Raw genomic sequence first — 140830 nt, 5'->3', positions numbered from 1 at the left:
TGGTCAAATACTGGAATCATCTGCCCGGGGAGGTGGTGGAGTCACCATCCCTGGATGTGTTTAAAAAAACACTGGATGTGGCACTTGGTGCCATGATCTAGTTGAGGTGTTAGAACATGGGTTGGACTCGATGATCTTAAAGGTCTCTTCCAAACTAGAGATTCTGTGATTCTTTCAAATAATACCCCATAAATCAACATGGCCCATACACAGGTTGGGGGAAGGCTTTTAGACAGTGGGGGAAACTTCACAATAACAGGGTTCCGCAGGCGGCTGTTATTGATGAAGAAGTTAAAAACCACAAGAAAACTGTTTTTTTCTCTTGTAGAGAAGTCCCCGTAACATTAAGAAGAGGGCCTTCTCTCCCTAAGTAAACTGAAGAAAAACTATTTTAAAAGTAGAAACTGTCTGGAAATTTTAGGTTTTGTTTCTCTACATTATCAGTGAGAAAGTAAAGGTTGAGGGGGGAGGAGAAATGTTCTGAACGGTTTATTCTGATTCTTATTACTATTTCTTTAACTTGATATTAATAACATTTTCTTTATACCATTTGATAATTGACCAACACCAAACCCACCACACTCTTTAATACATTAGCCAGGAAAAACTACGAACTGGGGAAATTTTAATTGGTGAACCAAAACCACTACACAAAACTAGTGTTTCTGCCCAGTTTTGAACTGAAACCACCACAGGCAGCTGTGCTTAAGGGACCAACAAGCACTGCAGAGATGCTTTTCATGTACTAATCCTTAGAATTAGTTAGTATAGCAAAGTCCCTCTTCAAAAAGCCTGTCAAGCTGGTATGAGTCCTCAGACAAGTAAACGTGCTTTTGTTGATGCAGTTCCCACTGAGTAGGTCAGTCAATGAAATCAGCTGCCAGGAGTTCTGCCCTGAGCCAGAGCAAAGGTGTGAAATGCAGAGTGTTTTGCAGAAATATTCAGGGCCACCAGGCCAGCCTGCTTTGTGCTCTCTGGCGCACAGCAAGCGCTGTGCAATGCTGCTCTGAGCTGCTGGCAGAGAGGTGTTAGAAATAAACAAACTCTTAGTTACCATTAGATGGAGGCAAAGTCATTAAAGCAAACAAGAACCTTCTTCTTAGTAAGGATTCAACTGAGCCTGTGTATCTCCTTCTCCTGAGAGCTAAACATACACACACACCAACACAATGCTGCTTTTGATTGCTTTTCCCAGCCCCAAGCGATCCTTGTCCCCTTCCCCTTTGGCTGGGTGCTAGGCAATTTATATTCTCTCCTGAGAGCCTACTTTTCTGTCCCCTCTCCTCTTCTCCTACTTCCCTTTTGGTCTGGTGTTCAACCCTTCCCCTTTTCCAGCTTCAGCAACATCTAAGAAATTAACTGGAACTAATGCAAAGCAGAACTAACACCACCTAGCACCAACAACTTTCATTCTTTTTTCTAATAACCTTTTGGCTGCAGCAAAATATTACCCATGATCTCCCAGAGAGAATAAGGGATGAGCCGGAGGCTTGTGCTTGGGTCATGAACTGATTTGGAAGGGAGCAGAAGGGTTTGAGAAGGCAGTTTGTGTTTTCTTCATAAATTTCTGAAGGAAAGACGCAATGTGGCTTCAGTCAGCAAAAGCATTTGCAAGGTGCATTGACAAAATACTTGGGAGCAATTCCCAGAGAAGGAAGGTGTTGAGAAAAAGTTGAATTGTAACAAATCCTGAATTCCTTTAGCTGTACCAGACAGTGTTGAGCCCTCTATTCCCCCAGCGCAGTGATTAATGCATGCAAATGGCTATCTTAGCTTTGAGAATAAAGAGAGTGGTCCTCCCAAGAAGGTTTCTGTCCTTGGTTTGTGCTGCAGCAGGCCCTCGGTGGCCAGGCAGGCAAAGTCTGTCGCTGGCCTTGCCAGGGTGGTGGTGGCTGTGTGGTTTCTTCTGCCCCTGGCCGCTCTCAGTTTCAGCCCTGGTGGCCTCCCCTGGCGCCGGTCACGGGGCTGCTCCCAGCACAGGCAGCGGGGCGGTTCCTGGTCCTGGCCCTGGGGCCTCTCCTGGCTTCGGCCGCTGGGATGATCCCGGCAGCATGTCCCGGAGGCCCTGAGGGGAAGGAGCCCATGACACCGCCGGGAAGGGGCTCAGCTGCCCCTGCAGCCTCCCTTGGAAGGCAGACAGAAAGAGAGCTTCCCATGTTTTTTTCCTCTCTTAAATATATTGTCCCAGATGCGCCACCAGCTTTTCTAATTGCCTTAGCAGTGTGACTATTTCAGTAGTGCCTATTTCAGTGTGCCTGTTTGCAGAGCCGGTCGGTGATTGGTTCTGCCTGGATGCAGAAAGCTTGTAGCAGTTCCTCAGAGAAATGCTGCTTTTACTTTTGTGGCTGGCTTCTTTCCTCCTCTCCAAAAATTAAACCATGTAAAACCAACAAAACCGGCTAGTGGTGGTCCTCGGGGCTGGGGAACTTGGAGACTTAGAGAAAACTTGAGAAACGTGTGTGGAGCCGTTAAAAAAATCTCACCTGGCTTCATATCCAGACACATAGCTAAAGCCCAGATACTTCTCTCTTCTTTTTCTTTTTTTCTGAGAAAGGCAGACACAGGTGATGGGGTCTCTATTCCACATCTACTGGAATTGATCTCTTTTAAATGCTGCAGTACTTAAAATTGTCAAATCAGCACTTCTGAAACTAAAGTTTCTGAAACCTCAGCTGCTTTGGAAGACTCCTCTCCTTCTGACACTGTGGGAAAGCTCAACATTTCCTTTTGTTATAAATGAGTAGCCTGACTAGGCCAATATTCAAGCAGCAATCAATTTATTAATTAATATGGTAAAGTATGAGCAATGCAGCTCTGGGTACAGTGGTGGAAATTTTTCCTCCAACTGCACACCGTTAGTTGGGGCTTACATGTATTTATAGGGGTTCTCATAAGCTTTCTCAGCAGTTTCGATTCCAAATTTTTAGGTCACAATTCTATACACTACTGTGATTTAGTTTTTGTCAGGATGTATCTCAGAAAGGAGTATCCCCAGATGGTGGGGTCCAGCTTCTGAAAGAAGAAAGAAGTCTCCCAGCTGGTGAGGTCCAGATTCCAGATGTGGGTTCACCTTTCAATTGCAAGGCCTAAAAGTCTCATACCAGTGATGTCCAGCTTCCCTTAGTCAAAACTATCAATCCTGGAGTTGATGTTCATCTTCCTTTCTCAAGCTGCTTTTCAGTATTTTGTTAAGGCGTCGAGATAAGCATGTTTCCTTTTTATATATTCTAAAGCTGTAGTTTCAAAGATCCTTACTACAAGCAATATTCTAAAATTATACTTCAAAACGTTATTATTGCAAAACTCTTCTTAGCTAGAAGCAGAAAGTTCCTGTCAAAGAGCAACATCCTTAAAGCTTTAACTCAAATGCTCCTAAATCAACTTAAGACTTATAAAGGTTACTTGCAGACAAAGGATAGGTTCAAAGGCTCTCCTCCATGCTTTACTTCCTCAGTTATTTATTAGAATTGTCTTTATAACTCTCCCATGGTCAGTTTCCACATATATCACAATCACAGATACACAGGTTGCCTGTATGTACCTGACATGAAACACAGCTTTGTATTTCATACTTTTGAGTAGTTAGGTTTTTTCCTAGAGGTGCAGTGTAAGTGCATGAAAGAAACATGGTCATGGGGTATGGTAAAAGCAGAGATGTTCACTGTAAGTCAGGGCAGAAACTGCCGCTGAAGAACAGAGCTTAAACAATGGGCTCAGGGAGAGCAGTTACAGATTGGAAAGAAGCAGGTGGAGCCTCCTGTTTCCTTCTTCCCCAGCCTCAACTCATGATAGCCACAGGAGGGAAACAAAAGCTGCGGCAGCCCAACCTGTTTTCTCCTTGCCTGCGTGACTTCCTGAGCTGCTGCCTGCAGACAGACGAGGCACGGCGCTGGTCTGCCAAGAATCTCCTGCAGGTAAAATGCAAAGGGGCTGCAGGTGAAACAGGGTGTGAGGGATGGGCTCCTCCTCCACGGAAGTCCAAGGCATCAGATGAGCCCCCTTCCTCCTCACCTCCACTCTTGGTGCTCTTCAAATGAAAACGGTGAAGAATCCTAGACTGAGCTGGGCTGGCAGGGCCCTGGAAAGGTCATCTGGGGCAAGTGTCCTGCAAGGAGCAGGGACATCTTTAAAGAGATCAGATTGCTCAGTGCCCTGTTCCACCTGACCTGGAATGGTTCCAGGGATGGGGCACCTACCAGCTCTTGGGGCAACCTGTGCCAGTGTTGCACCATGCTCCGAGTAAACAAGTTCTTCCTAAGACCTACTCTGATTGGATCCCCTTTGTGTTTAAAAATATTTGCCCACATCCTCTTGTAACTAGTCCTGTTAAAAAAGTGTCCCCCACTTTCTTCAAAGCCACTCTGAAGTTTTGGAAAATGGCAATAAAGTCCCCTGGGGCCTGCTCTTCACAAAACTGAATAACTCCATGTCCCTCCACATTTCCTGAGAGGAGAATATTGCCGGCTGGAGGTCTGTGTACAAATCACAAACAGGACAGGACTGCTGAGGAACGTGCCTTGAGCCATTTTATTTTCCAGCATCAGTCTCATTACATGGTTATGACAATGGGAAGATGCCAGCAGCTCACATCCCAGGCAGCAGACAAAGAACTTAATGTTACAACTTACTTTATAAGTTTTTTGACTAATCCTACAAAGCAAAAGCATATTGACAGTAGTTCTATCCAACCCCTAGAAGCACACGTACCTTTGGTTAAAACAATGCTTGCTTATTTCAAATAGAATACAATTTTAAGGCTTGTAAGCCTTAAAACACAATGCACAGTGTTCCATTAGTAAGCTTAGAACTTCCTAATATCTCACTAGATGTACTTTTCTGCAGCTTAGGGAGTTATTCTAGCCAAGTGTTAATACACAGACCATTGTTGTATTTGTCCTTACTTTTCTACTTTTTAAATAATTTTTCTGCTGATAAATCCTATGGCTACTGCTTAGCTCCAATCACAATTCTGCTGTCTCTGAGGCCTGCCTTTTGCAGCTTTCCCAAAACCCTCTGATTTTAAGGATTTCCACAGTGCAGCTGACATTATTACTCTAACAGCTTCATATAATTAAAAAACCAAAAACAAAACAAAAAAAAAACCCACAAAAAAACAACCAAACAAAAAAACCCAAAAAAAAACCCCAAACAAACAAAAAAAAACACCAAAAAAAACCCAAAAAACCCAACCAAACAAACAAAACAAAACAAAAACCAAACCCAAAAAAACCCCAAAAACAAGTAAAGAAAAGAATGCAAGTTTTCTGGAAAAACACTTGTGAAGAATTGTGTTCAGCTATTCTAAAATCTTGACTATATGAGATTCTCAAGGCAGTTGATTTTATATTCTCTCAGTGCTTTTGTCTGTAAGAAAAATAAGTGAAGTGCCTGGGCTTATTTAGTAATAATTTGAAACTTGCCTGGTTTAGCATGAACTAGTGTGGCAGAGAGCAGCTAAATATTGTTTTGGGAAAATGAGGAACGTGGGCAAGGGAGTCCCTCATTCCTCAGGTATTAATAACTATTCAGAGGGAGACTTTTCAGTAGAGAAACATGCATCCTAAAAATGCTCCTGCTCTCATCACAGATGTTGCCACCTACTCTTCTGGAACTGTGTCCTTCTTAGTAATGTTATTTTTTTGCTCTCTTAAGTTATTTATTTGTGCATTTCAGGCAAACCTATCAAAAATGAACACTTCATGTTAAACACAAATTTTAAAATTAAAAAGGAATTTTAAATTTATATTAAAAAAATTAAATTGTCTTTGATTTTTGCCCAGTTTTTTCTACAAGTAATTAAAATAGCTCCTAATTAATATTTCAGTTCTTTTGTGATAGCTGTATCTCTCTTTTGCAAGAGCAGAGTTCCCCCTTTTTTTTTAAAGGTGAAGGTTCTATGACTTTTTGTCAAGGTTTTCCACTTTGTTTTCCTTTGGTTGACCATTTTGGGACAATATCTTTGGAAAACAAAACTTTAGAAGTAGTGAGTTACTTGTATAGAAAATACCCTGTCACAGAATTTAAATGTTCTTACAACACAATTGTCTTACATTGCTCTGGCTGGTTCCTCCAGGCCCCAGCATCACTGCAAATGTCTAAATATCCCTTTTTATCCTGTCAATAAAATATTTTTCTCTCTCTGTGCTTCTTTCCTGTGGCAAGTCCAGGGTATCCACTAGTTTGGAGAGAGGTTGTTCTTGCAGTAGTCAGCCAATGTGCAGAACAAAGGATTTGAATGACAAATATCCAAAGGCATCTGAATAACACATGTCCAGAAGTTCTTTCCAATCTCAATTATTCTATGATTCTGTGCCTTACTTAAAAGCCTTTCATTAATACTTTAGGATACCTCATTTGTACTTGGGTAGAAAAGGTATTACAGATTCCAGATTAATCAAACAACAAACATGACATCTTTGAAGAAGGAAAAAGGTGGGAAAAGACAGAGTAAAGAGCTGTCACAAATCTCTGAGATTATGAGATTACTGCTTTCTTGCAGCAGACCTCCCGTGTGTGAGGACATGAGGTTTGACTCCATTTTGCTCAGAAGGCTGATTTATTATGTTATATATTATATTAAAATATTACATTAAAACTATACTAAAAGAACAGAGAGAGAAGATAGATCAGAAGGCTACAGAGAACAAGAACAGAATAGAATAGAATGCATAACAAATCCTGTGACTGCTCACAGCCTTGGCACAGGTGGCTGTGATTGGTCACTAATTGAAAACAATCCACATGGACCAATGGAAGATGCACCTGTTGCATTCCACAGCAGCAGACAGTTATTGTTTACATTTCTTTCCTGAGGCTCTCAGCTCCTCAGGATGGGAAAAATCCTAGGAAAGGATTTGTCATAAAATATCACAGTTACACTGCTTTATGTCTTAGAAGTAGAGAAAAGATTGAATGAGATTACATGTTTTGTTCTAGGGGATGTGTTTTATTCCCAGTTCTTTAGAACAATGGAAAAAAAGTAGAAAATAAATGGAAGTTTTCTAATAAACTAATCTAATAAAAAAGATTTAGTTGAGACCCCATTGCTGGCTAATATTTTTCTAGGTAGGCCTTTTCTTTTTCACTGTTGATAATGACATTGTGGTGCTTAACAGTGGCAGCCATCCATAAAGGACAGATGACAATGTCTGCTGTGGCAAAATGTAAATAACATGAGAGAAGGATTAACCAGTTTGGAAAAGTGGACTCCAAGTGCAATACCTGATGGCCACTCATCAAAAGCAGTTCAGGTAGTCCAGTGTATCTGAGCTCAGAGGGGTACAAAGAAAACATCTCAAGACATTTTTTATATAGGCAGTACTATGTAAAAATGTTCTACTGTGGAGCACATAACAACCTAGTTATTTCCTGAGAGATGCAGTGGACCTGAAGAAAAGAACATATCTAACACTGGTGATCTGAACGTGGAAGAGAAGGTGAAAGGAAGCACTAAGCGCAACATGAATACGTTCATCCAGCTGTCCCCATGGCTGCAGCTGGGATCAAAGCACCCTTGGTCTGTCCAGGTGGAACAGTATTCACTCACACTAACTGAATGACAAAGAAAGAGCTTTGGCCAAAGCATTCTTTGGCAGCTTCCTGAGCCTCTGACATGGCTAAAGGCTATTCTAAAAAAAGAGTCTAGAAACCAAGGCAAGGCCAATGAGATTTACAGAATGGAACCCACTGGGAGATGGTGGAAAAAGAACTGATAAAACTTCCACAATATTTCTAAGATGCATATAGAGAATGAAAATCTGAAATCTAGAGCTGGAGGCTTAGCAGAATGTCACAACTACCAGCCTACTCTTAAAATGGCTTTGCATTTGAAAGCCTGTCACTTATCTACTTAAAGTGTCTGACTTGGAGAGTAGTTTAAAATTAACCCCAGCTAAAGCTGTTCCTGATACTGTGCAGAGTTACCACTGTGTTTGGAGAGCCCATCTGCACTTCAGGGATCTGTCACCAGGGTCAGTTGTTTGTTGCTTTTCCAGCCATTCTTGTGTCTGTTTATCTCTCCCAGGCATTTACCTTTTTATATTGTTATTTATTTTGTAGGACTTTCTTCTGGTTTATTTCTGTTTGACATTTACATCTGTTGGCCAGGTTGAAAGCTGGTTTCTAAAGCCATCAGGAAGGCAGAGCATACTCCCAGTCCTTCTCCAGGTAGAGGTACAACATGTGCAGGAGACCTGGAATGCCAGTGATATCCTGGACTGCATGAAATGAAGTCTATTCAGCAAGTCAAGGGAGGTGTGCACCCAACTCTAGGGTCCTCAGCACAAAAATGATGTGGGTCTTCTGTGGAGACAGACTGAAAGAAGTGAAAAAGAGAAAAAAACCTTAATATTCGACAATAAAGTTTTCCATTATCCATCTCCTGGTCTATTTTTCTTTACTGAATTAAAACAGTTGATGCTCTTCTTTTAGTTTTATTTTAAAATATTTTAAAATAATAATATTTGAAAATTAACTAATTTCCTCCTTTCTGTAAAGGTGATTTTTTATTTCTTATTAAAAGGCAATGTGGCTTTTCAACTTTCTTCTCTTATAAACTGAACAACAAGAAATAGATCAGTCTGCTGTTAAATCTCTGGGTCCCCATTAATCTCAGTCATGTGTTACTCATGAGATATATGATTCTCACCCAGTACTATTATACCGGTTTCTTTTTCAACAAGTCATTTTTATTTTATTCTCCCTGGATAGTGTATCTACTTGACATATAATTTCAGTAAATTCCCTCAAACTGGGCAACTCCAGCTTTTTTATTAATAGGAAATGAAGACTATTGCTTTATAAAGTATTTTTTCTAGATTTAATAATGGTTGGAGTCAAATTTATTACTTTATTCTTCAATAATATTATCAGTAACAATAAATCTGTGCTGAAACAACTTTATTTGATTGGGACATTGAGATAAAATTATGATTCAGGATCAAATTTGCACTGGACCTTGCTTGTCTGCCTGAAAATTTACCCTCTACAAGTTGCCCTGGTTGGCATCAGGCAGCACAGAGAAAGCAGAGCTGGTGTGCCAGTGGCTGGGCAGAGAGGAGCACTGGAGGCAGGCTGAGGGCATGGTCCTGCATCAAGCCCAGCTGCCTCTGCTGCCTGCTCTGCCTTTGGCTTCTGCTGCCCTGCAGGAAGAAAGCACTGCCCAGGGACTGTGTAAGGGAAGTAACAATTTATTTCCTTTTTTTTCAATGAAGATTTGTGAGAGCCCTGCTAGAGTTGCCAGTGGGTTGGCCTCTTGCAGGGCTGGGGAGAGTCCTGGGGGCTGGGGACCCTTCTCTTAACGGGGTGCAAGGGTCCCCATGGCAATTGGTCCCAGCCCAGGACAGGGGTGGAGGGGCTGAAGCTGCTGCCCTGGGCAGAGGGATCTGCCACTGTCACCACCTCCTGCTGTGGTTCCTCCGGGGGCCGCTCCCGCTCCACGGGGACCGGCACAGGTGGGGGGTGGCTGGGACCCCCAGAGAAAGCAGCCTCCAATGTGCCAGCTTCCTCCTCCACATCATAGACTTTGGGGTCATGGGCAGGAGCCCCCATCCAGGAGATGCTGGTCTGGGAGCTGCTGGGGCTGCTGGAGCTGGAGCTGGCAGTGGCCACAGGGCCGTTGTTCTCATCCCTGGTGGCACCAGAGCGCAGCAGCCTCTGGGCCTCCTCGCTGCACTGGCCCACGATGACGCTGATGATGCCATGAACCAGTGGAGCCGTGTGCTGCTCGAGGACAGGCTGCAGCCCCTGGACCAACACCTCGGCGTTCAGCCCTTTGACGCACAGGTCGTGCAGGATGGAGCTCTCTGCGGCCTCAACCAGCCACCACCAGCGCCGGAATATCCCCTCCAGCCTCCGGCGCAGCCAGGGCCGCACGGGCTCCAGCAGCTGCGGCTGTCCACGGAAAAGTCCGGCCCACACCTCGGGCAGGAGGCCACCCGGGAACTCCAGCCCTGAGGGGCCCTGCTCAGCTGGGGACACTGTCCCCTGTGGAGCAGTGGGACAGGACACCACAGGGCCATGGGGGCTGTTCTCATCCAGGCGGCCGGGAGCTCTCCCTGCCTGGCCGGTGGCCACTGGCAGCTGCTCGGGGGCGGTGCTGGCTGTGTCCAGATGCTCGTCCACGTGCTCAGAAAGCCTGACGGTCTCTATCGGTGTCCTGCAGAGCGGGCACGAGGGATTTCTGTGTGCCCACCGCAGGATGCAGCCCAGGCAGAAGCGGTGGTGACAGGGCAGAGCAGAAGTCACATCCTTCCGAGAGTCCTGGCAGATGGGGCAGTCGCCGTCTGGCTCTGTGGCCATACCAGCAGTGATGGCTCCGGGACTGGCACCGAGATCTGCCAGGAACAGGCCCTGCCCGGCACCAGAGGGGCCTGGCTTGATCCCCTCGGCCTTGCCCGCTCGCTCAGTAGAGTTCAGGCTGGAGCCAGAGTGGCCCTGCCAATGTCTGAATGGAAGCAGTGAGGGGCACAATGTCACAATCCATGCCCCTGTCATGTCAAAGTCCACTCCTCTCTGACACCAGCCTCCACCCCCTGCGACAGCACAAAAGGCATTCCAAGTCCTTGGAACCCCAAGATAAGCAGTGAGGGAACGTGAAGTCACAATGCAGCACTGCCTGATGTCACCATCCACAGTTTGGTCACATGAGAGTCCTGTTGTAGGAGATGAGGTAATATTTTGCTGAAGGTCATTAGGTTAAAAGGTTATTCGGTAAAAATCCAAAAGTTATTGTTTCTATGTGTTGTTATTTCTGGTTTGGATTTGCTCCAGTTAATTTGTTGGGTGTTGCTGTGAGCTGGGAAAGCAGCAAGGTTGAAAACCAGAACAAAAAGAAAGTAGGATGAGAGGGGACAGAAAAGTAGGTGATTAGGAGAGAATAGAAATTCCTGAGTACCCAGCTAATGGGAAAGGGGACGGGGACTGCCCCTGGCCAGGAAAGGGGATAAATGTAGTCTTTTTTTTCTGAGAATGTGTGTGTTCGACTCTTGGGGGAAAGAGGGCGTACCTGCAGCTCAGGTGAATTGTTACTAATAAACAGATTTCTTTTGCCTCCACGACTTTGTCCCCATTTAATTGTATCTAAAGTTCATTTCTAGCACTCTGATGACACAGCAGGCCTTCCATCCCTGCAGACACATCTTGTCAGGAGAACAAAGGAAATCTTGTTTCCTAGTTTCAATTTCTCCATGATGCTCTCCCTCAGCACCTGCATCACATCTCCCTGGCCCTGTCTCTCATACCTGCTCCTGACACCTTGCCATGGCTTCCTGGGGACAGTCCTGGTCTCTACTCACAGGGCCTCTGGTCTCTCTCCCTGGGAGAGGCCATCACATCCAGGCCAGGCCCTGGACAAGGTTTTGTCTGTTATATTTGCCCAATTATCCCATCATAAAAAAAACCCAAATGAAATTAAATCTAGCAGCAATTTTAATTAAGTAGCTTAAAATGTATAAAATTGAATGCACTTGAAATATTGACAATATAATTTGGTTAAAATAAAGGATAATTTTGGTTCTAATAACAATGCATAAGCAAAAATAACAATGCAGGGTATGGAGTGCAGAGCTTGACCCCTGTCACCTCATGTACAAGCTTGCCAAGCCAAAATTCCCCCTTTTATGCTGTATGTCATTACCATCTCCTCCAATTTTCAATTCATCACACTTGTATCACTGCCCTCATCATCACCTTCACCACGCATGCTCCACCATCTATTTAGGGGATCGCACACCTCTTTGGGGTCATCCCTGATGAAGGCCTCTCCTCTTCCTCAATATCCTTTGATTCACCTTTTGGATTACACATGCGCACCAAGCTGGTATAATGTAAGCCAAAGCTACTATAATATAAGCAAATATTATGTTCTAACATCAAAGCAATAAATCTCATATAATCAGCATTTTCCTGGATGTCCAAACAAATCTTCCTCTCTTCCAAGTAAATGTACTAATAGTTATCTCTTGCTTCTTCCTGTTCTGAACATCTGCAGCAGAAAGCGGGGAGCTCCTCCTCTCCCTCTTTTGGCATTACACTTTTAACTGTTTTACTATTTCCAAATATTAGTTATTGTATCAAGATTGATTACTGTTTCAATTTTATCAGCATGAATCACACCTATTTATTACATGTCCCTTTTGGTTTAAAGGTCAGAGTTTGTCCTCTCTGCAGCCCTGCTGGATCGAGGGTGATGGGCACAAGGACACTTTGCAGCTGTGTTTAGGGCTGTGGGGCTGTTCAGCCTTGCTTGCTCAGTAGAATGGGTCCTGTCCAGGGGGCTCCAAACCCTGGAAGGAATTCTCTCTGCCTTTTGTTTTGGCAGCAGTTCTTTCATTTGCACAATGACAAGGTCAGGCATCCATCCTGGGAGCACTCCTGAAGTAACAAGGACAGCTTGTAGGCCCCTGAACAAAGGAAATCTGCAAATACACAAATGGTGCCCCAGGGGTGCAGCTCGACTTTTCTCCTCCTGCCTGTGTTGAGTTGTCCTCCCCACCTGAATCCTGAAGCCTGGGCACTGTACCAGCAAGGTGCAGTCTGACACTTCACTGCTGACCAAACAAGGGCCCCTTCCTATTGTTCAAGCTGCACAACTGTGGGAAGAAAGGAAAATGTGTGTGAATCAGGGCAGCCAGGCTGCACAGGGTCCAGAAGTTCCCGTCGCCGATGGAAAAGCTGTGCCCAGACCTCGGGCAGGACACCGCCGACAGCTCTGGCTGCTGTCTCCTGAGGAGAAGAGGGATGGGCCGGCACGGGGCCATGGGGGCTGTTCTCGTCCTGGCCACCGGGAACTCTCCCTGCCGAGCTCGTGGCCACTGGCAGCTGCTCAGGGGCTGTGATGACAATCTCTAGATAATCACCAGCATCATCAGAAAACCTGACAGTCTCTACTGCTCCTCTGCACAGTGGGCAGGATGGATTTGTCTGTGCCCACTGCAGGATGCAGCCCCGGCAGAACTGGTGGCCACAGGGCTGAGCAGAAACCACCTCATCCCAGGTGTCCTGGCAGATGGCACAGTTGCCATCCGTCTCTGTGGCCATATTTGGCCTCTGCAGCAGGATGAGGTGGACTGAGGATCAGGAGCTGCTCTCCATTGCCAGTACTGCAGGAGAGGGGAGGAAAGATAAGGACATCCTCCCACCTCCCTAAAGCCCTGTCACCTGCCCACATCTGGCCGGGGGATGTTTCCTGTCAGTGTTGCAAGTATGCTCTGCCCCAGCCAGGCAGGGCTGGGGAAACCCTGCTGGTTGCTCTGGGACTGGCACTGGGACCTGCCAAGAACAGGCACCACTCAGCACCGGTGAAACCTGGATCCATCCTCCACACCTCACAGTCACGCTCGGTAGGAGTTCAGGCCAGAGCCTGACTGGCACCGGCTCTGCACACATCTCTGTTTAAGTAGTGAGTGGTGAGATGTTACAATCCTGTGCTCGGTTATGTCACCCTCCATCAGCAGGCAATGTCCCTACCAGTGCATGTTGTCAGGAGAAAGAAGAAAAAAACCTTTTTCTTGTCTTCAACTTGTTATAGGTAAACTTCTCACTTCAGTCTGGCCAGTGCCCCTGTGTCAGAATTATAGGGGTGTCAGTCTCAGTCCTTGGGAGGGAGCTTCAATCTTCATCCATCATGGTAGTCGTGAGGCAGATGAGGGATTTTCCATGGGGGATCACCAAAGTTACCCCAGAAAGTTCATTTGGCCAAGAGGTGGGAAAATTATTGTGAAGCAGGTGTAAGTGTATAGAGCAAGCTGCTCCTTGCCTGTGCCTGCTTGAAGCAGTGTACCATGGGGGCACAGCAAACACACCTGCAAACAATCACTGGTGAGCATCCACCTCAACCAGGCCGGAACTCAAATCAGGGTACTCAGGGTCCTGCTCTCTGTCTTTGTGACAGTCGTGAGGCAAATGAGGCAAACTTTGGACCGTCTCTTACACTCGAACTGCCCCGATCTCCTACTCCTCATGAAGCGTCAGAGCACGGCCAACAGGAAGCAGCCAGCAGCGGGGCAGGAGGGGCACAGCCACTTCCAGCAGCTGCATACAGACTGGCTGCTGCTGGCCGCCCATGCCAGGCAGCTGCCTAGAGCCAGCGAGACGGGGTGGGACGTGCGGGTGTGGAGGGTGGCATGGGCTTTGGCCCTGGGCACTGCCCGGCAGGACAGAAGTGGGCCATGCCTGTGCTGGGGCTGCTCAGCAGGAGGGAGACCCCTGTCCCTCTGGGGCAGCCAGGAAATGACCTGGCAGTTGCCTCCTGCCAGGGAAGGGCAGAGGGACAGTTTACCCAGACAGCTGAACGAATAGGGAAGAGATCAGTAGACAAGGAACTGCTAGTGGAATATCCCCAGAACATACTGGTTGGTTTTCTTCTTCTTTCTCACCCTGCTTGGCAGGATGGGAGCTTTTGTCTCACCTGACAGAAGTACAGCTGCTGCCAAAGGAAACACACCTGAAGACCAATAATGAACTATCCTTCCTTTTACTTCTTCTTCCCTTATTGCTGTGTAGCTCCCTCAAGACAGAAGCTTGCTGCTGCCTCACCTGAGGGTTTAGAGCTGCCTCCAAGACCCTCCAGGGAAACTACAGGTGCTCAGGACTCCAAGGCTTCCCCAGCACCTCCCAAGAAAATCTTTGTCACCTCCAAACTTGTTGGGGTTTCAACAGACGAGCCATCAAGAGAGCTCATCCAGAAATTTTATCTCCGCAAGCTCACCATTCCTCTGGTTTGCATGGACCTTAAATGCCACCCTGAGCTCATGGTTCACTTGATTGGCATCGACCTGACTGGCTGCCTGCAGGGCCCTTGGAGAGAGCAGCAGCTCCACAGCTTCGGAGCCACACACACCCACCAATGACCCATCAGGTAAAGAAAGAGTTTCTACCGTTTACAAACAGGTCCTGGAAACTGACCCTTTGAAGTATTTTCCTGCAGTGCTCTATCATGGGTAGATCTCAAGTGAGAGTCAGCTAAAAAGTGTCATATTGACTAGGAAGAGGGACCTTAAATGCCAAAGAATTCTCTGTCTGCTTTTCCTGTCCTTGCTGCAGATTTGGAAGGTGTTCTGGGCATTTTCCAGACAGCCTCTCTGCTCAGGTGCAAAGGCAAAGCAAAAAATATTTCCTGCCAAGTGGTGAGTGCCAGGTGCACTTCCCTCTTCCTTTGAATGAAGCCAAACTAGGACAGTGATAGGATATTGCAGAGGTTTAAGACTGCCTGCCCTGAAAATCAAGGCAAACCACTGAAATGAGCTCTGCCTGCCCCAGAAGAGTTGGAGCTGCAGAATACAGCCTCATCCACAAGGCTGGTTTTAGAAAAAACTCACAGTTTAATTTCAGCATGTGTGTCTGAAGATCTGGGCTCTTCCTGGGTGAATCCACTTTCTGTGGTCTTTTGTGATGAGAAACCCAAAGTAGCCAAATCCAAAAGCAGCTGGGAGATAGGAAAGGCTGTGACTATAAAGTTTTTGTATTCCTTTACAGAGGGGAGCAGAGGGGAAAAGACCTGGCAGTTAAGTTGAAGACCAATAGTGACCCGGCCTTCTCTTTGCTTCCTTTCTTCTTCCCTCACTGCTGCACAGCTCCCTCACACCAGAACCTCACTGCTGCCTCACCTGAGGATTCAAAGCTGCCTCCTGGCCCTTCCAAGACAAGTCCAGGTCCTCAAGAGTGTGAGGCTTCCCCAGCACCTCCCAGGAAAGTGTTTGTCACCTCTGGACTTCCTGGGGTTTCATCAGAGGAGCCAGGCTCACACAAATTTCAACTCCAGCCTGAGCTCATCATTCCACCCATTCCTGTAGACCACCAAAACACTTCCATGGCCTCTCCAGAGATCAGCAGCTGCACATCTCCAGAGCAGCACTTGCCAGCCTACAGCCTATCAGGTAGGGAAAGAGTTTCTCCCCTTGCTTTTCAGAAAGATCATGAAAAGTGACTGTTGGAAGTATTGTCCCAAAATGCTCTGTCATGTGTGCATGTCAGAAGAGATTCAGGTAGCAAGTGTCAAGTGTACTAGGAAGGGGATCCATGAAACAAAAAACAATCTCTGGTTGCTATTCCTGTTCTTGCTACAGATTCAGAGGGTGTTCTGGGCATTTTCCAGACAGTCCTTCTGTAGGGGTACAAGGGCAAGGTGAAAACAATATGTCTACAACTGGTCACTGTCAGGTGAACTCCCGTCTTTCTTTGAATGAAGCGAGACCAGGACCCTGATAGGGTATTGCAGAATTTACAGGTTGTCTCTTCCAGTAGTGCTATTAAATTTCAGTGAGTTCTGTGTGCCCCAGAACAGCTGCAGCTGCAGAATACAGCCTCACCCACAAGGTTGTTTTTAGAATAAACCCACAGTTCAAGTTTAGTATGAGTGTCTCAGATCTGGGCTCTAACTAGGTGAATCCTCTTTCTGTGGTCTCTTGTGATGAGACACTCAGAAGTGACCAAATGCAAAAGCTGCTGGGGAGGTAGAAAAGGCTGTGATGATAAAGTGTTTTTGTGTAAGTGTAGATCAGTTTAACAATCCATCTTTTATAGACATACACATCAATTTGAATAAATAAGTTTTAATTCCAATCCCCTGGCAAGTCTGAATACATTTCTGGAACTGAGGTTGCTCTGTGCTTTCTGTGATGTTTGATCCAAGGCAGCACTAGAGCTCTGTGTCCCAAAGCCACATTGTGGAGCCTGACCAATGTGTTTGGATTCTTGCAGCCACCCCAGGCACTTCAGGCCCCAGCGCTCCAGCTGGCAGTGCAGGTTTTGCACCATGGACAGCCCCCAGCTGGCTGTGGAATACTCCTGGGGAAGAGGAATTGCCACCACCGGATCTGGACATGGTGCTTGAGACTCTGGAGGAGAAGTTTTCTCCCTCTGCTCAGGTAACTGCATTGGACAGGGAAGAAAAGGGCTGGGAGCTGAGAGCTTGTGAATGTTGTTGCATGGCTGAGAAGCAAAGGCTTCTTGAGTTCAGCTCAGTGAATGGACAGGAAAAGATTTGCTTGGTGAAACAAGACTTCCTAAAGAAGAGGGAATGAAAAAGTCTCCCCCTGAATAAGGATGAAGAGGTGTGAGCCTGTGTTGGCCAGGTTTGGGTGCCTGTTTTCCTGGGAAGAATCCCTCGTGCAGGGGTGTTTGTGGTGAGGAAGTGGAAGCTTTGTAGGTTCTAAGAGGCTTTGTTTGCTGGGAAGGAAGAAAAGAGTATTTGGAGAATTGCCAAGTGTCCCGTGCAGGGAGGGACATGCCAGAGGTGCCTGTTCCAGCAGCAGATGTGGGCTGTGCCTCTTTTGGGTGGGAAGGCCAAGGCAAAGCAGGGCTGGGCTGCAGCTGCTGCTGCTGTGTGAGCCCTGCCGGGCGTGTGGGCGCTCCCAGAGCCGTGTGTGGGGCTGGGCTGGAGCTGCAGCTTTCTTGTCCTCTGGGTAACCTGGTGCCTGCAGCCCAGTCTCCATCTGGGAAATCCTCAGCTGGGCAAACTGGCCAGTCTTGCTGTCCATGTTGCAGAGCTCAGTCACCTTGCTCTTGGGCAGCTCTGTGGGAAGAGATGTGTGTTCCCATGCAGTCCCTGCCAAGCTGCAGCCTGGATGAGACTGCTTTGCTCAGGGTTGTGGAGGAGGAGCAAATCTCTGTGCCAGGACTCCTTCCTTAGCAGCCATTCCATGTGTTCAGTGTCACCCCCACGTTCAACACTGTCAGCTTTGACAGCTTTTGGACTGTGTTTGAGAAGTGAAATTGTTTTGACTCTTGAAGGGCTTTGGGGCCCAGAGTTCTTGTTAGGAACAAGGGATTAAGAGTGTGAGGCATGGAGTTGTTGGACCAGGTGTTTGGTGTAACTGGTGAGAAGGGTTCCTTCCTTTCTGTTTCTCTTTCAAGGGGAATATTAATGTTGCCCCAGAGTCTTCAGGAGGGCAGCCTGTGGGCAGAGCTGCAGCAGAGGGAGCTTTACCTGGCACCAGGAGGTGCGGGAACAATTCCCAGGAGCCCGAAGAGCTTGGTAAGGACAGAGTCCCCCTTGGTTTAGAGAGGTGTGAGATGGCTGCTGCGAGCCTGCCTCTGGCAGCAAGGGAGATGAGCAGAGTTGAGCTCCTGTCTGCAGGGCTGGTGCTTCCTGGTGCCTTTAGTTCAAATCCTGCACGGGCACAACCTCCCCGAGCCCTGCCCTCCTCGCTTCTCCAGAGGCTCTGACACTGAGTCCTCTGCTGTGGCAAGGGAGCAGGGAATAAAGCTGGCCTTGTGGAGTTGTGTCACCAACTCAGCTGTCCCAGTTTTGTGCTGATGTCCGTGGATAAATTTGCTGTAGGGTGTCAGTGCTCTGGAGGCAACACTGAGTGACTCTTGAAGTGAGAGAGGAAAACCGCAAGAAAAGGTCAGTGTAGAAGTCTGAGCTGTTTGTCTCCAAGCATTAAATCAATGTTGTACCAGTCTGCTGGTAGGTGTAGTGAGATACATTAAAAATACAAGCAGCAGAAGCTCTGAGGCTAAGCAAATCATCAGTCACAAATCCAGTAGCTCAAGGAAAACCTGAAATTACCCCAAATTAATGAGAACTAAAGGAGAGAAAGAGCACTTTGGATTTGCATGCTTGAGCAAAGCTGATGCAGCCTACGGGCCTGGCAGGGAGTTCTTTCCTCCACAGCTGTGAAAGACAGAATTTACTGCTTAGAATTTTTAACACTTTAGTAATAATAGGATAGAAAAAGACAATATTTGTAGTGCTGGGGTGCTCCTGGTCAACAGCCAAAGAGCACCCAGTGTATAGAGACAGTGTCATCTTTGTAGTGTTATCTTGCTGAGATACATGCATACATAGTCATGTGTTTCATGCATTATTCAAACCTTCTTAGGGACTTTCTGATGTTTTGGGAACTCCTTTGTTGGACTTCTTCACACTCAGGCTTATCTACATGACATCCCCTGTGTCAGGTGAATATATTTCATTTCTTCTTGTGTCTCCATCCTGCTGTTTCATATCCTCTGACAGGGGTTTAGTATGTCCTCCTTGAATTTAACATGGTATTCTCTAATTGTCTTCTGGTGCTCTGGTTTGTGTCAGGGTTATCTTATCACTTGGACAGGTTGGTCAGTGGATGTCCTCACACTGGTTTTAGTTACACAAAAGCATTTTTTGACCCTTATGTTTTGCTAAACTCTATAACACAATACATTCATCACACTATTATTTCCATAAGTGATGCATAGATATTATATTCATTACACTTCTAGTGCTATGAGCAATACAGTGCATACTCAAGCTGATAGATTCTATTATACTAACAAGCAACTAAAAAGAGTTATAATTGATGCTATTTTAAATACTTACAATCACGAACAACCTGCATGAGCTAATACATTAGTGCAAAAGCCAGTATTAGCTGGTCATTTTCCACACAGCTGTTCATCCCAGAGCTGGTGGTTGTTTTGGAGGAGCTGTTGCTCACTGCAGAGGGCAGGTTGCAGACGGCAGGGAACGGTGCTGATTCATAGCTCAGCTTCCAGCAGCCCTGAGCTTCAGCCATTTCAGTGGGGACTGAGGTCTCTCTGTCAGTACAGAGAAAGAACAAGGCTGGGCTTCTTTGTGGCAGCTGGGGCTGCCTGTGTTTCCAGCTCTCATGGGTGCCCTTTGCACTGCAAGGGTTTTGACTTAATTGGGATTCTTCAAAACTTCAGAAGTTTTGAACACTTGCAAGGATCCTGGCTCTTTAAAGAGCAGGCTTCAAATTGCCAAGTGAGACTCTGCCTTTCAGGCCATCTTTTACAGTCTTTGACACAAGGACAGTGACTTCCAAAAGGAAAGACACACAGAGGCCAGTACTGACCTACTGTTCCCTTTGCTTCCCAGATTTCCACCTGATCTACCTTGCCAGGAGGGCTGCCCTGCATGAGAAGAAGGATCGCCCTGTGTAAGAGGGAGAGCCTGTGACCATCAGGCAGGTGGAATCCCTTTGTGTATACATAACCTTATTAATTTCTGTAATTCTATTTATATATCCATATAGTTACATTTATAGATTTACAGAGGTGTCTTTATATGTGCATATATATACATCTCTATAGTTATATCCATATATATCATTATAGATGGGACAGAATTAGATTTATATGGATGTAGTTGCATTTCTAGATTTTGAGATTTGCGTTTATAGATTTATAGAAAAACATTTAGATGCCTACATTTAGATCCTTACATTTACATGCTTAGATATAGATTTAGAAATGTCCATAGTTATTTAGTTAGAGGGATGAGCAAGTTTAGAACATACATTGAGCTGTGTCGGCCTAGGCAGTGTTTTTACCTCTTTCCCCCTCAGCTGCCTTTTTCACCTCTGGCTTTTCCCCCTGTGCCCCCTGTGTCCCCTCTCCCTGGGCTGGGTCCGAGCTGGCGGCCGGGCCGGGCGCAGCAGCAGTTCCTGCCCCGGATCTCCCTGGAGCGGTTGGAGCTGCCGGTGGCCCCAGGCACTGTCCCCTGAGGAGCTGCTGAAGGACGGTGAGACTGAGGGGGCTGAGGGGGCTGAGGGGGCGGTGGCGCTGAAGGGACGGTGACCCTGAGCTGCTGCTGGGGCTGAGGGCTGTGGGGCAGCCCAGGGCCATGGTGGCACTGAGGTGACAGGCAAGTGGCACAGGCTGAGGGGGTGGCGGGTCTAAGGGGACGGGATGGGTCAGAAGGGACTGAGGGGGGTGAGAGGACTGTGAGGGGCTGGAGAAGCTGAAGGGGGCTGGGGGTTTGCCGAGAGCATGGCGGGGCTGAGGGGATGGAGGGGCCAGCAGGGAGCACAGAGGGCTCCGGGACTGCAGCTCTGCCAGGCCTTGGAACCAATTCCAGAACCTCCACTTTTGCCACAGCTGCAATGAAGACCACGAGGACCGCCGGAGACTGCCGGGAGCCAGCAGGGAGAAGCCGAGGGCCAGCAGCAGGAGCAGGGAGCGGGGCCCTGCTGCTGCCGGCCTGGAGAGAGCCCGGGTGAGGCCCCAGGGCCGGGGAGGCAGGGTGGGGCTGAGGCTGGCGTGGGCTGTGGCCGTGGGCCCTGCCCGTGCTGGGGCTGCTCAGCGCAGCTGCCCCGGCTGGCACAGGGGCTGTCCTTGGGCAAGGCAGCTGTGCCGGCAGGGCCCGGGATCTGTGCCGGCTCTGCCGGGCTGCCGGGGCTGCGGGACGGTCCCGCCGCGGCTGCGCTCACCACAGCCCGGCCCGCTCGGCTGCTTTCTCTTTCTGACCCTCCTGGGGAGGCTCTGACATTTCCTCTTCCCTGATGGAAGTGCTGCTGCTGCCAAGGGAAACGTGCCCCTACTGACTGAGTGTTCCCTTTGCTTCCCAGATGTCCCATCTGCTGTCCCTGTCCAGGAGAGCTGCTCTGCCGGGGAGGAAGAGGCCGAGGGAGAGGCTTTGAAGATGGGACAGCTGGGATCCCTCTGCTTGGATTTCTCTTTGAAGATACATGGACTTGCACGTGGACCGTGATTATTAGATGGATATGTACATATGTAGGCTTCTATTTGTACAGGAATATTTCTACACATATGGTATTATATTTATGAATGTATATTAATTACTATGTATATATGTACGTATAGATACCTGCATACATACAAGTTTGCAGATACATATTTGTGTCTATATGTGTCTGGTTCTTTATGTGTGTTGTAATGTCTGTATTCAGTTTTCCATATGTATACATTTGTATAGGTGTAAAACTACATCTGTATTTATGTAGTTTTCAGTATATGTCTTTTTAAATGGTTATATTGTATTTGTATGTCTGGTTTTATATTTTCAGCTGTACATTGATCTATTTATATACATGTACATTGAGTTGTATGGCTGTATATTTGTATCGATGCAGTTGTACAGATATTTAGATTGGCAGGATGTTTGTCTAGTTGTAGATAGGTTTGGTTTATATATCTGTTTCTTGAATGTAATACATAGCATTTAATCTATATTGACATCTGTATATTGTGGTGGTTACATATGTATTCAGTTCTATTTAAATGTGTATGGAGTTGTATAGTGGTGTAATTCTATTTGTTGAGATCTCGGTATTAGAGAGACATACTGATGTGTTTTGTATTTATACCTGGGCTATATGCTTGTTGTAATATGCAATAACGTAAGTTGTTAATTTTCCATTGATCTTTTTGTATAGTGAGTGTTTGTAGAGGTTTGAAAGAAATTAGTTTTTGTGAAAGGATGTTAATATTTGTATGTTTCTAAATAGTGTGGTGTAACAACCAAATAAATTACTTTTTAAACTTTTAACTGAGATCTCTATAGTTATATGTTGTCAGTGCTGGTGTAGCAATTTGTAAGAAATGCCATTTGTCAACTGAGATGGGTGTCTTGTAATTTGTGCTGCCCAAAGCCATGAGCAGATGGAAATGCTGCAGGATTTGGGCCATGGAAATCCCCGGCCATGGCCAGCACATGCCCCACCTGCACTCAGGCTGGGCAAGGGAAGCGCAGATTTGGGATGGCAGCAGAGTCACACGTTGGCTCAGCACTCGCTGCAAAGTCCTGCTGGCTTAGAAAAAGATCAAGTGTGTATTTTATATATTCTGTTTTTTACACTCTATATATTAAAATATATATTATGTAGTATATTGTGGGAATCCTTAAAATCAGAGGGTTTTGGGGAAGTTGCTCCTCAGTGAGGAGAATTTCTAGTTTAGAGGAGTATAAAAATCAAAAAGAAGACTGCGGACAGTGCCATTGCCAGAGGCCCAGGCTGTTAAAAGGAGGAAGGGATCATTCCCTTCATCGTCTGTAGCTGATATCCTTGTAAGTAATAAGTAGCAACTTTAGGGGCTCCTGGGCAATGAGATGGAAAACCATCTCTCTAAAACAGAATGGGATTTCTTTTACTGGCTTGAGACAATTTTACAGGATAAAGGACATTCACACATCTCAAAACATGAACTAAAAGATTTATTAATCTGGGTCAAAGCAAATACTCAAATATAGACTTGAAGTCTGCTTTTACTTTGATTCCTGGGACCAAATGAACTGGGAAATTTACAATCCAGTCTCTCTCAAAAAGGAAGAGACTTTGGTCAAACAAATGCCTGTCTCCAGAGCTTTAATGGAGAGCTTTGAACAGAATGATCATGACAGAGACTTTCTGAAACACCAAAACAGAGCACCTGGTTCAGGGTTCTGACACTTTAATTCCAGTCGTGCTGGGTCTTCGTCCTCCTCTGGGGGGATCTCAGGTTTTGTTCTCCTTCCCTTCTCCTGGCATGCCCAGGGTTTCTCCAGGCAGTGAGGTTTCTCCAGCCACAGTGTGGACCCCAAACCCCAGGAAGGGGGAATCAGATCCATTTCCAGCTTCAGTCGTGTCCTCTGTTTCTTCCAGGATTCCCTGTGTCACTGGTGCTGTGACAGGATGTCCTCCCATTCTCCATGAATCATCTACCCCCAGAATTCCCGGGAAAGCATTCAGGATTTTCGTTGTGTTCCTAGAATTTGGGGGATCTGAGGTCACGTTCTGGGGAGGTTGGGAGTCAAATGGGTCTGGGAGATGAGAGTTTGGGGAAACACTGCAAAACAGGAGCTGCTGTTTCTGTGCCCTGCTCCTCTTCCGAACAGGATGTGTCTGGATCTTGTTCTGAAGTTCTGCAGGCGGGCTCTGCCGAGGGGGCTCTGGATCCGCTCTGCCTGGCCGAGGGGCTGTGGGAGTCACCCCTGCCACTGTTTCCTTTCCCGGGAAGTCCCTTGGATCGGGCTCAGGCGGGCAGTTTGCAGCTCTGAGGACTCTTTTCCTACAGATTCCTCTGCCAAGCCTCTTCCGGGATTTTCGCCGCTTTTGGCTCCCCAGCCTCAGATTACAGGAGGTGGGGGGGCTTTGGATTTGGCTCTGCCTTTGGGAGAGCGGGCAGGGGGGCGGACAGAGGCAGCAGGCGGCAGCCAGGGGTTGAGCAGGGCAGGGATGGCTCTGCCCAGAGAGATGGATGGGGATGCAGGAGGGAGAGCTCAGGAATGTTGCTGTAGAGACACAGGCGGTTCATTTAGAAGCCTTGAAGCCTGTCTCGTTCACTGCTGTGGGGGGGGAAAGCATGCTGAGATCGCAGCTCAGACCTGAGAGTTTTCCAGCTGTATCCCTGTGGGTAGGGATACTGTGTGGAACCTGTAACAGTCCATTGGAAAGTATTGCAAATACAAATTTGGCATCTGCAGCTCAAGAGCAGCCCGATTTTTAGGAATCTAAAAAGATCCAATTTAGTGAATTGAGACGTGAGTTAACAGGCTTTAGCAGGCTCTGGCTTTCTTCCTGTCACCAAGAACTTGGAGCTCTCCTCCCCAGCCCTTCCTGGCAGAGCTCCTGAGAAAGTTTGTTGCTGCAGCAACACTTCTGCCAAGAAGAACATAGAGCTTCTTGGCAGGGTTCCTGAGACTGCTGATGACCGTGACAACACTACCTGTTCTTCTGTATCAAAAACAAGAGTGATGAGAGAGAGAAACAAAACTCAGTCTAAATCAGAGGTCCTGAAGGAAAGGCAGTGACAGTGCGTCCTTTTGTTGTTCAGAAGCCTCTCAATGTGTAGAGATGTCCTGTCCCAGTGAAGAGCAAAACAGGAAGTGGTCCTGTGATAGAAACTACGTCAAAACCTGCCACTTTAAAGCTGAACTAGAAAACTGATCATCCAAATGGAATGATCAATGGCCTTTACCAGAGAAAAAATTAAATATCCTTAAAAGATCAGTAAGGACACAACTACAGCAAGGTCACATCACCCTCACGAATAGTCCCTAGAATTCACCAGTATTCGTCATCCATAAGAAGACATCAGACTCCTAGAAGTTGCTTCATGACCTGAAGAAAATCAATGAAGAAATTGAAAACCTAGACTCCCTTCTTTACATTATGAATAAGTCGTTTTGCCCCAGAACTCCAAAAATTTGCCCAGTATGTGTCAAATCTTTGTTGATTGGGCACTTCAGCCTGTGTGACAACACTGGTCACACGTTCTTATTTATCATTACTGGAATATTTTTTTTCGTACCGAAACTGCAGTATCTGATATTCAACTACAGTGGCCCATTGATCATCTACACTCTTGTAGTTTAACTGCAGCCCCTGAAAAAATCCAGCATTCTGCGCCATAGAAATACCTAGGCTGGCTCATCTCAGATGCTCAAACCAAGCCTCAGAAAGTAACAATTACTGCCCAAATAACCAATCTACATGATGCTCAGAAACTACTAGGAGATCTGCAATGGATTTGTAATATTGTCGGCATCACCAATGATGACCTGCAAGCCTTCCAATCCTGGCTACATGGCACTGAAGGAAACAGTCCCCGAAGCTGTTCACCAGAGCAACAAGCTGCCCTAGGTGTAATAACTCACAGAATTCAAATGAAATGGAGTAGCCGTCGGCTGGCAGGTCAGCCACTGTCTATTACTCTCCAACACCACGACTTATCCTCTTGCCATTATTTTACAATGGCAAAAGAAAAAAGGGGAGGATACAGCGATCATCATTGAATGGGTGTTCCTGGCAATGCAACCGAAACATTGCATTTTGAGTCGTTGAGAAGCATTGGCAACCCTGTTAACGAAGGAGAGGGACAGAGTAATCGAAATTGATGGAGCTAAACCTGCAGACATTAGTGCTCCCGTCCAAGGAGAAGATTATGAATGGCTCCTGAGACATTCAACAGAAATACAAGAAGCTTTGATGGGTTATGCAGGAACTGTCCATAACAACAGGCCAAAAGGACTCTTTGGAAGCTGCTAGAACACTACCAGTGGGTCAAAAGGTCGCTGTGCTCAGAAAGACCAGTCGAGGGGCCAACAGTATTTACAAATGCAGGACAAAAAATGCAGAAAACTGCGTGTGTATGGCAATCTGATAATCAGTGGCAGAACATGCAATCACCGGAGAACCAAAGGACAGCCTCCAAACCTTGGAGCTGAAAGCAGAGTGCTGGGCTCTGGAAGATTGGAATGACACATCTGTAAACATAGTATCAGACTCACTCTGTAAAGCTGGGGCAGTGCAGCGCATTGAAGATGCCTTGCTAAGGGAAACAAAAAATCAACATCTTGGTGAACTGTTTATGCAACTGCACAGTACCCATCAGCAAAGAAAGCGTGAACTCTGCAGAATGCATATCAGAAGTCATCAGTGGAACATTGGTCTTGGTGAAGGCAATGCTCGGGCTGATGTGTCAGTCATTTCACAGTAACACCTCCAGCAAGTAAATTTGAAGAAGTCTGAAACAACGACGAGGTGTTCCACCAAAATGCAAGAGCGTTACATCAACAGTACCACATACCCATAGCAGATGCAAAGAACATTGTTCGCTCCTGTCCTCAGTGTAGTCATCATGGGCCTGGTACAGGGTTAGGCACCAGCCCAAAAGGACTAAAGGCACTTCAAATTTGGCAAATGGATGTAACACATGTATCTGAATTTGGAAAATCTAAATATGTACATGTGACAGTCATACATACTCTCATTTTGTTGCAGCCACTGCACAGAGTGGTGAAAAAGCATTGCATGTGGAAAGACACTTGACAGCCTGTTTTGCTGTAATGGGAATGCCAGCAGAGATAAAAACAGACAAAGGTCCTGCATACAGCAGTCAAGGGATTGCTAAGTTTATGACAAAATGGGGAATTAAAGATGTTAGGGGAATTCCACACTGCCCTACAGGGCAAGCAGTAGTTGAGAAAGCTAATTGTACGATAAAAGAATACCTGAAGAATCAAAGGATGCCTATAGAGACTGATGTAAACAAAGGATTAAACAAAGTGTTGTTTACACTGAATTACTTGTCCCTAACAGAAGAAAGAGAAGGGCCCCCCATTGTTGTACATCATCAAGCCATTCAGGGACATCAAAAACAAACCACTCCTGAGTTGCAAGTTCATTATAAAAACATGAGTACAGGTAACTGGGAGGGACCTCCACCAGTACCGTTTATTGGTCGAGGATATTTTTGTGTTTCCACAGGTAAGGAGCCTCACTGGGTTCCTAGCAGATAAGTACACCCTGCAGGTCAACCCCAGAAGAACAGAGAAAATATAGAAAACAGCGCTACATCCACCCAGTCTTCCACAAACTTTGTGCAGAACTAGGGCCAATCCCATCATCCACAGAAGAAGTGCTGTTGACAGGAGCAAGAGGACAATCATTTGGAGCACGAACTTGTAATGCTGTGTTTAAAAGATTTTGTAATACCAGGAATGCTGTTTGTGCAAATTACAAGGAACTAGCAGAAATAGTATTAATTTGTGGTAATTTTAAGGAGAGTTTTATAATGCCAAAACAGCTTTACTAATTTTACTTTTGAAGATGCTTGCAGGATGTTTTTGAACCTTAAGCAAAATCAACCTTTTCCAGAAGTATGGATGCCAGAAAGTATTGATCTCAGAAGAGATGCTATTTCTTGGTAGGTCTTGCCAAAGCCTTAACTGTTGTTTTAGCTACAAAGAAAACACAGGCTCTTGGCTTGTGGTGCTTATCTTGTCAGTTGGGAACAAGAATTGCAAAATAATGAAATTGCTTGATTTGCTTATCAGGCTGGTAGGAATGATCAGCATGCCCTCACCAGGGGTGGCGTGGGCTCCTGCCCAACCACAAGTGAACATGTGGGTCACCTGGGCCAAAAAAACAGGGCAGGATTCACTTTGCTTATGGTTAGCTACCCCCTCTAACCCATTTTGTAGCTCTTTGATTCGGGTCCCTTTAAACCAGATGGAAGAATTTGGGCCCTGGACAAATGAGTAAGATATACTTTGATCACCCAGACCAAGCAGCGACTGACTTTTGTACCCTCAATAGTAGATCTGTGCAAACCAATTGGTGCAAATCACTTGGTATTCCGAGAAACCCTTTAGAGGCTCAAGCGTTCAAAATTGCTCAGGGGCTGAATGCTATAGGCATGAAACCAAAGGAGCTTGACATCTTAGGATCCATGCCAGGAAACTACTGTTTAGTTTTTTAGTTTTTGGGTTTTATGAGAAAGACATTGATTCAGCTAATTTCAGAATCCATAAACCAAGAAATGACAGTACTTGGATTGCCCCTGGGTCCCCTTGGTATGACAACACCACTGCTTACTGTAGCAATTGGACTTGGCCTATTCCATGGTATGGTAAGGCAGCAGAGAAAGCAAAAATGTTGCCTCCAGGAGTATTCCTCATCTGTGGAGATGGTGCTTGGCTTGCCGTACCTGCAAAAGCACAAGGAGGACCACACTGCTTTGGTAAACTGACATTATCTGCCCCTACTATCTATCAAATGCTCAACGGAAGTCACAAATTTAAACACATCAGATGCACTGCAAATGACTTGGGACCTGAGAGTAAAGACAATGTTGAATTGTGGGAGTGGCCATCTGTCATTTCAGCCTCACTTTTTACACCACAAATGCTTCTGCCAAAGTCCTCACTCAGTTAAAACAATTGGCCTGTTGGACAGGAAAACAAATTAACATTACCCCCAAAGTGTCAGATGAGCTCACCATGATGTTGACAGTGTACGACATGCTGTATCACAAAACCGAGCAGCCATTGATTTGTTGTTGTTAGCACAAGGACATGGCTGTGAAGATTTTGAAGGAATGGGCTGTATGAATCTTTCTGATCATTCTGAATCCATTCACAAGAAATTTTCCCAACTGCAAGATCATATGAAGAAACTCACTGTTATTGAAAATTCTTCTGACAAATGGCTTAAGGGATAGGGAGTCACTGGCTGGTTGAAAACCTTATTGATAGAAGGAATTTGCTTTTTTACTATTATTTTTGCTGTACTTGCTGTTCTTTGTAGCATTCTTTCTTGTATAGAAAAGAGTTTAGAATCAATTGTTAAGTGAGCCTGGGTTGTCCAAAAAGAAAAAGGGGGAGGTGTAGGAGAATTCTTGGCAGAACAAGGGCATGCTACACCCCTCCAGGGACTGGACAACCCTGGCCTGCAGATTACAGAGTTACTCTGAAGACCATGTACCATCCTCGAACAAGAACAAGATAGACCATGTACAATCCTGGAATAAGTACAACCAAGAAAATGAGCACGGTGTAAAGACGAAGCCAGACGCCAAACACAATCTGAGAGCTGCTAATTTAGCACACCTTAGCTTAAAACGCTAATAGCATGACAACCAATCAGCAAATAACATGTATGTATGAATGCAGCCACTTAACCAAGGAGCATTAAGCAGCAGTGGCGTGAAACAGTGTATAGAGAAGCATAAACATGCCAAAGTTGCTTAATAAAGTAGGACGACATGTAGCCATATTGGTGTGGTTGTTGTTACTCGGCCAACTCTCCGTGGGACCCTCTTCAGGTTTGTATTATGGGCATTTCTTCCATGCAGGCGTGCATGCAAAATTTTGGGTCTACGATAAAGTTCTTTTATAAGGGACATGGAAGAGACTAGCCTTGGGCAAGCAATATGTCAGCGAGAGACAGCTACGCCATTATTACCGAGAGAAGAACAGCCCTGCAACACAGGTGAGAGCCCTGGCTGGTATGCAGTAGAACCAGAACTTGGGCAGGATCAGTTAGCAGGTACTGAAGAGAGAAGGGTCTAATCCTTTGACACAGTACTGTGTGGGCTTTGGGATCACTACTCCATTCCAAATGGCTTCCCCTTCAGTCAGAAGAGGCTTCCATCTCTTCCAAAAATTGCCTACTGAAAGTCTTCTGCTTCCTTCCAAGTCAGTTCACTTCTCTAGCACAACCCTTGAAGCACAGACAGATGACTCTTTGACTAATTATAGTAGGAGAAAGGGTATTTATTGCAGTGCTGGACACGTATGAAATAGTTTCCAAAGACATGTGCAAGGAGTTGCAGACTCCTGCTCTCTATTGATACAGAAAAGGTTTTACATATTCACACAGTTTCTAAGGACACAAAATACATAATTATTACCTGCCCTCTTCATCTTATAATCAGCTGAGTATCTATTACAGCTGTGCAATTGTACTCCCTTAATTGGGTTGGTGGGATTTTGAAATGAGGGAGTGGTCATATAGGAGGTAGAAAATCGTCTTCCTCATGGTGAACTCTTCACCCATGGCCAGTTGGCAAGACCTTTTGACCTGCTGGTCACAGTCCGTCCAAGCCACTCCTAACTGTTTGATTATTCTTAAGGCAAGGTATTTCTGTGGTCTCTGCTCCTTCACAATTGCTTCATCTATCCCTGTCACTGCTAGCTTAATGTATTTGGTACTCTTCAAGTAAGATACATGATTTTGGCTAGCTATATTACTAACTTAGCTTCTTAATTTTAAAATCTTAACTAAAATATGCAATTTTCTACTATCCCAATAAAATTCCAGGCTGGCCCCTAGACTCATCTGAAATTTCACTTATCCTAATTACATTTTCAGCTAACCCCTTGACTCACCTATTCCCTCTCTCGCAGCAGCTCAGAGCGGCATTGCACAGCTCTTGCTGTGCTCCAGAGAGCACAAAGCAGGCTGGCCTGGTGGCCCTGATTATTTCTCAAAACACTCTGCATTTCACACCTTTGCTGTGGCTCAGGGCAGAACTCCAGGCCTGCAGGCGCTTCCTGGCAGAGCTGTGGGAGGCTCTGGCTCCTGTGGATGTGAGCTGCCAAGCTGTCAGTGCCTCCAGTCTGGGCTGTGCCCAGCACGGCTACGCTTCCCCTCGGGAGCAGCCAGCTGCCACCTGGGCTCTGAGAGCGGAGGATTCGCCCGCTGCCAGGAAGAGGCACCCAGGGCCCGGCTGCTGCCTCTTGCAGCTCCCAGGGCCTCCTTCCAGCCTGCCTCTGCCCAGGCTCAGGCTGCTCCGGGCTCTGCCAGGCCTCTGCTGGGGCTGCACCCCGGGCAAGGCTGGGCCCGCTCTCACCTCACACTCGCTGGCAGCTCTGCACCAGAGGAGACCTTTCAGAGCCTCCTCTCTGATCCTTCTGCTTTCTCACTTGAGCAAGGCTCTCCTCCAGCGAAAGAGATTGCACTTGGGGATACAAATCCAAGTGGCAGGAACCCAAATGTTCTCCAGTCATAGCTCAGTGCCTGCATCTGCACAGGATGTTTGGGCTGCCCCATTCTTCCTTTGGTTTTGCCTGCAAATGCCATTGCACTTTCTGCCTCAATTGGAAGTGCCACAGATGTGCCAAAATGGGCCAGTGGGCTGTATTCTAAAGGCAGTGTGGGCTGGAGACGGTGAATGAAGAAGAGCCTTCCCCATATTCAAAAGAAGCCATAAATGTTACTTTGCACCTTTAAGAGACGACTGACATCTCAGAAGGAAATGCTGAGCTTGTTCACAGTGTGATAAAGAATGGAATCTTCTAGATGAGTTAAAGTTTCAGAAACTTTATTTATTTACAATCCTACTCTATAATCCTAAGTCCTAAATAGGGTCATGTTTACCGAAAAATTGGACAGCTACTTAACAAACCAGCCTAACCTTCTGGAACTAAAGAACGAGGTCATTTTTTGTAATAAAGATGCATTCATCTTTGTGGATGAAAAGTTGATTGCTGATTGTGAGCAGAAAGAAGAAGCAGAAAAGTTGCTGACAGAAAAATGGTTATCAACCCCCCAAAAAAATGACCCTTACAGCATCTATCAATTAGATTAAAAAAAAGATGCATGCTTGTTTCATCAACAAAATAGAGCTACCAATCAAGAGATTCATGGACAAAGCGAAGCAACCTATCAAACAATGGGTGACTATGGAGAACAAATCAAGAACTCCATGTAAACAATATTTAGAAGTACAGTAAATGGCTTTTCCTGGAATTGCTTTGAATTGTACGGAGTTCTTTGTTTTTTCTCCACATAATCCTACTCTAAATCCTACTCTACAATCCTACTCTAAAATAGTTATGCAGTAAATGGTCTTGATGTGATTATATCACTGTTAGCTTCTCCATCCTCCTCTTCACTGAGTTGATGAGTGGTGCCAGGGTGGACACAGGCTCAGCTGATGTTATAAATGGATGCTGGGAGAAAAAAAAAAAAAAAAAAAAAAGGTGAATCATGACTTTCCAAGCTCAGTGCTTCACAGGCTCAATCAGGATTCCTCTAGTTCTCAGACAGACCCAGAAAGAGGAGCAATGGGACCATCTGCTCCCCAGTCATCATGTGCAGGACCTTGCCATCACAGGCAAACCTGGCCCAGAATCCCACTCATCCATTTATTCTGGTTGCTTCATCTTGCTAGGATTTTTGCCCTGTCAGTGCTCTAGAAATTGTACTTTCTGTCCCTGGGGTTTCCTTCTTTCAGGAAACTCCACTGACTCACATAGGTGCCTGCCTCTGAAGGACAGGCACTGTGCTGATTCCCACAGGGAGACAGAGCAGTGTCTACCTTTCCATGCCCTGCCCCTCCTGTGCTGGATGGCACCTTCCTTCCCAGCAGGGACAGCCCAGTGGCACTGGGTGCTGCACTTCCCTCTCTGCCACACAACCTGGCAGTAACCCTGGGCCAGTTCCTGTCTGCTTGAGCGTGCCAGGCAGCAGATGGGGCTGGGACAAGTCCTTCTCAGCTCTCCCTGTTTGCGTGCCAGAAACCTGTAAGGGTGGGGTGGGGGCACAAACCAGGGCCCCTCAGAGGCTCACAGTGAGCCCCCACAGCCCCTCCTGCCCACAGCCAAATCTCTGACCACTCGGCCAGGCCTGGCTTCCTTGGGTTCCTGCACCACCTTTTCATGTCTCTGTACCCTACATTGCTCTACTTCAATTCTTTTGCCTTTAGATAAAACTGAACACACCACCAAATTACAAAACAGGGTGACAAAACCAGTCAGAAAACGGAGCACCTGTCCTCTCAGGAAGTGCAGAGAAAGGTGGAGTTATTCAGTTTTGTGAAGAACAGGGAGAGTTTATGGCCATTTTCCAAAACTTCAGAGTGGCTTTGAAGAAAGTGGGGGACACTTTTTTAACAGGACTAGTTACAAGAGGATGTGGGCAAATATTTTTAAACACAAAGGGGATCCAATCAGAGTAGGTCTTAGGAAGAACTTGTTTACTCGGAGCATGGTGCAACACTGGCACAGGTTGCCCCAAGAGCTGGTAGGTGCCCCATCCCTGGAACCATTCCAGGTCAGGTGGAACAGGGCACTGAGCAATCTGATCTCTTTAAAGATGTCCCTGCTCCTTGCAGGACACTTGCCCCAGATGACCTTTCCAGGGCCCTGCCAGCCCAGCTCAGTCTAGGATTCTTCACCGTTTTCATTTGAAGAGCACCAAGAGTGGAGGTGAGGAGGAAGAGGGCTCATCTAATGCCTTGGACTTCAGTGGAGGAGGAGCCCATCCCTCACACCCTGTTTCACCTGCAGCCCCTTTGCATTTTACCTGCAGGAGATTCTTGGCAGACCAGCGCCGTGCCTCGTCTGTCTGCAGGCAGCAGCTCAGGAAGTCACGCAGGCAAGGAGAAAACAGGTTGGGCTGCCGCAGCTTTTGTTTCCCTCCTGTGGCTATCATGAGTTGAGGCTGGGGAAGAAGGAAACAGGAGGCTCCACCTGCTTCTTTCCAATCTGTAACTGCTCTCCCTGAGCCCATTATTTAAGATCCACTCTGCAGTGGCAGGTTCTGCCCTGGCAGAGACCCAGAGATGACTTTCCTTTACCAACCAAAAACCCAAACCCCACAGCTTTTTCAACATCCTGCAGATCTTGCCTTGGCAGCTGATTTCATTGACTGTCCTAGTTAGTGGGAACTACATCAGCAAAATTATATTTCTTTCTCTGAGGATCCACTCCAGCTTGACAGGCTTTTTGGAAGAGGGACTTTGCTATAACTCTATTATTTCCAAGAATTAGTACATGAAAGGCATCTCTGCAGTGCTTTTTGATCCCTGAAGCACAGCTGCCATAGACCAAAACTCATCTAGAATTTTGCTTTGTTCTTGAAAACAATGGGACTTGGAAGGAAAGAAAGGAAATCTACCAGGTGTTCCTCAGGTAAGGAAACAAACATTTAAATCTCAAATTCCACACAGACACATTAAGATGCCTGCAAAATGTACTGGGATGAAAATGCCTGTTTGGGCACCTCTGTCTCTCAGCAGTCAGAAAATTTCAGCTTGCCTTGTGTGGAAAAGAAAAATTTTCAAGGTCATATCAGAAGGAGAATTGACATCCCTTTGGTCACCCTCTGCTCATTTGGATACTGAAGTCAATGCATGAATGGTAGGCCCATCCCAGAAAGTGCCAGGAAACAAACAGGGGGTTTTGGCAGGCTCTCTACATCACCAGGCTCTGGCTTGGTGATGTGGAGAACATGGCTTGGGCTATGAGAGAAACATGGTCACTATGTGTTTCAGCAGCAATGCACAAGAAGCAGAAGAAACTGTGTGGCCTTTACACCCTCATGCCCGGGTTTCAGGCATGTTTCCCAGTGAGAATAAACTACACAGGGGGCTAAGTTCCTCTCTTTAGAGTTCCTCTTTGTCCTTTAGAAACTTTGTTGGGCTTGGGCTTCTTTTCTTCATTTCTGGAAATGTAGCACCAGTTCTGAGAGACTTGCGTTGTGGTTTTAGGGGCATCTTCACAGACAGACAAGTGGGAACAACTTGAAACCCAAAGCAAAGTGTTGCCTGAGAAGAGCTGGGGGAGCGTTTGGCTGTGCTAAGGCTTGAGTTGTCTGGCAATCCCCTCCCATGATGTGCAGAAACACTCAGCTGCTCCCCAGAACTCAATCCCCTAGGGCACACAGACCTCTGGAAACACCTGACAATTCCGGCCTTTCTCCTGCTCAAGAGCATCTAACCTAAGCTGAGCTCTAGTTCCTTCAGCAAAGCCAAGGATGCTCACTTCCATGCAGCTGACAGTGTTCACGGAGCTCAGCAGGTCTTCCTGATACTCCCCAGGCCAAGGAATTGCTGTGTAATTTGGCCAAACATTGGGTGAACATTATCACATGTGGTTCATGTGGAACCAAGCTCCAACGCTGACAAGCCAGAGGGAGAGAGCTCATTCTACTTTTGCAAGATGTTACTTAGAAACATAAGACACAGACTTGGAACTATTCAAACCTCAACTTGCAGAATCCATCTAAAATAGACCAAAATAACAATGGCAAGAGGCCTTGGAGTCTCCATAAAAATGCCCAAAAATACTAACAGCTCTGTGCTGGTGGCACTGAAATAGATGACCAAAGAGACTTTGCTATGTTATCCTCTTCAACCCAAAGGAGAATTTCAGATCCTGAAAGGACAATGCACTCCCCTTGATTACAAATAATTATGGCAGCTTTCTTTCCTTTTCCCACACCACCAGAGGTCACAAAGAGGGTTTTATCCTGTCTCTCTGCAGCTGAGCTCAGCCACTGGACATGGTGGGGAGGTGGAGTCATCACTGCCATTAGAACTGTGCAGCCCAGGGATGGCCCTGCTCCTGTGCTGAAGAAACACAGCACCAGCGCCGACTGCCCACATTGGATCCCAGCCCAGGCACCTGGCTGCAAGCTCAGCAACTTGTTAAAGTAACATGAAACAGCCAAGGGTTGGCATACAATTCCAACTGCAGTCAGAGCAAAACACATCCTAAACTTATCCAGGCCACCCACACACGACTGAACAATGTACAGATGATTTGAAAGCCTGAAAGTTTTGAAGACCCACAGGAATTGGAAAAAGCGCTACAGAATAGAGGAGAAGGGCTGTGGTCAAAAAATGAAAAAGCAAGAGTTTCTTGGGCACTGATTTTGTAGTTGTTACTCTTTTTCTTTTTCTTTTTCTTTTTCTTTTTCTTTTTCTTTTTCTTTTTCTTTTTCTTTTTCTTTTTCTTTTTCTTTTTCTTTTTCTTTTTCTTTTTCTTTTTCTTTTTCTTTTTCTTTTTCTTTTTCTTTTTCTTTCCTTCTTTTTCTTTCCTTCTTTTTCCTTTTCTTTCTTTTTATTTTTCTTTTTTCTTTTCCTTTTTCTTTTTTCTTTTCTTTTTCTTTCATTTCATTTTCCTTTGCTTTTGCTTTTTCCTTTTTTATTACTTTTTCTATAAAATTGAAACTGGGAAGGTCTAACCTCCATTTCTCAGGATATTTATCACATGTCTAACCTCTCCACTGAAAAATTCTTGTCCTTAAGAAAGAGAGCTCCAACATTGTTCAAAAAATAAATGAGAAATGCCAGGCATGCCTGGAGACCAAAATGGCAGGTTTCTGAACTGTTTAGGTGTCTGAACTGCTTAGGTTTCTGAACTGCCACTTCCCTTCTGATGCAACCAATTCTACAGCAGATGCTGATGTGCTGCAGGGACATTTTTAGAAGGGCACCTTGGTGGAAGTGGTGCCAGCAGATGGCAATGGGATTTTGTCCAATGGCACACAGGACATGGGACAGGTGAGAAAGACAGCGGGATCAGTGAGTATTTGCTCCTTACCGTGCCAGGAGTTTCATTCCAGCAAGGAACTTCTCGTTCCACCATTTCAATGCCCACGATTCCAAAAGACCATATGTCCACTTTGGGGCCATATGGTTGACCTGTCACCACTTCAGGCGCCATCCACCCAGAAGTGCCGGCCATGGAGCTCCGTCTACTCTGCTCAGGGGGGAGCTGAGCAAAGAGGCCAAAGTCACCTGTGGAGAAAACAACAAACCATCAAAGCCAGCTCCAGTTAGGAAAGCAAGGAAAAGAATTCCCCACTCGCAGTCTAAGAATGTGCTGTTGAATCTCCTGGAGAACTGTCCACCCTTGGTTTCCTTGGGGCTCTAGCCAAGGAAGTATGGAATTGGCCACTTCCAGAAAAACCCAGGTTTTTTAACACTGCTCACAGCACTGGCCTTTATTCCCTTGAAGCTTGAGATGGAAGTTTGAGCTCCAGACTCCCTCTGGAAGGGACACACAGAGACCAACACCACTCCTGACTTCTTGTGGTTCCTTGTCATACCTCTGTGCACATTGCAACCATGTCAGCAGCTCACAGCGGGTGTCCCTGCACTGCCACCAGCACCATTTCTGGGGAGCTGGCAGTCACTCCAAGCAGCCCCACACCCACATCCCTGGAATGCTGCACCTGACCAAGAATACACTGACCCAGCTTGACAGAGCCGTTGGTTCTGAGAAGGATGTTGCGGCTCTTCACATCTCGGTGGATCATGTGGTTTGAGTGAAGAAAATCCAGTGCTCGCAGGCACTGAGAGAGAAAACAGAAACAGGAGGGCAAAAATTAGTGCTGTGATTTCATCACACAAGAAAGGAAAAGCTCTAAAAGATTCCCTTTCCCAAGGGGAATGGGGAGTAATGGCAGAACACAGTGCCTTTGAGAGGAAGAGCTTGCTGCTGCAACACTTGCAGAGCAGGACCTTTCTGAGGAAAGGCATGTCAGCTTTTGAAAGAACAACAGCACCTGCTGTTGTAGACTGTCCCCTGCAAACCAGCCAGGATGACTGCTGCTGCAGTGGACGTGCTTTCTCCATGCAGAGGTCAAAGGAGGCTTTTTGCCAAGAAAGAAAAAGTCCCTCCCTTTGGTAAGAAGTGGATCACTTTTGGGTGGGACGCTGCATGACAAAGGTTTATTGCTGGCCTCAGCACAAGCTTGGAAGTATCACATCAGTCACCTTCCTGAAGCAAAGAGCATTTTGGCTGCCCTACTACCCTTTTCAGCTGAGGACTGAGAGAAATGAGTCTTTTTCCTTTGTTGATCATTTAAAGTCCTGCCACCAGCACCTTTGCTTTTACAGGCAATGAATGCAGAGCACACAGGCTCGAGGCAAACGTTTAGAGAGGCAAATAGAAATACAAGAGGCAGAGCTAGAATACAACAGCAGGAGATAAGAGTAGAGGAACTGAATAGAGTGAGTGCAGGGATCCTGGCAGGCATTTCACTTGAGATGCTTTTACTTGCCCAAAGCATAGCAGCAACACAGAAACAAAGCTTGGCACATGAAACCTCTCCTGTTCTGAGCCCCTGTTTCCCAGACAATCCTGCCCAAGCCCTCAGCAGCACAGATGGGATTGCTGACCTCCCGACTGATGGCTGCCATCTCATCCTCAGACAGGTAGCACTTGCTGATGACATTGCTCAGAGTGCCTCCATCCATGTACTCCATAACCAGCCAGAACTGATCATCCACAAGGTAGCTGAAAGAGGGAAACAAGTGCGTGAAGATAAACATGCGTGGCTACGTTGCTGTTTGGAAAAGACAGGGGTTGATCCTTGTTTCCAGGTCCCTTTGAGACAAAGACAGAATCCAAGGAATAGACATTCCCTCCTGGCTGTGCATGGTTTTCAACCTGTGCATTCTCAAGGAGAAAGGCACAGCTGTGAAAAAGGAGATGTCTTAAATGGCCAGCAAGCGAAAAGTGCAGTTTAGTAACAGCCCAGATAAAAAACCTTTCAGGCATGGTGTTTTTGGGAAAAAGCACATAAGTCTTCCTGGCATGCATAGCAGTGGAAAAGAGGTGCAACAGTCCAAGGGAAATCCTTGTTAGTTTACCCAGACATAAGAAGACACTTGAAAAAAAATCAAGGCCCAAAACAATGTGGTGGAAATGAATACAGAGGAAATCGATTTAATAAGATACAACTGATCATTTGACTGATGGTTTTTGAACCATTGTCAAATTACATGTGCCAGGAAAGACTCATGCAGAGAAGATGCACTCTCTTCCCATCCATTGGAGGTGAGCAAAGCAATAATAATTAACAAATAATTACAGCCCTACTTTCTGCCAGTTTTCAAAGTGGGATTTTATCTTGCATGTTTACAGTATGTGAACTAACATTCATGGGACAAAAGCACAACTCACCTGTCTAAATACTTGACCAGGTGGGGATTCCTGTTCATCTTCATGACCATGAGTCCATTGACTTTTAGTTCCTTCTTCCTCAGTCCTTGAAGATCTATTTTCTTTATGGCCACCTAAAATGACATTAAAAATCAGTAATTTGAGAAGCTGGTGGCACGAGACCACAACAGACATGGAGCCAGTGATTTTGCAATGACACAGCCGAGCTGTGCCAAACTGCCTTGTGATTAGGCACTGCAGTGATTAGGAACTGACATTCCAACAGCCCACTTCTCTGCTCCCTTGGGAGGCAATTACAGGAGACATGGGGCCATTGACGTTTTGCCTTGACTATTTGGTAACAGGGGTGTGTCAACTATCAGCCACAAACCTCTGACCACACTCTCTGCTGCTTTGCATGGGATTCAAAGGAAGTAATCCAGGCCTTAATACTCTGTGGATACATCTTGGGCCATGGGCAGGGCTTAGGGCTTTTAGGGACACCTCGCAGATCTCTCCCTACGTGCCGTTCCCAAGTGCAGCACTGCAGGTGGCTAAGGAACTACCAGGAACTTTCAGATGTATTTTCTGGCAGCCAGAAATGAGAATTCAGGACTCTGAAGCTGTAGCCGCAAAGGGCAGTGAGGTGCTCTAAGGCACCACCTTTGTTTTAGCCATGGAGAGCGAGTGGGCGCGTCCTTCTCTGAAAGGAACCGCTGCCCTCCGTGCCTTCCTTCTGGCAGCTGACAAGGACAAAGCCCCAAATGTATTTTGCAGGCTGGCACCAGTCTGTGCTTCTTGTGCCTTTTCAGCACAGCTCTACCCAAAGCTCCAGCCCCAGCTGCTCACACCAGAGGGGAAAGCCCCTCAAGAGGAGCAGAGTCTGTGGCAGCTGTTGACATTTACCTCTCCTCCTGTGGCATTGTTGAGTGCTCTGCAAACATCTCCAAAAGTCCTAGAAACAAAACAGAAGCAGAGAAAGAAGAAGTTGTTTGGCTCCTGGACTGAAAGCCAGCCCACACAGGAAATGTCTCTTGTAAGTACCTAAAACCTGCAGGATGCAGGAGGGCTGTGCCAGAAGGCAGATAATGCATTTTCCTCTCAAGTGCATGGGCACTGAGCCTATTCCTGAAGCACTGGGGTTCCCTGCCTCAGCTCCTAAAGAGAGCTTCTTCTTTCATGTTGGGTTTCAATTTCTAATCCCTGTGGTTCCTATCCTGACCACAAAGTATTTCCTTCAGGAAACCATAGGAAAGAAATATTCCTGAGAACTGTTATCTGAGAGTTTTGATAAGGGGTATGTTGCTCTTTCAGGCAAGCAAGATTCTTCTATTTTCATTACTGTGGCCAGATGATTTAGGAACATAAAAAATGCTAAAGAAATTAACACAGAGCTGTCCCACACTTGAGAGACAAGGAGATTTTCCGGGTCTTGTTCCTTGATGCAGGCAAGTCCTTGGCAACATGGAGATGTCTCTGACAATGCCTTCTGAGCCCACTCACAAATTCTGAGCAGCACTGAGAGATGGGACAATCTATCCCCAGTGTCTGAACAGCTTGCCTGACTTCAGGCTGGATAGATATTCCACCAGAAAGACACCTGGCCCAAGGTTATTGTAGAAGTAACTGCAGTTGGACTCACCCACTGCCAATATAGTCCAGTTCCGTGTATTTCATTGTGGGGTTTTCCATGTTCACTATTTTCCCTGAGGGAAACAAAATGCAAGATGCTCACTTTAAAGCAGAGATCCCAGCTTCCAGGAGATACAAAAGGCAGCCCCACTGCCTGGGACTCTGAGCCCTTTGTGGTCAGCTGGGTAACAACATCAACAACAACCACAACAGCAGCAAGACAGGCAGCCCTGCAGCAGAGATGGCTGGCACAGAGACTGATTTTTGTCTAGTCCTTTGAACAGTTCTCTTGACAGGAAACAAAGCACAGGGAGATGCATTCTCAGGAGAGGAGGACAACTTCACCTTGCAGCAGTTTGCCAAAAGAATGCTTTTCCATTTGTAAACCAGAGCAGCTCATACTATTACCAATCCCAATGGGGCTTTCATCATCAGGACCCTCAGCCTTTATGAGCAGGCTGAGCTCAAAGATGTCTTTGCCTGTGCCCCCGTGAAGAACCACACTGCTTCTCTTCACCCTGACAGCGCAGATCAGTCACTCCCACTGCACTCGCCCTCTCGGCACTGCACACATCCCCATCTTCCCAACTCGGCACGGCGGGCATGGGCAGAGAGGACAGCAGTGCTCCTGAGGCACCAGCATGACACAGACAGCTGCCAGAGGAGATGCTGGCCCTCTCCTGAGGCCAGGCCGTGCGATGCAGAAGCCGGCCCAGACGAGGGGTTGCTGCCTCAGGCAGCTCCGTGCTGCAGTGCTGGGCAGCAGCAGGACTCTCCCAGCTAAGGAAGGCTCCAGCCTCTGCAGTCCCACCAGCCCCCAGGGACAGGACAGCTACCACAACAAGGCTGGCAAAGCCCAAGCAGGAGCACTGACAAGCAGTGGGAAGAAGCAACAGGCAGCCTGAACCCCGTACAAGCTGTTGCCCCCATTCAGGACACAACAGGATGGGCTTTGAGATCAGACACACCAAGATGCAGATCAACGCCCTTCTTGTCCCAACAGTGATGGCAGACCCAGAATCCACTGGGCTCTGATCTCAGCCCCACCAGATCTTATCTGAGAGCACAGCACCGGCAGCTGTTATGGGCAAGAAGCAGATTCATTGGGTTGTGCTGCAGAATCACAAAGGACTTGATGTGTTTTCCTAGAAACTGATCTGAGCAGGGGTTATGCCAACAGGTAGGACTCAAGCAGTCACAGACTTCTGTTGATCCAGGACCAATCCCTGCTTCAGCCTTTAGCAGAGAGGGAAGCTCAGGGAAAGCCAAGCCAGTCCAAGTTGCCCTCAGAGGCAGCAGGAGCACCCAGAGCGCTCTCTTGCTGCCTTGAAACACAGCTGTTCCTCTGGGAAGTCCTAAATGTCCCTGTGACACCAAACTCAGGAGAAACATTTGCTAGGGCACACAATACACTGTCGCTCAGATAAGAAAGACACCAGACGTACTCAGTAGCTCCAGGGAGTCATCCTTGATCTCCTGTTGCTGAGCAGCAGCTGGGTCAGCACGGGAGATGAACAAATTGCCTCGGCTCCACTTCTCAGGTCGGGGAGCAAAGGCTCCTTTAGGCAATGCTGCTGCTGCAGCAGGTTTGGTCACAGAGCCCGTGTAGATCTGGGATGAGAAATGAGTTTATGTCAGAAAGGTGCCTGGCAGAGAGTGCCCTGAGATCCCTTTTTGAAATGCAAGCCCTTAGGAAGGTGCTGTCAGCCACATGCAGGGATCTTAAATGTTGGGTTTTTTCTATTGTCTACTTCTCAAACTGAATAGGTCTAAACTAAAGGTTAGTTCTACTGAAGTTCATGGCCAGATTAATGTTCCATTTTCATGGATTTTTTGAAGGATGACTGCCACAATGACCATTCTACTTCCTCTCAAGGATTTCTTTCCCCCTCCAAGGGCTTTAGACACACTTGCATCTCCTTATTCAAATGTTCTACCTGCTCCCACTGTGTCCTCTTTTCCTGCATCATCTTCAGGTCATGCTCAAACTTCAGCACTTCTGGTGGGGATGGTACCTGTGCCTCACGTCGACCTTGGGGCCCTTCATTGCCAGACATTCGCTGGAAATCTTCGCAGGCTGCCAGGTGAGATGTCAACACTTGCACCTCAAGTCAAAGAGAACAAAGCAGTCAGAGACTGCAGCTTGTCCCTGTCAGCCAAGAGTTACTGACTGTGAGCAAAGGAAAAGAACAGATTTACAAGGGATACAGACAGTTTGTTTCAATCCTCCATCTGGGTCACCATGTTCCACTCTAAAAACACCTCAAGAAACAGGGAGAGCAGGAACAGGCCAGCAGGAATCAATTTGGATGACTGCTGGCCAAAAGCCAAAGAACAAGTCCCACTGTCCAGGGCAGCAGCTGAGATTCAGCACAGCAGGAAATGTCCTTCAGAGTGACTGTGATCCACACTAGAGCAGGATGGCACTCAGAGGCACAGCCCCACTCCCTGCTGCTCTGCAGTGGAAAGGCAAGAAGGGCAGAAAGCACCAGTTTGGTGACTGCAGTAGCTGTCCATCCTTCACTCACTTGCTTTTGTAGAGCCTGAGGGAGGGGATTAGCGTTCTCTCTGACAATTTTCATTTCTTCCTCCAGTCTCTTCTCCCAAGCCTTGATCTTATCTTCAGTTTTCTGCAGCTCTGCCTGCAGGCATTCCTTGATGTTCTGTAAACAAGGAGGGAGAGGACGTTTCCTGAGTGGAGTGGCTGCCACTCTTTCACTCACCTGTTTTTGTTGATTCCCCCTGTGCTCCTTTTGAATTCTTCTCATGTCTTCCTGCTTCCTCTTCACTGCCATGATGGCACTCTGAGCTTCGGGCAGCTCTGCTTGGGGCTTTGACTTGATGTCCTGTACACACAAATGCAGAGCAAGTGACTGGGAGCTGCCATCAGGCTCAGCTTTTTCCTCTTGCAGCCTCAAAATCACATCTATTCAGCCACTTCTTTCTGCTTCCTACCCACATCTGCTTCCACTGCAAACCTTCTGTCCCAGTGCTGATCTCTGCAGATTCCAAGGCTCTGTGCTTTCAGTGCCTGTGGGACTCCTGGCCTCCTCAGGCCCAAGAGCTCTGTTTTATGCCCTTCTTCCTGCCCTTCCCTCTGTCACCTGGCCAGTCAGGCTTACCTGGCCATTCTGCTGTGGCTCTTCCACCTGCTGCCTGAGCTGCTCTTCCTGCTCTCGGGCTGGGAACAGCTCTCCCTGAGCCTGGCATGGCACCTCTGATAAAGCAATCTGCTCTGGCTCTTTCTCTACAAGGACCTGCACAGAAAGCAAGAGAAGATGGGTTTCAACTTGCCATACAACATTTGTGGGCCAAGACTCAAAGGCTGATGGGCTCACACATTCCCAAAGCTCTGTGCTGCTGCTCTCTTGGTTCATTCTCTGCCTGGGGGGAGGCACAGATTCCAAAGTGACCCTGGCACTACAATCAGGGGCCATCTGGCACTGAAGCTCCAACAGCCTGTCAGGCAGCTGACAGGGAAGGTGTGGCATTTCTCAAGGCTCTGGTGAGGGCCTCCCTCTGCTTCTGCCATGTCCTCTTTGTCTTTCAGTAGTGACTGACACCCAGCCCTGTCCCACAGCTGCATCCTGGCTCTGCAGGTGGCTTCCTGGCTGAGCTCACCCCTTGTGAGAGACATTTCTAGAGTTCACATTCTCTTGAGGCCTGCACCACCATCCCTGCCTTTCTGACATCTACACTCTTGTTAGAAATCGTGGTCATTCAGGAGATAAGGATGCAGGCAAAGATCCTCTGATGGAGGTCACAGAGCCTCTATGGCCACCTCAGTATATGGAAGAGGACCAAGGTGTTTCTTCTCCCTCTTTTGTCAGCTGAGAATTCTGACCAGCAGTAACAGAGACTCTCATAAGGTCCCAATAATGAATTCCCTTACACACCCCTGGGGATGCTAGTGAAGGAAAGCATGTGTCATGTAATGCATGTATGAGCAGAGTCACCAAACACCACCTAACCATGGAATTGTTCCACCTCTCTAGGGCAGGCAGAAAATTTAGGAATAAACTGTAGACTTCAGTGTAGAAAAGGCTGGAGAAGAAAACATCTCTGAGGAGAAAAAACAACCATGTCTACAGGGGGAACAATCTCTGTCTCCTCAGGATCAGCTGACAGAACATGGCTCTCCTCTTCTCCTGAAAGGGATGCTGAAGTGAGCCTTGTACCTCAAACGGCCTTGGACCAGAGCCGTAAAGATTCAATTATGTACGTGTTACCTACATAGATAGTGAGAGAGATAGACAGGGAGATAGAAAGGCAGGCAGGCAGATAGATAGATAGATAGATAGATAGATAGATAGATAGATAGATAGATCTCATTCTTATAATCTCTCTTTACTGTCCTTTCTGTTGCTGCACACATCAATACTTGGTAGACTTTGCCCCGATCAGCAGCCATCCTGTTGTGCAATACAACACTGTTTCTTTAAAAAAACACATTCTTGTGGATTCTGGAGTGCGTAGGTTCTTATGCAATGCAATCAGACCCAGAGCATTGCACTGGGAACTGCACTCTTTGTGCATCTGTGCTCAGGCAAGTTCTTCCCTTGGACTCAACCGCAATGATGGTGCCAAAGTGGCTGTAATGAGAAATGCAGCCCAGCCCCTCCCAGCTCCTCGGATCTCTGAGGACCAGCTGGAATGCAAGGGCATTGATTTCCTGCTCAGTTCCCAAACACAACACATACTGATTCTCTGGGCTGCAAAAAGGCATGGACACTGTTAACCAGAAAATGATGTGCAAGGCCCTGCTGGCTGGCCTGGGACCAGAACATCTCCTTCTGCACCAACACCCTTGCCCAAAACTATGTGTTCTCATGCAAAAATACTGCATCCTACAGAACTGACACCTTGGAAATTAAAATTGTAGCCAAACCAGTCCCAGTGCTGGAAAAGGGCAGGAAATTATGAGGAAAAAGCACATTAGATGCTGGAAAAAGAGAAAATATACAGAAAAAAAAAAAAAAACCCAAAAAAAACCCAAACAAACAAAAAAAAAAACCACAACAAAAAAAAACAACCAAAAAACAAAACAAAAAACAAAAAAAAACCAAATACAAAAAAAAAAAGCCAAGGGGAAATGTGAATTCCACAAGTGGCTAAAATATTTGGACATATTGAGAGGATGCTGAAGGTCCCTCACCAGCCTCCCATTGTCCAGACTAAAGCTCTCTCAGGACCTCCTCCCTGGCCTTGTGCTCCACACCCTTGCCCGGCTCCCGTCTCCTTCTGGGCACACGCTCCAGCCCCTCAAGGACTTGCTGCTTCACAGGGGCTCACAGCTGCACACAGCACTCGCTGCAGCTGCGGCCGCAGCGCTGCCCAGCACAGGCCGGCGCTCACTGCCCTGCTCCTGCTGCCCCTCTGCTGCTGACACAGGCCACCCTGCCCTTGGCCTTCTTGGCCACAGGCTGCCCACAGGCTGGCTCTTGCTCAGCTGCTCTGGACCGGCAGCAGCCCTGGCTCCTTTTGACCCACGCAGCTCCCCAGCCACCGAATTGCCCATTTGACTTCAGATACAGCATCCTCCATTTCTAAAGGTCCTTCCTCTTTGGAGCGACACGAGACAGCAGTCAAGGACTTGCAGCTTCGCCCCCACTCCAGGCTCCAAGGCACTTTCCAAAGCTGTAGACTTCATCCCTAAATGCATCAACAGAAACTTGCCCCTTCTGCTTTTTGCCTCACAGGAAGGCTTTGCAGCTACGCACTTTGTGTCTTTGGCCACACGGGACAAGAATGGACCCCAGAGCCGCACAGGCAGCACAATCATCTCCTTGCAGCATATCAAAAGGCAAAACACAGCTGGGCCAAAAGAAACTGTACAAGTGAAGAACTCCTCAAGAAAACTGCAGACCAGTTCCACAAGCCAAAGACACCTTTCCAAAAAGGGAAAACAAACAAACCAAGCCCTGGGACCTCCAGCACTGCCACGTGCACCCTTGGCCTTAGCACTGCCGGAGCCCAGAGTCAGAGCTTGACTGAGCCAAGCAGCCACGCGCTCAACCGGAGGAGGCTCCAGCCCTTTGGTGCCAACACAGGACAGGTCAAAGGCCAAGTTCTAGCTGTCACTACCTGCAGGAAATGGCTAGGTCCTGGCAGGACTCCAGCACTCAGCATCCTCAGCCAGCAACAGCAAGTGCTGGCTGGCCCGAAACTTGCAGCTCTGCCTTGCGCTGAAGACAGCACCAGGCACAACGGGAACTTACAGGCTCGGAATATTCCGTCTCTGGTGTGACCGGCGATAGAGGCTCGCGGTCATATCCCTCAATTTGCTCCTCTTGGGCTTCTTCTGCAGGAGCAGAGGGGGCCAGAGGAGAGATGGCTGTTGGTTCAGTCACCTGTGGCAAGAGAGAAGCATGAGGGACAGGCCGTTACCAATCATTTAGAACCTCATTTCTTTGCAGATCTACCACCACATCTTCTAAGGAGAAATTGTAACATTGCATAGCGACAGGATTCTGATTCATTCTGGCTGAATTAAAATCTGCTTATTCTGGTGTACTTCAAATTCATCTGATTTAAATATTCCTCCCTGCCTATTGCCAGGTAGCAATGTTGTATTTTTAAAATGGAGGTTTTAAGTCTTCAATATTCTGAAACAGATAAGGACGAATTATCTAGTCATGCCTTTGTTATTGCTGATGCATTATCAGAATGGGCTTTTCTTGACCTGCCCAGCTGGCCCACTACACTCTTCTGCCACTGGCTGAACTCAGTGCTTGCTCTACAATTCCTGAGCACCATTAACATGAAATGTTCCTTTCTCACTCACCTCATGATCAGCACCTCTGAATACATGCTTCAGTTGACCTGTAGTAGGGAAGGGAAAATGAACCAAATGCTGTCAGCAAATTGCTTGTGCTGCTGAATCCTACAGAACAAGTCAACCCCAAAAGAGAATATTTTCCATTCACAACATTCCTCTAGGAGACACATTTCATTCACACAGCCAGCAAGAGATCAGGACCATATTCTTGGTTGTGCCTACACTGTGGCCATTTTGCCAGTAAATGAATACAAACTTGATCAAGAGAATGCAAATTATTATTTAACACTTGGTGGTCCTGTTCTACCAAACAGATAAAGTAGCGTTTTTATCCTTTCCTTCAGGTACTTTTTTTTTTTTAATCACCAGTTGCATGCACTAATTGTCATTAATTTCCTGAAAACAGTTGTCCAGAAAATCTCCACAAAATCCCCTGAGCTCTGGCAGATCTATTGTGAAACAGCACAGCAGCAGCTGCAGGGTTCAGGAGCAGACACTTTTTTAGAGTTTGCACTTCATTGCAAAGTGAATCAGTATTTTAGCACTAAGTAAAGGGTCAAGTTAGATAGTCAAATCCCTTCATGACAAAATTTAGAAAGAAAGAAGCTTTCCCTGAATTCTGGGAACAACTGCAGAGTTTTTAGAAGGCCTTCTGAGAAGGTCTCCCAGTCTACATTTTCAAACCTGTCTTGCTTGTCCCAGCAAACTGAGGAAATGACAGACTCTGCTGACACAGACTCTCCCATGGAGGGAAGAGAATCCCTGCAGGTTCCCTTGCAAATGCTGCCCCTGTGGCTACAGACACCCCCTTTTTAGCTGAACATCCTGACGGGAGCTTTATTAAACCAGTGGCATCCTAATGCTCTTTCTGTTTCTAAATCAACTCAGCCACTAAGAAGGAGCAGGAAGACATACAAAAGCCAGGTTACGTTACACCCTAACCTAAGTAGAGGAGAAATCTCTACTTACGTGCCACGTGAGTCAGAAAATAGGCAGAATAAGTAATGCCATATGTAGTAACCACTGCAGCAGCAAGCTGCTGAATCATTGTAGCACTGCTGTGCAAGTTTGCACGCTGTGCTCCAACACTAGAACAAACAAGGCTCCTGTCAGTGTGCGGCTGCCCACTGACAAATGCCTCAACGCGCAGGGTGCTCCTGCTCTGAGCAAGCCCTAGGGCTGCTCTGACACTGAGGCCTTCCGTGCACCAAGGCAACCTTCTCATGTCACCACTATGACGTGGCAACCATGCCCTGACATCACAAAGCAAACGCTCCATGCTGGTCTGTGACTTTATGCAAAACAATAACCAACCTTCACCACAGCAAACACAAAATAGCGTGGGAAGTTCTCCTTGGTCACAAAGCAGCACAAATTCCTCTCCTGGGCCAAACCCTCTTGTTCAAGGGATCCAAGAGCAACTCCAAGAGTGCCCCAAGCACCTACAGCCTGTACTCCAACAGAGCACTCAGATGGGACCCAAGCAAAGGAAATCAGACCAAGAAAATGGCCCAAAGCATTGCACATCTGAGAAACTACTCACTTTTATGATTGTAAAGGTTTATTAAACTTTAACAAAGGAGTGAATAAGGAAAAAATTGTAGCACTGGGAGTCTCCATGACTAGCAGCCACATCCTCATCTACAAAAGGGATGTTCTTCCTTTGATACCCTTAGGCCCTCCAAAGTTTGGTCAGCCAACTCTTTCTCTGGTGTCCATTGCTAGAGATTACTTTCTTACATCTTGATTGGAGGTCAGGTGTTTTACACCTCGCCTCCTGGTCACAAGCCTGTCCTCCCCAAATGCCCTGACTACCAAGGTTATTACAAGGGGGAGGGGAAAGAGGACAATGGGAGGATATATTACAATAACATCATTTTACTTATTTAGATCCACATAATATCTACCTCTTAATTGTGAGAGCCAACCATTACATTACTCATCTGTAACACACAGAGCCAGGAGAGAAGCCACTGTTGGCAGAACAGCTGAAATAATTGATAACAAATCTCCCCATATATTTGCACGTTTATTAGACATGCCCAGGGCTCCTGTGCATGTACATCTCTGCCTTTAGTCCTTTTTGGAAGCAGTCACACTGGCAGCATCTGCCCAGCAGCAGCAGCTGCTCCAAGCTGGGAATGTGACTGGAGGTGCTGATTTCCAGAGGCTTCTGTGTGCCAGGAGAAGGCAAGGCAGGAGGGGCTGAACGGTGCTGGCGCTGCTGCTGCTCTGTGCCAGGGAGCCCCGGCTGGGCAGGGCATGGTGCCCTCTGCGCTGTGGACTCTTTCTCCTGCCAGAGCTGGGCACACCTGGGAACAAGGCAGGACAACTTGTGGGAAACCAAGGGCTCTGTGGGACTCCTCTGCTCTGCACACACCCAGCACACCTGCAGCAAAGAGCTCTGGAGCCTAAAAAGAGAAACCAGAGGGAAACAGCTGGAAAAGGTTTCATTTGGACCTTTCTTACCTGCTAACAGAATTTGCCAAAATGAAAGGTTACCAAGCAGGGCCTGATCCTTTCTGCCAGCTTAGGGTTAGAAAGGAGGCAAAACTGTATTTCAGTGCTGGGTGTGTAGGGAATCACTTCCCTAACACCTGCACACTCAGCAATCTCACCTACTAGTTTGTATCCGTGGAACTAGGACATAGTCAATACTTTGCTGAAACTCAGAGGCTAAATATTACTCCAAATTATTTGACATATTTAAACCTCTTCTCAGAATTTATTGACATCAGAGTAGGAGTGTCCTGTAGGTCGCTGGTGGTTGTTGCCACAGCTTCAGGAAGAGACCCATGCACAAAAGAACCTAAGACACAACTGGGCTGGCAAAGCAAATTTATTCCATTAGTTGCAGTAGCAAATACTACACACACACCCCTGGATTACCAAAAATCCACTGAGCGGGAGAAGGAGCTGGAGCGTGGTGCTCGGTGTCAGGGGCAGGTAGGCAGTGCACTTCCAGGACATCCCCTGGATTAAAACAGTGTACATCTCATCCTTCTCACCCCTCCACCCCAGAACCAGGCCTTCTATCTCCTGCTCAGAGTGGAATTTTCCCAGTTACAGCATCAGCTCACTCATGGCCGGCATGTGAGGTGAGGCCACCATGGCTCACCATACTCCATGACTCTCTGCCAACAAGGGCTCCATGATGCATTGTTCCCCTTTCAAAGCTGAACTGCACACCCACTGACCAGTACATTGTTTCTCTTTCAAGGGTCAAATTCCCCCACTTTAAACAATACACTTTTCTTCATTGTCTTGTCAACCTGCTCAAACATGGATCAAATATGGCAGGGCCTCAGACATGATTCCTCTTCCTGACACAGTGGTTTGGGAAGGATCCCAATCCTCAAATTCTCCTTTTCTGGTCAAGAGCCTCCTAAAAACACTTTCTTCCCTTTGAATGCATTCCAGCTGATTTCTTAGCAGAACCACTGTGTTTATTCTCAAGCTAAGACAGCCACTTGCACACATGAATCACTGCAATGGGGGAATACAGGCTTCAGCACTGCCTGTTAAAGCTAAAGGAATTCACAAGACTAAGCCCTATTTGTTACACTTAATGTCTCTCTTTCCTTTTCTGGGAATCAAACACAAGCATTTCATCAATACACCCTTGTCATGGTTTGACCCTGGCACAGTGCCAGGGCTCCCATGAAAGGGTGTATTTCCAAAATGGTTGCTGTGAGATGTGACCCGGGAACAGAACAAAGCAGGCTCCCATTCGGTGATGGAGGGAACAAAACAACACTTTATTCATTACAATATCTAAAAAGGGAACACATACAAAGCTAAGAATGAAAACCTTCCAAATACTTTCCTCCTCCCCCTTCACTTCTCTCCACAGATTCACCACCCTTCAAATAATCAACCCTCAAATCCATCAGGGAGAGAGGAGTCCCCCCTTGCGCCATAGCATCCCACGGAAGCACAATTAAAACCTCCTGTGCTTCCGTGTTGCTCGTGGCCCTACCCAGAGAACATCAGCCCTCGTGACTTCTCCCCCCCACCATGTCCAATGCTCTCACCACTGGACATGGGCCAGGACTGCTTTTAGGGCTCCCCGTTTAAAGATGCTCCACCCAGTTTCAAAAGCAGCAGTCTCTCAACTTAGGGACACCAGTCCCCCCCAAATTTCACCCCCTGGGGCTGAGGGGCCTCATGAACAGAGATCTTCCTCTCCGTGGAGACAGAGGGCATCTCACACCCCCTTCAGCCGTCTTTGTTCACGCCACTGCTTCACTCTTGACTCCCGGGTGTTGCCTCCCCCTGAATACAGTCTCTGGGTCACAAGGAAGAAACACAGGTCTGTCCATGGCTATACAAGAAAGAGTCCAGCCCAAGGCCACTCCATCATCTCTTCCTACTTAGGATTCTTCTCTTCTCTTCCAGCTTTCCTCACGCTTGCCCATTTCATCTCTCATCTCTCTCTCCTCATTCTGAATCAGGAGAATTCAGTATTTGTAAGGTTTCCATTAGTCTACAAAGGGGTTAAAATCTTCCCTTCTCTCTGCCCAGGACTCCCACAGCTGCCAGGCACCTTCTCTCGCCGCATCCCCTGCTTCTGGCCGGCTGCGCTGCCAGCACAGTCTCTGTCTCTCTCTCCGGGGGGGGCTGCCCAGACATCTCAAGTCTCATCAACCCCTGCACAGTCTCCTCCACCCCTGCACCCTTTGGGGCCCTGGGCCTCCTCCCCACAGGCTGCATGGCCTCCCCCTCCCCCACCCAGACGCAGCTGGGCAGGGGAGAGGTCCAGACTCCACTCACTAACGCCAGATTCCCAAAGAAGAAGTTCTCTAGGAATCTCCTGCTTTTAACCCCTGTGTGTTCACAGAGGCGTATCCAAATCCCAGTGGCCACACCAGATGCCAATTTCAAATCTGGCCACGGATTGGTCTGACCTAGACTTTTCCAGAAACACACTTCTGGGCCAAACCACGACAACCCTGCAAGTGCTCTTGCTGAGTGAAACCACATTGCTGTGTCAATAAAGCAGCCAGGACTCTGTTTCTTCATGCAGAGAAAGCCAATTCTTTATTCACGTAACTCATTTCTATACGTTTTTCACAGCCCTCATGTTCAACTCCAACTGGCTGGTAGTTTCTTGCCACGCAGTTCATTGCTTAGAAGGTGGTTTTGTGTGTACGTGCTAAGACTCTCTCTTTTACTCAAGTGTTTTCATTTGTACACTCTCATGGGACAGATTTCTTGTTTATTACAGATGCAAAATTTTCTTACCACAAGAGCTTGTTGTGCTAGTTGCACTCATTGTTATGATTTTTCGCTTGGGAAATTAGCTAGCTGCACATAGAAGACATAACAGGCCAGCTGGTAACTGAGCAGAGCAAGGCCTGATTTTATAAGGCCTTTCTTTTCTAATACCCCGACCTGTGTGCAAAACATGGTGACTTTCTTTCAGAAACTAAGGAAGAAAATACAGATTGCCTACTGAAATTATTCTGCTCTCTTCCAAATCAGTTCACTACTCAAGTACAACCCTCAGTCACATTCCAAACTCCCTCTCTCCCAGCAGCTCAGAGCGGAATTGCACAGCACTTGCTGTGCTCCAGAGAGCACAAAGCAGGCTGGCCTGGTGGCCCTGAATATTTCTCAAAACACTCTGCATTTCACACTGTGAAAAATGCATATTTTATGATTGGCTTTTTGCAAATATTAAAATGAATATTATACGTGTTATGTTAGAAAGTTATGCTGTATTAATTTTTTTAAGTAGTGTGTTAAATATAGCTTTAGGTTATAACATAATGTTAAAATAAAAACTATGCTATGTAAGATACTTTTTTTAAAGAGAGGACTCGCACGGAGATAGCAGCCACAGAACACCTAAATCTTTCAGAGAAAAATAATTTAGTGCTCCCTTAACTAACTTCCTGCCTAGCTCAGCACTGAAGCCAGGGTCAGGATTAAGAGGAAGAAGTTGACACTGTCCAGACAGAATCCTTTGTTTGAGTGGAATTTGTGCATTGTGTGTAAGGTTTATGAATATGCAACAGGCTATTGCTTTTAGGGGTTTGTCCTCTGTTAATGTGTGTCCTTTTTTGGGCTTATTTTGCCCAGAAAGATGTAACTGGACTGTCCATAACTCTTTGTTTTTATTATCTTGCATTGTCCTAAATCCTAATTATAAAAATTTTTATTACTCTAATTATATTACTATTTTTATAACCATTTAATACTATTAAACTTCTAAAGTTTTAAAAATGAGTGATTGGCATTTTCACAGAGGTGTTCAGGAAAAGACTGGACATGGCACTCAGTGCTATGGTGTGGTTGACAAGGTGGTGTTGGGTCACAGGTTGGACTCCATGGGGTCTTTTCCTATCTCAATGATTCTGCGATTCTGTGGAAACTTTTAAGTGTGAAATAGAGAAATGTGCATGCACTACACAGGTTAGCTCCAGCTAAGACCAAGCTAATAGATAAAGTGAGTCTGAAGTGAAATTTTAGTGGTTAGGTTTATTGTCTTCATCTTTGCAGGAAACCATGAAAACACCTGTCAACAGCATGAGGTTGGCAAGTTTCCTGATTTAATTGCATTGCCCAGAGATGCTGGAGATGTCTCATCCCTGGAATTGTCCAAGGTCACGTTAGCTAGATCTTTGAACAACCTGGTCTAGTGGGAGGTGTCCCACCACTTAGCGGGAACAAGATGAGCTTTAAATTCACTTTCAACCCAAGCCATTTTGTGATTTGATGTTTAAAGTTTGAAATAGGTTTGCACCTCCTAAGCAGCACAAGGTTTTTGTGCAAATACAAGTTTGCTTTCACCCAGTTCCTGTAACTGTCACCACTGAGAATGCCAAAAATAAGTACAATCCCCATGCCACAAATCACAATATAACTTGCTGCTATGCCCAAGAGCCACAGACTAGCTGAATAATACACATCAAGACTTCAGACTGGATAAATATCTGCATTCCTAAAGGGAAAATATAGTTTTCTCTGTGTTTTTTTTCCCCTGTAGCTGCAGAATGAGCTTGGTGAGCCAGTGAGCTGTTGCAACTTTGTGAACAAGTGTGAGAGCAGCTCGGACAGAAAAGTTGATCAGCTTGGCTGAAATCTGTTTTTACACAATACTGTCTAAAAATAATGAATAGAATAAAATAAACCTCATATAACAGGGCTGGAAAGCTGAATACCTTGGAGATTTCTTAAAAGGTTGTATTCAGACCTTGTGAGAGATGATCTGAAGTTCCCCTCATTTTGCCTCATGACCGTCTCAAGAGCAGACATCAGGACCACTGAAAAGACCCTAATTGGAATTCTGGCTTTTCTTGAGATGGTTTCTCACCAAGATACTGAGGCCTGAGCAGAACTTCTCGCCTGCCAAGCTATTGTTTGCAGGTGCGTTTGCTGCCATGGGATGCTGAACCTAATGAAAAGGAGAAGGGGCACCTTGTCCTTCTTCACCTGCACCCGCTTTGCAACAATAGCCCTGGAATTTCCCCACCTCTCGGCTTGGCTGGACTTTTCTGGGGTAACCTTTTGGTGGTCCACATGGGAGACCCTTCATCTGTTTTACAACCACCGTGATGGACAGACTGAGATGGGAGAAGCTGCTCTCTCAAGGACTGAGACACGAAACCCCTATATGGAGGAGCTCCCCCTCCCACCAAGGACTGAGACTGAAACCCCTAACACGGGGGAGGTTGTGTGCGGAACCGACCTGACCAAAGCAAGACACATTTGCTTGCAGGTGTGACCACTGGACTAAGAAGACAATGGTTCTTGCCTACTGCTGAGAATATGGACTATTTGCACCTGTCTTCAATGCCTTCTTTCCCTTCAACAATTGCAATAGACTATTCTTTATTGTATTTGATTCCCCCTAATGATTCCAATGATTCCAAGACCTGTTCCACTCCCCTCCCCCCACACCAAAAGAGGGCTATAAAGAACCTTGAATTGACCAGTGTCTTCAAGATCTCCCCTGACATGACCAGGCAAACCCTGTTGACTGGGCTTCGTCTTTCTATGTTTGTACTTCTATACCTTCCTTTCTCTTCCTCCCTCTCTTTTCCCTATTCTTTCCTTTCTCCCCAGTCCCCCCTAACACATTATACATTTGCTGTGGTCATTTTGAATAAAGGTGCATCTGTTCTGATTATAACTGCAATTTCCCTGTCCGTGTTGGTTTTTCGCACTCTGAGATCAGTAAACGAACCACCATAACCCTGTTTGTATGAGCAGATCATGACAGACCTCCACTAGTCAAAAAGCAAAAGCCACAATACATGACAAAACATTTGGTGTTTTCCACCTACAGCATTTCTTTACAGTTGGGGAGCACTTACCTAAGTCAGAAGTGGTTGATAAGTGATTGATTCTTAGCATAGCCAGTTTTTCACCAAAATGTTTGAAACCAAAAGGTGCGTTTATGTTGAGAGCTTTGTAACAAGCTGGCTCCGAGCTAAAGGTCACAGTGAGATTAATTTGACCGAGATAGAGAATGAGGGGAGTTGCCATTCCAATTAAACTGTGTCCTTGGCCCATGGATGAAGAAATACACAGAGACAGGTGGTGAAGCAAAACAGCTTAGGAAAAGTGGTGATAGTTACACCAAAACAGCACGTAGATAGCTGATAACTAATTAGCCAATGGTGAGCTGGGATTTTGCACTATGCATGAGCTAATTAAAGGGTGTATAATAATTGGTGATTCGGGAATAAAGACGAGACTTGTAGATCATCATCCGGTGAACGAGTTTTCCTTCTCCATCACGTTTATGCTTCATAAAATGGGCTCCAAAGGAGGGTTTCCAATCAGCACACCTTTCAGCTCTTGTGTTTTTCTTGCCCTTTCTTTATTTTTTTTTCTGTCCTCTGTATATTTTGTCTCATGTGTAGAACCCCTGAAGAATAGATTTACGTCCTCTCTGCAAAGCTCTAACTGAAATAGGGACAGCCACAACCTTTTATTTAATTTCATGCCAGTGTCTTTTATCTCTGTGCACCTTGGCATTTCCTGCAGAGCACTCCTACCCTTGTTCATTCAGTTCCATATCTGTCTTAATCACCACTCTTTAGATAAACATTCAAACCAACTTTGAATGTTTTTTATACGGGGCATACGACAGACCAAAGTGTCTGGGGAAGCCCTAAAATGGGACTTAAAAGGGAAAGTTCTAGCTGCCAACTAGATTGTGATGCTAAAAAGAAATGGCTATCCTGCAGGATACATGTTTTTTTTCCACACAGCCTGCAAACTCAAGACTGAGGCTCTTGTTTCCCTCTCGTAGCAAAAATGTTCTGCTTTCCTCAGTGTTGTTTGTAGGTTAACAATTCACCTCCTTGTGAATTGTTGTGCAGAGACAACACAGCAGATGAGGGAAAAATACAAACAAAAATCTGAGTGGTAAGGAGAGAACGAGAAGGATTAATAATACTTGTATTAACACTTGAGATGCTTTTGTAAAGCACACTTGAGATACTTTTGTGAAGAAAATGGGAGAGCCAAGCAATCCAATGTCAGTGCAGAGCAATTGCAGAGAAAGTCTTGCAGCAATTTGCAATTACTTAGCGTCAGGAGTGTGACAAATATGGCTGCTTTTTCCTGAACCTTGCAGTCCTTCACTTGCAATTGCTACAAGAAAGAGTTGAGCATGTCACAAAGTTACAGTTGGTTAAGAATTGGCATGACTGAAGCAGAGTGTTTCTTGGAAAGGACATGCTGGGGTCGGCTGTTACTTGTCTCTGCCCCAGCACGGGAAAAGGTGGTTCTGGGCAGGCCGCACTCTCGAAGAAGGAGTCTGGACTCTCGCTTTTCGGTCTTCAGTTGAGTTTATTGTTCCTTATCTACAAAGTTTTTCTGTCTGTCCAGCCGAGGTCTGATCAGCAAGACAGCCAAGGGCACTCTCTCCCACCCACGGGGCGGTTGTCTCTTTTATAGTGAAAACTACGTATTAGATATTTACCTTTAATTTCCAATCCTTTCTGCCCTTGTTGGCAAGTGCACTTTCTCTATGAACCAATCCACACATGCCAACATCATCCTGAACATGGATGCCAAGGGAAGAAAGAAGAAGGACAGGGCACGCCCAAATTCCTCCATCTTGGGACTCCTGATCCATGCACAGAATTCTTGACTCCCCTGTACAACACATAAAACCCCCATGTACAGTGCATTATAACTCAAGTTTTAGCAAGTGAATATCATCCCCTCACCATTCAGGCCTGAAATTCTCTCATTTCCTCACATTCAGGTGTCATTTCTTTAGAAGGATCAAAGTCAAGCCACCAGGTACTTTTGGCAACATTCCAGGGCTTCCGAGCCGCCCAAGGGTTGTCTCGGTAGCTCTGGACATCCGGAGTGATGTACTGAGTTCCCACAAGGACACGCACATGTTCTTAGCATAAGCAGAGGGGAGCCTGGTGTGAAGAAACCACCAAAGACCCAGAGATGAACTGAATTAAAAAATGTTGTGTAAGGAACAGCCTAGAGAGGAGACAATTTTGAGCTTGCAGTGTTGGTGTGCTCAGGCTGTGGCCACTTGGAGACTTGGATGGACTGAATCTCCTGTAAAGGAGAAATGCACAGCCTTGTGACCAGGATTGTGCTGAGCATCACCCATTACCTGTTCCAAACCTCTATTCCAAACTAAAAGGACCTACAAGACCTCAAGTATTGTCTCTCCCTCAAACTGTAAGAGCTGTAGCATCCATCAATTTTCTGTGAAAGCCCAACACATCCTCTTTGGTAAGGTGGGAGGTGGAGACACAGCACTGTGATTTACTCACATATTACCCAGATGTGTCTGCAGATATGCAGGTAAATTTGGAGCTTTGGCACGCCCAGGAAAGTACCTACAGTGATCTTTGATCCAGCAGAACTGTGCTGCCTCCAAGAGGAAAGGCCCTATGGGAGATGCTGTGGGAGCTGATCTCTCTCCCACCTGTTGGTGAACCTGAGGCCGTGGTGAGCAGAAGGCTCTGACCTGGAGGGCAGATGGAAATCCTCTCTTTTGTGAGAAGAATTGTGTGCCTGGAGTCTGCTGAGGAAATAGCAGAGCACAGATTCCTCCCAAAGGTGGGAACAGAAGAGCTGTGGCAAATCAGCTCCAGGTGCTGTCAGTAGCAGATGAAGAAAGGGATTGCAGGTTGCACACTCAAGGAGAGAGGTTGGACAAATGGGCCCAAGAACACCAGAAGCAGCCAGCCTAAGATCAGAAAGTGGAAAAGCCACATCTTCAGGCAACCAGTGCCTGAGCAAAGCAAAATAGTACCCAAAACACTCACAGCAGACTAACCACCCTAAAAGAGATAACCAGATTCCAAATTCAGTGGCGCAAAGCCCTGTGCATTAATATTTCTGTGGTAAAGGTATATTTTTGTGTCAGCACACAAATCAGCCTTTCATTTCCTAGGTTGTTGACTGGAACCACAGCAGTTGCTTCGTGATAACGCAGTGCCAGGCACCAGAGGAGAGCAGGTATGAAACACAGCCCTCAGTGTGTCCTGTGGCAGCTGGCACATCTGTTCAGTGCCTTCTAGATCAAATCACAGAGGTGAAGTAAAGGAAGGAAAAGTCTCAGAAAGAAAAAAAGAAAAAGGAAAAAATAGAAAATGCATATTAGTGGAACATACTTCCATATAAAAGTACCACACCTGTCATACGTGTGTATAGGTCTTTGACTTCAAAGCAAATGTAGCTCTCTTCCTAAAAACAATTACAATAGATAAATAAATAGGATGAAAGGCTTCTACTGAGTTTCTTAACCCCCTTAATTTCCTTGTACACTGGCTACAGAAAAGGTGATTCTATCTTGTTCTACTATTTTGATCATTGGTGCTTTGAAGCAAAAATAGAAACACCAGTGTCTTAAAAGACATCCCTTTCTTAACCGCTGATTTGTGCAAGAGGCACTTTCATGTCACCAAAGTGTAATAAGCAACAACAAGATTAATTTTAAAAGCTGACCTTTGAAGCACAAAGCTTCAGTCCTTGCTCAAAATTTTGTCCTTGAGGTTTGTTCCGGTGTCCCCTCCTCTTGGCATGACTTTATCCTTACCTCATTGTAAGGTAAGGATAAAGCACATCATTTTAGCTAAGGTTTAGCTATTTTGAGCTAAACCTTAGCTAAAATGATGTGCTTTATCTCAAAATAGGATAATTTTGTGTTTTCCTCTCAGGTATTGGGAAGTAGACAATGTTGTTGCTGTGGGCATGAGATGGAATGAAGGGTGGTGCTGCAGGGTGCTGTGCTAGGTACATTAGCTAGGGCCAACAGTGGAACTGTATTTGGTAAGACAGTAACTTTACCTAATGAATATCCACCCAGAGTAGTGTACGTCAGATCACACAGAAATGTATCACTCCACAGCATCCTTGATCTAGCCAACAGTTGTTGTTGACGTTATTTAGGATGTTATAATTCTCTTGACAGACAAGTTGACTAAAGAAAATGAACACATATAAAGCTGTAGCCAATGCAGTTGAACTGAGTTCTTGCTTTTCCTTTCACAGAAATTGCACTACTTTTTCTTCTATTAGCATTACTGTTGTTATTATTATTATTATTATTATATGGTTACTCTTAGCTAAGTAGCATAGTAGGATACTTACGACTCACATCTGGGAAGAGAGACACTGATCACATTTTGCCCAGGTGTAGGAAAGAAATTCCATTGTCACCTGACCAGAAGGGACTTGGAGAGAAATGTTTCAGATGCTTATATATGCTGCACAAAAATTCTCACTTACTTTTGTTTTGTCATGTTCCTTCTCTAGTTGTCTTCCTCCTGCAGAGAAACACATGATGCTAAATGGAGAATATGTGTGTGAATTGAAGGAGCTCTCTCACTCCACTGACACCCAGAACATCCTGGCAGGCAATCTAAAAAAGACAGAATGAAAGATTCCAGTCAGTGAGAAACCCAGGCTGGGAAGCCTCAGCAGGGATTATTAGCGATTGCCTTGCTGCCTCACTGCCCAGCTGCCGTAGTGATCAGGAGAAATGAAGAGGCCAGGAAATGGAGCACAGGCTTTACTGTCTTCTTCCCTTCCCCTCACTCACTCTCACTATTTTTTTTCCCCCTGGCACAACACCTGGTGGTGCTGGAACCACCTTACTTTGCTGTCTGTGCAGAGGATTCCTGTGTGCAAATATTCCTGGAAATAGTGATATGAAGAGTTTTCCTGAAAAGGAGCTTATCTCTATTATCCATAGCTATCTAATTGAAGTAGCTGCACTTGAATTTTAAAGAGATAGTCTTCAGAAATTACTTTGTATCCTAGTAAGCTCTTTACTGGCACATTAAGATACCTAAAAAAGAAAGTGAGCTTTTTATTGTAAGCATTTTTTTTCAGTAAGCTGAAAATATTAATTACTCAACAATGAAAATTACTGAATTTTCAGAATAAATGCTAGAGAAATCACTTGCATCTTTACACTAGCCAACATAACTCCTGCCATTAAAGCAGGTTTTCCTTCTAGATCCTGGACTAATTATGGTCATTCATGTCTTTCTTCAAGTAAGGCAGGTGCCCCTAATTGGCTTCCCAGGACTTGTCTAAATTTATATATTGAAAGAAAAATAAATTAACCTGAATGAATTAAAAATCTAAACTAGGAGTAAACTATTTTAGTCTCTGTGTTACGTTCACTATTACATGGAATGAAAAAGGTTACACAAAACACCATTCAGCTAAACTGAATTAAAAAACCTCTTAAACTTCAAACAGTGCTGCCCCTTAGAGATTTGAAGCCGTTTTAAAATAGTTATAATTTGGTCCAATTTTCCTGAGAATCTTTGTGGAGTTAAAACTTGTACAAGTGGTATTCAGACTTTCCTAGACAGGCCATTTCTCTCATTCCAGCATCTGACCTTTAGTTCCAGAAGTGCTCACCTAAAATTTGCAGTGAGAGAGAGCAGAGAAATTGCTAACACTCTGTGCTTCTCACACAGATGCAGAATTTGCCAGTGGATAGAGCTCAGTGACCATACAAAATAACTTCACTCCATTTTGCAAAAGAAAGTAAAAGTTTTCCAGCAGTCCCTGGGGGATAATTCCTCCTGACTCTCAGTTTGGAAATCCTCTAGTTTGTCTTTTCACCTCATTCTCCTTTTTTTAGCACCAGCATCTCTTTTTAGCAAAAAGTACACTGTTCCAGGCCATTCTTCTGTGTTGCAATACAGAGCAAGTAACTGAGAGCCAATGCATTTTAACAGATATTTTGAAGAGCCACTAGACTCTATGTCTAAATTGAAAATTTGTCCCTTTCTTAGAAATACTCTGTGGTCTGCAAGAGTCAGAACATTGGAGCAAGACAGGAAGGAAGTTGGATCATCCGAACATATGCCACTAAACTGGCCAAGGTACATCCAGTTCTATGAGTGTCACCAGGCTTGCAGTATTTCTGCAGTTCCATCATCATTTAACACATTTCTGTGCTGGCTCACTCTGCTGTTCTTTTAGCTGTGAACAGCCTTTTTTCTAATGGTTTGATTGGAGAAGCTAAAGAAGCATAGGAAAAGGGGTGTGTGTGGTGGGGAGGGCTGCTCAATGGTCTCTAAAGTGAACTGGACTACAGTGAGTGTGTTTCTGTCATCTTCAGATGTGTGCAGCTTGGGTAGAAGAGATTACAGGAACAGATTTGAATAATTCATCTGCAAGATCAATTATTGGTAAGAGCCTGAAAAGTCTGGTTGTGGTTGTATATAGGAGATTTTATAGAGGGAAGACTTGGGAAATATATGAAGGGCGGTTAGTTCTGAGAAGAACCAAAACCAAATGGACAGACCAGGATGTAAATGAGATTAAAATACTTCAACCTTTTTAGAGAATACTAATGTACCCTAGACAGCCAAGCCAGCATGAATTCATTCCTGCTGGAGCTGTGTTTCCTTTGACTGTTGCTGTCTAAAGTTAAACACAGTGGCCCTGACATATAAGCTCATTATGTCTCCAGTAAACAGCAAAGGACTTTGAACACTTTTTGTCCCAGTGATCAATACTGAGTCTGAAAGAAAACAAAGAGAAAGCCACTGCCAGTCTATGTAATTTGGTGTCCTCAATATTGTATTTATGTTCAAAATAGCCATCAGAAATGTCTGTTGCTTCTTACAAAAACAGAATGCAAGCACGAAATATAGGGGGTTTTTACCCCTATAAATAATTAGCAGATAAAAATTATCTTTTTTTCTTTTCCTTTCTGTCTTTTCACAGCTCCCTCCTTGTCCCTAGTAAGTGTTGCACACACTTCTCAAATTTCATTGCAACTGGCTGAAGTAGGTAATCCCCAAACATGTGTTTGCTGCTACTTCAGGCAGTGCCTGGCAGAGCAGAGCTGAGTGTCCATCCTGCTGAGCAGAACTTTAAGACAGCCTGAACAGGAAGCTGTTTGCTTGATTTGTTGGCTGAATAATCAGCACAAGCAGCTCAAAATCAGCTGGAGTGTCCATACCCTCGTGCCCTTGCCTTCTCATATAAAACATGAGGCAGTAGGAGGAAAGCCAAGGCATCAGTTGGAGACAGGGTACACAAGGCAGGAGTGAAGATAATTTGGCAGTGATGCATAGGACACAAATAAGAACTTGGAGGACACCAGGCTTCTCAGTTCAGCTCTCCCAAGACCATGAATTTTGGCCCTGCCTGCACATTGAGCACATATCTAAACACCACCTGCCTGTCTTGTCCTGTCTCTGACACTCATACTTATGAAAAGCAGGAGCTGTACCCGATCTCAGGCAAAGGAAAAGAAAATATTATTCCCATTTCCCTGCACAAATGCTCAGTGCCATCAGAGCTGTTACAATAGGAAAGGTGCTTTGGCAACGGAAAATACTGGGATCTGGATGGTTGGGCCAAACCTTTGCTACCTGGATAAATTCTCATCCCAAGATTTTTTCTGATCATAGTTTTAAGCTTCTGCCCTGTTATTGTACAGACTGAATAAGTTCATAAGTAACTATTTCTTCTGAGCATTTCAGATTGCAGTTAGGTTACTGCAGGAGCAGTTGAGTCCCCAAATGTTCATCTCTGCTTTCCAAAGCCCTCCCAGCTGTGCTGACCAAATGCCATTTGGTGTGTGGAACTGAAGGGACAAAGTGACCCAACTAAGACAAAACTCAGCAGAAGAAAAAGTTCATTTTTCAGCTACATCAGTGTCCCCTATGCTCATGCACAGCACCATGACAAGAATGGATGAGTAGTCAGGAATGACAGGCTTCCATTGTCATTCTGTGCCACTGCCCCAAAATCACTTAAGACTCTTCTCCCTCAGTCTTTTGGGTCTAACAGAAGCTGTTTTAAAGAAGTAATTGTTTAAGAATGAAAGTCAAGTGTACCCTGAAAAGCGTGCAAGTGAGCAGAGAGGAAGCTGGGAAGATTGCACAGAAATCACACAAATTTACAGTGACCTAAATATTTATTCCCAAAGTTAAGGCCTTTGGGTACATTTTTTTTTCTTTTAAATTTATGATCCCTGGTAATAAATTCTGCTGGCTAAAACATCATCCAAAATGTAATTCTGAGTGCAGTGTGGTGAGTGTTTCTGCTGATGCTGCTCAATAGTCACCCTCCCACATGCACACTGACACAGAAGTGGAAAAAACCCCATTTTTTGTTTCTTAAAATTTCTGCAACTCTTATCCTGGAAAGAACATAATAACAGACCTCCTAGGAATGTATAAGCTTTTTCCCATCTCCAGAACTCTTACATACTCTTTTTTTCTCTCCTCTGTTCCAGAATCTGCTGTGTTTTCAGTGCATCAACTTCTGGAGGCATGAGAGCATTTAAGCGGAAGGTAGAGTATAAATCACTGTCATTAAAAACAGAAAAAAGAGGCACAGGTGGCCAGCAAAGAGAGATTTGGGAAAGCAAATCACCTGAGAAACTATGATTTCTTTATTATTTTGAGAGAGTAACATTATCTTAGTAAGCTGGTGGACCTTCCAGCATGCCTAATCTGTTTCTAGGAAGTCACTACAGGAACCCAGCTGATTGGTGCTTGATTGTGTTGTTTATTTTGGGCATTACTGTTCCTCTGGCTTTCTCCCTTTCTTCCATGTTGTCTCTGCAATAAAAAGCCCCAAGTGTGGGACAGCTTTTGCCAGCTGATTGCCTTGGAACATCATAAGATGGAATAATAGAAATTGTTATGTTAAAATTAAAGAACATATATCATTCTAGAAGCTTCTGATTACAGGATTGGACACTAGCAACATTCTAGCTGTGCTCAACAGAACATGGTATTTTACTGAAAGGGCCTAAGGGGTTTTTTTCTTGGTAGTTTTTTTTGTTGCTGGTTTTTTTTTTTTTTTTTTCCCCCAAGATTCTTCTAAGATATAAGAGAGGTCTGAGCCTAAAAATAGTTTAGCCCAAATACATGCACTTGCATTTTCTGGAGCTGCAGGCATAAACCCAAAGAGTTCCTACAATGACAGACAGTAAACTTTCCCTGAAGCATCTTTCAGGTAATCAGTTAATTAGACCTTATGGCCACGGAGCTGAAGGGTGTGTGTGTACAGGAACACAGAGAAAAGGCCCGGGGGGGGTGGCAGGGAGGGAGAGTGAACCGGTCAGAGGCAGTCTTGGAGCAGTTTGTTAAAATGTTTGAATCTTGAACAGCCTGGTGTAAATCTTTGCGTAGCTGATGAGCCTCCCCACTTCAGCCAATAGTCCTGTGAAGTCTTCGCTGCAGACTGAGAAAGCTTTTACCTGCCAGGGGTGACACGTACATAAAGAACGTCCTGGTGCCCAGGAGTGAGGCGAGAGGTCCGGAGCATCCAGCAGGTGCCAGCGGCGGAGGGCAGTGCCCCAGAGGCACGGGAGCTGGCGCGGACACCTGGCAGAAGTGGCATCGGGCAGAGGGGACACCCGGCAGAAGTGACACCCACTAAAGGTGACACGCGGCCGTGGTGCCACCGGGCAGATGTGACACCCAGCTGGGGAGCGCTGGGCGAGCTGCGCTTCCCCTGCGGCTGTCCCTCCGCTCCTGATGGAGCGTTCGGGGACCGCAGCGCGGGAATGAGGAGCTCCCGCTGCGCAGCTGCCTCCGCCCCTGGGGCTCGGGATTGACTCCTGAACCTGCTTCCAGGGACCGGTCCCCTCCCCGGTGTGCGGTGACCCCCTCCGGCCAGCTGCCTTTCCCTTCCTTCCTTGAGCATCCCGGTGCTGGCAGAGTCACATGTTTGGTCTTTGATGCCTTTAATCCCACCCTCAGCGGCCGAGAGGGAGGAGAGAAATTCGCGGAAGAGAAGTGAGCCACACGCCGAGAGCAGGATCCCGGCGGGAGCGGAGCTGCGGGAGGGAGGGAGGCGGGAGCGGCCGTGCGGGGCTGCCCAGCGGATCGGGTAAATCTCCCGCTCGGATCGGGTAAATGGCCCGCTGGGATCGGGCTGTCCCTGGGGGGATGCTTCCCCTTCCCCTGTGGGGGATAAGGGGGCGGGCGGTGCAGCGAGGCTGGGAGACCGGGGAAAGCGGGACCACGAAGTTATGGCTGATGAGCAGCCACAACTGCTCCTCAGGGCTGGGCTTGGCTGCTGTGGCTGCGGCACCCGAGCCAGCAGGGAGGTAGAAACCCTGCAGGGATGGAGGAGATGTTTCTGTGCTTGCTCCGGGGATATGCCTGTGCACGGTGACGAGCGAGCACAAGTGGCCGGAGTCCGGCCGCGCCTCAGGAAACGGCCCCTCCCTTAGGGGAGGTGAGTGGAACTCTTAAGGGAACGGGGAAAAGTCAGCCCGCTTCTGCCCTGAGCTTGGTGCCCCGCGGAGGAGCCCTCGCCCGAGGCAGAAGCGTGGCCAGAATCTCTCTGCTTGGAAATGCGGGCAAGGAGCTGAGCACTGGGCACACTGAAATGCCCTCGGTGTGTGTCTGCAAGGAGGGCAGAGAGCGGAGGTGGGATCAGCTTTTCTTACCTAACGCCCTCTCCTCTCTGACCATCCCCACCGAGGTAACTGCTATTAATCCCGGTGCTTTACGGGTCACCTTGTGCTACCTGGCAGCTCTCCCGAAGGGAACGAGGAGCACCTAAGAAACCCAATGGCCGAAGTCGCTGACATTTAGAATGAAAGGCTGTTGAGGAAATTGCAGTTGTGCTGTGATGCAGCAAAACGGGAAACTATGCTGATGTACAGGCAGGCTCCTGGGCTGGCTTCTCTCTTGCAGTCGCTGAGAAAATAATTTATGTACAGCCATTAGGGCACCTCAGGTTCAGCAAGCATTTGCAAGCACAAAAGGCAGGAGGAACAAGGAGGAACACCCTCCTGCACGTGTGAAATCTGCTGATTTCTTGCCTGTCCAACAAGGGCATTACTAATTGTGCCAGAGATTATTTTTCAGCTCCTGCATTTACCTCATTTTCTCCCCTTGGGGCTCAAGCAGATCACCAGGATCCCCCAGAACCAGGGCATTCCATTCACCACGCCTTCCTGTGCAGGATAAACACCCTGGTTCACGCATTGTGGGGGGAGGGGAGGAAGAGGGTGTATATTCCTCAGGCACAAGTGGTGAATACAGAGAAATCAGTAGTTTAACAACAGTAGCGAGTCTCTTCAAAGAGGAGTGCTTCTTATCAATATGACAAAATATTTTTCTTTCAAACAGAGGTTTGAATCACAATACTCTGGTTGTTGTCTTGTACAGTTTTGCATTTTGATTGTTACATAGACCTGTCCCAACTGGAAATTTACAGCTTTGTCATCAGAGAGATTTGGGAAAGCAAATATTCTATTTCCTTATTCCTGTGCTTTATTCTTCACAGTCATAAACAACAGTAAAGCTACAACATCTGCAGCGTTAGCAGCTGTCACCACATCTGTTTCCTTTTCTCTCCCTCCATTCTTACACCCACAACTCTACTGGCACAGGTGAATCTTTAGGAGAAGTCATCATTGTGGGAATAACAAAAAGGTGTTATTAATGATTAGGTAATAATCAAATGATATTTAATGATAAAAATTGCAAATTGTGATTAAGGAATAAATCAATTATAATTTAACGGTGATTCAACAACGATTTAACAATAATTAATAATTAAGCTGTAATGAAATGGTAATTGATTGAACCATGTTTTAGTTTCTGATTTCAACAATTATTTAAACCATTATCAGACTCTGCTACTTCCTTCTTTTTACTTACAGCTAAAGCTATAGCTGGATATATAAATGTCATGAACATACATAGGATGTACTTGGAGAAACCTGTTGGGACTGCTGGGGTCCTTCTGACACAGAGAGGGCATTTTAATGACAGGCTCACCAAGTTGGTGAGGGCCTTAATTTGAAGCTGCTATGGGAGAGGAATTTCAAGCCTTTCAGTTTAAAGCCAGGGCTAGCAAGAGATGCCCAGAACACGGGGAGGGATCACAGATCAGCAGGAGGGCACCTGAATGGCAGCACAAAGGAATTCCAGCCACTCCAGCCACTACTTTGCCTTCATCAGAGTCGAACTTACCTGCCTGTGTATGGGCATGGGCACACCTGCAGGGCTGCCAGCTCCTTGGCATCATGACAATGTGCTGGGGTGGCTCCTGGGACTGTAGTGGTGGAATGGAAGGATACAGAATCCTTTGCATGGGCTGGGGGGGAGATGAGGAGGGGTCACCCTCTATGTCAGTGACCATCTGGAGTGAATGGAGCTGTGCCCAGGGATGGATGAGGAGCTGTCCAACAGATGATGAATCAGGATTAAGGGAGGACAGGGACAGGTGACTTCATTGTGGGGGTTTGCTAGAGGCCACCGCACCAGGGCGACCGAGTGGATGAGTCCCTCTGTAGACAGATAGACTCTTGTGATCACAAGCCCTGGTTCTCTTGGGGCACCTCAACTCCCTGTCACAGTACCAAAATCATAGACAGCTCTCCAAAGGCATTGCCTTAAGTCTCTGTGTTTAACTATTACCTTGCAGAACTCTCCTCAGGCTGCTCTCCACTCCCACTTCATCTGATCTGACTGCTGGGTAGCAGCAGAGGGAGCATTGCTTTTCCATGGGATTGCCCTGCAGGGAGGCAGCCAGGTGATATGGGCTCTGTTCATGTTTATGTGACAGAGGAAAATTAATATACATGAGAAAAAAGACAGAAATTGGGGAAATATCTATAATTAATATATATTGAGTTCACGGCCTCTTTCACTGGTGGCAATAGTCTTATCCTTTTAGTTCAAACAAAATGGGCAAAGTGTCATTCACCTGCCACAGCTATGTCCCTTGTTTCTTAGTTTAGTAGCTTTCAAACTGTGCATCATGGATTTCTAGGGATTTATGAACAACCTGTAAAAGTTAACTATGGTCTGCTGAGAATAGCAAGCCAGCCTATGATGAAATTTACATTCAAGTTTTAACACTGCAGTTTCTAATTGGTCACCTAATTGGTCATGGTTACCTCCTGCGTATTTGTGCATTTTTACTGTTCCAATAGTGCTTAAATTTCACCTCCTTGGGCAGAAGAGGTCTGTACATTCACAGGCCCTGAGGAATGGCAGATCAGAACAAACAGCAGTGCCTTCAATTTCTACCTCATGCACCACAAAACTTTTCCTAAGGGCCAAGTCCTCTGCCCCTCTCTTGCCACTTCTCTTACACTTCAAGCTGTCATTAATCTGTTAACTGTGACAGTGTTACACCTTTAGTACACAGATCATAAGAAGCAAGAGTTCTAAGGGAGCTGAGAGCTTAAGTGCAGCAGCCCTGATCTTTGCCTGGCTTATCTGATGATGAGATGATAGATGCCGCTCATCATCTACGAACAACAAAAGAACAATTGCTTTCAGCAGTGCTTGAGGGGGTGAGAGATATATTTGGTACCTGCCAGTAAAATGCAATCAATAACAACTACTGGTCTCTTACCATTAAGGTTCTTGTGAATGTTTTTAGCAGCACAGCTCTTGCTGGGACAGTTTGTATTTTTTAGGGAGCCCAACTCCCAGTTTGGCCTGGAATCAGATCTGTGGATATTGAAGGCGGCTTCCAGCCAGGCTGTGCCCGGTGGGCTGCCTTGGCCAGGATAGCTCAGTGGTGCTCAGCACAGCGTCCGAGTGCCCAAGTAGCTCCCAGCCACAGGCAACCCAAGCAAGCTCAAGTGATTTCAGCTCTTTGTGATTTCAGCTCTTTAGCTTGCTGGTGCCACAGCAAACGCTGGGAGAGAGAGGAGAAGTGCTGTGTGAGGTTCCGAAGAGTTCTTTATTGGTGTCCTCTACGAAAGTTCTCAGTGACAGCTTCTTCTGCCAAACCAGGCAGAAGTCGGGGTTTATATACCTTACAGGGGTTTTGGAAATTGTCCAATAGTAAGGGTCAAGGGAAGGTGACCTATAGGCTTACAGAGAGATACGCAAGAAGAGAGGGGCTGCTAAGGCCCAGTCATCATGACTTGGCATTTCCTAGCTCAGGCTTCTGACCACCAAGGAGGCCTTGCAGGCCCTGGGCCTGCTACATGTGGATGCTTGGCTTCTGCTGGACACTGGTGTTGTCAAGGGGGGCCTGAGACATTGCAGGAATATTATCTGTCACCTGACCTACTAAAAGCTGTCAGAAAACAAGAGGAATTGCAGATGAGAAAAGCTGGCCATCTGGTCTATTAATAGGGATCAGCTCATGGCAGGGACCTCAGGTTTTGGAATTTGAAGATATCTGTACAGTCCCTGTCAGCATGCCCGTATGTTACAGGAGATCTCTGTGGCTCCTTGGGAAGCTTCCATCAGCTTCTTCACATTCAAGCAGGGCATTTGTTGCAGCACCACAAATGCCTTGTGTCTGCCAGAGAGGGTTCATCAGCACAGGAGCTGGTCCTGAGCTGGCAGCTCTTCTGCATGGGATGTAGAAAAGCTTTTCACACAAATGTTTCAGCTTGGGTGCTGCTACAGGATCAACACACAAGTGTAAAGTACGACTTGTGTGAGCACCATTGCTCCCACCACTGCTATGGCCCAGCTGGGACTGTGACAGCCATGACATTTCCATGACATTTTCCAAGAGCCTGCCTTTGTTTCCCTCTTTCATCCCTTTGTAGAGAGATGACTCTATGACTCCGACCAAATGACTTCATCCAGCTGTTTTTATGTTAGGAAAGAAATGGCTTTTCCCACTGACACTGAGAAGAAGTGTAGATAGGCCAAAAAGAGTAATTTAATATTGTAATTGTACAGGAATAGTTGTGTCTTTGTGTCATGGTGCAGGAAGGAGAAGCCAAATGGTCTCTTTATATTCTGGAGGAATCTAGAATTTTGCAGATTTGAAACATGAAGGAAATATTTTTTTTCCAGGAACAATCCAGCAGATTAAAAGCAAGATTAGTGACATACAAGAATTCATGTGAACAGTCTAATTGCCCTGATTTTTGCATTAGCTTCTGAAAGCCAGGCTGTGAGATGTTCAGGGCAGCCAGAGAAACAGAACAAAAAATCCAAATAGCAATATCTAACTTGTGTGAAGGTGAATGTTTGCATAGAGTGAGTGTGTGTGTATGTGTGTACAAAAATATTATATATTTATATTAATGTTTCAGTTTAAAATTCAAGATATATAGTTTTAAATTGCATATTTTTAAATAAGAGTAGGATTCAATGGCTTAATTACAACATGTTCATGTGTGAACATTGCTATGCCCATGTATTTCACAGGGCCTAGTAAAGAGGAGACATCTGAGAGAAACAGACACACACATTACCCTTAGCATACACAGGCCCATGCTTCACAGTCCAGGAGGAGAGTGAAAAAAACCACATTTGGAAGTGTATGAGAAGCAGGAGGGAAGCGTGTATGCCTCCAAAGAGGTAAAAGTTTGTCTCTCCAATATGTGCTAGAGTATGATACAAGAATTCTGGCTTTGCTTCATGGCTATGATCTAAATATTATTATGTCACTGTCACCAGAGAGGGGTACCTAATTTCTGTGCCTTTAATAGAAAAGGATTTCCACACATCCTGCATCCACCTTGCCTGTTGTTACATGTTTGAAGCACAGTAACAAACACACAGCCAAGCTGGCTGGATCATAGATCCTATGTGCTAAAAAGGCCTTAGGGGTCCTTTACTGGAAACTTAAGTTTGGCTCATCTGTCCTCAATGTCCCATGACTATTCTGTGATGCCTCCACCATACTTTCCCACAAATTCTGCCTAGATACTTCAAGTTTTGAAGTCTCTTTTGAAACTGTCTCCATATCTGCATCTGCACCATTCCCACTTCTTTTGCTTTGACCAGAGGCTCTTAAAAACAAAGCCTCTGCTGCTTCATTAAAAGTCACCTCTGAGAGTAGGGATAGGACAAAAGAATCACAGCCACTGGTGTTGCACAGATGGGTCACAAATGCACATTTTCATTGATATATGACACACATTGTACACAATGACTGCTGTGCTGGTTGGGATCATCACTCATTGTACTGGATCCATCAAAAGAGGTCTTGTCAGCCATTGAGTGAATTTAGACATTCAACGTGAATTTACCTTGACTTTCCTTCAGCACAGAGGCAAAGGAAAGATTAGATCAGGTGCTGTTGTTGTGCAGGATCCTTGCTCATTCTGGAGCTGTAATTCACAGCTCAGCTGGAGTGGTTCATTCACTGCTCCTGGCAGAAAGCAAAATACCTGTGGGAAACAAAGACAGCTGTTCACAAGAGCATGCAACAATAGCACAGCACATCAAGGGGCCCCTCTGACAGTGACCACGTGTCCTAGTTGTTAGGCATCTGGGATAGGTGCTTTGCAGCAGGGCCGTGGGCACAGTTAAATAGAAAACCTTGCAGATGACAAGAGACCTCATGCTGAATAAAAACAGGCAAAAATTTGGTATATCTGATGACAAGCCCACTTTGGCTTTAGTTAGCTTTGAATAAAATTCATTTTGAGGTGGCATTTAGTTGAACTATTTAAAAAAACATATTCCTTGCTTTGGAATGAACCAAGAAAATATTTTCTGTTGGGTTTAATCAGTGGGGGTTGTTTGGTTTTTTCTTTTTGGTAATGGATGGGCTCTGCTTTGAATTTTCTTCTCCCAGCTCTCTCCCAGGTGATTTATGCCTTAAGTTCTTAACAAGTCTGATTATAGGTGAAAAATACCTAAATCTCTTGAGAGATGAAACCAAAGAAAATGGCAACCCTCCATCTGTCAGCAGGGTGGTATCAGTTACACAGCACAAAGGCACAGTGCAGGTTAGCTGAGAAATAGCATCACAGCAGTGCTTTGCTCTCCGGTAATCAGCTGGATACCTTCAGAACATCTTTGGAAATTAGAGTGAGTAAAAACTGCTTGTGAGTTCCATGCTATTCCAAAGGCAAGGCCTTTAGGCCTCCTGGCAGAGGACACCAGGAAAATGGCACAGGAAAAACCACATTTTGTTTCCAGCCACTGAAAGCCCTGGAAATGCCAGGGTAGTCACAGTGGCAGGTGGGAAAATCTCTCCTCTGGCTTCCCTGCAGTGGGGTTTGGGTGTCAGGATTGGAGTGTCACTGTGTATTTATTCCACCAAGTGCCTGCAGATACAACTGGTTTCTGTAGCTTCAGCTGTGAATGTTTCAGTACTTGCTCTTCTCTCTTTTATATCCTTGTACGGTACAATTCCAGGACAGTGCTCTGTTCTTTCCATTCATTCTCATTCTTGCAAAGAAAAATCTCACAGCAAGAAATGGGACAGGCAATAGAAAAAGGAAGAGGGGAAAGCAATCAAGCAAACAAGCAAGCAAGCAAGAAGCTGTATCCAGTTAATAAATGTTTTGTTGTGAGGAAATGATTTATCCATTTGTCTCAAAGTTATTTTCCTGTTTGTCCAGTAGTACTTAGTTTGACATTTCAAAAGTCCAAGAGAAGTCAATAATTTCACTGAACCTCATAGCTGGAAATTAAGAACATGAATTTGAGGCATCCCTTCTAAACCAGAAGACAATTTTCATGGCATAAGAGGTGACAGAATTTGACTGCGAGACCAAACAATGTGCAGAGGGCCCAGGGCTTGGACTTGGCAATGTGAGAGTTTCAGATAAACCAGCTGAGAACAAATTCCTTTGTGCAAGAAGAAGGTTAATAAATTCTTTATGTCCTTCTGGGACAATTTCCTAAAGTACACAACTCACCTTCACAGCAGAGGTGCTGCTTAGCTGAGCCTGCAGGGAGCTGTTCTGAGTTACTCAGGTGCTTGCACAGTGCCCACTCTGCCAATGGGGCGGCTGCCTTCCAATCTTACAGAAGCAGATTGAGTCTTCATGCCCTTTTCTGTGCTGCACATTTTACTAGAAATTAGAAGTCAGAGAAGTGCACATCACTCTCAGAACAGAGAATGGGTGGCTTACCGTGAATTCTTAATTCCTGTTGGATTTTGTTCTGCAGTTCAGGCTAAAAATGCAGTATTCAAACACCCGAAAGCCTTTCCCCTCTCTTTTCCCTGAGGGGAGTGGAGGTGAGTTGCCCCATCTCAGACTACAGAAGTTCAAAGCATGGTATTATCTCCCTGAAATGTGGCCTTAAGAGCTTGGTTTCTTTCACTTTAAAACAAGCTTAGTGACTATTTTTGAAACAAACAGTAGGGATTTGCTTGGGTGTTGGTTTGTTCCCAATAGTTTGGAGACTTCTTCAATGCAGCAGCTGCTGCTTGCACAAGAGGAGTCTTTCTTGATGGGCCATCAGGAGGACCCAAGGCTTTATTGTCCAAGACAGCTGGGGGGAGTTATTAACTTAAACAAAGAGTTTGTTTAACAAACAAACACATTTGTTTCTGAAGCATGTCCAACATAAGCATGATGCTGGACCAACACAGGGTATAAACTGACAGGTCTCTACTAGATTAGAAGCCCAAGAGGATTTTCTAACTCCAGTAGGCATCAATGTCTTACTGAGAAGGCACTGTATTTGAAGAGAGAAAAGCCCTCCTTCCCGTGGTGAGGAGCTGTGAATCACCTGGTTTGGTATTTCAGCAGCAATTTGTCTGGATACAGGCTGAATTGTTTGAAGGGTTTTTTTTTCTTTTTTCTTTTTTTTCTTTTTTTTTTTTTTTTGTTTTTTTGGTTTGGTTTGGTTTGGTTTGGTTTGGTTTTGTTTGTTTGGGTTTTTTTTGTGGTGGTGGTGTTGTTGTTTTGGGGTGGGGTGGTTCTTTTTTGTTTTGGAGTTTTTTGGTTGGTTTGTTTTTGTTTTTCTGGGTTTTTTTTAAGTAAATTTATTTACAAGCAAACTTTCTACAAAATAAACAACCTTTCTATAAAAACTCTGTTAATAGTCTCTTCTTTGTGGGTCCCACTGTTTGTTTTCCTGATTGGCAGATCCATCTTTCCTTACCATATTTGACAAAGAAAGATACTCCCATGTTCATGCATTGGCACAGATTTTATCATTTTGATCCAACCCCACTCAAAGCAGGTCTTATTAGGCCAGGTTTCTCAGACCCTTCTCCAATCAAAATTGATGTATTTTAACAGGGACCTGAGGCAAAATCAAGCTCTGAGTGCTGGAATTTAACCTTGGCTTACTTTTGTATAGAGAGGGTAGATATTTCACAAAATAAACAGGTAATCTTCTGTGAGATACAAAGGCATTGGCGGTTTCTCTCCTGCAGTCAGAGATTCATTTTCACACCAGCTTTACAGACATCATATCCCAATTCAGCAGACGACAGGGCCCAACATGTGGCTGTGAATAATCTTCAGTAAAACACAAACCTGCCAAAAATGCACAGAGAATTAGATACTCCATGGTCTGTACTTCTTCACTGCATGTCTCCATTCTGAAGTAACTTCATTTCCACTGATTATCTGTCCTGACAGCTTTGGGAGAATCCACCCCATCAGCCAGTTTATCCAGGTACCTACAGGCTAAGAGTCAGCAACATCGGTGTCCCTTCCCATGACTTTGTTCTTTATGGCAAGCTAGGAATGCCATGTTGGTGTCTAGGAAGCTAGGAATGACAGAGATTTTTAATTGCTGATGAAGAGTTACATTTTATAGCTCTGTTTCTAAGCCTCTGTGCAGCTGTGCCTATTTTATGTTAGAATTTCAGCTTTGGTGTCCAGTGTTCCTGGACAGAAACCACACCTACAAATTGTCCTTTCAGCAAGCTCGTCGAGTTCAGACATCTGCTGTGGTTTGTATTTTGTGTTTTCCACACTGCTTCTCATCCCACAAGGCAAAAGCCTTAGGTGTCCTGCTGACTGGAGCAAAGTTCAGGAGAGTGCAGCAGTGCTGCTGGTGGTGCTGGCTGCAGCTGGTAGGGACATCCCGAAGGGGCAATGGCTTTCTCCTTTGAAGCCAGCCGTCGCTGCAGCTGTATAAATATAGCACAGCACTTGACACAGGTGGGTGAGTTAGGAGGAGAAATCTCCCTCCCCTCCAGCACTGCATAAACAAATACCTGCTCTATAGACATCAGTCTGTGTGCTTTTATTTCCAGCCTATCTTTCGGGCATCACAACAGAGAAGTTTGCATGTCATTGCAATATGGCTGGTTATGTGGAATTTTGGGGAGAAAATTTGGCTTGCAGCTGTGCACCTCAATGTGGGCGTTTGGTCTGACAGGCATAATTTTCACATGTACATTGTGTTACAGGATATCAGAACTTGGTTCTTCATTAAATCTGATACTGTACCATCACATTTTGCCTTTCCATATACCATCTGGAAAATACATTTCCATGCTAGATTTTCCAGTGATTTTCCAGAGGAAAAGCAGTGTAACACTCAGGAAGTCACTGAAATAGCAACAAAGCTCAAGAAGCTTTTGGATGATACCCTCAGGCATATGGTGTGACTTTTGGAAATGGTGCTGTGCGGGACCAGGAGTGGGACTCAATGGTCCTGATGGGTCCCTTACAATTCAGCATTCTGTGGTTCTGCAGATTTTCAACACCTGACCATCAGGTACATCTTGTTGTCTGCTTGATTAAATCTCCCTGCTTGTCGATTAGACCTGAGAGTACACAAAGACCAAACATCAAAGAACGCCTTTTCCTAAGGAAATTTCCACTTTCCTGAGGAAAGTTCCGTTTCCCAGAGAGGGGGCTGGCTTGAGGGGACGGACTACATTTCCCATGAGGCTCTGCGGGCGCGGCGCAAATGCGTCACCCGCGGTGGCCGCGGGAAGGCGCCCGGCGCGCCCCCAGCATGGCGGCGGTGCGGGCGCTGCGGGCGGCGGCGCGGCGGAGCCCGGGGCTCGGCCCCGCGGGGCTCAGGGCGCTCTGGGGCCGCAGGTACCCGCAGGGCACGGGGTGGGAGCGGCTTCTGGCCTTCTCCGCATGCCGGGCCTTAACCGGGCCGTGGAGGTCATCTAGCCCGACAGCCCCTGAGCAAGTCGCTCCGGGTTTGTCAGGCGGCTTTGGAATGTCCTCAGGGAAGGAGACTCCGCGGGTTCTCTGGGCAGCCAGCGCCCGCCGAGGCGCGCTGCTGCCGGGCTGCGGTGGTGCAGGGTTGGAGCCTTTAGAGCTGCTTTCGTTACGAGTGGGAAGAGTGGGATTTCGCGGATCGAAAACCAGTTCCTCTGTGACATTTTGCGTGAAACCACGCATGGGTTGTTGACTAGGGGCATATGAGAAGACAAAGTTTTTTACTTAAAAACTAATAATGATTTTTAATTTTTTTTTTTTTTTACATATGGGCACTGATTTTCTTCTGTGGTAGTTATTTTCTGATACGCTTTTTATTCACAGCAAATTAGAAAATGGAGCTGTAACTCCAAAAAGAAAAGAAGTAGCTAATCCTGTTAAAAGGCTGTTTTCACTCAGACCAGTGAAAGAAGGTGGGTGGGTGATGGCTCTGCAGAGGCAGCCCGTGTGCGGAGCAGCACCGGGGAACGCCTGTGCACTTGTGGCTGACAGACCTGACGAGTCCAGGGGATGTGTGGAGTGTCTGGAGTGAGTGGTTTAAAACACCACGAATACAAAAACGCTCTGACTCTGTCTTGAGTAGCGCAGAGGCTGAAACTGTGTTCTGGTGCCAGCAGGAAGGAGGGAAGAGAAGTGGAAGCAGACGGAGCAGTTCCTGAGAAGGAGGAGAGGAGCGAGGCCAGCCTGATCCGCCCCCCGCCTCGCCGCCGGAGCTACGTGCCGCCCCAGGACCTGCAGAGCTGCCTCGAGTCCCACGTCAGGGAGGTCTTCGGGCCCGCTGTTCCCGAGGACTGGCAGCAGGCTCCCCTGCAGGAGACCAGGCTGAAGCATCGCCTGCTGGCCCGGCTGGCGGCAGAGCTGGGACACGCCGTGCCCAACTCGCAGCTGCACCGCATGCGCCGCGCCGGGGACGTGCTGGGCTTCTATCGCAGCCCCGTCAAGGACGGCACCGAGATCGATGAACTCGCGGCCGCAGAGCTGCCCCCGAACCTGAAAATCATCTGGCAGCAGTGAGTCCCCCCACAGAGCATCCCTGTGCCTGGCTGGTGCTGCAGGACAGCAGCACGGCCCTCTGGCTGGGGTGAGCTGTGAATTTCAGTAATAAAGGTTCACTGTGCTGTGCGCAGGTTTGGCTCTTCCTGTTCTGCTCTTTTTTCCCTGCAGACCAGTTCTGCTCTTTTTTCCCTGCGCTGTGAGGCACTGGTGCAGCGTGGGCACTGCCAGCTGCCCCTTGCCTTTTTTTCCTGCTGCGGGGCACTGACAGGATCCAGTGGGGATCAACAAGGGGGCCATCTCCACAGTTTCTACTCTGCACCTCTGTATTGGTTTTGGCTGGAGTAGAGTTGATTTTGTTCCCAGGGACTGTCATGGAGCTGTATTTTTGACCTGTGCTGAACTCAGGGCTGATAATACTGAGATGTTTTTGCTCTTGCTGAGCAGGGCTTGCACAAAGCCAAGGCCTTTGCTGTTATTCTTACTGTCACACAGGTGAAGGGATTGGGGATACATGGGAGGGGACACAGCAGGACAGGTGACCCAAACTGACACAAGGGATATTCCAGACCATATGGCATCAGGCTCAGTGGATAAAAAAACGGGGGAAGAAGGAAGCAGAGGACATGTGGAGTGATGGCATTTGTCCTTCCAAGTCACAGATGTGCAATGGGACCCTGCTCTGCTGGAGGTACTGAACACCAGCCTAACCATTGGAAGCAGGGTATTAATTTTTTTTTTTGCTTTGCTTGTGTGTGCAGTCTTTGCTTCCCCTATTAAACTGTCCTTATCCCAGTGGGTGAGTTTCACAGCTTTTATCTTTGTGATTCTCAGGACCGTGGCAGTGTGCTTCCCACTGCTCACACTGTGGCTCACAGAGATCTGCTTTCCTTCTGTTTTGCTGCTGTGAAAACCAATGCCTGTGGGGCCACTCTGGGGATGTGCTTGGCAAGCTCTGGAGGACAGATGCCAGGCTCTGGAATGCTTTTTCCAGGGCTGATGAATGGCACTGTAGCTGTCTGCCTGGCTGGATTTCTTCGTACTGTTCCTGGTTGGCCCAGATCTGGCTGTCAAAATAATTGGAGTTGCCAACAGAACTGGTGTGAGGATTAGTCTGTGCTAGCCTTCAGGATGCTGTGATCTTCCCATTTCCCTTTCTCAAAAGGAAAAAACAAACAAAATATGAAAATTTGTTCAATTGACCTGTTTTATATCTTACCATATGTCAACAAGAGCTCTCATGGAATGAAACACTCAACATAGTCAAAATTGATGTTTTCTTTCCAGAATATGAAACTTGGTGGGTTTTATAACACATAATTCAGTTGAGCTTTATTTCTGCTTTTCCTCACACTTACTTTCACTTGAAAACATCAGAACACTGCATAATTGCAGTGCAGTGTTATCTAAGTAATCCATGAATTTGTGGAACATGCCACCAGACTTTACAACTTTACATCCCTGAGCTGTGGATCAGATGGGATGCATTCTCCTTAAGCATCCAGACAGTTTGTATTTAAAGGAAAAAGTAACCATTTAATTCTTGCCTCTGGATATCAGCTGTCTTCTTTTAGCTGTCTGCTTTTTTGGTGTTTTTTTGTTTGTTTGTTTGTTGGGGGTTTTTTTGTTTTGTTTTCGCGAGTTCACACAAAAGTTCCTGTACATGAAAGAGCAGTTTGTATTGTAATCTTTCCAAAAGTACAGTCACGGAAAGCAAAACAAATCTTCATGAAATTCTGAAGAAGAAAAAGGTAGGTATTTCGCATTGCATTTTCTACTTCTGAATAGAAATAGAATTTCTGAGTGCTGTCAATAAATCTGACTGTAATGATTTGATCTCCTCTTCCTGGAGATTTGACACGCTTAAAAAAAGACATCCTGGCAGAATAATTTATAACTACAGAGTTGTGGATTCTTTGGGCTCCTTTATCTCTGTTGGCAAATGGAATAGTGAAATATCAGGAACACAGAATTTACTCACTGGTTCTTCAGGCAGTCAGATTATAAAGGAAAATACAGACAAAGGTCATAAACTCATAAGGGAAATCTGGACAAGGCCACCAAGCCTCATGTCTTCATTTCCATGTCTCCTGAAGCTGGAAGTTTCTTTTCCTTCTTCCCTTGCTAACCAGGTGGCAAAATCTGTTCCAGAATCAGTGACAGGATCTTTTCAGTTCACACGTCTAGAATCAGAGCAAGGCAGAAAAGCCAAGAGTTCTTAAAAAAAAAAAAAGAAATCAAAAAAACAGTAAAGAGTAGGAAAAATGGTCTTCATTTGCTACTAGATGTGCCTGAAAAGGGGAATGCTTGTCTTGTGTCAGCTGGATGATGAATTGGGCCAATATCAAAGTACTTTGCAGGATGCAGTTCAGCCTGTTTCCTGTTGTGTGAAATGGACTCATCTGAGAGTACTGACCTTGGCATTAGCAGGTGGATGAAAACAAAGATAGACAGATAAAATTAACTTTGCCTGTAATCTGTAACAATTGTAGAGTCTCTAAAATTCACAAACTACAATAAAGTATGGAAATTTAATGAGCAAACATACAGTCTACAAGGGATGTAGGAGTCAGAGAACACAAATAGTAAATATGGGTCTTTGTTCACAGTATGTGCTTCTGATGGGGCTGTCTTCTCTTTGGATTTTGTTTGGGTTTTCTTTTTTTTTTTTTTTTGAAGATATCTGAACAGACAGCTGTACAGAGATGGCTGGCTGAGAGAAATGAAAATGTCTTGCCTTCTTATTTCATACCTACAACAGACAGTGGGGGAAAAAGAAGGAAAAAAAATATGGGAGAGCAAGAAATACGCCAGACGAGGTTCTAGCATGTTAACGTGACGGAAACTGCCATGAGTGTTGACATTTTGGCATTCAGAACTTGCTTTTACAGGGGTGTACGTGATGGAACGTGAACGTTCTTCACTTTCTCCGAGTGAAATATTCGCTATGAAGTGTAAATGAAAACCAAAGAGTTTTTCTCTACATTAGCTTGCCAGAACGTCTGGATTTGTATTTAAACGGGTTGGCAACACCGCGTTATCCTTGGGGCAAGAGAGCTCTTTGCCAGCCACGCCGACCACGCCGTTCCCCGGCATTCCACACAGTCCCACAGCGTCACGTGACGAGCGGGAACGACTCCTCAGGGGAACAGGTCCTGGCAGCTGCACGGGCGTCCCAAAAAATTCCCCCGCGGCAGGGTGGCATGGAAGAGGGTTTCGCCGAGCTTGGAGCACAGTTTCTCCACGTTTCGGGCCGGGTTCCCGGCTCGGTGGCAGGCGGAGCGCGGCGGGACCCGGCGGAGCGCGGCGGCGCACGCAGCTGCCAGGACCTAGCCAGGGCGCAGCTGCGCATGCGCGGCCTGCGCTCCTTCTCTTCGTCCGCTGCATCCCTTTCTTCATCCTCTTCCTGATCTTTTTCCTTCTTTCCTTCTTTTTCCCACCCCTACTCCTCTGCCGCTGCGGCCATGGGGAAGCTGAACGTGGTGATGCTGCGGTACCTGTCCCGGGAGCACTTCAGGGTGCTGACCGCGGTGAGCGGGCCGGGCCGGGCCGGGAGGGAGGGAGGGAAGGAGGGAGAGAGGGAAGGAGGGAAGGAGGGAGAGAGGGAGGGAGGGAAGGAGGGAGAGAGGGAGAGAGGGAAGGAGGGAGAGAGGGAGAGAGGGAAGGAGGGAGAGAGCTGCCTCCGCTGGTGCCGCTGCCGCCCCGGGGGCTCCGTGCTGGCCTGTCTGGGGAGGGCCCGGTTCGGGCCGGTATCTCCTTCGGCCGCCGGGCTGGGAGGCACAGGGAGTTCTTGGGGATGCCAGGGAAGTCCCTGGGGGTGCCCGGGTGGTCGCAGACCCGTGACGGTGAGGCAGCATCCCCAGCGTTTCTGCTCTTTGCCTCTGGGACTGAAATCTAATTAGCCACTCATGTCGTGGCTGGCACTGAAGAACTTCCGTGGGTGGGTTGTACACAGACTGCCAAGGAGCAGTGAAGCAAGTGGAAAGGTTTGTTAAAGCTTAAAACGTAGAAAGTTAAGTCTTAAAATTTGTAGTCTTTAAAAATTGCATATTTAAAAAGGGATTTTACTCTTGACCAGGTTCTGTACTTCATTGTACATCAACACAGGGCTGACAAATCTGTTTTTAATTACTCTTTTAGGTGGAAATGGGCATGAAGAACCATGAAATAGTTCCTGCTAGCTTAATTGCTTCCATTGCCAGCCTTAAACATGGTGGCTGTAATAAAATTTTGAGAGAGTTGGCGAAGCACAAACTTCTGGCTTATGAACGAACTAAAAGTGAGTTTGAATTCTGTCTTGGACTCCATTTCTTATCCTGTCCCCAGTGCCTCACAGGGGCACCTGCCCAACAGGTTGGGCTGTAGGAGTGCCCACAGTGTTTGCTGTGCCTTTTCTTGGAGTCAGCCTGGAAATGTGGGTTTGTACAGCACCAGGTGCTGTGTCTGCCTGTGTCTTCAGAAGTGAGAGACAGAAAAAAGATGAACAGTTAACTTTCTTTTTTGCTCAGAATAAGGTAAAAAGAATCATCACTTGAAGCAGTGTTCAAGTGCATGTAGGAATCAGCCCAAGTGGGTGATAGCCCCACAGTTCTGGAACAGACTGCGCAATCCTTGGACATTTCACTGCCTCAGGAACAGCTGCTAAAGCAGTATTTATTATCTGCTGTATGACAAGGTTGTGCAGGCCTCCCACCATTCCCTTCAGCCTTTTAGTTGGATCTGGCCCTGTGAACACAGTGGGGATGTCTGTGTTCTCCCTTTTGTCCCAGTTCTTCAGAGGATTGAGGGTTGCTGCAATCCAATTTAAACACCTTCACCATTCAGTCAAATGGGGCTGGTAAGAGCCAAGGGGTGAAATATTACTTGGGCACTATGTACTGCAAGAAACAAGACTAAATTGAGATTTATTTTAAATGTGATGTATACATAACAAAGAGTGAAATGTATTTTATTTTTACCCAGCTGTCCAGGGTTATCGGTTAACTAATGCAGGATATGATTACCTGGCTCTGAAAACTCTCTCTTCCCGACAAGTCATCAGTTCTGTGGGGAACCAGATGGGTGTTGGCAAAGAATCAGGTAAACTAAAATAACATTTAAAATAATTCTGTAATACTGCAAATATTTTGCTAGAAACTAAGGGAGTTTTCCTCTGGATAAGCAGATTAGTTAATCTGTCAAACCCCATGATATATTTGAACATGTTCAAGTGCTCTGTGAGGCTTCTGGCTACATTTGAGTATTTTTTTTACAACAGCGTAATTGCATTTTGCCCATTTTGTTCATTTCTTAATCCATTATTTAAAAAGGTGCTTCACAGGCAGGTGCTGCTTGTGTTGTGCTTTGTGAAGAGTTTTAAACCATGTAACAAAAAGATAATTTCAGCTTTTTCATCCCACTTAAAAATAAGGCAGTAAAGTAAAATAGACTCAAAACTATTGGAACACTATCTTCGTTCCTGTTATGTTCATGTAGTTTAACACAGAATGTGACTTTTGTAATTGGAGAAGGGGATTATTTGGGGCAAATGCTAGAAATTAAGTTTAGGGTATTTGTTAACACAAAATTAAGAGTCTGGTCCCTTGGGTTGTCTGTCCATTCATCAGGAAGGAGAAGCTCTTCCAGGATGTGGTTAAGAACATCAGAGCATTGAAAGATACTTCAGATCCCATCAGCATTTCCTTTATTGGAGTACCATGAACTCTTTAACAGTAGTTTCTTCATGTTTGAACTTTTGATGCACACTTTGTAATTAGCTGCCTTCGCTAAAACTTGTGGGTGAGAAAGGGTGAAGAGTGAGGTAACAAACTTTCACTACACTTTTTCATCTGGCTTGTTACATATGATTAATTTCTTTGGTCTGTGCTGTTACATATTTTCTAGATATTTATATTGTTGCCAATGAAGAAGAGCAACAGTTTGCCCTGAAGTTGCACCGGCTGGGGAGAACCTCCTTTCGCAACCTGAAAAACAAACGTGACTACCACAAGCACAGGCACAAAATGTCCTGGCTGTACTTGTCCCGGATAGCAGCAATGAAGGAGTTTGCCTACATGAAGGTAGGTGCCCACTCACACAGAGCCAGCAATGGTGGGACAGGCTGGAGGATGCTTCTCAGGCTGTCTTTTGATCACTTTGTGTTTGCAGTACCGGTAGGATTTATGCTTCATTTTTTTCTCTCCCCTCATGGATTTAAAGTATACATTTCAGAAAGTTTCAATGCAACATTCTTTGAACGCTTCCCAGTGCCAAAATTAAGTTTTGCCATTGAAATCACATAGAACGGTTTCAAGTATCATGAGAGAATTTCAAATCAATTAGATTATTTATGGATAGATAATCTGTATATCACCAGTTCTGCAGTTTTTCCTTCAAAATTTATTGCATAAACTAGGAAGGAGTTGTCATTTCTTAAAATTAACCTGTTTCTTATTTTACAAAGCTTTCACTTGTTGCTGTGCTGTTGAGGGAAATCTTTCAGGTCAAAACTGGTGTTTTGATCTAAAAAGGCACACTTAGTTCTGCACTGTGAGAAAATATTTCATTATACTGCTGATCTTGAATTCTGTGGTTTTTTACCTGCTTCAAAAAACCACAAATGTTGTATATTGATGAAAGATGGTAGCTGAAAACTAATTATTAATAAAAACTTAGTTTCATTTCTCCTTTTGTATTATCCAGGAGTAATATATACATGAAATTAAGTTCTTGTAAAAAAAAAGAACCATGATTAATTGTCTCAGTGGCTTCCACGGAGAGAGAAAGAATTAACACCATCATTTAGAACCTCTGTCCTGGTGGTCCAGCTGGTAAAGCCTTGTGTGATCAGAACCTGTAGGAATGTAGTTGTGAGGGTCAGGTTTCCTGAGCAGAGGATTGGGTAAGGTTTAATTGAGTGATGAAAAGCAGTAATACTTAAGTAATAAAAACTGTATTTATGTTGCTTTAACTTAGGACTCTCTAGAAAAGTTCACTGGTAACAACCAGAATGAGTGAAAACAGAATGAACCCCTAAAAAAGTTGAGTGGATCCAGTGAATGACTAAATTTGTGCTAGAAAATGCAAACAGGAGAGCTTCAGAATATTATGACCTATCTTTGGTTAATCTTATGTAAGATAGTATATAGCTGTGTGGTATAAAGCTGATTGTTACCATTTAGAAATGAACTTGTGTTCACATACACAAACAAACATACTTGTGTTTACAGCAACTGAGTACAGATTGACTAATCAGGCCAGGAGTCTATTGGCAGCAGCTTAGTGTGGAATTCTTTTCTAAAGCCAAACACCCCATTTCCTATTTCTATTACTGATTCCACAGACTAATGTACCAGGTAAAGTTCTGTCATTTCTCCAGTTTGTTCTGATTTTCTTCCAGATGCATGGTAATTAAACTGTAGGCAGTGCACTCAGTGTCTAATTTTATTGTCTTTGCAGTGAGAGTTCCAATGGCTGTGAGGCTGTTTTCCTTCCTAGGCATGTGATTTGGGCAATATATGCTGCTATCACAGTGATATGTACTGCTTATCTTAGGTGGGGGTTTGTCAATATGTGTAATGTTTCCTTAACTATTTAATTTTAATTTTTCAATGTGTTATCTCTTTCCAGGCTTTGCATGACAGAGAATTTCCTGTTCCAAAGCCCATAGACTACAACAGGCATGCAGTTGTTATGGAACTTGTTGATGGATATCCTTTGTAAGTAGTGAAAGCTTGAATTCTGTATGTTACAGAGACCCTGACCACCTTAGGAAAAGTAACACAGTTAGGATTTTTCCTTGTTTTCTACACAGAAATTGCACATTCTATATGTTACTTCTTATATAGTGTATTAATATTCCTCATGTTCTGAGCTCCACTTTGTGATCCTTGCTCTGTTAATACAGGTGAGTTTGTAACTCAGTTCTGTGCTGTTTATAACAGACTACCACGTATAATCTGTTTCTTAGAGAAACATTATTTTGCTTTGAGTTTTCCAACCTCTAGAAACATTAAATATTATTGAGGTTTGTAGGTGAAGGGTTGGTTTGCTTTTGAATGCAAAATGCCTGTCTCTTTCATACAATAACCCAGGTCTAATCCAGAGAATTGAGGTGTCTAGTTATAGAACTAACTGGTCCATTGTCTTGTATAGGATTCAAGATTTTAAGTTTAATCAAAAGGGAATTAATTCCAAAGTAAAACAGTTGAAGAATAATGTAGAAAAGACTTGCCACTCTCATTTGTTAAATAATTCTACATCCATTGTGTTAATAGAACACTTTAAGTTCCTTGTGGCAGTCTGCAGTGGAAGTTTAGTTTTTCTTCTTTTCCTAACATAATCTAGAAAGTTTGATTTTGTAAAAGAAAATTCCACGGGCCATTTGAATTTCAGTGTAAGAAGATTTAGCTCCTACTGACATCATAAGATTACCTAAAACAGGGGAAACATAAAAGTTTGCTAGTCCGTTATTTACATAATGCATTATGAGAGGAGTGCTCAATGGGAGACAATGAGTGAGTTCAGGTTAGGTTTAGCCTGGATATAAGGAGGTATTTTTTGCTCCTCTTGAGGACAGAGCGGCAGTGGCACAAGTTGCTTGTGAAGGTTTCACTTTCTTTCTCCATTCCCAGAAGTTTTCTATCCCAACTAGACAGAGACCTGAGCACTGTGGTCTGGTCTCAGATTTGACCCAGCTGGACCAGAGACCTGAGGGCCCTTTTAATTTGAATTACTCTGGCATTCTGTCAAATGTATTTCATATACTTTATCTGTATTTTTAAATCAAGTCTTTCAAGGTTGAGATTTTTTAATTTTCCTCAACTTTTCAGGTGCCAGGTGCGCCAAATGGAAGATCCTGCTGCCGTCTACAGTGAATTAATGGACCTGATTGTAAAACTTGCCAATCATGGTCTGATCCATGGGGATTTCAATGAGTTTAATCTGATCTTGGATAATAACGACCATGCCACTTTGATTGATTTTCCTCAGATGATGTCAACATCACATGCAAATGCTGAATGGTAGGTTTAGATCTAAAGGTGTTTCCCAGGTGAATCTGACAAATGCTGATGAAAGCAAAGAGTCAACCATGACTTGTTTCCATAAGTCTTCTCCTGAATCTTTTTCTGCCAGTGTTGTGATGCAGCACAAGTAATGTTCCAAACAAAGAATGAGTAGCAATATCTCTGCAGAATAAATATGTGATTAATTGCTTCTCAGAGATAATATTGTTTGGTTAAGTAACACTCAGAAATGAACTGTATCCAGTTTCCCTTCCTAGTCTTTTGGCTATTTTCAAATAAAACTGTGTAGGGTAAATGCTTCTTATTGCAATAGACTTCACTGATTTTTTTGTTTGTACAATTCTGTATTTTTTACAGGTATTTTAACAGAGATGTTAACTGTATTAAGGAGTTCTTCAAGAAACGCTTCAACTATGAGAGTGAGCTCTTCCCAACCTTCAAAGACATCAGGTAGAAATGACCAGATGAATTTGAGTTCTACTTACGGCACTAGTATTGGTATTCTGAGAAAAGTGAATTCCTATGAGAGATGCTTATGGGAGAAATAAAAAAAATAGGCCTGACTATGTAATTTTAAGTTATATTTTTCTCATCTCTATTGTGTTTTCTTCAAGTAAGTGGTTTTCAAGTGTGCTTTAAAATCCTCTGCTGCCTTCTTTGTCTTCTTGCAATCAAGGAAGAGAAGTCAACCTGAAAGCTTGATCCAAATGGTGAATGTCCAGGAAATTTTAACAGTGATGCAGAATCAGCCTGTTTGATTTTAATTGACAGTTTAACAATTCTGATATAGTGAAGATTTATTTGGGTTTCTGTTTCAAAATTATTTTTTAAATGCTTATAATTAGAGTGGCTGCCTCCTTAGGGATTATTACATTTAAACTTTTCTTCCTAGAGTCTTCTGCTCCCTCTGAAAAGTAAATTTACTTTTCACTCATTTTAAGAGCAAAACTTACACTGAAACTGTGTAAAGAGACTGAAACTGTTACAATGAACACTTTTCCTAAGGAGTTCCACACTTTAATCAGCCCTTGTATGTAAGACTCTTTATTATTCTGCTTGCTTAAGCATGATTTGAACTTAAACCAAAATGTTATTCCTGCTAAAGTAGAAAAATTTCCTGAAAAAAACCCCAACTATAAATGCAGGTTATGGAGATGGAATCATCTTCTGGAGGAGTTTCCTTCCTTGGATTACATTCTAAATTAGTATTTCACCAAAAGCTCAGCACCATCATGTATTTTGTGTCCTTCAACACTGTATCTTTTTTGTTAATAGTGGGTAATTTTAGTCTAATTTCGTTGGCATTTTAAACCCAAAATGTAGTATATTGGTAACTTGGCTTATTAAATTTAGCATATTAAAAGAAAACATTCCTTTTTTACAGGAGAGAGTGTTCTCTTGATAAAGAGATTGCTGCCAGTGGCTATGCAAAGGAAATGGAGGAAGATGGTGAACTGCTTTACCCCACAGGTTCTGACGAGGATGACGATACAGAGGTGTTAGGACTTCCAGAGAATGCTGAGAAAGAGCTCAACTTCTTCAGCAAAAATGAACAAAACAGTGAAGACTTCACATGTGAAGGAGGTGATTTCTCTGAAAGCAGAGCCTCTGACAATGCTGCAAGCAGCAGTGAGGAAGAGGTTGATACAGCTGAAAGCAGGGAAAATACACAAAGACTAAATGTGGCAGAGTTGAGTTCAGCCTTGGAAGAAGATGAAGGGCCAGTTGTGGCTTGGAAGTCTGGTGAAGATGCAGAGAGTTCTGCAATCACTTCTTTTAAGGGCAAAAGACTAACTGAAAGTGCTGCTGAACTGGAAGGTCAGGCAGGTCAAGGTGGATGCTGTGAGGGTAAGAAGAATGAAGATGAGTGCCCTGAGCTGGTCAACTCATCAGCTTTAAATGAGGAATTCAGTCATTACAGGTAAAGATTCACATTGACTGTCTAGAAGTCTGGCCCTTTCCCTGCCCCCAAAAATGTAAATGTGTCAAGTAGCTCAAGAAGGACTGCTCTTCAGCTGCCCTTGTTAAAACTGAAGACTAAAAACTAAATTTATTTTGAAAATATACCAGTAAATATCCTTCCTATTTTTGGTGTTGTTGTCTAGCTCTGTTGTATTTATCTAATGAGAAAACAGGTTTTGCACTTCAAAGACCAACCTGTTTTCTGTGGTGGATTTTTCTCCTTTGTCTTCATTTCAGCTAATATTGATAATGAAGGAGTTCTTGATGTTAAAATACTGCTTCTAAATAACTTCCCTGAGGAAGTTTATAATTCAAATACTTTGTGTCAAAGGCAAATGTTCTGCTACTCAGTCAGCTGAAGTTATCAAGAACAAGCTGCTTGGAGTGTTTAATTCAAATATATTGTACTGTATGTTGTTCTGGCTTTTAATTCCTTTCCTGACATACTTAGAAATTCCTGCTGGCCTTCAGACTAATCCCTTGTGTGTGAAATTATATTTCTTGAGTTTGCCGGCCCACCATGTATGTGGATGCAGAGATAATACTCTTCCTTTGCTTTTGCTTTTCTGTTAAATACTGTCAAAACCTTGTGCAGGATCTGAAGTGTTTTAGTCCCCTGAGGTTTCCCTTCTTCTGCTCCATACTTACATGCCTGTTGTGAAACAAATTATTCTTTCACAAAGTGCCTGTCTTGGACAGTTAAAGCTTGCATGTACTGTTACAAGTTTTCAATTGTAGCCCAGAAAATGAAGACACAAACCGGGTGCTTGTAAAGGCAAAGGTGTATTTATCTTGCTCATGGGGTAATACATTGATTTATGTGTTTCAGTAATGAAAAGTGTATTGTTCCCATGGCTGGGCACAGAACAAGGACTAAGAGCATCACATCAGTCAGAAGTGCTGGGAGCTGTTCAACCATTCCTCCGGTAAATATTATTTAGTTATGTTGTCATCTAGTTTACCCTCTCACCACCTTAAATTGCACATAGCTGTTAGATCCTGTTTCTGAAATTCTTCTCTGGCATGAATCATCTTTAAAAACAGTTGCCATCTACCTCTCCAGTGTGTATCTCCATTTCCACAGAAAAATTGGACTTATACTGCTGTAACTGCTTACAAGGAATGCTGTCCAGCATTCTCCTGCATATTTTGTTTTTTGTTCTCTCACTGAAGCTCCATATCAACACTAACAACTCTCATTTACCCAGTAACTAATTTATATTAATATATGTTAATGCACTAACAGTATCAGTTCATCCATTTCTGTTGCTAGTCGCAATTAATATTTTTTATCTTGAATGTGGATACTTGAGTTTAGATTAAATTTTGCCTTTCTCACCTCTCTTCTTGGAGATTTCTTGTTTTCTGTTAGAATCAGTCATATTTTTGTAATCTAAATTTTGGAATAACCACTGTGCTAAAAAAACAAGCACAAACCAAACAATTACTGCTGGGCATGGAATGTTCTGCAGTATAATCAGCTTTTACATTTTTTTGTAAGGCCTGTGTTCTGCACTGAGAGGTGTGAGTCCTTTAGCATTTCAGTAGGGAACACACTTGAAGATTAACTTCAAAATTATAAAAATATTTGAAATGTTATTTATTTTAATGAAGACTATCAGAGCACACACACAACACTCCATGCAGACCTTGTCCATAGCAGAGAATCCGCTTTTTCAGTCAGCTGAACTGTTTTATAATTTTCTTACAAGAAAAGAACACTGTTCATTTCTACAGTGAAGGTGAACATCATGAATCACGAATGTTCATGCTGGTCCTGAAAAGATTCTGACGTCATGTCACGTCATACTGCTAAATGATTTAAAGAAGTTTTGATGACAAATTGCATGTTTGTTTGTAGGAGCTGGTGAAACAGAAGATAAAGCGTCAGCTGACCAAGCAGCAGAAATCTGCTCTGAAGCAACGGCTGCAAAAAGGGGAGGCAAATATTTACACCAAGCAGCGTCGAGAAAATATGCACAACATTAAGTCAAGCTTGGATGCAGCAAATTTCTGGGGATAATTTATTAAAGCTCCTATGGAACATGAGGAATAGGTAAAAGGATCATGCTAATTTACCAATAATCCTTTTATGTAAAGGAGCAATCTGCTATGCAAACCAGATGTTATTCTGGGAGTTAATAAATCTTATTCTCATTTCTGTGACTTTGACTGGGAGGTTGTGTTTTGTGTTTCTAGTCAAAACTGTTGACTGTAATTTACATTATATCAGTTGTATTGATTAAGATTATCACAGGAATTTCCAGCAGTGTATTGTCATAACCGAATTGTGGTGTGTTGTACAGAGGCACAAAAAGCCTTTTTCTTCAGCTGTAGATGCACCATTATTTGGATAAATGTAAAGTGGAAACAGTTTTTGCTAAGTTAGTGAGAGGTGACATTACTTTCTTTTAACTTTTCCTCCAAAACTTGGGGACTTAGTCAGATGTAACAAAACCTGGTTTCATTGGCTGAAATAATCATTTAGTGCATGGTGTTCCTTGTCTGCTAGAGCTTAGAAACATAAATAGTAGAAATAATTAAATATTTGCACAAGCACATTTTGAATTGCTGTTCTACAAAACAATACTGAAGCAAAAAAACCCTACTGCCATCCAACTACTTTATTCTGAAGGTAAAAATAGCTTACATTAGATATAAAAATCATTATAATATTTAATCATCATTATTTATCATTATAATATTTAATCATAAAATAAGAATTAAATACAACTGACAGAGATCTGTCAGTATTCAGTAGTCATTTAGAATTTTTTCAGTATTTTGCTTGGCAGAGTGTTCATCCCTCATAAGTCACTGTCATTTCCACAGAGTGCTATCTCAACACAATTCCATTAATATGTCTGTTTTAATCATCATACTGGCAGAGCTGACCAACACAAATTTAGTCTCATTTGTTTATCCATTCTGATTAGTTTTGGAGTTGTTTGGTTGATGGTTTGTTGTTTTGGTTTTTCTTAAATACTCAGTGTCTTCACATGACCTGGACTGTATTCAGTAGGCAAGAAACCCCAAAACATTAAAAAAACGTAGAATACAATCCCTACAGACACAGTGCTCATTCTTAACACCAGGAGCCCTTCACAAACACCAGAGCATTTATATTCCTAGTCACCAGAAGCAGACACTGCTCTTGTTTTACAAGAAGTAACAGGAAGTGATGTAACTGGCGGTTTGGGGTGTTAAAAGTGAAAAATCCAACTTCTCATTTTCACTGGCACTCACTGGCACTGGATATTCTCCTCACCTGTGGCTCCCAGTTCCCTTCCCTCTGCCCACGACCAGGGTGCAGCAGCAGCTGCCTGCAGGAGGAACGCTGCCACAGCCGCGTGGCCATCAAAGCTCAGTGCACGGTGCCCGGCAGAGTAAGGTCGGGCCGTCGCTGGTGTCCCGTGTCCCTGCGGCGGCCAGGCGAACGGGGAAGGAGTTGTTTCCGCGGCTGGAGCCTTTCCCCGCCAGGAGCCGAGCCGTGCCCTTCCCCAGCTGCCCGCCCGCCGCCCCTTCCCGCCGGGATGGCCGCAGGATGGAGAGGCCTGGCGGGGCCACAGCAGCCTCATCCGCTGGCGCTCCGCGCTCCGGGAGGAGCGGCGGCACCTTCGCCGCCGCCGCGCACCGGGAGCGCGGGGCCAGGAGCGCCGCCGAGTGGCTCTGCAGGCGAGGACGGCAGAACGCGCTCCACGCGTAGGGACGAGCCGTGCTCGCAGCCTGAAACTCCTCGCCTGCCTCCTTTTCGGTCCCCCGGGCATCTCCCCACCCAGAGCCCCTTCCCCGCTGCCGCCCGCCCCTGCCGCACCGGGGCGTCTTCGTGCATGCCCCCGGTACATCTTCCCTTCCCCACTCCTTTGTATGGCCAAGGAGGGATGTTTGACAAGACATAACATTGGCGGTGAATCCTCTATTTTCTTCCTTTCTGAGAAGTTGCATCTTCAGGCTTGTTTGCTCCGTAATTCCTCTCAAAGAGGCAGTGTTCTAGCAGTCTCTATTTTCAGGAGGTTCTAAATGCAAGGAAGGGAGGCTGAGAAGTTTGTAAATGATAGACAGGCATGGACAAATATTTGTCTTTCCACACAGTGGAAAGCAAAGTGCTAGCAGAACTCTAAAATAGCTTTAATTATTATTATATTATTTAATTGTAATAGATATTTAGGTTATTAAATCAACGTTAAATACATTCCTAGTACAGTTATGACTTTTCCTGTTCTATTGAAGATAAAAAGAAAACCATGAAGTTTTTAAGGAAATACCTCCTTCACAACACTGGTTTCAAAAGCCAGTTGCTGACCTTTTTAAGATGTCTCTTTATAGAGAAGATTTTTTTTGTTGTTTAACCACTACCTCAAATTATCCACTAATATCTTATGAAGGAATCTTTCAGGTGTCTTTTTCTATGGCCATAAATCTCTGGCTTCAGAGAAGCAATTCCTTTCTAAAAATATTCATCTCTCTGCTGCTGCCATAATATGGAGCCCTGTAGCCTGCATTTTCCTCTCTGTGCTGCACTCCCTCCCATGCAATCCTGTCATGTTGGGGTGAGACACAGAGGAACCTGCTCCTGTTATCCTCACTATGCCTTCGGTGCAGGTGTGCATTTCCAGAGTGCATAATCTCCCAAGGTCTGACTCTGTGTTACTCTGAATCTGAAGTTTTCTTCATAGGACTGACAGAAGTGACCTTTCTGAGTGAGCTAGAATTTTGCCTTTCATCTGCTTCAAGACTTTTGAGTTGTGCTTCCTCTTTGCATCTGAAATATAAAACCTCATATATTTTCCTAGGCATAGACAGACTTTTGAGTTTGTTTCACCCTTCATGCCTTGTGTCGTGGTTTGGCCCAGAAGTGAGTTTCTGGAAAAGTCGTGGTCAAACCAATCATTGGCCAGATTTGAAATTGGCATCTGGTGCTGGCCACTGAGGATTTGGATACGCCTCTGAGAACACACAGGGGTTAAAAGCAGAGCATTCCCAGAGAAACTTCCTCTTTGGAGTCCGGCAGGTGAGCTGGTCTGACCTCCTACCCCTGCCCAGCTATGTCTGGGTGGGGGAGGGGGAGGCCATGCGGCCTGAGGGAAGGGAGGCCGGAGCCCTGCAAGGTGCAGGGGTGGAGGAGACCTGGGATGTTTGGGCAGCCCCCCTGGGAGAGAATGATAGAGACTGTGCTGGCTTGGAATTTGATATCTTGTGCCGCAGATTGAGAGGGGACGGAGGATGGGAAAGAAGAGAAGGTTTGAGTAGGTAAAGAAAACGCCAGCAGATGAGAGTGCCCTAGATGGAGGAGATGACTGGAGTGGCTTTGGCTGGACTTTTCTCTTACATAGCCACGGGTGAAACCAATTTCTTCCAATAATGCAGAGACTGCACCTTGGGGGAGGCGGTTGGCCGGAAGCCAAGAATGGTAAGGCTGTGAGGAGAGTTAGAGGGAAGAGAGACTGATGGGGAGGGTGTGGTGGAGCCCTCTGCCTTCAGCGAAGGATCTCTGTTCCTGAGACCCAGGCCCCAGGGGAGTAAAAATATGGGGGGGACAGGTGTCCCAAATGGTGAGAGGCTGACACTTCTTGGAACTGGGCGACAAAGCATTCTTAAAAGGACCCAAGGAGCAGTTTGGATCCATGGACAGTGGTGAGAGCGCTGGACATGGAAGGAAGATGGTCACCACGGCAGATTCTCTCCGGGCGGCTGCCGCGTGTGACACAGAAGCACAGGAGGTCCCACTGTGTTTCCTGGGGAGGCCCATGGTGTAAGAGGGAGATTCCTCTCTCCTGATGAACTGGGGGGAAGTTGTGTGAAGGATGGTATTGGATTGAGAATTGATGTGTTAGAGGAGATTTGAATGTTAGAGGACTGGGGGGAGGAGGAGTGTTTTGGGAGTGTTCCAAATACTGGAGTGGATTGTTGTGTGTGGTTTTTTTTTTTCTTTTTTTCCCTTATGTTTCTGTGTTGTAGATTAATAAAGTGTTGTGTTTTTCCCTCCATTCCCAAGTTGGAGCCTGCTTTGTTCTGTTTCCAGGTCACATCTCACAGTAACCATTTTGGAAATATACCTTTCATGGGGGCCCTGGCATTCTGCCAGGGTCAAACCATGACACCTTGTAACAAATGACAGAAAAAAATATAAAAGAATAACCCTGGTTATTTTCTGACCTCATTTTAGTTAAACTGATGGATCATATTTTAATGTGACTTTTTAGATATCATACTACCAGAGGTATCATGTACCCAACTTTGCAATCTAAAGCTCATAAAGTTTCCTGGCTTCTGCATATTTGTAGGATGCGATATCCACAGTAAATTGAAAGTTTAAGCGAGGCCTCCCAGCTAAACCAAGGAGACATGAAAACAACAGAAGGTAACAATAGAAGAAATAGATACTTTTTAGTATTGAAATTGTATCATCATATCAGAAACTGTAGCATGTTTTCTTTCTCAGAAAACCTTTTTTTTTTTTTAAATCCTGGCTGATTGACAGCTGGAGATCATGATCATAAAATTAGTTCTCAGATGGTACAATTTAGAATTCAATCTTGGATTCACAGAGTGGAGAATTCCTTTCATTATTTGACCGCTGTGAGCACACATGACATGCAAACTTAGGCATGTGTGTGAAAAGATGTCCCCTCTCCATGTTAGAGTTGAGTATAATGCATCATAAGCAGAGTAAAGCTATCTTTTTATCTCCTTTAAAAACACAGTGTGAGTGTGACACTAAGAACAAGTGGATTTTCTTGTTCTTGCTGCCTAGACAATCATTTCACTTAATTTATATTAACATATCTTAGCTAGTGAAAACTTTTGTAATATTTATATAAAACAATACAAATGTTTTTTTTTAAACTACAGATTTTCACACTAGTTGAACAGAAATAACTTTCTTCTGTTTCATTTTCAGAAACAGTAACTTTTAAAGGAGTAGTTTTCCTCTGCTGGAATTGTAATTTTTTTTTTTTTTTTAATATTAATGGTATTCACCCCAAAGGTATAATTTTATTTCTCAAAAGTGTTATGTTTTTGCAATACCCTTCTGGCTGCATTACCAGTCCTCCACCTGAAGTTACTGTGCTCATTGTCTAAATCAAACCCATAACTGACCCAAAGCCATAGTGACTTGTGATAGAAGCCTGTTTCTAAAATACAATACAATAATAACAAGCAGTATTTTTTCAGAACTTTCTGTTAAGATTTTGTTGGTACTTTAAAAATGCAACTCTCTGATGCCTTTCATCCTGTCTCTTCTCACACTTTACACTTCCAGAATTTAAAAAAGAAAAATATAGGAAGATGTATAGAATGTATTGGGAGAGAAAGGGGTGGGAGTTGCCTATAAAAGAAGTGAAAGAACCTAACATGGACACTTGTAACAAATCCAGTTTTATTCCTATCTCATGGAACAATTTCTATTTATTTCAGCTGGTTTAACTGAGGCCTCCCATGGAGGAAAGGAAAAGCTCCTGAATGTATGGGACATCCTTTTTGCTTCAATATTTTATTTTTTAGTAATAAATGCAGAATTTTGCTATAGCTTGGTACAAACATTTGAAGATTTGTAAAGAGAATGACCTTGTTAAGTAACTTCTAAGTTTATTATGAAGGAAGATGGATCAGTTACGGGATCTTAACAGGCTGACTGCTGGCTAAAGCTCCAAAGCATTTTCTCAACCAACTGGACTAAGTTTGGGTGAATGGAATGAGGAAAAAGGCACAGACAGAACATTTTATCATCAGCATCCACACACTGGTAAAATATATACAAAATTGAAGGCACCCCAGTGGAAAAGCAGCAGGGTACAGCCCATCAGTCATCCCAGGATACACAGGGCAAGTGTCCTCTGACCCCCTCCCTCCTATGCTGTATTTATAGTTTTCTTTGGGGGCGAGGAAAAGAAAAAGTTCCAGCTGATGTAATTTCATGATTACATGGAAATTGAGTGATTTTAGTTCACACATGTAAAGCATGTAGAGGTTTTACTTCATTAGCATACGCAGGTATGAAAAGTTTTATGTATTTTCTAGCCAATAAAACAAAATTCAGCTTTTGGTGACTGGTTGGGCCCTTCCTTGGCTTAGCTCCCATTGGCTACATTGTTTTAAACAGAGCATGGCCACAACACCTCCATGCCACTCCATCCTTTGTTTCCTGCTTCCCTCAGGGCAGCACACCTGGCTCCCTCAGTGTCCCCACTCCTGGGGCTGCAAACTTCTTGTTTCTGTTGAACTATTGCCACCATGGACTTCCTTTGCTCAGACTTGTCTTTTAATATTTCTCCACAAGGACTGAAATAAAATGTTAGCTTATGGCACCTGTACTCTAAAGCTACAGAAAATGTATGTGAAGACTGCACCATGACCAGATGGCATTGTTGTGAAGGCAGTGACAGCTGTCAAAAAGCATCTTCTGTTTGCAGTGGTGAGAGAATACACCTCCACAAGATGTGTACATGCAAAGTGTCTTACCTGGAGAGTTCTCTAAAAATACACACTATTTGACATAAATATAATCAAATAAGGGAAAAGAACTAGCTCTTTTCTGACCAGAAAGCACAGAACAGCCTACAAGCATGCTAGGAGGCATCAAAATTTCACTCCACTTTATAAAAGAATAGTCTCCATCCAAAAGAATCATATTAGCAACACATTGGAGGTCTTTAAAAGCCTCTGGACACAACCTTGAGTAATGGGATCTAGAGGACTCTGCTTAAAGCAGAGAGGCTGGACTTGATGACATCCAGTGATCCCTTCCAACCTCACCCATTCCGTGATTCTATGACAATAAACAGCAAGTCCAAATCCCTTCTTACAGTTCCTGTTACATTATTTTCCTGTTGGCTTTCAAACCATGTTGTTAACATTGCAATCATGCTCACAACTGCATGAGAAAGAGGGGGGAAGACACCACAAAACACAGAGAGCAACTTTTTTAGGCATCTCCTCAGTATTTATTTGTATTACTTTGCATAATCCCAAGTGCTTTCTGGATGCTGAGATTAGTTTACTCACTATGCATTAGTGAATAATCATGGTATTTCCATGATAAAGCTATTCCCAACAATTCTAAAAAGTTCCTACTTGGTACTCAGTAGGACTCACTAATTCTAAGGTCTTCAGCTGAGCAAGAAGGTCAAGGATCTCACAGGGTTTTTTTAACATCACTGCACCTTCAGCTGCAGTAGCAAGTCTGGGGTTTTCCAAACAGCGCAAGAAGTACTTGGCTTAAGCAGCAACTTCACAAGGTTTCTCATAAGGTTTATAGAAGACCCTCTGTACCCTGAACCAAAGTGGTTCATGTAGTGGAAAAGCTGATAAAGCTGCAGGCATTTCTCAAACCCTGCAGCTCTGGAGATTTTACTGTGATAAACAGAATAAAAAGAACTGCTGAAGCCACCAAACATCCCAGCTATTGCAAGATCATACTCTGAATCCCCATAGAAAGAAGCTGGATCAAAGATAATTGGACTAGAATCATCCTCAGCTACATTTTCTCCTCAGAGATCCCCATGCAGGAGAGAAGGAATGATTTCAACACCACAGAAAAAACTGGGTATCTTCAGCTGCAGGGGGGAAAAGCAAGACATGTAAATTACTGCAGTCATTCACCTTAAAATGTAGAGGTTTATCTGCATACTTTAAACTTTTTAAAAGTCAGTTAAATAAACCTGTAACTTCAGACAGCACAGGACCAAGTTAACAGAGATGCTGAGCAAATCCAGAGGATTCCTGTTTTTCATAAAAGCTAGCAGGAGAAGAGTCAATCAAATCTCTTTTAGGAAGACAGTAAAGAATTCAAAACTGCATTTGGTGCTGCAATATTGACCAGATTTAATAACAACAACTACCACTATTTTGGCATTAGAAGGCTCAGGCATCTCTCAGCAACCTTGAGGAAGTACCCAAAGAGCCAAAACTGCAGTCACTTAACCAGATGCAAACAGAAAATCAACAATGTGCAGAACAGTACTGCTTATGTATGTTTCTCATCATGGAAGTGTTCCAGGGAGTGAGAAATATGATCTCCATCTGTAAGATTTCCCAAATAGTAAGGCAAAGTGCTGGCACTTTGGAATTCACTCTGGAATGTTAGCAGAGGGTGATGTGGCAAAAGCCATTACACCTTAGAATAAAGGGCATTTTAGTCCCTAAAAACTGGAGTCTCCTACCGACAGAACCTGGTGCACACCAACAAATGGGAACTTTGTTTTAAGAAAATAAAATCTACATAACTGATACCCAGCTGTCACTGTAATGAGAACTGAGAGAATTGCTTGTACCTGAAGCTGTGTCCAAAGTTCCCTTGCTTCCCTGTCTCCTGAGCTCCTTTCAATCAGGTTGATCTGGGGCTGGATCCTTTCTCTGGCACTGCACCAGTTCTTCACCTGAAGAACCAGGACTGCAGATGTCAGTTCTACACACACAAAAGGCAAATTTGCTTATTTTTCAAGTAAACCTTTTGAGGATCACACAGCCTTTGTGCTGGTACCATCCGGGACAGTAAGTGCTACCATTTAATTGAATGTTATCTTAAAATGTTAAATTGGAGGAATAAATAATTATCTCTCAGTGATTAAAACCCCAAAAATTGAAGAGCCATCAGTATCCAATGCAGCTACAAGTGCTGTCCAAAGCACTACTTTTCTTAGCAGGATAAACCATGCTTTTTCTTACTCATGGCTCCACTAAAATTAAATTATTTACATTATGATAATTTTGACCCTTTTTTTGTCACCAAAGGAAAAATGAGGCAAACTTAAAATTCTCTCAGTCTGATGAAATACAACCTACCTTTGGAAGATAACCACAGCAGGTAACTGTATGAAAGCCAAACTGATCCACAAACTGGACTTCCATTTGTCCATGTCCTTTACGTTTCAAACCAAAGAAAAAAATTAAACACCAATGACAAAATACTGAGCATCCACAATGCAAATGAATCTTAAAATTGTGCAACGGTACAATGCTGCTTCCATTGAGAAAAAAAGTTGCGCTTTAATGTTCTTTTTGATACAATGGTTGCTGCTGCTGGTTTTTAAATTTAAAAAAGTGTAAAGCAGCAATGAATACTCTTTATTTTTGTATTTTGAGATAGATACTGCATCTCTTCTGATACCATGTCCTTGTAGAGACTGTGGTTCAGGTTCCCAAACTGAATTGATCACAGAGATCCACACAGGGCAAAAAACGCAAAAAGAAGAACACCCCCACCTGTGTGTTTCATCCCAACCTATTCTCATACTATCTTTAGTGGAAGAAGATGTACCTGTCCTGAAGTGGCAAAAGCTATTTTAATTATTTTGTAAATTATTATTCATTAGGTTAATTTTGCAAAGAGCTGTGTACTGTACCAACTGTGCTCCCTTCTTTCTCCATCTTCTCTCTAAGCTGCTGGTTATGAAGGTGAAGATCAGCCAGCTGAGTTCCAAGCAGTGCTGAATGTATAAGAAACAAAAATAATGCTAGCAACTCTGACCCAAGAATGAATCCAGATCTCGATATTCCAGGAGTTATTTGAACATGTCTATCAAGTAAGTAGCAGTTCTTCACCTCTAACAAAATAGGTTCCCAAAACATTCCAGTATTATAAGCACTCTGTCTTCCTATCAAGACTGCATATTAATATAGACAAAATGTACTTACTTGGTTGTTTCTGCCACCATTATTGAAAGTGAAGTAATAAATTTACTAACAATGATAAACTATAAATTCTAATTCCTGTGTGATATCACTTCACTAAGCATTTTCACTAAGGTATGTGTAAGAAAGCGTGCACATAATGTGGAACATTTTATTCCTTTTATTATTATTATTATTTTCTCTGGGAAGCTGTCTTTGGAAAATAGAATCAAACAAGGCTGATCCTCTTTCTTCTATCCCTGTCTCTGGCTGCTGTTTTCTAAAAGGCCTCAAAGACAGGTGTCAGGTAGACCTAGTTTAATATCTATTTTTAATAAAAGTTGATCCTCTACAAAGTTCGGGAAAGTCTTGTAGTAATTGCAAACAACCCTTAGAGCCAGTTGCCCCCCATATTAACAAAATTATGTTCCTTTTCCTTTACTTGACCTTTCTGCACTTTCTGTATTCTAAAGGCACTGCCATTTAAAGCAAATTTAGTTCTTCATTTTATTCCTGTTAACACAGATAGTAGGTATCCCCCAGAATTTGCACCCCAAAGGTACAATTTGAAATCCAAACTACAAGATCTCTGCCCTTTCTCTCGGGACTCACTGAGAGCTCTTCATGGATCAAACCCTGGCAACGAGCAGGATGAGGGACAAGACTTAAAACTGGCTACAGAAGTTCTGAAAATGAGAAAAGAAATTGGTCATGATCCCCAGTGGAATCAGATGGGATTCATCATATTAAGTGCTAGTCACAGAGAAGGGTCAAAAGTTTGAAACTATCAAAATGAAGGCCAAGAGTTGCAAAAATATTGAAATCAAGATTAATTCATTTGGGAAAGTGCCTTTGCATACTCATGGCAAACCTTACAGCACTGGTTCTTGTATCAAAGGCAAGTACACAAAACAGGTGACCAGGTTGGTAATTTTCCCTAATGTAAAAACGAACCTTATTGTAAAAACCACTAATTACCTAAACAAAGAAGCCAAAAGTAATCAAAACCCAGAATTATTTCTTGATGTATTATCAGTTTGCTAAGTGAGGCGTTATAAAGTATTTAATACAGTTCTCTGCTGCATAACTTCCCATATGTCCCTTGACATGCTTTATAAAAAATTTAAACAAGTTTCTCCTATGAAAGCAAGTGATTTCATTGTCATAATAGCCAAAATTTCTGGTCAAGGGAAGCAAAAATAACTATTTTACCTGTGTAAGCTCTTCATTTCCAAATGTTCCATCACCAGCACAGTACTGTCCCCAGGCAGTTCTACAACCTTGATGGGTTTAGGCACTCTTACTGTCTGCGTTTTCAGGATGGCTTCCAAACTTTCCATTTCTCTCAGAAACATTCTCCTGGCCTGCCAGATATTACAGAAAAGCATTAGTCTCTATAAGCATCAGTCACAGGTAAAATAAAATAAAATATAAAACAAATAAAAAGTTTAGAGAAAATATTTATTGATGCACAAGATACAGACAGAATTGTCCTATCAGGCTTGATAATTTTAGTTGCAGAAATTACAATTTGTAAAACAAAGTGAAAATCAACTTAGGTTCTAGCATTCTCTATTAACTTAGAAACTCTGTTTACAGTTGAAGGAGTGTAAACTGCATACACACAAAATGTGTGCAATATTCTATTAAAACAGCAAATGTCTAGGAAGCCATGGACAATATACACCATAAGTTGGCAGGCTAGAAGAATGGTGCTGACATTCACAGACACCATGACTGTCCAGACCAAGAAATAGAGTCTAAAAGCAGCCACAGAATCTCAGAACCATGCAATTGTTAAGGCTGAAAAAGCCCTCTAAGATCCCTGAGTCTAACCACAAACCCAGCAATGGCCTGGGCACTCTGTCAGTGCCTGACAACACTAGGTATGAAGAAATTTTCTCCAACATCCAATCTAAACCTCCCCTGACACAACTTCAAGTTGCTTCTCACTTATTCCCTGGGAACAGAGCCTGACCCTGCACTCTCCTACCAGGGGGTTGTGCAGAACCACCAGGTTCCCCTGAGCCTCCTTTTCTCCAGGCTGAGCCCCTTTCCCAGCTCCCTCAGCCGTTCCTGGAGCTTCAGCCCCTTCCCCAGCTCAATTCCCTTCTCTGGACATCCTCCAGCCCCTCAATGCCTTTCTTGTCATGCGACGCTCAGAACTGCCCCAGGATTCGAGGTGTGGGCACATCAGTGCCCAGCACAAGGGACAGTCACCGCCCTGGTCCCGCTGCCACACTCGGACCCGCACAACCCAGGGAGGGATGCCGCTCCCCACCGCGGCGCCCCGACCCCCCCGCTGCCACACCTCCCCTCGCAGCTGCTCCTCACGAACCCCCGGCCGCGGCCCGTGTCGCGGCTCCGGCCCCGGCTGGTGCAGACGCCGCCCAAGTGCCCGGCCGGCCTCAGCACCTCGGGGCCCGGAGCTCGCTTCGGCGCGTCCTCCTTGCTGGCCGCTGTGAGGGGAGCCACGGGCGGGAAAAGAAATAAAGGCACGGGGAAAGGGGGGCGAGAAGGAGCAAGAAGGGGCGGAGAAAGGGCGTTTGATGGGGCAAAGGAGTGGGAAGGGCCTCAAAGGGCGGATTAAGTCAGCGAAAGGGCGGCAGAGGCGGCTGAGGGAGCCAAAGGAGGCGGGCTGATGACCCGGTCGCTGCTGTCAAAGGGCCTTCTCGCTCCTAATATGGCAGTTTCAGTTCACGTGTTCAGCTTCGTTTTTGTGCTCATGACAGAATCAATTACAGAATCGCAGAATGTTCTGAGTTGGAAGGGACCCACAAGGTACATCGAGTCCGACTCCTGCCCCTACAGAACACTCCAGCAATCACATCGTGTGCCTGAGAGCATTGTCCAAATGTGCACCTTGAGATCTGTCAGGTTGGGGCTGTGATCACATCCCTGGGAAGCCTGTTCCACTGCACAAAGACCTTTTGGGGAAGAAGCTTTTCCAAATATCCAACCTAAACTTCCCTGTTACAATTTCAGGTCCCCTTGGTTCCTGTCACTGGACACTACAGAGCAGAGATTAGTCTGTCCCTTCACTTCCCACACGAAGTTGAATACAGCAATGAGGTCTCTCCTCTGACTAATTGGGAAAGAGCTCTGAGATCATCAAGTCCAGCCTGTGATCACACACCACCTTGTCAACCAGACCACGGCATTGGTGTGCCACGTTCCTTAAAGATTTCCAGGGACACTGACTTCAGCACCTCCCTGGGCAGCCCCTTCCAGTGTTTAATCACCCTTTCTGGAAAGAAATGCCTCATAATGTCCAGCCTAAACCTCTGCTGCTGCAGCTTAAGACTGTATCCTCTCATTTTGTCCCTTGCTCCCTGGGAGCAGAGTCTTACCCCCACCTGGCTGCACCCTCCTGTCAGGGAGTTGTGGAGAGCCAGAAAGTCCCCCTGAGCCTCCTCTTCTCCAGGCTAAACCCCCCAGCTCCCTCAGCTGCTTCTCAATGGGCTTGTGCTCCAGCCCGTCACCCATATGTTGGGTTGGTGGGTTTCTTGGGTAGGTGGCCACGAGTTGATGATCACAATTTCCCCTGCCACAATTACACTTTACCCAGTTTGATGAGTTGCCCTTATTTTGTTCCTCATAATCTGGCCTTGTCATGGCTGTTTGGCCATGTGTCCTTGATTTGAAGGCGTCAGCATTCTGTTACGTCTGGTTCTAGTTTACCTCAATTTACTTGCTTTTATTATTTTTCTGTAGCTTCTGCAACTACTGAGACATGTTAAACATAAGTTATTTATCTGGAAGCCTGATGGTTCATCACAATCAAGTACTTGTTTTCTGCCCCGAGATTTAGTTTAGTTAGTCTGTTCCAAGGATGGAGCTTCTCGGCTATGGAGATAGGTGGCGAGAGCTGGTGGGGCTCATCCTGGAGAAAGGAAGGCTTCGGGGAGACCTTTGAGCCCCTTTCTGAGCCTAGAGGGACTCCAAGAGAGCTGGAGAGAGACCAGACAAAGTCTGGAGTGACTGGACAAGGGGTGATGCCTTCAGGCTGGAAGAGGGCAGGATTAAATTGGATATTGGGAAGAAATACTTCCCTGTGAGAGTGGTGAGGCACTGGAATAGGGTACCCAGAGAAGCTGTGGCTGCCTCATCCCTGGAAGTGTCCAAAACCAAGCTGGACAGGGCTTGAAGTAACCTGCTTGTGGAAGCTGTCCCTGGCCATGGCAGGGGAATGGAATGATATGGTGTTTAACCCCCTTCAACCCAAACTGTTCATGGATTCAATTAAAGCAAAGATCCAAAGAGCTCTGCCTAGCACTGTCATTCCTTGTGTCTCCTTTGAAAGCTTTCAGGCATTGCAAGTCTTTTCATTTTGAGGATATGTCCCACTCCATCCTTCCATGGTGTTGGTGAGGATGGAGGAGCAAGAGTGGGAAAAAGTGATGGGAGTAGTAATTGGGAATAATGATGTGTACTTGAGGAAAAAAAAAATCACGAAAAGTTTTTTTTAAAAGATTCATGCTCTTTGCAAATGAGATATATACCTTCTGCAAATGAAGTATAAACTTCTTTTTATACTCATTTACTTCCCATTATATTTTCCACAGTATTGCTGAAACTGGCGGAAGTTTATTCTCAAAGTTTATGCTTTCAAAACACAAAATGTTTAAAGCCTATTTTGATTTTTCAGACAAGTGATGCAGTTAAGCTGTATCCCATCATTGAGCAGAACTGCATGCCAGAAAGACCAAAGCCAGGTTTCCTATTGATCATGTGCAATGTCTTGAGCTGGAGTCAGTTCTCTGCAGTGGCTTGATGGTGGGGAAAAAAGAGCAGAGACATGCAGCTTGATCACCGCTAGATACCAGCATGAGGATTTACAGCAGCCAGGATCAAGGATTAGTGAGATCCCGTGAGGAGCTCAACTGTCTACAGCGCCTGCAGCATTGAAGTGGTGATGGAGTGGAATCCTGAAGGAATAGCACTGGATGTCCAGCACTCTCTGAAGCAGCACACTTACTCAAATGTGCCAGAACAAATCCTCTCCTGTTCACCAGCACATCTTTCCTGTTTCTCTGCCTGCACATGACAGCAGCACTCCTACGCACTTTATCAGCCACCCCAGCCATCACGTCACCATGGGCAATGTTTGTGTATCTGTGTGAGCAGGTCAGGTCTACACAGCAGGCAGTAACACCATCACAAGCCCGGCTTCAGTGGGCTCCCAGCATTTGCTGAACAGCAATGTCCACTCCAGGTACACAAGAGAGGTGCAGATTCACAGTACCATTCTGTGGCTGTTGTGGACACTCACAAGGCTTCAGAAACACTCAGTGCAAGTGGAGCAAAACCTCCCATTAAAGCCCTGTCTGGTCCAACGATGAACTGCAGTGCTGGACCTCTGCAGCAATACTGACTTCCAGCTGCAGTGTAGGCACAGTCTGTAACTCAGAGGTGCAGGCAAGTACAGGGCAGTGCTATGAAAGAGGGGTGAAGAAAATAATCCATCAGCCATGCAGGGTCTCAGTGACACAGAGACAGGGCTAAGAATGGGAACACACACAGAGGTGCTGTGTCCCAAGTGACAGCTCACGTCAGACGCAGGCACGTGGCTTACATACAGGGCACAGAACTGCCAGAATGGGTCCCAGTACGGAGAACTGCCTGTCTTCTCAAAGAGAAACATTTTCTGGTTCACACTGACACACAACAGGGTAACTCGATGCTGTCAAGATGAAGTCTGGTAGTCATACTATCAAAATCTTGTCAAAAGCACAAAAAAAAAAAAGAAAAAGAAAAGTTGAAAACAATGCTTCCTTTTTCAATTGGCATCATTTTGAAATGACAAATGCAGTGAGACACTCAAAGTTTTGGCTCAGTTTTGACCAAATAATCTGTCCTTTCACAGGTCAAAGTAAGCAATAATTTACATGAAAATAAACCAAAAAGCTGCATGAAATGAAACTTTCTGCTATTTGGTAATCACAGTAGTTTATCGTTATAGACATGTTATCTTTGTTATATTTATAGCACCCAGGGCAAAAATCTTTCAACAAGAATTTAATGTAAAAAATACCCTCTTTTTCCTCTCTCTTTTCAAAAAATACTTGATAGTAGCATATAAATAGATACTAACATGTTTAAGTTATAATCTTGTCCAAAACCTAGATATGTTTGATTTTTGTAAAACATTCATTTTCCCAATATTATTAAAGTGGAACTACTAGATTGTTAAATGCTCTCATCTTCCAAAATGGAAGTAACAATTGTATAGGAAAAACCTACAGCTACCAGCAAATACTTTTAGCCATCACTGTAATGGCGGCCGAAGTTGCAGGGGTGAGTTTCTGCCTCTTTAACCCTCCAAAACAAGGTGATTTATTGTTCTTTTCTGCAAATTTCTAGTCCTTCTATCACCCCAGGCAAATAGTTTGCATTAACAAGAAAGAAGAGAAAACAGACTTAGACTTATCCCAAAGTATTTCCACTTCCTACAGTATTCTTCTTAAAATGTGCACAACTTCACAGGAGAATTACTGTGTCTCCAGTGTCTACTGATCAATTTATTTAAATGCACAAAACCTAAGCCTTGAAAAAGACAAGAAAAAAGCAGCTTCAAATATGGCATAAGCGATAACAACAAAAGTAGTTACAATACTGAAACTTTTTAAGTATTAAAGTTTGACACTAATTTACATAATCTTAAATAGTTAAGTTACAATTCAGTAATGGCATACATAATCTTACAGGTAATAATCCTAAATTTTAAGTAAATAAGCTACACTTGATAGACTGGCTGGCTGAAGCAGATAGCTGGTGCCAGGACTCCACTTCCTGATTGTCCAGTTCCTGTATTGATCTCTTCATGTGGACAGCTTGTTGTGGAGATACTGGCATCTATTCTTCACCTCAGAGTAGCTGTGGCCAAACTATGAAGTGCCGCTTCCCCGGCTAGCTGATGACAAGAGAGGGGGGGCAGCAGGTTCCCCCTGGAGCTCCGGTGAATCGCAGTTGTCAGTTGTTTCAGCGCAATATCAAACACAGGCGGCGCACACGGGTCCCAGGGAAACTTTATTTGATGGTAAACTTCCCCTTTTCCTCTCCTGGGACCCCGATCAAGGGGCAAACAAAGACTTATATGCGGGGGGAGGTCAGGGGTAGGCACAACTTTCAACAAATCAGGAGAGTTGGGAGTAAAAATCCTAGGCGGAGATAACAGCCGTGAACCAATATCATTCCAAGGGAGGAAAAGTGGTTTCGATAAACGGGTAAAGTTTGGAGAAATAAAAACTAGAAACTAGATGACGAAATAACTGGGAAATGGTGGAGACAAAAGGAAAACAGCCCCAAGGAAAACTACCAAATCACAAATCAAACCATACACCTACTAAGAAAACAAAAGCACGATACAACAATGAAGGAGAGATGAAATTAGGGCATGCAAACATTTCTGCAGAATTTAGAATTTCATGTTCTTTTCTTTAAAGTAGCCTTGAGCAAGACTCAGAGTTTACTGCCTCCCAGAGACTGTTTTGTCTTCTGATACTCTAAGACTTTTCTAAGAAGCATCTTCAGGACAAAAAACCCCTATGAAGTCAGTATGAAGAGCATTTCCGCAGTACCGGAAAATGTAAACTTATGTAAAACACTAAAAATACAATTTGACACAAGGTATTTCCTTCTCTGTGAGCCACCATTCTTCTGCTTTGCAAAAACAAATCTCAACCCCGTGTCACCCAAGATCTGCAGTTAAACCTTTCAATAGACATTAAAAACAGCTCAAACTTTAAGGCTCTCTTTGGGATGTATCTCCTGCTGCTGCACATCCACAGGCAGCTCAATCAGGTGAAATCTGAGGTCTGAACAACTTTTTTGGCTCGGTTTTGCAAAAATCTGAGGCAGCCCATGCAGCGTCTGAGGGTATATGCCAATTCACAAGGTTTCCCTTTGTCTGCTGCAGCCAAGCCTGGGACTCTGCCTTACACAGACATGAGAGTGTGGCTGTGGCACAGGGCTGGCAAAGAAAATAAACCAAAAAAAGAGTATTGTATGGAGATCCAGTTGTAAAGTTGGTAAGAATGGTGTGATGGCATGTTCCAGGTGGAACTGGTGCTCAGGAGCACCCACCACTTCAGGGTGTTCAGAGACTGTGAGACCAGCAGAGTTCTTTGCAGAATTTTCTCATTTCTGCTTTGAAGTAACTGGTCTTAAAATTAATGTTTATGTTACAAATAGAGTCCCCAGAATGCTGTGGATCCTCAGGTGATCAAAGGCTCCAGGCCTCTTCATCTCTTCTCTTGTCTGCTGCTTGTGTTACATGTGTGGCACATTTACCTACAGGGTGCTCACTAAGGAGCTGACACTGCTATGTGCCACTTGTTAGTTATATCCTTGCTGTGAACCAAAAGGTATGGCTAATTATATTATTGGGTTTTTTTACAGACTAGTATGAAAGAAGGAAAAAGTGTTCTATGTAAACTTTTTTAAAATTCTCCTTTGGAGGATTATTAATATCCAGAAACTTTTTTTTCCATTTTTTTCACTGTCTGCACTGTGTCTCACACTTGTGTTTAGGACACCAATAATCACATTTTTATATTTGTTCATCATCTTTTATGAGGTGACCAAATGCCATCCCTGCATTTTGGCACGAAGAGGAGCGACATCACCGGAGACAGGCAAGAAGTACCTTTTATTTCTAGTTCTGCTGAAGAAAGACCAGACCATGACTGAGCATTTTGAGAGGGGATAATAAAGAAGGTTCTGATGGCTAAACTTGCAACTGCTCAGCCAGCCTTGATGCCACTGGAGTCCCTGGACAATGCAGTTCTATAACCACAAAAATTAAGGACAAGGTCAGCTTCCAGGTCAGTTCACCAGGACATGAAATGATGTTTTGGCCTCAGTATTGACCAAATGGGTGCTCTATAAGAATTGGTGAATAGGAATACTTAGTCCATATTTGTTTGGGTTTTGGGTTTTTGTTTGGGTTTTGGTTTGTTTTTTTTTTTTTTTCTTTTGGGGGAGGGGGTGGTTTGTTTTTTTTTGTTTGTTTGGTTTTTTTGATGGTTTTGTTTGTTTTGTTTGTTTTGTTGTTTTGCTTTTTTAGGATTAGTAGATGGTTTAATTTCTTTTTCCCCTGGAGGAACAGTAGAAATTATTTATAAATAAATCATGCTAAAAAGCACAAAGAAAACTACTGCAAAATAGTGAAGAACAGAAGCAACAGTTTCTGAGATGAAATCACTGGCAATACTTACAAAACTTATAATGAGAATTTTTTTAATTACATTTCAGAACAGATTGTGGTGTTTGCTATTGGACACCTTCTCTGAATTGCCTCAAGTCAATAAAGAATCTTCAGACTTGTCTAAGGAAACTGATTGATTCTCATTACCTTTTTAAAAAGCCTGAGCTAATTGTAGCTTATAGGTGTCTGGGAAAAATCTGGGAAGGAGTTTACAGCTACTGTGGTGGTTTTAGTTCGAAACTGGGCAGGAAACACTAATTTTGTGTTGGTTTAGGTTTGTCAATTTAAGATTTCTCCAATTTATAATTTTTCTGGCCAATGCACTAAAGAATAGGAAGGTTTGTTGCTGGCCAAGCACCAATACACTCACTTTCTGCTGTGAGATAGGATGAGGAGAAAGGCAAAGCAGGTTCAAAACTTTAAGAGGGTATAAAGAAAATTTTATTAGAAGTAACTAGAAGGAAAAAAAGTAGGAAGAATCAAAACAAACCCTCCACAACACTTCTCCTCCCCCACAACCTTTTCTTTCTTACTGACAATGGAAAGAAACCACACCCAAGATTTCCAGTCAGATTACCACTTCTAAAATAGTCTTTCTTCACTTCACTGAGGGAGAGAAGTCTCTCTTGTTAAGTTCATGGAGACTTCTCCACAAGAGGAAAATAAATAGTTCTCTTGTGGCCCTTAATTTGTCATGAACAGCAGCCACCCGGGGAACTCTGCTATCCTTAAGTCCTTCCCATTACCACATGCCTTCTTACAGCTTGTCAGTGGGCCACGTTGACTTGCAAGGTATTGTTTTAAAGATGAGCTGTTCAAAGGTAAAAGTTCTCCTTACTGTTTATTTCTAAAACCATCTTTATCCCTGGGAACAGAAATCTTCTTTTTCTAGAAGCACGGGACTACTCTTCTCTCTTTTTCTGCTCAAACTTCTCATGAAATCACAGCCATTTTAACATCTACTTATTTTAGCATAGAGGCCTTTGCTAAATATCAGTTTAAACACTTTCATCTCCCCATAGTTTCATGCATTATAAGGAGAAAGAGTCCTTTCTTTATAACTTACAAGAACATTGCAGCTCTAAAAAACAAAGCATCTCCTCCTCCCTCCCATCTGAGACTTAACTTTTTCTACTGACCTTAATGTCTTCATGCTGTTCTTTCACATGCTCACATTTTGTTCTTCTCTCTCAGCTGAAAGAAGACTGGGGTGCTGAAAGGCCTACCAGACTACTGGTAACTTGTAGAGAGCTGCGGCTAGGCTGAGCCAGGATCGGCCTCGCGGCTGGTCTTTAGTTTTCTGCACAGGCAGGAGAGGTCTGTAGTCTCAGCCGCGCTGGAGGGAGGGAGCCTGACAGCGGCAACCAGCGGCCCTGCTCCGACAGGGCTCGGCAGCCTCCCCTGCGCTCCCGCCCGGCAGCCGCTGGAGCCCGGCCCGGCCAGGCCGGAGCCCAGAGGGCCGGCGGGAGCCTGGCGGGAGAGGAAGGGGCCCGGCCCGGCCTGGCCGAGACAGGGGCTGAGGCCAGAGCCCGCCACCTCCTCGCGGGCCAGAAAAGGAAGAGAGTTCCCGGAGTTTTTCGTCTTTAACATATGTGTTTCCCAGAAGCGTGTCCAGCTTCTCAGTAGTTCAACAGACTGTCAGTTACACAAAAAGCTTTACATCACCTCCCTGAATTTTTCTCCCATTCCAAAACAAGACAGTTACTTAAAGAGTAAAGAGCATCTGGTGATTTTCCCAAACTCAGCTCCCAAACCTTTTTACTGGGTAAGCAAAGCAGAACAGTCACAGAGTCCCAGAAAGCCGCATAAAATGTCCTTGTGCCATCACCATTGATCCAGCAGGGTTCTAGAAATGACAAACTGTGACTTCAAAAAATCCTGGGAAAATCTGGTTTAGGCCTGAAAAGCCTGGATGTGATGGCCTCTCCCAGGGGGGCAGATGAGAAGCCCCATGAATAGAGACCAGGGGCTGTCACTTGAGCATGTTACTTGAGGCTGTCACTTGACCTGAGCCAGTGCCTGCTCTGCCCCCACCAGCAGTCCCAACTTGCACTATCCAGCCCTCAAGGTAACAAAGTATGCTCTCTAAATGTAAAGACTCAAATGTACTGACAATAGCTTGAGGTAAGAAGGGATGATGGGACAGTGGGGCCAACAATGGTGATGGTTCCTGGTCTCTCTGGAGTTATGGGCAAAGGGCCCTTCTACCCTATTCAGGAAGGCAGCAACTCCAGCTCCTTCCTGCAGCTGTGGGATCAGGTTCCATTGCTGGTGGGTTTGAGGAGCACCAACACACTGGCTTCCAGAAACATGGAGACTTGGGAAGTGGAGAGGGACCTGGCACTGTGGGCAAGTGCCAGTGGGAGTGGATGAGTCTGGAGTAAAACATTCCTTTCTGTTTCTCCCTGAAGCAGGGACACAGCCCACAGGGCTGGCCACCAAACACCCAAATCCTCCTAATCCCATCATCAAACATGGAAAGGTAGTGAGGGGAAGTTGCAGACACTCCATGTGTCAGAAGCAGGGTCAAGACACACAGCCATGGATGTGTGACACAGATGATCAAGGGACAGCAATGTGGAAATGTAGAAGTTCAAAACAAGAAACTCCTAGTTCTTTTTTCCTCCTGGCACCTCACTGTGCACCTGCAGCAGAGAACATCCTGTCTCACATCCTGATGACATCACAAGTGACAGATTGTGACCTCACCAGAGGATGGATTCTGATATCATGTCTCTCTCTGCTGATATTTGGGTACCAGCAGAGCCTGGGCCAGTCTGGTTCAAACCTTGACTCCTGCCAAGCATTTCTGCAAGTGGGAGCAGCTCATGGTCCTCACTGCTCCCCAGCCCTCTGCAGAGCACAGAAATGGCCACAGGGACAGAGTGGAGCTGCCCCATCTGTCAAGACATTCAGAATGATGTGGCTTCTGCTTTGCCCTGTGACCACCAGTTCTGTTTGGAGTGCATCCTGTGGTGGACAAGAAGAAGTCCAGTGTGCCCACTCTGCAGCAGGCCAGTAGAGACTGTCAGGTTTCCTGGCCATGAAGAAGATGACTATGTAGACATGGTCATCAGAGCCTCCGAAGAGTCACCACAGACCAACAGCCAGGCAGGGGGAGCTCCCTTCCTCCTGGATGAAAACAGCCTCAGTCATGCAGCCGTGACACCTCTGTCTTCCCCACATGGAGCACTGTCTCCAGCTGAGCAGGGGGCTGCAGGGCCAGAGCCTGTAGGTGGCCTCCTGCCCGAGGTGTGGGCAGGACTGTTCCGACAACAGCAGCATCTCCTAGACCCCGTGCAGCCATGTCTGCGTCAGAGGCTGGAGGGAATATACTGGGACCAGTGGTGGCTGGTTGAGGACATAGAGAGCTGCATCCTGTACAGCCTCTGCATCTATGGTCCAGATGTGGAGATGCTGGTCCAAGTGCTGCAGCCCCTCCTCCGTGAGCACACTGTGCCACTGATCCACAGCATCAGCAGTGTCATCGTGGGCCAGTGCAGCAAGAAGGCCCAGAGGCTGCTGAGCTCTGGTCCTGTCAGGGATGAGAACATCAGCCCTATGGCCAGCTCCAGCTCCAGCTCCAGGAGCTCCAGCAGCTGCAGAAGATCCAGATCCAGCAGCTCACAGCCCAGTAGATCCTGGGAGAGGACTCACACCAGTAGCTCTGCAGCCTCCAAGGTGAAGAAAAAACCTGGTATATCAGCATCCATCTCCCCTGGGAGCCCCAGCTGCACCTCACCTGCACCCAACCCCTCAGAGTGGGACCAGAGCCAGGAGAGACTGCAGCTGCCAGTGGCAGCAGGTTGCTCTACCCAGGGCTGCAGCCACAGTTCCTCTGCTCTCAGCCAGGGCAAGAACTTCTTGCCGAAGGGGTCCCAGCACCCCCCAAAGAAGAGGGTCCCTAGCTCCCAGGATTATCCTTCTCCCAGCAGGAGGCCACCCTGTCAGCAACGCTAGCAGGACTCCTGCAACCCTTTAGTCAGGAAATAATAAAAGAAAATAAATTGTTTCACTCCCACAATCTCTGGGATTTTCTTCCTACTATTGACTTTACTCTTCCCCTTGTTTCCCACTCTTGGTGACACCTGCATGTTGAGGGGTACAGCCATGGGCCCTGGAGCCTCAGGGTCATATCACTGGTGCCTGTTCCCACAGAAAACCCTGCTGCAGCCACGCACCCACAGTGCAGCAGATGACAAAGGTGGAGTGCGCAGGAGGGGCACATTATCTTTGTCACAGGTACATTGAGGATCCAACTGGGCATCACCCCTGGCTTATGCTGGCAGCTCCCTATTGACCCACTTGGTCCCAGTGCCTGGAGGTCATTCTGAGCTCTGCCCACCCAAAAGGAGTATCCCTGGAAACCTGAGCACCACCCTAGGGTGTCAGCATGGGGATCACAAGGAGATGTCCCCACACACCAGGTGTGCCTGAGGGACCTGGCAGGGGCTTCCTCTTGCAGCTGGGCACAGTGGCTTACATGCCTATAGCTGGAGGGGATCCTTCCTCTCACCCAAGGCTGGCCACCCCCACCCAAACACTCCAAATCCTGGCATTGCACAGGGAAAGGCAGTGAGGGAAGGAGGCATCATCCAGCCACAAGCAGTCCATGGTGACTGCTCCCGCCACATTCCTGCTCATTGGGACACCTTGGCAATGTGTCAGGAGCAGGGACAAGACACACAGCCATGGATACATGACACAGATGACCAAGGGAAAGCAACATGAAAATGTAGAAGTTCAAAACAAGAAACTATTTTCTTTTCTTTCCTGGCACTGTCACCTGTAGTGGGGAACATCCCATTGTGACATCACCAGGCTCTGGAAGGTGACATCCCAAGTAGCAGATTGTGACAACATATCTACTGCTGATTTTATTTGGGCACCAGCAGTAACTGGGCCAATCTGGCCCAAGCCTTGACTCATGCTGAGGAAGACTCTGGGGTCTGCAGAGTCAAACCAGGCTTTTCCAAGCATTGGTGGTATGTTGGGGGCTGCCATCAACATCTCTCCTAGAGTGTCCATCCTAGAGCCATCGCTCCTGTTTCCCTGCCCTTCCTGGCTGGGGCAGCCAGGTATTGCACGTGCAGCACTGAGGGTGAGCTGTGCACAAAAATGTCCCGTTGGGGTGGCCATGGGGTGGGTGATGGCACTAACGGAGGTGGGAGAGTGTTCTTCAGGGGCCTGGCCATTCCTTCCTCCCCTCCCTGGGACAGTCAGTGACTACAGCTTCTCCTGCAGTGTGCGATGCCAATGAAGGAGAGCAGCTCCTGATCCTCAGCTCTCCCCAAAATGCTGCCAAGCACAACAATGGCCAGAGAAAATTACAGTAACTGCCTCATCTGCCAGGACACTCCAAAGGATGTGGCTTCTGCTCTGCCCTGTCACCACTGGTTCTGCCTGGGCTGCATCATACGGTGGACACAAACAAATCCATCATGCCCACTCTGCAGGACACTGATAGAGACAGTCAGGTTTTCTGAGCGGGCTGAAGAGGATTATCTGCTGTTTGCTGTCATCTCCCCTGAAGAGTCACCAGAGACCAGCAGCCACACAGGGGCAGCTCCCATCCTCCTGGATGAAACCAGCCCCCATGGCCCTCTGGTGTCTCCTGCACCTTCTCCACAGGGAACACTGTCCCCAGCTGAGCAGGGGGCTGCTGGACCAGAGCCTGTGGGTGGCCTCCTGCCTGAGGTGTGGGCAAGACTGTTCCAGCAACAACAGCACCTCTTGGATCCTGTGCGGCCCTGGCTGTGTGAGAGGCTGGAGGGAATATTCCAGGACCAGTGGTGGCTGGTACAAGTTGCACAGAGCAACATCCTGCATGATCTCTGCATCCATGGTCTGAATGTGGAGAATTTGGTCTGGACACTGCAGAACTGCCTTGGGGAACACACAGCACCGTTGATCCATGGCCTCATCACGGTCATTGTGGCCAAGTGCAATGATGAGGCCCACAAGCTGCTGCTTTTCAGCATTGGCAGGGAGGAGACTGACAGCCTTGTGGCCAGGGCCAGCTCCAGCTCCAGCTCCATGTCCAGCAGCTCCAGTTCCAGCAGCTCCCAAGAGAGCATTTCTGCCAGTGTCCCAGCAGGGTTAAACATGGAGGAGGCAGCAGGACCAGTAGAGGCCGTTCTCCAAGGAAGTCCCAGGCACCATTCACCTGTGCCCATTCCCACAGAAAGGGACAAATTCCATGAGGAACCAGAGCAGGCAGTGGTGGCAGGTCCATCTGCCCAGGGTGGCATCTGCAGCCAGGTACAGGGTTGGGACCAGTCTCACAGGGAGACTTGGCGTGCCCGAAAGAGGAGAGCCCCCAGCCCCCAGGATTCTCCCCCACCCAACAAGAGGCCAAGATGGGCACCTGTGCAACCCTGCAGTCCTGAGGGGCTCTCATCAGGGGAAGAGATGAAACCTGGACCAAGCAAGCCTACAGCAACTTTGGGAAACAACTGCAGCTTCCCAGGTCCTGCTTCCATGCCGTGCCTGGTGAAGTCCCTGCCGGGGCAGTCCTCTGGTGCTGGGGGCTCCAAGATCCCTCAGTAAGTGATAGAACATGACATACTGAAATGTGAGCACATTTGAAAATGTAGTCCCAGATACATCAATGGTGCTGGAATGAAGGAGTTAACTTTAATAAATTAACCTTTTATGCTCTTATACAGTAGCTGATAGTTTTGTTGTATTACACTGTAATTATTGAATTGCAAGTCGTTCACTCGGGGGAATAATGCACAAGGAGTATGTGGAAAACTTGCTTTCCCAAATGAATGCTTTCTCCGTCTAGCTTGCTGAAAAGCAATTGCTGTAATTGAACTGCTTGGTAAAATTTATTACACAGCATAGATTTAATAATGGCACATATAAAGCAAAATATAAATATTGACAAAGAGTCTAATACTGTTCCATATATGTTCTCGTCATTTTTTCAGTCCCACAATTCAGTCCCACAAGAATGCTACAAAGCAAATTACAACTGAATATTTCAGATAATGAAAAAGAAGCGCAAAATATCAGAAACTGTTACATTTAAGCTGCATTTTAAAAGCAGGTGTTTTGCTTTAATGCTTAAGTTAGAGAAGAGAAATGAGAGGATCTGCATGATGAAAAAAACTGTACTAGAATGGTGTAAACACATTCTGTTCCTCTCCCAAATGAATATTCTCATATTCAAAACATCATTGAAGACTGAAGACAAAATTTCAAGTAATTTTATTTCCATGAACTGTGTTAAAACATTAATAAGAGTGTTATTGGTCTGGATTAACAAGTGTCTGAATGAATTGTAAATTTTGCACATTCTGATACCACAAGTATCACAAAATGTTACTTCCTTCAATAAGTCAGATATTTCAGAGAATTCAGCACAGGCTGAATTAGGTTTGAGCCTGGGGTTCTTTTCCCCTCTAAAAAAAGAGGGTGAAAGAGCTCACATCTTTGCGTACTCAGTTCAAGACAAGCAGGCTCTGAGGGGTCACTCAGCTACTACCAAAGCAAAGTCAGAGATCTTGGATTCTGAGCACTTCCAAAAAGATGTCCTTGATTTTCAGACTTAGCACAGAAAAAAATGTAATCAAAACAAAAGTGAAATCAGTTTAATTTGGACACTGCTTTCCTCTCGATTAAACCATAAACCTAAACACTATCCTTCTCATTAATACAAATACAGAAACACTGAAAGCCTTGGTTCACAGAAAAAAGGAAAGGAAAACTGTCAGTACCAGTCACCTCATCATGAAAGAGCAGTCAGTGCTGGCAGTACTGTGCTGCATTTAAATCTCCAACCATTGCCTTGACTTTCTGCACTCAGATTCTAAATCTCTGCCTCCCAGGCAAGGCACTTCTGTCCCTCTCTCTGAGCTGAGTCAGGCCTTTCACAGCTTCCTTGGAGCTGAAGATGTAAAAGTTGTGGGCAAAATGCAACTCTGTTAATGTTCTTTTTGACTACTTGCATTGCCCTCATGTGAAAAAATGTGCACTTTATGTTTGGCTTTTCACAAATATTAAAGTGAATATTATATGGGTTATGTTAGAAAGTTATGCTTAAGTAGTGTGTTAAATATAGTTTTAGGTTATAACATAATGTTAAAATAAAAACTATGCTATGTAAGGTACTTGCACCGAGATAGCAGCCACAGGACATCTAAATCTTTCAGAAAAAAAGAATTTAGTGCTCCCTTAACTAACTTCTTCCTGCCTAGCTCAGCACTGAAGCCAGGGTCAGGATTAAGAGGAAGAAGTTGACACTGACCAGACAGAATCCTTTGAGTGGAATTTGTGCATCATGTGTGAGATGTATGAATATGCAACAGGCTATTGCTTTTAAGGGTTAATCCTCTGTTAATGTGTGTCCTTTTTTGGGCTTATTTTGCCCAGAAAGATGTACCTGGACTGTCCATAACTCTTTGTTTTTATTGTCTCGTACTGTCCTAAATCCTAATTGTCCAAATTTTTATTACTCTAATTATATTACTATTTTTATAACCATTTTATTACTATTAAACTTTTAAAGTTTTAAAAACAAGTGACTGGCATTTTTCACACTCATCTTCCCCATTCTCAGTGAACAAAGCTCAGACCTCTCTAAAGCTGAATGTGGGGAAGCAGAGTAATTTCTGCCAAGTCTGATCCCAACAAGATAATTATCTACTGGGTATATGAGGAAATTTTTTCTGCTGTTTTTCTTCAGGTAGTGAGAAACAGCTACTGCTTCCAACAAGAGGTTTATCACGAACAAATGCTTCTTATAAAAATGTCTTCAGGGGTGTGAGTTATGTGTGTGTGTCGGTGCAAATGTGTGTGCTGGGGTGGGGCCGAGAACTGTACAAGGAAAACTTCTGTACATTTTCCATACAAATAAACTTTCATAAAGGCACAAGCTCACACAAATACAGTACTGGCAAAATTGCCACAAGATATGAGATGGTTTAGTTCATCTGCTCTGAGTCAAGTTATTGCCACAAACTGGTAAAATAAAAGCCCTTAACACCAATTAAGCATTAAGAAGCAGGCATTCTTTATTTGACCAGATGCACAAGGGGATATCTCCTCTGAAATATCATGCATGCTGATTATAGAAAAACTTCCATTAATATATTGTATTTTATGTACATAATCATTAATTTTCCTGGAATAAACATACATCTCATAGTAATTTTTCCCAAATCATTAATGCAATTCCTCCACTCTGTCTATGGGATCTTCTGTCACAAGAGTCTCTTTGTTGGTCCCTGGTGGTCAGTGACCCCCAAGTCATAAGTGACCACCCAAAGATCGGGTACTTCTTTCCAAATTAGCAGAAAAGTTGGCATAACTGGGCTGTTTACTCTCCTGTTCTTCTTGGTTAATGTTCAACATGGTCCTACAATAAGCGTTGTGCAGTTCCATAGGCCAGTGATTTTTGAAGAGTAAGCATTGTATTCAGCCCACCAGCTATGCAAACAGCTCTTCATCTTGTAGAAAGATCGATCATGTGGTGATAACTCTTGATAGAAAATATTAGTCTAATTTTTTTGTAATACCACAATTCAATCAGAGCATTGATCTGGTTTGGAGGTTGGCTGGAGTTTTGCTGGTTTTGGTTTGGTTTTTTTTGTAATTTTAAGATGGGAAACTAGTGTTCAGCATGCCAGACTTTTCTTCAACTAACCAAATTCTGAGAGTTCCTGTGCAGACTTAGAGAGGCTGTGCACTCTCCTTATTTTGAATTTTCAAGAGAAACTGGACAAAGCCCTGAGCAATCTGCCATGGCTGATGCAGTGTTGTGGAGGAGGATGGGATAAAGACTTTCAGAGGTCCTTTCTCACCTCATTCTGTGATTCCAGTGCACTGGAGTCACAGAATGAGGTGAGAAAGGACCTTGGTTTGAGGACTTCAGTTTGAGTATTCTTACTACAGTGGCAGACTCTGCTAAGTCTGGTCTAACAGCAGCCAGTTCCATTCCCCTAGACAGCCCTTTGGAGTCTTTATTCACGACAGTAAAGGAGCTCGATGTAGGGAGTCAGGCTTGCAGGAGGATGCTCCTTGGCAAGGTCCAGGGCTTGGGGTCAGCAGCATTCCTAAAATAACATTAGCAGGTCATATGTTCCCCATTTGTCAAGTTGCTTGTGAATAGAGATCACAAGTAACAGTGGAGAAAATAACAGGATTTGTATTGTCAGAACTACAGCATGTCCCTACCCATATTTCCCATTTGCACTCATCTATCTCAGGAGTCCTTTCCTTTCAGGACTGAAGTCTCAGGAAGTCTCCCTAATAGGATGTTTGTGAACCACAGGTGCCAGTCTCTAAAGTCCCGTTGTTCTGTGAACCGCGTAAGTGTGCCTACATAAGTCACCCTAATCGGTCTGCTTTTCATTTCAAGGCTCAACGACTTGCTAATGAGGCTTTTTCTTCACACTTGTTTTGCTACTGAGGAAACAAAGGGAGTGCTTTCATGGGTTTCTTAATTAGGCAAAGGAGATGAAATGGCTATTCTGACACTCTCTAATGATGTATATTCTTGGATGTTTGGTTATTATATTTCTTCTTCAGTGTACACCCAAGAATAAAAACTCCTAGGATCATCGGGATCATCAGTCTAATTACACGGGCCAATGTCAAATTTCCATTTATATTTAAATACTCCTATTTCAAATTCACTGTAGGCATTGTTTGGTTGGCAGGTGCATTTTAGCAGGTAATCTGTTATTTTATTAGCCACCAAAGCAGCCATGTAAAATTAGGCTTCACACCTGTCCTGCCGAAAGTGGTCATGAACCTCCAAGTTCATGGAGATACAGAAGATTCAGATAATAAAGCAGAAATGATGGGTAAGAATAGGATTAGGGCAAGATGTACAGCTCATTTTACTATGTCCTGCTACTGGGATTAATTCAAGCTGGCAAGAACAGTCTAAGTTATTCCCCAAGGAGATGCACCCGTGGACTCTTCGCTGCCATCAATGAATTTCCAGAGTTAAGGACGATGTGCTGTCTTAGCTTAGCTCTTTTATGCTTTGACTGGAGAGCATACTATAAATTCCACCTAGAACAGAATGAATTGCTTCCTAAGCTTTTTTGCCTGAGCTGATCTAGGAGAGTAAATGGTTTAAAAAAAAGAGTTCCTCTTCATGCACATATAAATATATGTGAAAAGCCATTAGTTGTCTATGGAGAACCTATATATATAGGGGACCTATATATGGCCCAGTTCTCTATATAAAGTAAAGACCAGAACAAAAAAACCCCCACTTTTGAAACAAGAAACTAAACACCAAGAAACTAAAAGCATTTTATACAACTAAAACATGCTTTGTCTGCCCTATCACTAGAGCAAATATTAAAATGAGCTTCATGTTCAAATTTATATTTATCCATATCCATATCTGCAGTTGTGTTCATTATCACAATGTGATTTAAACATAGATTCAACAATGATAAAGAAACAGAAATGGCACAAACAAACTGAACAAAAGCCTTTGGGGCAGGGGAAGAGGGAGGAATTTTTTTTCCTTGTATGAGAGACATGGAAAGGAAAATGTCGTAAAAACCTTGCAAAAACTATTTTGGAAAAAAGTGAATGGAAATTGATTTTATCTCTATTTAAACATCCCAGTATAAAGGGGAGGAAAATTTGAGGCTTGAGGACTCATTTTTGCAAAGGAAGGTGAAATAAGGAGCAGAATGTGAAAAGCGAATCTGTCTCTGACAGAGAACAAACTGCCTGGCCAGCAGGTTTTAAACTCAGAATTCAGGTGGCCAAAGTGAAATTCAAGCTGTTACAAAATGACTTTTGAGGCAAAAAATGAATGCAGGAAACCAGAAGACACCAAGTGAGGGGATGTGCCTTCATGCTCTGACCCTGGCTTATCTCAGGAGCTGTGAGAAATCAGCCAGCAGAAAGCCAGGGGCTCTCCTGGCTGCCAGCACGGCTGTCAGCAAGGGCAGAGCTCGCTCCCAGCCCTGCCCTGTGCTGCAAACCCACACGCAAGGCACACATTTCTGCTGGGACTCTCACACCCCCACACACTGCTCAGACAACCCATCACACCGTGGTGCTTTTCGGAGCCCTCTGCTGCTGCCCCATGTGTAGGATCCAGGCAAACATTTATGCATCTAGGGTATTTCCAGGCTTATGGGGCAAAAACCTGTAAGGTAAAAAAAAATCCCAAAAAGAAGGACAACCAAGTAGTGTTTCTGTCCCATTGAGAAAGTAAAATCCCAAACTTAGCGCTTGGAATGCACTCCAACACATTTGTGGTTCACACGGTTCATAGCTCAATCCCTCATTCCTAACATTGTAGTCTGGGCCCCAAAGGCTTTCAGCAATGGAAAAGATTGACTTCTCAAACACAGTCCAAAAGCTGTCAAAGCTGGCAGTGTTGAACGTGGGGGTGACACTGAACACATGGAATGGCTGCTAAGGAAGGAGTCCTGGCACAGAGATTTGCTCCTCCTCCACAACACTGAGCAAAGCAGGCTCATCCAGGCTGCAGCTTGGCAGGGACTGCGTGGGAACACACATCTCTTCCCACAGAGCTGCCCAAGAGCAAGGTGACTGAGCTCTGCAACATGGACAGCAAGACTGGCCAGTTTGCCCAGCTGAGGATTTCCCAGATGGAGACTGGGCTGCAGGCACCAGGTTACCCAGAGGACAAGAAAGCTGCAGCTCCAGCCCAGCCCCACACACGGCTCTGGGAGCGCCCACACGCCCGGCAGGGCTCACACAGCAGCAGCAGCTGCAGCCCAGCCCTGCTTTGCCTTGGCCTTCCCACCCAAAAGATGTAGTACCCAGACTTGGATCTGTTGCAGAATTGAGCAACACATAAGGTTGGAAGGCATCTTTGGAGATCTCTCCTCCTGCCTCCTGCTCAAAGCAGTCCTTCATGGAGTTAGACCAGGTTGCCTGGGACTTCAGGCAGTCAAGACTTGAAATCCTCCACAGTGGCACAATTTCTCCAGGCCTTCACTCCCCCTCTTTGTCCTTGGGGGAAAAAGATTTTCCTGATCTTCAGTCCAAGCCTCTCAAGTTTCAGCTGCTAAGCTTTTGATTGAACAAAGGCCTGTAATCACTTTGTTGAGAATTTTATTAGGAGGATCTCAGGAAGGAAAAAGACAGAGATGGAAAAAGGCAGCTGAGTTAAGACACAAATAAAATGGATGTGCATCAGTGGGTGCCCAGTGGCGATTCCTGAGCATTTTATGCAAAAAGGGTAAAATACAAGTGCCCTGAACAGACTAAACAGCACCAGGTAGAGCGCTACATCTGGGCTGAAACCAGAGTAGTAGAGAGACCATTGGAAGAAACTTCAAAAACCATTTTCATCTGTGTCTTATCAGATCACCATAGGAAAACAATTGAAGTGTTTGCTTATTTATTACCTGTTAAAAGGGAGGAGCTCAGCTCTGAAGCTATACTCTCAAAATACATTGACTGTTCTCCAAACCTGAAATATGAGTATGTGATGGAGAGGCTACAAAAAGAATGTTGGAAATACAGACCGGTTTGTAATTGATTGCTTCTTGAAGAGCTGAATTTACATTTTGGAAGCCTGATAAAAGTTCATCTGTCATTTGAATGTGAGGCAGTAAAGATGAAAGTTGCAGAACTCATCTTGAAAACACATTTGGCAAAAAGGAGTCAGTTGTCAGGAGCATTATGCTGTGACACTGTAGTTATAACAGAAATCTGAAAATGGAAAAAAGCAGAATGAATGAATAAGCAGAATTCAGAATTTACTTAATTAAGTACAAGATTCTGGGATTGTGTGCACCCCTAGGTAGGTGTTGCTGGGGTGACCGCCTTCCCGAGAGCAATCCTCTCCCAGTCCGGATGACCAGCTCCCTCAGCCCACCTTGCACTCAAGCCTGGATGTAGTAAGAAAAGCCTGGCAAGAGAGACAGGAGAACCTGTTTATTGAAGGAAGGTCTGACAGTCCAGATGGGGTGAGGGTGAGGAGAACAAGCAGGAGCACAACCTCCGCCAAGGAGGTGGAGAACCAGGGCGAGGAGGCAGGAGCAGGGGAAGGGCTAGGGCATATAATGGAGGGAAGGTAGGAGGGGTTAGGGTACAAACAAGCCAATGGGTTTGGGGAAGAAGGGAGGAGCTAGGGTGGGGTGACTCAACAACATCCAATGGGGAAGGGGAGAGCCGTGGTTTCTCGGGGGTAGCCAATGGGGGGAGCTGGAGGTGTAGAACTTTCTGGAACCAGAGGAGGAACAACAGTCGATTGACAGTAACGCATTTGCATTGGCACAAAAAGAAACGTGGGAAGTCTCTCATCCTGATCTCCACAATGGTGTCTTCCCATGACATCCCAGCTCTGTCCACCCCATGGTTGCCTCCACACAAGATAAAGAAACAGATTCACCATAACAAGAACTGACAGTCAGCACAAGGCCCTGCATTAAGGATGAATTTGTGTAGTATTTATGAGAACTGGGAATTAATGAAGGGGAGAGATTGAATCAGAAAGAGCTGCTGGAATCTTTAACAGAAGTCATTCTTTCAGAAGGCTGAGTTTTATGACAAACTGTCCCCTCTCATCTTTGATTGCTGCAGTTAGTTAGATATTGCACAGTGGGGATGTGGTGGACACCAAGGATTTGGCAGAAGGCACTGAGGAAAATTCAAAATTATCATAGGCAAGATTTTTTTTAAAAAGAGGGGGGTTTTGGGTGTTCGATTGGTTGGTTGTTTTTTTAAGGGAATGACATCAGCTTTTTAGCATTTTACAGTAACAGAGTTATCTTCTGGTCCATCAACATGTAGCTCACATTATTTACTTAACTGAATCTTGGGAATTATAGTTACCAGTTTGTCACGAGTACTGCAGTGAGAGCTAAATTTGGGGTTTTTCTTTCAGTTTCTGAATACCTGTAGTAATGATAAAAATGTTCTGCAGCTAGAGTTTTGCTTGCTGGTTTTTTTGGGGGGGTTTTTTTGTTTTTTTTTTTGTTTTTTTTGTTTGTTTGTTTTTTTGTTGTTCTTTTTTTTTAATGCAACCTTTTTATCTCTGAAATCAAGATAATAAATAGGGTATTAAACAGACAGCAGGAAGAATTGTGGACCTTCAGTATAGTAAATGTGAACACAGATTTCAAATATGTGATCACTTTACAAAATGAATTTGATTAATTGATTTAATTGATTTGGGTTAGGGGAGTAGAAAAATACAACAGGAAAAACAGTCTTTATGAAGCAAAATAAAAATGTGTGAGAAGTAATGAGAGTGGTCATTATTAATGAAGTTCAAAGTATGACCTAGTGCTGCTGAAATGGTGAGTGTAGAGCTGCAGTGAGATCCCAGTGGAAAAGCAGTGTGGAATCTCATTTGGAAAGTCCTTCAAACAAAGACAAAGAAAACCACAGAGAAACAAAAAAACCTTAAAAGAGAAAGGTTACTAATCTTACAGTGACAGGACAGAGAGCAAAAATTACTCTCCAATCGCACTAACTTACCAATTTAAAATATACTGGAATTAAACCCTTAGGATTTAAAAATGGCAAAATCACAGATGCTACAACTGGTTGCAAGATAATAATAGATTTCTTTGTGGTGAGTGTAACATTTGGAAATTATTTGCCAGGGACTGTGTCATCAACTGTTTTCCAATAAAAAAACCCCGCTCTCTTCAACAGTAGTGCCATCATATCTTTTAAAATGAATATTTAGACATTTAATTAGAAAGAAGATAAAAATGATTGTTTTGAGGAAAATATTCATTAAAATGTTTATTTTACACATCCAAAGCAGAATGTCAGTAGGTAACAAATCCTAATAAAGATGAAAATCATCTGGAATAAGCCAGTCCAGATATAACTAAATAACCAAATAACCAGCCAACCAAACAAAGAACCCCACAAACAGACAAACTGAAGACACTGAGTTATCTGAAGCTGTTTTCAAGGCATTGTCAGCTGTCCCTGCCTAATTGGTGGCCTCTGGTGACCTTTCTAGGCCTGTCTCCATGGCTACAGCTGCTTCTGGGGCTGGTCCTGCTTTTCAGAACAAAGAATCAAAATTCCTTATTTTAAGTAGGATTTCTGCTTATAGATCTACTTACTCAGTTTGATTTCTCTTTGTCCTAATCTATTTCTCTCTGATTGAGGGGAGGGATCTTGGGGGGGAGCTGTGTCAAAAGTCTTACGGAAATCCAGGTAAGTCAGCAGGCAGCTCTGACACATCTTCCAGGATAACCATGTGGTGCACAGCACCCACTTTCTCAGAAGCTCTTCCACCATCTCAGTTGCAGCAGGATTTCCTGTGTGAGGAGGTGTTGTCAAAATGGTCCTGGGACTCCAGAGGCCTTCAGCTGATGATGGGGTGTGGGGGTCAGGCAAAAACATTAGAAGGAGGACAAAGCAGAACTCAGGAACTTTGTCAGCAAAATAGAATTTATTTACTTTTTCTTAGTTAAAGGGTTCCTGGAATCTCGCTAGTGCCACCGTCAGGGTGGCTTCTTGCTGGGCTAAAGAGAATCCTGGGATCTGGGGGCTCTCCTCTTTTGGGCATGCTGGGAATCCCTAAGAGAGTGGTTCCTGCCCTGGCCAGGAGCAGAGGGGCTGCAGATGCTTCCCTGAGCAGATGGACCTGCCACTGTTGGCTGCCCTGACTCCTCCTGGGGTTGGTCCCACCCTGCAGGGCCAGACACAGGTTGGGCACAAATGTGACTCCCTTGGAGGCTGGCCTGTGATGTTCCAGCTTCCTCCTCCATGTTGAAGCTTGTGGGGTCAGTGGCAGGAGTCCTCTTGTGCAACCTAGTGCAGCTGCAGCTGCTGGAGCTGGTGCTGGCCACAGGCTTGTTGTCCTCTCTGGTGTGATGGAAGCGCAGCAGCCTCTGGGCCTCTTCGCTGCACTGGCCCACAATGGCGCTGATGATGCCATGCACCAGCAATGCTGTGTGCCTGCTGAGGAGGGGCTGCAGCACCTCCACCAAGGCCTCTGCATTTGGACCATGGGCACAAAGGCTGTGCAAGATGGAGGCCTCTGCAGCCTCTGCCCTCCACCACTGGTCCCCATAGATTTCAACCAGCCTCTGGCACAGCCAGGGCTGCACAGGATCCAAGAGGTGCTGTTGTTGTTGGAACAGTCCTGCCCATACCTGGGGCAGAATGCCACCAACAGGCTCTGGCTCTGCAGCCTCCTGCTCAGCTGAGGACAGTGTTCCCTGTGAAGAACATGAGGAGACATGAAAGGGCCATGAGGGCTATGGAGGAGGCATGAAAAGGCCATGGAAGCTATTTTCGGCAAGGTGGTGGGGAGCTCTCCCTGCCTGTCTGTGGGTCTCCAGCCACTCTCCAGGAGCTCTCCCTGCCTGTCTGTTGGTCTCTGGTGACTCTTCAGGGGAGCTGATGGCAAATTGTATGTAGTCTTGTCCACCCCGCTCAGAAAACCTGACAGTCTCTAGTGGACTGCTGCAGAGTGGGCACGCTGGATTTCTTTTTGCCCACCGCAGGATACAGCCCAGGCAGAACTGGTGGTGACAGGGCAGAGCAGAAGCCACATCATTCTGAGTGTCCCGGCAGATGGGGCAGTTCCACTTTGTCTCTGTGGCCATGTCTGCCTGTTGCAGCAGGAGGGGAGAGATGAGGACCAGGCGTGCTTGGCAGGAGTCAAGGATCAATCCAGTCGAACCCAAGCTTGGCTGGCACCAAAATTCAAGTAGTGAAGAATGAGACCTCATATCCATCCCCCAGTGATGTCACAATCCACCACTCAATGGTGGATGCCGCAAAGAGACATCTAGAACCTGAATATAAACAGAAAGGAGTGCAAGGTCACAAAGCACTCCCATGTGACATCATGATCCACCACCCAGCGATGTTTTCCTCCACCATCCAGTGATACCACAATGGGATGTCATGGCACACCTTCATTCCCTCACACCTCGGCACACAGGTCTGGGACTACTGGTAGACATTGCCATGGAGACAGACATGGGAGGGTCACCAGAGGCTTGCAGCCACGCTGTGTCAGTGCCTTGAAAACAGCCCCCATTGCCCAATGCTCCTGGGTGGCCTCATGCCCAGGGGCTGGGCATGAACTAATCCATTGAAAACGGCATCTTCCAGACTCTGTGTGTCCTGGCTGAGACAAAGGCAGGAGGGAATACACTGGGGCTGGTAGTGGCTGGCAGGATCTGTGGATAGCAGCATCCTGCACAGTATAGTTGCAGAGATGCAAGAAGAAGCCAGCACACTGGAGGACATCCCTACCAGGGCTCCCAGCAAATCCCCTTCTGTGCCTGTTGCTCCAGAGCAGGACCAGCCCCAGAAGGAGAGGATTTTCTCCAGTTTCAAAATAATCTAGATTATTTTGCCTGTTGACCCCATGGAACTGATATAAAAACAAATAAAAGGAATATTTAAATCAGATGAATTTGAAGTACACCAGAATAGTCAGCTTTTAATTCAGCTAGAATGAATCAGAATCCTGTCGCTATGCAATGTTACAATTTCTCCTTAGAAGACGTGGTGGTAGATCTGCAAAGAAATGAGGTTCTAAATGATTGGTAATGGCCTGTCCCTCATGCTTCTCTCTTGCCACAGGTGACTGAACCAACAGCCATCTCTCCTCTGGCCCCCTCTGCTCCTGCAGAAGAAGCCCAAGAGGAGCAAATTGAGGGATATGACCACGAGCCTCCATCACCGGTCACACCAGAGACGGAATATTCCGAGCCTGTAAGTTCCTGTTGTGCCTGGTGCTGTCTTCAGCGCAAGGCAGAGCTGCAAGTTTTGGGCCAGCCCGCACTTGCTGTTGCTGGCTGAGGATGCTGAGTGCTGGAGTCCTGTCAGGACCTAGCCATTTCCTGCAGGTAGTGACAGCTAGAACTTGGCCTTTGACCTGTCCTGTGTTGGCACCAAAGGGCTGGTGCCTCTGGGAGAACATGTGGCTGCTTGGCTCAGTGAAGCGCTATCTCTGGGCTTCTGCAGTGCATTGGCCAAGGGCACACGAGGTAGTGCTGGAGGTCCCAGGGCTTTGTTTGTTTGTTTTCCCTTTTTGGAAAGGTGTCTTTGGCTTGTGGAACTGGTCTGCAGTTTTCTTGAGGAGTTCTTCACACATACAGACTCTTTTGGCCTAGCTGTGTTTTGCCTTTTGATATGCTGCAAGGAGATGATTGTGCTGCCCGTGCGGCTCTGGGGGGTCCATTCTTGTCCCGTGTGGCCAAAGAAACAAAGAGCGTAGCTGCAAAGCCTTCCTGTGAGGCAAAAAGCAGAAGGGGCAAGTTTCTATTGATGCATTTAGGGATGAAGTCTGCAGCTTTGGAAAGTGCCTTGGAGCCTGGAGTGGGGTCAAAGCTACAAGTCCTTGACTGCTGTCTCGTGTCGCTCCAAAGAGGAAGGACATCTAGAAATGGAGGATGCTGTATCTGAAGTCAAATGGGCAATTCAGTGGCTGGGGAGCTGCGTGGGTCAAAAGGAGCCAGGGCTGCTGCCGGTCCAGAGCAGCTGAGCAAGAGCCAGCCTGTGGGCAGCCTGTGGCCAAGAAGGCCAAGGGCAGGGTGGCCTGTGTCAGCAGCAGAGGGGCAGCAGGAGCAGGGCAGCGAGCGTCGGCCTGTGCTGGGCAGCGCTGCGGCCGCAGCTGCAGCGAGTGCTGTGTGCAGCTGTGGGCCCCTGTGAAGCAGAAAGTCCTTGAGGGGCTGGAGCGTGTGCCCAGAAGGAGACGGGAGCCGGGCAAGGGTGTGGAGCACAAGGCCAGGGAGGAGGTCCTGAGGGAGCTTTAGTCTGGACAATGGGAGGCTGGTGAGGGACCTTCAGGCAGACTTCCATCCATCCCTACATGACAGTGCTCAGCACAAGGGCTGTTTCCCTGTCAAACACGCCCTCACTGCATCCAACTGCTTTGGACACTGGAGTGGGTGACACTTCTGTCTTGTGGTTTGTTGGTTTGCTAGGAGAAGCCTTGTTCATTTTCTCCTTTTTAATATTGCAGGGAGTAATTTTCCTCTGTCTTTTGTGCTCCTTTCCAGGAGTTGTAGAAATTCTGGTTGTATTTTATTTTGCAGTGTTGAAGTTCTGGAAGATACAGAATTTTTGCATGAGAACACATAGTTTGGCACCAGGACCTTGTTGCAGAAGGAACTTTTCTAGTGCCAGACCAGTCAATAGGGTCTTGCACTTTATGTTCAGGTTAACAGTGTCCATGCCTTTTTGCAGCCCAAGGAATCAGTGCGTGTTGTTTTTGGGGAATTGAGCAGGAATTCAATGCTCTTGCATTCCAGATGGTCCTCAGTGATCAGAGGAGCTGTGAAGGGCTGGGCTGCATTTCTGATTACAGCCACTTTTGCACCATCATTGTAGTCGAGTTCAAGTGAAGAACTTGCCCAAGCACAGATACAGAGAGAGTGCATTTCCCAGTGCAATGCTATGTGTCTGATTGCATTGCATAATGACCTACACACCCCAGATTCCTCAAGAATGTGATTTTTTTGAAGTAACAGGAGAGCAATCTCATAATTGCTACGGATCGAGGCAATGGCTACCAAGTGTTGATGTGTGTAGCAACAGAAAGGACAGTAGAGACTGTAAAAGTGAGATCTATCTATCATCTATCTATCTATCTATCTATCTATCTATCTATCTATCTATCTATCTGTCCTCCAGCCTCTTCTACACTGAAGTCCCCAGTTTATTCTTTACTTTTCTGCCTGTACTAGAGAGGTGAGAGAATTCCATGTTTGGGTGGTGAAGTTAACTCCAGAAGTGTCTCTCCCAACGAGTGAGCTCAGCCAGGAAGCCACCTGCAGAGCCAGGATGGAGCTGTGGGACAGGGCTGGGTGTCAGTCACTACTGAAAGACAAAGAGGACATGGCAGGAGCAGAGGGAGGCCCTCACCAGAGCCTTGAGAAATGCCACACCTTCCCTGTCAGCTGCCTGACAGGCTGTTGGAGCTTCAGTGCCAGATGGCCCCTGATTGTAGTGCCAGGGTCACTTTGGAATCTGTGCCTCCCCATGGGCAGAGAATGAATCTGCCCTCTGGTTCCCCTCAGTAAGAAAGCCAGGCATGTCGGTGTGGGATCTTACATGCAGAATATAATAGGGTTGCTCTCAATGAGAAATGAGCCAGATTAATTCTGAAAGCAAGGAAAACAGCTGTTTGTTTTGTATGTCTTTGAGGAGAGCATACTCTGCTCAATCAGCTATCCCGGCAACATAAGATGAATCAGTCACTAAGTTAAATGGTTGCTGGATTTGCCTGAAGGCCCTCACGACTGCGAAAAGTTCCGCAATTTGGGGGGAACCTTCAATGGTCTGAACATCAGATTCCCACTTCTGAGTATTCAGGTCTTTCCAGGTAAATACTGATTTGTGGGACCTGCCAGACCCATCAGTGAACACTGTGACAGCGCCCTTAAAAATAAGATGACTTTTGAAAGTTTTTGGAACTAAATGAAATGAATCTTTGAATAATTTGTGCTTTGGGTAGTGAATTGAGACCCTCCTGGGATAGCTATCTAAAGCAATTTTGATGTTTTCATTTGTTTGTAACAAGGAGTCCAATTGATCTAACTTCAAAGGCAGGTAAATGCATGAGGGATCACAGCCTGTGAGGGTCTGGAGGCGATGGCGACTTTTGACAATTAATTTTGCTAGCAACTCTGATGGTGTGGACACTGTTTTTACAGGCTGATATGGGAGAAACAACCACTCAAGTACGATGAGTGGGTCTTTCTGTGCCGTGTCCCACTGAAACAGGAGCCCATGAAAGTGTGGGCACTTACCCAGGATGACAAATTCAATTGGAAGGTTTTTTCTAATCCGATGAGCCTGTCGTGACTTCATTGCCACTGCTACTCTCTGCAATGTTTCCTCTTCTTCTGGTATCAGAGTCCGTGGGGCTGGGGGTCGGTGTCTTTCCTCAAGAAGGAGAACAGTGGAGCCAGGTCTTGCATTGTCAAGCCAAGTAAAGGGCGGATCCAAGTGATGATCCCACAAATGCATTGAACGTCCTCTAGAGTCTGTGGCTGTTCATTAATGGAAAAAAATCTGTGGTGTTACAGTTCTTCCAGTGATGTAACCAAGGTATCTCCATGGTGCTGACATTTGTATCTTGTCCTGGGCAATCACAAAACCTGCTTTCTCAATAGTGGAAACAGTCTTCTCGAGAGTGGCATTAAGGTAACTTTTGGTGGCAGCACAAATGAGTATGTCATCCATGTAATGGAGTATGGTTGCTTCAGGAAGCTGCTTCCTGATGGGTGATAAAATCTGAGCAACATACATTTGGCATAACACAGGAGAATTTTTCAGACCTTGAGGAAATGTGGTCCATTGGTACCTTTTAAATGGCTCACTTCTGTTCAGAGATGGTACTGAGAATGTGAATCTGGGGGCATCTCCCGGATAAAGTGGGATGTTAAAGAAGCAGTCCTTGATATCAAGGACAGCAAGCTGCCAATCTTGGGGAAGCATAGAAGGGGAAGGGAGGCCAGGCTGAAGAAGACCCATATCCTCGATAACCTCATTAATTTTTCGAAGGTCTTGGAGCAGACGCCAACTGCTTTTGCCATGCTTTCGGATAACAAAGACAGGAGTATTCCACGTGCTGGTTGATGGGACTAAATGCCTGAGTTGGACTTGCTCCTCGACTAATTCAGTGAGCGCATTTAATTTGTCTGATGGGAGGGGCCACTGATCCACCCACACCGGAACATCGGTTTTCCAATTCAGTGGTGGGGAAGTGCACTCCGCAGTGGCCCATGCTAAAGATCTCACTTAGGGTCAGGGATATCAAGGCGGGCACCCCACTGGGATAAAACATCCCTGCCTAGTAGAGCAATACTGGATGACATGACAAATGGTCGGATGGTGGCGACTTGCCCCTCAGGCCCCTCTATGTTTACCAGATGACAACTTCTCATGGAATTGACAGCTCCACCAATACCGGAGATTGTGCCCCAAGGGGACACCAGCGCCCCGTCGCGGGGCCACATTGCTCTGGGAAGGATAATAACATTTGCTCCTGTGTCAGCCATGAATCGAAGTTCAATGGATTTCCCATTCTGTGAAATACAGGAATCAGTCAGGGGTTTGTCTTTACAAATCTGGTGATATGAAAACACATCAAAATTTGAATCAGAGTCAACTTCTGGATCCTGGCTGGGTGCACAAAATCAGCATTTGTGCAAAAGGTGAGAATTTGAACAGGGTAGATGGTGGATTGTAACAAACAACTGACACAGTAATTTCATTGCCTAGATTTACAGTCACAACTTCTGGAAATATACTTATCTGATCTGGAGTGTGTTCACTGTCTCCAAACAGCAGGACTGTAGTTGGTGGATCATGGAAAGGGGGGTCAAGGTGCCCAGCTGGAACTTGAACTAGATCTTTGTCAGGGAAAAGCAGATGGACAGAACTTACTAACAACCGTCGGAGACTTTGGGGGAAATTCCGGGTGCTACAGAGCAACCAGAGTCCGTCCTCATGTCTGCGGTCCTCTGCAAGGAGCCTGTTGGGTCAGGGGACTCCTGGATGGCTGGCAGCTGAGGTGGGCTTTGCAGGCAAGGTGGGTAATTTGCTGTTGTCATGCGGCGCGGCCCCGCGCTCCGCCAAGCATTTCCCTGGATCGGCTGATAATATTGCTGCTGAAAGTTGTATGTGGGCCTCGTTGGAAACGAGGAGGCCTAGGAGGTGGAACATAGTAAATTGCCCAACAGGAAGATGAGGACAATCTTTTTGGAAATGTCCAGATTGGCCACAGTAAAAGCAACGGACATTGCTAAGGTTTGTCATGGCTTCCCCCACTCCCTGGGTCACTGCAAAGGTAAGGGTAGTCTCTAGGGATGATGCTTTTGTGCATGCATCAACCATTTGGGCTATGGCTGGCTCAGGATCCTGAGGTAATGATCTTAAAATCTTTTTTGTTTCTGCATTAGCATTTGTCATTATAATTTTGTGCATCAATTCGTCTCTGGCTTGTTCTTTGTCAATTTGCCGCTCAACAGCTTCACGCAATTGATCTACAAATTTTATGAATGTTTCGTCCACTGCCTGCACAACAGCAGAGAAATTCTGCAAAGGGGTGCTCCCATCTGGGATTCTTAGCAATGCAGATTTAGCAGCAGCTTTTGTGTAATTTGAGATTTCAATAGGGAGTTCTGCTTGTATTTCAGGCTTAGAATATTCCCCCTCCCCCGCCAATGCCTCTAAAATGCCATCACCTTGGAAAATCTCTGCTAGGTCTGTTGGGGTGCATTAGTTTAAGTTGGTTTATTCCTGTACCCCCCATTCCTGTTTATGGTTCTGCCCCGGGCTCTCTCTCTCTCTCCCTCTTCTTGATTGTCCCGTCAGTTACACTTTTATCTCTCTTAATCCCTCCCTGGCTGCCTGTCTGTTATTCAGTGTCCATGCCCTTCCATCCAGAACCTTCTGTCTTGGACATTGAATGATTGGACCAGAGGTCAGGGTTCAACCCCTAATTTATTTACACTGGACATCCGAGTTGTTTGTTACGCGTTATTCCCTCCTCTCAAAAATTTAGATTGGTCGCTGTGTTCTAGTTATAAGACCTTGACAGGCAAGCTTTTTGGTCCGCGCCCGACGCACTTTCAATAAAACACCTCCTTTTTTCCCTGTCGACGCGGTCCAAGCCTTTTCTCCTGCGGGTCGCAGCCCAGCTTCTCTCCCAACGGCTCTGGGGGTTTCTTGCCCTTCTGAAGGCATTCCGCCTTAAACACTCTCCCTAGGAGGTCTCCTAGCGGGAGAGTGCCCTTCCCCCCTCACTGCTGCCGGCGGTGCTGGCCGGAGCGGGCCGGGTGAGTCAGAGACTCAGAGGTCAGCTGTAGCCGCTGCATAGGTCGTTGTGTTTATTAATCAAAGGTTTGAGTAATTTTTTCCATTGAACCTCCCACAGCAGGAATTCCATAGGAGAAAGCAAGGCAGTTGCTAAATATCTTAAATCATGTGGAGTCAGCGTATGTCCTCCAAAGGTTAATTCGAGTGCATTCTTAAAATAAGGTGATTGTCTCCCATAATGTTTTGCGGCTCATCTCAGCTCTTTTAACTCTGTGTATGGAATAGATTCCCACTGCGCTTGCTTATTGGCATCATAGGTAACTGGTGCGGCTAACAAATCTAAATCTCTCACTAACTGCAGGTCTCCATCCCTTACTGCCTCTTCCCGGTTCCTGGCCCAGTTCTTACGCACCCGGATGTTATTACCAGGGTTGCTTCCGTCCCCATCCTCACTGGAGGATGAAGCGGAGCGAGCAAGTGCACGGATTTTTTCTTTGGCTGTCTGGGGCCGGTGGCTGGAATTTTTGCCGACCAAGATGGCTGACTTCTGGTCATGGGTACCGTGGGAAAGGGAAGGAGTAGGAGAGGATGAAGGGGCGGGTTCTGGTGATGTGCGATCTGTCCCTTCCCCCGATGATATGTGGCCTGATGACGAACGGCTAGATGCACCCTGTGAGGAGTGACTATCCGAGGAAGCTGAGCCACCCTCCGAAGGCTTTCCCAGTGACGCGGCAGGGAGAGGGGAGGAGCAGAAGGGGTGAGTCCCGATGATGACGTTTCCATCGATGCGAGTGAAGGGGGGGAACCCAACGCGGGGGAGGAGCACGCAACCAGAAGAACCTCAGAGGTGGAGGCTGGAACTGAGGACAAAACTGGAAAAGACAAACCACCATTTTGCACCCTTAAATCAGGGAGGGCGACCACCTGGTCGCAGCCATTTTGTGACCCCAAATCGGGACGGCGAGTAACATTACAACAGGAATCAAAACGGGAATCAGGGGATTTAGGAGCGAGGGAAAGGGCAGAATCCAAACTGAGGTGGCCAGTCTCAGCTGGACGAGGGGATTGAGCCAGGCAGGAGCCAGCAGGGAGCAGGTGACAACACTGTGCCGAGTTAGGGCAAGATTTGGGTTCTGTCAGGTCCCTAGGGGAAGAGGGAATAGGATCGGAAGGGGAGGAACACAGGGAAGGCGAACTGGGTTCTTAACTCTCTCCTTCCTTTTCACGAACTCATATATCACATTGAAAACAGAATAAAACTTTGCCACTCCAAAGTCCCTTGACACTTGCAATTGATAAATGCAAGGCTCCACCCTTTTCCAAAAATCAACTGACAAGACCATTCGGAAAATGCAAAAACAACAACTTAACAAAGGCTTTCAGCCCTCTCTTCTTAACAGAAATATTTTCTAACAAAAGGGAAGCTCTAATTTGGGTATAAAACTCCTTCTCAGCAGGAGAAAGTTTGTTTCCCATTTTTCTCAATGTTTAAATCGCTCTTTTCTGAGGTAAATCACAAAACAGAAAGTAAAAACACACGCACAGCACTCACCCCACCCCCAGGATAGCATGCGGCACCCTGCTGCGAACTTACCACACCGGAACAAGTGTGGTAAGTGCCTGCGAAAAGTCCTCAGAAAAGGCTGGTGAAGCACAGTGATCGGTTGCGTTATGGGAGACCTGCTCACTCAGGTCGCTGTGGAAACTCACAAATGTCCGGTCATCACTGTAGCCTCAGGGACATGGCTTCCTTTAACAAAAACTTCACTCCCGAAGGGTTGGCTCGGAACGGCGTTTATTTCCCAAAAATTGCTGCTCACAGAACTTTCGGTTTTCAGGAGACACTCTCCAGGATAAAGGAGACAGAGTAGTCCAGAGTGTCTGTTCTGGGGCGCCAATTGCCGGGGTCAAAATTTTCACCCGTTGCACCGCAGCTAGATGTTTCTCTTCACCAGATAGAAGGAGGGCAGCTCAAGTCCTGGATAATTTCAAGTGATTTATTTCAAGGTCCAAAAGGGTAGGAAAACACAGAGGATAAACTGAGGAACAGATGGTGAGTCAGAGGGACAGCAGGATCGGGTAACAACCAGTCTGAAGGGCACCAGGGCTAGTCTGATGTCCTTGGGGAAAGTTACAGTTTTTATGCACAGATATATGTCGAGGGGGATGGGAGGGGAAAAGTTTTACAGGAGTAACTACTGAAAGATACAAATGGGACAAAATGGTCTGGGCATGAAAGGGAGTACAGCATTTGAACCATGGGAAAGGAATGAATTTTCCCTGGCTTAGACAATGGTGCTTTCTCAGAGCATTCCTGAGATGGCTTTCTCACTCCCAATCCTCACAGATGTCCTGTCCCAGTGGGGAGCAAAACTGGAAGTGGGTCTGTGATGGAAACCACGTTGAAACCTGCCACTTTAAAGCTGACCTGGAAAACTGATCAATGGATTTATCAATGGCCTTTAACAGAGAAAAAAATCAAACATCCTTAAAGGTTTGGTAAACGAACAATTACAGCAAGGTCACATCACATCCACGAATAGTCCCTGGAATTCACCAGTATTTGTCATCCACAAGAAGACATCGGACTCCTGGAGGTTACTTCATGACCTGATGAAGATCAATGAAGTGACTGAAGACACAGGAGCTCTTCAACCTGGACTTCCTTCTTTATCAATGATCCCAAAACACTGGCCTCTTGTTGTCATTGAATGAAAGGAATGTTTTTTCCACATCTCACTTCATCCTGATGATGCTCCAAGATTTGCCTTTTCAGTTCCAGTCATTCATCAAAGAGAACCCATGCAGAGATATCACTGGAAATCATTGCCTAAGGAATGAAGAGTTCGCCTATAATTTGCCAATATTTTGTTGCACAAGCTTTGTCTCCGGTTCGACAGAAGTATCCAACATCCATGATTCTGCACTAACATTTTGCTCATTGTAGCTCCAATGCAGATGGAGGTGGAGCAAACCCGTGCTTGTGTTGTTACTGAAATCCAAAATGCTGGACTTGAAATTTCTACAGCAAAAATCCAAGAAGTTCCACCCTAGAAGTATCTGGGATGGAAGATGACTGAAGAAACAATTACACCACAGAAGATACAGCTCCGGATCAGTGTCAACAATCTACAGGATTTACAACAGCTTCTAGGAGAAATCAATTGGGTCAGACCTGTTTTTGAATTACCAATGATGAACCGGGTCCACTTTTTAATTTACTGAGAGGAAGCTGTGTCATCAACTCCCCTGGAACTCTAACACCTGAAGCTCGTGCAGCCCTACACAAGGTCATGGAAGCTCTCCAAAGATGACAAGCTCATTGCTGTGTTCCAGAAAAGCCATTATTTTTTGCAATTTTAGGAGAAAAAATGCAACTTTGTGGTCTCATTTTTCAATGGGACCCTTCTGAAAGAGATCCTTTGTTGATAATAGAATGTTGATAATAGAATAGACTAGTTTTACAGTTTTAGAGATAATAGCAGAAATTCTGATTAAGGCCAGAACAAGATTGTTCAGTTTAACAGGTCAAAAATTTGCAGTTATCTATTTACCTTTGAAAAAAGATTATCTTGATTGCGCAATGCAAAATTCTGATGATTTGCAACAAGCATTGGTAAATTTTCCAGGTATTTGTTCTGTTCATTACCCGGCTCAGAAATTATTTCAAGCAAAATTGAGTTTTAGAGAGAAACCTATGTTAAGTGAAGAACCTTTAAATGCAATAATTCTCTTCACTGATGAATTTGGCAAAATCACAAATCAGTTGTAACTTGGTTGAACCAAAAAACTAATGCTTGGGAGTCAGATATTCAAACAGTAGAAAGATCTCCTCAGATTGTTGAGCTTGCTGCTGTGGTTCGGGCTTTTCAGCTCTTCCCACAACCTTTTAATTTAATCACAGATTCTGCTTATGTTGCTAATGTGGTTAAAAGATTAGAAGGATCAGTTCTAAAGGATTTTAGTAATGACACTTTATATCATTGGCTTTCATGTCTTTATACATCTTTGCAACATAGAACTAATCCATATTTTGTTTCTCACATCAGGGCTCATTCTTCGCTTCCTGGATTTCTAGTGGAAGGAAACGCATGAGCAGACAAACTGGGAATGGTTATGTCAAAGACTTTGCCAAACATTTTTGAACATGCCAAACTGAGTCATGCCTTTTTTCACCAAACCGCGCAAGCACTTGGGAGAATGCTTCAGATTTCTAAAAGTCAGACTAAAGCTATCATCAATACTTGCCCTGACTGTCAGCTTGTGCAGCCTCCTGTTTCTACAGGAGAGGTCAACCTGCGGTGTTTGCAGAGCCTGCAGTTGTGGCAAATGGATATCACTAAATGCCCTTCCTTTGGTAAATTTAAAAATACTCAGGTTTCAGTGGACACGTTCTCTGGTGCAGTTTTTGCTTCTCTTCACACAGGTGAAACAGGTAATCATACCTGTTGACATTTTTTGCAGAGCTTTTGCTTCATTGGGTGTGCCCTAAGAAGTAAAAACTGACAATGGTCCCGCATACATACCTCAAAAATTGGCCACATTTTTAAAGGATTGGGGTGTTCGTCACATCCTTGGTATTCCTCATTCTCCCACAAGTCAAGCAATTGTTGAGAGGACACATCAGACATTAAAACTCGTTCTTGATCAACAGAAGCGGGGAGTAGAGGTCACACTACAGATGAGGTTGAACAAAGCTTTAAATGTTTTTAATTTTTTTAACAGCTCTGTTGCAGAACCCAATCCACCAATTTTTTGGCATTTTTCAAATAACACACAGGTGAAACTGAAAGAAAATCCCCCATTTTAATTAGAAATCCTGGGACAGGACAAATTGAAGGTCCTTTCCGATTAATCACTTGGGGCAAAGGGTATGCTTCTGTCTCTACAGGTGCAGGAATTAAGTGGGTCCCAGTGAAAAACATCAAACCATATTGCACCCAGAAGGTGTTGATGAGTTCAAGACCATAGAAGCAAGTACACAGACGTGAGCTGAACAGAGGGATCATGGGTCACACCTGACGTTCCTTGTTCATCGTTGGAACCTGCAAACTCTGATTTTATGCTATTTATAAATGTGTCAATTGTTGTTTTAGTTGAGCTCTTTAGGCAAAACCATGGATTTTGTTTTGTTATATTACAGATCCCCTCTATTGGACTTTTAAAGGTGAAATTTTTATTAAAGGTCAAAAGCAAAGTTTTTAAATTAATGTGTATGGGAGAATGTTTGTCCAAAAATTAGCTCAAAAAAAGGATGGAGCAAAATCAAAAGTTACAATGGCATTGGTTGGTTTTAATTCCTTCTTGTAGTGCAGATCTGTAGTAGATTTGTAGTGCAGATTTGCCTGTGGAACAACCAAGAACAAATGTTTGGGAGACCTTAAGCCAAAGCAGCAGACTCAGATGCCATATGTTTGTCTAATTCAGAACCAGAAAAAAAGAGAAAGAAAAGAGAAAAAAAAAAAGAGTAAAAAAAAAAGAAGAAAAAGAAGAGAGAAAAAAAATAGAAGAAAAGCCTTTCTCAACCTGTCTAGTTGCTGTGCCAACTTTTTGCCCTTGGTCAAATAGCAATTCAATAGTAAGCCTGGTGAAATTGACAATGGGAGCAATCCTGTAGTGGATTGGAACATTTGGGCCAAAGAACTTCCCAAAGCAGGATCTGAACCCCAAGAATTAGAAATCCTTGGTCCTTTAACAATGGATTTCTGCCTTACGTTTACAGCTAATGACTGGCGAGAAGGTGATCCTCCAAAGTACAATGTTACTCCCCATAATTTTGCATACACAAAATTCTAGTTTTTGGTGTAATTATTCAAACAGTTGGGATGTGCTTTCTGAGGCTAACCAATATCCACGACAATTGCCAAAAGGATGTTGGTTCATTTGTGGAGATAGGGCTTAGCAGGGCCTTCACACCTTGAAGTTTTCCCATGTAGTATTGGAATGCTCACTGTGATAGCACCTACTGCTAAAGCAGTCATTAAAAGAAACAGGGGAACAAGATCTGCTCACCATTATGATGAAATTTGTAAGAGTGATTTCATTCCTTGGATTTCTGCCAAAAGGGTTTCAGCAGATTTGTTTTCACCCAGTTGCCTTCAGCAAGGGCATTGAAACAATTAGATCGGATTGGATGTTGGTTGAGTAAATAAATGCAAATTCCACTGCAATCAGTAATATGTTGACAGGTGTTAATAGTGTTAGACATAATACCCTCCCAAACAGAGCAGCAGTTGATTTCTTTTACTGGCACATGGACACGGTTGTGAGAAATTTGAAGGATTGTGTGTTGTAGGAACCTGTCTGATCATTCTGAATCCATCCACAAAAATATACAAAAGCTGAAAGATTTGACAGCTCAAATTAAAGAAGATGGTGGGTCCTCATTAGATGATTTGTTCCAAGGATGGAGCTTTGCACCTTGTCTAAGAGAACTTTGTAAGATAGGTCTATATGTGTTGGGTGTTTTGGTAGTGGTACTGTAGTAATACCTTGCATACTTTGGTGTGTGTGACAAATTATGGACAAAACTAACAAAGAAGTTTTTATCATACAAGAGAGAGAGGTAGGAAATGGATTCACAGGAAATTCTCAAAATCTCACAGATATGGTGGGCAAAGGTATAGACATGGAGAAAAGTTTTGAATTAAGGCCTTGGAACAGGTGAGACTTTTTTGAACAATGACTTGTAATTGCTATCAGACATGACTTATGCCCTTTGAACTGATTGGACTTTCACAGCATTAAAATTGCTGCGTTGTGAAATAGCAAGGCTTAATGCAGAGGGAAAAGATGTTTTAAGCAAGTAATAAGCAGATACACTATAGTAAAGTTATGAAATGCAAGTAGTTAATTAATGACACAGTTACAAAGGTTTCTTTTTAGTTGCACCGAGAGGGGGAACTGTGGGAATCCTTAAAATATGAGGGTTTTGGGAAAGCTGCAAGAGGCAGGCCTCTGAGACAGCAGAATTGCGATTAGAGCTAAGCAGTGGCCATAAAATAAGTCAGCAGAAATATTATGT

The 140830-nt window shown here is 45.1% G+C and overlaps 4 protein-coding genes and 6 long non-coding RNA genes across 20 annotated transcripts; 6 read left to right on the top strand and 4 right to left on the bottom strand.

The window, feature by feature from the left end:
- Window positions 1-31252: 31252 nt before the first annotated feature.
- Window positions 31253-48226, bottom strand: LOC135290788 (serine/threonine-protein kinase PAK 3-like). Its single transcript, XM_064404724.1, has 15 exons — window positions 48006-48226; window positions 47043-47080; window positions 46477-46608; window positions 43381-43515; window positions 42787-43104; window positions 42196-42363; window positions 41704-41869; window positions 40269-40332; window positions 39533-39581; window positions 38648-38760; window positions 37861-37978; window positions 36932-37031; window positions 36278-36474; window positions 33255-33392; window positions 31253-31900 (listed from the first exon to the last, which is right to left on the bottom strand). The coding sequence occupies exons 1-15, from the start codon at window positions 48082-48084 to the stop codon at window positions 31808-31810; spliced, it is 1908 nt and encodes a 635-aa protein (XP_064260794.1). The 5' UTR covers window positions 48085-48226; the 3' UTR covers window positions 31253-31807.
- Window positions 48227-56506: 8280 nt separating this feature from the next.
- LOC135291516 (uncharacterized) lies at window positions 56507-64303 on the top strand. The gene is made up of 4 exons (XR_010354333.1): window positions 56507-58490; window positions 61289-61378; window positions 61618-61687; window positions 63751-64303. It is a non-coding gene; the product is annotated as an uncharacterized LOC135291516 (long non-coding RNA).
- On the bottom strand, window positions 59172-76039 carry LOC135291515 (uncharacterized). Of its 4 annotated transcripts, none has more exons than XR_010354329.1 (5): window positions 74458-76038; window positions 73072-73227; window positions 71449-71589; window positions 67907-68003; window positions 59172-59895 (listed from the first exon to the last, which is right to left on the bottom strand). It is a non-coding gene; the product is annotated as an uncharacterized LOC135291515 (long non-coding RNA). The 4 variants fall into 4 exon arrangements; XR_010354332.1 differs by lacking the exon at window positions 59172-59895 and adding an exon at window positions 64338-66879 and having other exon boundaries at window positions 74458-76039; XR_010354331.1 differs by lacking the exon at window positions 67907-68003 and having other exon boundaries at window positions 74458-75908.
- On the top strand, window positions 65191-77428 carry LOC135291513 (large ribosomal subunit protein mL50-like). 3 transcript variants are annotated; one of them, XM_064405774.1, is made up of 2 exons: window positions 65191-65357; window positions 76920-77428. In XM_064405774.1, the coding sequence occupies exons 1-2, from the start codon at window positions 65206-65208 to the stop codon at window positions 77314-77316; spliced, it is 549 nt and encodes a 182-aa protein (XP_064261844.1). In that variant the 5' UTR covers window positions 65191-65205; the 3' UTR covers window positions 77317-77428. The 3 variants fall into 3 exon arrangements, with proteins under 3 accessions (XP_064261844.1, XP_064261846.1, XP_064261845.1); XM_064405776.1 differs by lacking the exon at window positions 65191-65357 and adding an exon at window positions 76037-76170; XM_064405775.1 differs by lacking the exon at window positions 65191-65357 and adding an exon at window positions 76037-76170 and having other exon boundaries at window positions 76917-77428.
- A 2737-nt stretch (window positions 77429-80165) lies between these two features.
- On the top strand, window positions 80166-90428 carry RIOK2 (RIO kinase 2). The gene is made up of 10 exons (XM_064405773.1): window positions 80166-80825; window positions 81436-81574; window positions 82258-82374; window positions 83179-83354; window positions 84904-84992; window positions 86106-86297; window positions 86658-86750; window positions 87685-88221; window positions 89092-89188; window positions 90124-90428. The coding sequence occupies exons 1-10, from the start codon at window positions 80760-80762 to the stop codon at window positions 90283-90285; spliced, it is 1668 nt and encodes a 555-aa protein (XP_064261843.1). The 5' UTR covers window positions 80166-80759; the 3' UTR covers window positions 90286-90428.
- Window positions 90429-90566: 138 nt separating this feature from the next.
- Window positions 90567-110488, bottom strand: LOC135291514 (uncharacterized). 5 transcript variants are annotated; one of them, XR_010354326.1, is made up of 7 exons: window positions 110223-110488; window positions 101088-101239; window positions 100488-100561; window positions 99608-99691; window positions 99048-99124; window positions 98537-98641; window positions 90567-97819 (listed from the first exon to the last, which is right to left on the bottom strand). It is a non-coding gene; the product is annotated as an uncharacterized LOC135291514 (long non-coding RNA). The 5 variants fall into 5 exon arrangements; XR_010354325.1 differs by lacking the exon at window positions 100488-100561 and having other exon boundaries at window positions 110223-110485; XR_010354328.1 differs by having other exon boundaries at window positions 98537-98670; window positions 99608-101239.
- A 2849-nt stretch (window positions 110489-113337) lies between these two features.
- LOC135290891 (uncharacterized) lies at window positions 113338-115746 on the top strand. Of its 2 annotated transcripts, none has more exons than XR_010353719.1 (2): window positions 113338-114068; window positions 114328-115746. It is a non-coding gene; the product is annotated as an uncharacterized LOC135290891 (long non-coding RNA). The 2 variants fall into 2 exon arrangements; XR_010353720.1 differs by having other exon boundaries at window positions 113338-114184.
- A 9699-nt stretch (window positions 115747-125445) lies between these two features.
- LOC135290555 (uncharacterized) lies at window positions 125446-126930 on the bottom strand. The gene is made up of 2 exons (XM_064404474.1): window positions 126342-126930; window positions 125446-126236 (listed from the first exon to the last, which is right to left on the bottom strand). Exons 1-2 carry the CDS (start codon window positions 126756-126758, stop codon window positions 125538-125540), a joined length of 1116 nt encoding a protein of 371 aa, XP_064260544.1. The 5' UTR covers window positions 126759-126930; the 3' UTR covers window positions 125446-125537.
- A 4493-nt stretch (window positions 126931-131423) lies between these two features.
- Window positions 131424-134058, top strand: LOC135290990 (uncharacterized). The gene is made up of 4 exons (XR_010353837.1): window positions 131424-131665; window positions 132085-132200; window positions 132334-132577; window positions 132729-134058. It is a non-coding gene; the product is annotated as an uncharacterized LOC135290990 (long non-coding RNA).
- A 2103-nt stretch (window positions 134059-136161) lies between these two features.
- LOC135290536 (uncharacterized) lies at window positions 136162-139012 on the top strand. The gene is made up of 2 exons (XR_010353301.1): window positions 136162-136974; window positions 137856-139012. It is a non-coding gene; the product is annotated as an uncharacterized LOC135290536 (long non-coding RNA).
- Window positions 139013-140830: the final 1818 nt, after the last annotated feature.

This window comes from Passer domesticus, chromosome Z (assembly GCF_036417665.1).
Source record: "Passer domesticus isolate bPasDom1 chromosome Z, bPasDom1.hap1, whole genome shotgun sequence".
In the NCBI taxonomy this organism is placed as follows: domain Eukaryota; kingdom Metazoa; phylum Chordata; class Aves; order Passeriformes; family Passeridae; genus Passer; species Passer domesticus.
The sequence above is the reverse complement of the archived record's forward strand: the minus strand, read 5'-3'. Positions and strand labels throughout refer to the sequence as shown.

Coding starts and splice junctions, on each gene's coding strand:
- LOC135290788 (XM_064404724.1), bottom strand. CDS start 48,084: ATGATTCAGCAGCTTGCTGCTGCAGTGGTTACTACATATGGCATTACT. Junction 40,333..41,703: donor TGACTCCCTGGAGCTACTGA/GTACGTCTGGTG, acceptor TGTTTCCCTCAG/GGAAAATAGTGAACATGGAA. Junction 33,393..36,277: donor GGAATGAAACTCCTGGCACG/GTAAGGAGCAAA, acceptor CTTCTTCCCCAG/CCTCAACTCATGATAGCCAC.
- LOC135291513 (XM_064405774.1), top strand. CDS start 65,206: ATGCCTTTAATCCCACCCTCAGCGGCCGAGAGGGAGGAGAGAAATTCG. Junction 65,358..76,919: donor GGGGCTGCCCAGCGGATCGG/GTAAATCTCCCG, acceptor TGGTGCCAGCAG/GAAGGAGGGAAGAGAAGTGG.
- RIOK2 (XM_064405773.1), top strand. CDS start 80,760: ATGGGGAAGCTGAACGTGGTGATGCTGCGGTACCTGTCCCGGGAGCAC. Junction 83,355..84,903: donor AGGAGTTTGCCTACATGAAG/GTAGGTGCCCAC, acceptor ATCTCTTTCCAG/GCTTTGCATGACAGAGAATT. Junction 84,993..86,105: donor CTTGTTGATGGATATCCTTT/GTAAGTAGTGAA, acceptor TCAACTTTTCAG/GTGCCAGGTGCGCCAAATGG.
- LOC135290555 (XM_064404474.1), bottom strand. CDS start 126,758: ATGGATATGAGGTCTCATTCTTCACTACTTGAATTTTGGTGCCAGCCA. Junction 126,237..126,341: donor GGCTGGAGACCCACAGACAG/GCAGGGAGAGCT, acceptor TGTTCTTCACAG/GGAACACTGTCCTCAGCTGA.